Below are 122,719 nucleotides of genomic sequence, written 5' to 3' on the forward strand. Positions count from 1 at the left end.
TTTCAGCTTGTGTTCACCCACAATTTAAAAGTTGGGTCTAGAATTAGGCAGAAAACAAAAAGCAAATGGCGCCATTTGAGTCCGGCAGGTAAAAGGAAAGAGAAGAGAGGGCGATGACGGCAGGAGGAGAAGGAGTAAAGGGAAAGAGAGGCAGGGATGGAGGCTTGTAGATTAACAGGGGGACAGGCTGAGTCAATGAGTAGTCTTGCCAGGGTGGTGAACTGTGTTGTGTGTGTGTGTGTGCGGGGGCACATGGGCCCAGGGGGTACAGGGAGCAGGCTGGGGGTTCCGCCCTGCTGCCCACGCTCCCCCACCCAGACACCTCTGACCACACATCGCCATGGGAACCAGGGGGCCCAGGAGGGAGATGCAGGGTGGGCGGAGGGGGTTTAAAGTCTGGGTATGAGCGAAGAGGAGGAGGTCTTTGTCGTGTGTGTGCGCGTGTACGTTTGTGTGTCTCGGTGTGAATGTGTCTACCTCAGGATGCCTACATACGACCAGAGAGAGAGAGAAGGAGAGTGTGTGTGTGTGTGAGTACCTGTACTTGCTACATAGCGAGGACCCGTTGTTAACAAACAAAGTGAGGACATTTTTGGAAAGTGGGAACATTTTGGCTGCTCCACGCAACTTCAAAGGGCTGGTGGAGGGTTAAGACTTAGGTTAGGTTACAATTAGGTTTAGGTTAGGGTTAGGGTAGGGATTAAGGTTAGGGTAAGGGGCTAGGGGATGCATTATGTCAATGAGAGTCCTCATAAGGATGGAAGTACAAGGTTGTGTGTGTGTGTGTGTGTGTGATGTGCCTTTTTTTATTTGAAGTCTGCCCTCCGAAGCGCGAAATGAGAGGGTCTGATTTATTATTTTTCTGGTGGGCTCGCTGTGAGGAAGCGTTGCTACACAATTACTGAGTGAAAGGAGGGGGGCTAGGACAGGAGGAGGAGGAGGTGGGGAGCTCAGGGATTCATTCCAGCCAACATAATTACCAATTAGATATTGGAATGTTAAAAAAAAGAGAAAAGAAAGAAAGAGGAGTGCCAGAGAGGCTACAGCAGGAAGTGTAGGACGCAGAGGAGGAGGAGGAGGAGGAGGAGGAGGGCATCTCAGAGGGCAGAGGCTGAACGGCGCGAGGGGGCCGAGCGCTGAGGGGAGAGGCTAGCTGCATGCATGCACCACTGGGCCGAGGGATTTTACCCTCAGCCATCCACCTGCACCACAGATTAATGGTTTACAGGCTGCACTAACTGTTGGTGAATTATGAGCTCAGGCTGAGCAGATGCTGGCACACACACAAACAACGGCGCTCTGCAGAGCTCTTGGCGACGTCTTAGCTTCGCCTTCTAGTAAAGAATGCTGCCTTTGTTGCATCGATGTGTCTTATCTGGATGCAAGTGTTTGATGAAGTTTTTTTAATTTCTCACAGCAGGTGCAGAATACTCGGGTCAGACCTACAGCCATTCGCCCTACACCTCTTACAGTGAAGCATGGCGGTTCACCAACTCCAGCATACTGGGTGAGTAAGGACACACACTTTGAATATATTTACCTTTCGACCTCCACAACAGAAGACAAATTATGAAGATGTTGAAATGGTTTTCAGAAGTATCTGCGTGTGACTCACTCGCTAACATTTCTTCATGACTAGAATTTAAATGAACGGCTACAGGAAAACACTTAACCAGGAAGCTTACAGCAAGACTTTGTGCTCCACATCATTCCAATTATTTATTTATTTTTCATTTATTTAAGCAGCGTTTAACGAGGAAAGTCCCATTAAAGATGGAACCCTCGTTTGCAGCATAATAAGCTGCAGACAAAACAATATAAAATCAGACAAAGGGAGATTAAGACGCTAGAAAGGCTAAAATAAACAAAGGAGGGAAATGTTTAACTCAGGAGTCATTTACCAAATTTACAATCAGATACGTACATCAATTTAAATTCCTTCTACAGACCTTCCTGATCTCTGTTCATAGATTGTATTTAGGGTTATTTATTTGGTGTCGTATGATCACAGTCCAAGCGGTAGATCATGGACACGGCTTCAGAAATGTGTCACAACAATCACTTCTTGTTCCACCTGACACTGGAGACAGACAGTGGAGTCTAAGATAATGACTGCAAGATGGTCACTTTATATCAATAGCAGAGATTCAGTGATGCAATTAAAAACTGGCCTTCAAAATGATATTAAAAAATATACTGGTTAAAAAAGAAGTGGTCTATCAGCATGTTTTTGCTCTGTTAATGTAAAATAAGTGATATATTTCAGCCTAGAAGCTCTCTGTCAGAGGTGCAGAGGCATGTCAGTCGAGTTTTTGGGGATACCTCCTCTGCTGCATCCCAAGTCAGCCTGGTTAGAAAAGGAAGGTCCAGCATTTCTCTCGTCCCTTTCTTTATTCCTCCCGAGCCATGAGAGGGGTTAAGACTCAGTCCACTCGCAGGACAAACAGTCCAAGCTGTGAAGACTTTCAGCTCCACCATCTGCTGTAAAACCTGAGGTTAAGATGGATAAAGAAAGTCTGATCCACCACCCTCTTTATCTGAACGCCCTCCATCTGTGTCTCCCCCCGCAGGTTCACCCTATTACTACAGCTCGGCCTCCCGCACCGCTCCGCCATCTGCAGCCGCCTACGACCACCTCTAGTCCCCGCTGCACGAGGCAGACTCGACCCAGAGTGAGACTGGAGAGCTTTGCATCAGCTGGCACATCTGATCAAGGACCAAGGCATGAAAGTCAAAAGTGGATGTGAACTTTAGACTCTGCTGATGAACGAGCACCACTTTTTCTTTTGTCCACATCCTACCACACTTACTGATGTTATTTATTTGTCATTACTGATACCATCACCCAGAGTAACTCTGACTCATGCACGTTTACACATTGCCAACACTGTAATCCTCCCAGGGCCTGTTTCCAGACACTCAGCCAGCCACCTCACATCAAGGATGCATATTTTCAGTATACGGAGCTCTCCAACGCTGTTTTTGGCCAAAGACTTTCTTTCTCGCACATCTGCAACTTGACACCACTGATCCAGTGAATACAGATATGCAACTCCTTTATACTGAACTATGCCTGCTTTTGTTTACAATGCTTTTTATCCTGTCATCACAAACCAATTCCTTTTCCTGATCTGTGTCTGCTTGCAAATTCTTTTTGTGACTCATTTTCACTGTAAATTCAGATTTTAAGAGCCTTCCTGTAGTGAAAATAGACTAAAAGGTGACACATTAAATCACAATTACGACAAAATGCCCACATATGCCCCTCAAAGACAATTCATGTATTTGTCTAGCAATATGTACATATTGTAAATGATGAATTACTTATGGGGAAGTGATGCAATTTTACTCATAGAATGACTGATGAGGGAGGGGGATGATGGTGATTTGGCTACTAAAACCAACAAGGCTTGAAATACATTTGTTATGCGTCAAATAAATTTAGTTTGTTGTCATGCTGATGTTCTGATGTTTGGTAAGAACTGTGACTATTTTTTCTTATACTGTTATTAATATTATTGCAGATGTAAATAATGAATTTCTAAAGAATTATTTTAATTAAAGCATGACAAATTTACAGTGTTTTTTGCTGTTGTCTTTTTAAAGGATGCTTCTGATTTTATAAACTATAAGAAAATAATTAGCAAATTATGCATTATGCAGTGTACTCACTCAGTGTTTTGATATGTTAATGAGTGTTTAAAGTAGCATATTGTCTCACAAGGTAGCCATATTTTCAAGAATAACAATTTGATCTGAAATATCTTATTACATTATTATTATGATTATTATGATTATGATTATTATTATTATTTGTAATAACAGCCTATTACTTACACGCTAAAAGTCAGATGCATATACTGAAATACTGCATATTTTTTGTAACTCTCAGCATTTTAAAAGGACGAAAGCAATGATCCTGCAAACACGCGCATCTGTTTAATTCCTTTTTTTATTTTCTGCATCATGTAGTTTTATTTGCAATTATTTCGTCCCTCTTTGCGGCTTCATAATTGCAGCGCGTTAACGATGCCACGGTTCGGCGGTGCCGCGGCCCACCTGGTGCCGCCGCGTGGGACGGCGCGAGGATGATGGAGGAGAGGGAGGCCGCGCGCGCTGCACGTCAGTCCGGGTGTGCAGGCGCGCGCACAGACAGTTGGCTTTACACATGCCACGCATTGTAGCTATTATCAGATGTGATTTTAGACTTTTATTTTTGAGTTAAAACGGAACAAAATTACGTGAAAATAACGAGGTGCAGCGTGAAAAAACAGGCACAAAACGGTTTTAAAACCTCTATCTAAATCATATAAAAGAGCGAAACAGCACACACACACACATGTCTATATATAAAATTAGTTAGGTAATATATTAGTTTAGTTAGTTTTGTATATATTATGTGTATGAATGTGAACATAATATATTTATCTCCATATTTATTTATCTGTATATCCGTTCTTGATCTTTAAGTTGTCTCAAGCTATCATGAAATTGTCGCTGTGTTATGTGTTAATTAATGTAGATAAAGTTATATAAAACCTACGAAAAGGGTAAAAATATACAGATCAATTACAATTGTTTTAATAAGTATTTATTTACTTTAATTATCTAATTTTGTTCACTTACTTATTTACTTATTTGGTTTCCATTTTGGATCTGCTTTAAACTCACACATTTTGCTTTATAAGTTTTGATTGTTTTACAGTTTTAAATTAGGCTACAAACTTACAGATTTCTATCGGTGAGGGAAAAGAAGCTTGAAGTTGCTTAAGTTTCAATGCTGGGTTTTACCTTCTTCTGTGGAGGCTGCTGTTTAGTCTCATTAGACCACTGCAACCTCTGCAGTAATTTTCTGAGTGGTTCATGGCCTAATTCATCATTAAAGAAACCCTCAAACCTAATTACATAGCTCTTGAATCAGGCTGTATGAAGGCTTTTGTCTGACTTCTGAGACAACCACTTAAAATCCTCAATATCAATTCAGTCAGAGCAATATCTGTGTGCTGATGAAGATCAGCCCTGACATCTTTCTGTTTACAGTATGCACTTCTCTTTCTCCCTGTCTCTCCAAGCCTTCACTCCCCTCACATTTCACCATTTTTTCACCTCTTTACACCCCTCTCTTTGTATCCCTCTCCTGCAGCCGCACTACTGTACACAACGCGTACCGCCCTGTAAACTTTAAACAATAGCTGCACTTTATCCCATTGTTGTCCAAGTGGCCTGTCCCACTCCAGACAGCCCATCAACTGACTGGACCCTCATTCTTTCCAGTTCCCTGCTCAGGCATGCAGAAACACACACACACATCCATATACACTCATACATACAGAGGAGCTTTCAAGTCAGAGTGCTTCACAGGGACGAGGCAGACCTTTTCACCGAGCCCGGTTCCAAACTCCTCAGCCAGCTGATGGCCGGCCAGAGAAATAACGGCAGCAAACGTTAAACATTAACAGTCTCACTGCCAAAAAACAAAACATTATACTGCTACACACAAGCCAGAGCAGAAATAACTCCTCTCTGTCTCTCTCTGGGCCTATTAGCAAGGAGGTTTCGGGCCACAGTGCTTCTGGTCTGGTAATGAGCCCGGCAGCACAATACAGGCACCGGGCCGGAACAGCTGAGGGCAGACAAAGCTGGCAGGATGGAGAGACGGGGACTTACTACATTTAACACAGAGCCATGCTAACTCTGTGTCTGTGTGTGTGTGTGTGTGTGTGTGTGTGTGTGTGTGTGTGTGTGTGTGTGATGGAGAGACAGAGCAAGCATGTGTGCTTGTGTGACATAACTGTGTGTGTGGAGGAGAAGGCATGTGTCCCATTACCATTATGGGGACAAACTCAAAGACAGAATGGGGGCCCCTGGAGAAATTGCTGCCAAAAAGGCAGCAGAGGAGTGTGTGGCAATCAGTGGGATGACGGGTCTGGCTTGTCCTGCGCCAGTCATCTGGAAAGTTCTCCACTTATCTCTGGGCCCGAGACACCGGCCAACCAATTCAGGCCGGCAAATAAGCATTATGTAGGCTGACAGAATTTGCCTGTCCAAATGAGCTGCAGAACACGCTGTTGTTTTAAACTGTGAATGGCAGCGCTGCTGTGTGGGCCCCGCCCGGCTCAGGCTGCTTGTGGCCCCGCGAGAAAGCCCAGAATGTGTGAGTGAACACATCACCTTGTTTAGTAATTGTTTTTGGATGCAGCCCAGCTGATTATCCGATTATCATCCTTTTCTTTGCAGCCCGTTGATGGTGTGAGATTCTTATTCCGCTGTTTACTCGATGTTTATACCAACAGCTCATCCTGCATTGGCTCTATACAATACCTAATAGCAAAACTAACGTGGTCTGTATGTCTCAACGCTTGTTGGGTTGGCCCCTGGCCCCTGCAGTCTACATGTCGAGGTATCTTGCCCATCACAACCTTGAGCAAGATACCGAACTCCTCTAGCACCAGTGTGTGAATGTTCATGTAAACTAATGAATGCTGACTTGTGTTTTGTAAAACCAGAAAAGCACCACATAAATGCAGTCATTCATCCTCAGGGGGTCATGAATATCTGTGCCAAGTTTCATGGCAATCCAAAAAAATTGCAAACACAAGGTCCAATTTTCAAGCTTTCGACCGTATCTCATGACCTTCCTCAGCTGAAAATCTTGGAAACCAGAAGCAGTTAAAAGCATTTGGTGCCAAGGTCCAAGCTAAACAACCAGTAGCTGTCAAGACAAGCGTCAACCTGATGGTGGTGCTAAAGGTAAATTCAGGGGATCACCAAAGTCAGTAAGATTCATCGTCTGGAAACCGCGAATGACCAAACAAAATTTTGTGCCAATCCAACCAATAAATGTTGAGATATCACTATTGATTCATCTTCTGTCTGTACAAAACTTCATGGTGATCCATCAAATAGTTATTGAGATGTTTAAAAGCGGTGGACCGACCAGAAAAAAGGCCTCAGAACACCCGAGCAGACTTCAAATGGCAACACCTTCCTCAAATTTCAAGAAGCTATCGAGCCCCCTCCACCTTTAACCATAATGCACCTGGAACAAATGCACCAGTCAAACAGAGCAAAGTGGTCAAACAGAGGGTGTCCCTGTGCAGCAGCAGGCGGAGGGAGGAAACACAGGTGCCCTGTGTCCAACCAGCCTATAAAACAACACACGGGCCCTGCAGGCAGGAAGCTCCTATTGACTGGAGGACATCAAGAAAAACGCACCTTTCAAAGCACACACACATTCAACACTACACACACACACATACCCAGGTGGATAAAATCTGCCAGGTATCAAGTACTGCCCTGAGGGAGAGGGCTGACCTGTGGAGGCCGGGGGAGTCAAACACGCAGCTGACAAACAGGTCATTCAGCATCACACACACACGTCTTCAGGATGCTGAATTGCACCGTAGATTAAAGATTGTCAACCACAGAGGGAGCAGATGCAAAGACTGATAGATCCGGATTCAGCAGCACACTTAGAAGTGATTACTGCATGAGCCGAAAGATGAAAACGAGATAAGATGGAGCAGATCAGTTCGCAAACATTCGACCCACGGAGCGCCGGCTTTCAGATAATGTTTGTCCTCGCATGTTAAAAGCCACCGAGTGTGTGCCCGAGGAGTGTTGTCGGAGGCAGGAGTGTGTGTAGAAGAGGAGAGGGCAAAGAGAGGTCATGCGTTGAAATGCCCTTAAGCAAGGCACTTGCTTCAACTCTCTCAATGAGAGGCTCCTTTGCTGCAAGAAGCCAGCCGTTTGTAAAAGGCTCGGCCGTGATGAAATCGAAAGAGTGATTCATGTTTGGACGGGCTCTGATTGGCAAGTAAAATGAAAATGTCTGGCCACGAGACAAGCAACGCTAATGAGTGCAGTCTGGGGGGAAAGAAAGGGCAGGCAAGATGTTTTTCTTCAGTTCCTCCCATTTCTTTCAAATCAAGTTGCTGCAATAAAAGAATATCACTCACACAGAAACCAAATTTGTTGACTGTGTTTTGCATTCAGCGCCAGAAAGCAGAGGAGATCATGTCCGGTAGAAGTGGACACTGGATAAGAGACGGTTATTACTTAGTGTCTCAGTGAAAGAGGCGAATGGAGCCGGAGTGGAAAAACAAAAACCCCTGAAAGCACCACAGAGAGACTTCGAGGGCCCTGGACGGTGAAAGGCAAATCTCAACAGCGGCACTCAAGAGCGAAGGATGAGAGGAGGGGGGGCGGACACCAAGAGGGAGACAAAATGAAAAAAAAAGGAACGTTTTTCCAATGGCCGGAGTGGGAGAAATCGAGTGTTAGTGCGGATAAGAGATAAAAAGTAACAAGTAGAGCGTGCGAGGCGTCAGCAGCAGATGGAGAATGTGCGTCAGGAGGAGCATTGAGGGCAGGGGAGAAAAAAAACCCTCCACGGATGAGTGTGAGTGTTTACAGTACAGTTTATGTTTGTTGGCAGTGTTTGCAGGTGTTTGTGGCTTATATTTACTGAGCATTTCAGAGCCACTGTGTGTTGAGCAGTGGTCAAAGCGACATTGTGCGCATGAGAGGGAGGGAGACAAAAAAGAGAAACGACCTTACGTGTTGGGGTCTTTTTTGCAGCCCATGCTGGACAAGCCCCTAATGATCACAACTTGAGCTCTTGCCTTTTTAATTACCCACCCAGGCCTGACTGAGTCGCACAAAGCTTGAGAATGGAGTGGCGCAGATGGAACAATAACAGGCCAGCTCCTTGGGAAGGATGCCCTCTGATCCCAGCAGCTAAAGCAGCCCCTGCTGCTCCAGCCGGTCGTCATTGTTGAGGAGAGGAGGAGAGCGATGGTCCTCCAAAACAAGGCCACCACCACGGCCGAAGTCATGGTCCACAGGCCATGTGAGAAGAGCTTTTGGTGGAGAGCTCCTCTGCGACGCCAGCACACAAACCAGCACCTTTAGCACAGATTAAACATTTCAATTTGATCCAAATAACAAGAGCCGCTAATGGCTGCCTCTCGCTGTAGCATTTCGTCACAGGCCCGAGAGCATGTAGGTTAGCCGGGACGGCGTCGCCTTTCAGCGCACTGAGCCGTCGGCCTCCCGCCCCTCTCAAGGTGCTGGGATGGCCCCAGGGGCCCCTGTCACTCATGTGGCCCATCAGTCAGCCTCATCTGCAGAATCTGACTTTATCTTAATGAGCTGTTGTTATTCCTGTGAATGAATGGAGACGGCTTCCATTCACGAAACAAGAAGCGGAGCATTATCACGTTAATTAAGCGGCAACAACGATCAGTCAGAGGCTCCCGAGGTTCACCTGATGTGAGGAGGGAAAAGTCTTCAGTGAAGCCACAAGAGCAACCAAACGTCCACTTGTCCACTGCCTTGGTCCAATTTCCAAACGTGATTGTGTGTCCCTGTCTGTGTTGTCACATCACATTTGTGTGTGAGGAATGTGTGTGTTTGTGTGTGTGTTAGGAGTCGGGAGGGGGGGGGGCTCTGATTCCAGACATCCTGCTCTTATTGTGGACCGCCCCAGGTCAACTGCTGCTCAACATTTCAGCATATCAGGCTGAAAGAGAACAAAATGGGGCCGTGCCACTGAGAGCAATTGCAAGCACAAACACACACACAAACCTTTTTTTGTAGTTGATGTGACGTGTAAGGAGAATCATTCCACATTTAGCTGTAGCCATCATTTGAATGCACAATTTTATAGACCACTGGATCCTCAGGTCGATTGGGCTCTGAGTTAATCTATCAGTTTGATCAGTCTGCAACACTCACTGCGGAGCTGTGATTAATGTTTGAAAAGCCTTTTTCCTCCATGAGCTCGGAGTGCTGTGGGAAACACTGAAAATGAAGTGCAAGAAAAAGGAAGGACGGAAAAGAAGAAAATGTTAAAAACACTAACAGTTGTGTAATTGCTACACAGACACACTAACCTATCTACTGTGTTGGGTTGCTTATAATTTTTTGTTTTTTTGGGGGGGAATGTGACAAAAAAGGTGAAAAGAATAAACAAATGACCTTTCTGTAAAGTTGAAGATGTCACATTTTCTAAAAAAAAATGTTAAAATGTTTTCTCTTACTTTGTTGAATTATTAAGCTTCTGCATCATTACACTACAAACATGTGAGCAGCAGATATTCTTGTTGCTGCATCTTTAAGTGATACAACTCACCTTGTTGGAGCAGAAAGCTTATTGATTCTGACATCACAGCACAAAAAATGTTGCAATGAGTACTACTTGTCGTAGCTAAACTTGAAGACAAAGACTGAATTACAGGCCCTAAAGCCAAACATGATCACATCCATAAATAGTCTCCCTCTGAATGATGATTGGAAGTAACATTTTTATTTTTTCCCCACAGAGAAAAACAACATTTTGGACATGAACCCTTCATTTGGAAAAAAAAAATGTAACAGTGACACAAACTTCATGAATACTCACAGAAAACAAATCAACATCTTGTACACAATATAAAAAAGAATAAAAGTGCAATTGGGATCCTTCAAAAAACGTTTAAAACTACCTGAAGGCCATCCTGCCCCCCCTACAGTCACTCGGAGATGTGCTGTACTATAGCACCCTCTAGCGGTTGACAGTTAAAAGGCACATTTTTGCCCAAAGTGAAATAAATGACAGCAAGGTTTCACTAACTTTGTACTACTCTGGGTACGATTACAGGCCAAAGTTAACACTCAAAACTAAATAACTCAACAAATAAATGAGGCGCCACCCCACACCCTCTATCCCGAGAGACACTGAGGCTCAGGGATTCCCTGAGGTTTATTTTTGGAAAAGTGCAAAAGATAAAACTGCAGAAGAACTCGAAAATAAAACAATATTTTGCTGAGGCAGATTCCAGATATGTGCTTCCAAAAAACTAAAAGACTGAAGGCCCACCAAAAACTATACATCCGCATTTTAAAGGGCCTTTAAGTGGTCGTATTATCTCTGGGTGAAACACCTGTCAGGCCTCTTTATTCCATCGGGGAATGATGGTCTTGCGATAAGTCCGCCTTTCTGAGATGTTGCGTCTGACTTTGATCACTGTTGGAGGAGGCATCTCCAGCTCCAGAGAAGGGCTGGAGTGAGACTTCTTCAGCCCTTCTTCCTCCTCCTCCTCCCCAACAGAGTCTGCACACACAGCTTTGTCAAACAGGGTCAGGTTTGCGACGCTCAACGCACCGTCGCCTGTCTTCTTCACACTTTTCCAGGCCTCCAGCACCTGGATGTAGATCTTATAGCGGCACATCTGTGGGGTTTGAACAAGAGACACAGATCACTTATGTGTCTTTTTACAATTGTATTCACGCACACATTCACTCACAGCACTCTGATTACCTCGTGCTGCAGGTACTCTGCTCTGACGCGATGCTCCTCCAGCTCCTTGGCTTTGGCTTTTTTGCCCTCTGGTAGGTCTTGCTGCAGGTACGACAGGTCTGCCTTGAAGGACTCCAGCATTCCTGAGTGAGACTGCAGCTGACGCTCCTGCACAGGGAGTCAGACAGAGGAACAGATTTCATGCAAATTCATGTTATGCAAAATCCTGCTGAAGAACAAATAGAAATAATGGTGTTACAGGAAGGTTCATGGCTCAGATGTGAATCTTGGGAAATGTGCATCAAGGGATTTCTGTACTGTAGATGTTATCAAAGTTGCAATAAAACCACATTTTGAGAGAATTTTCCTTCCTTCTTCCTAATTTCACATACTGTGTTTACTACTACCACATGGTGCATCATGGCTCAATTCAACTCAATGTTTGGTTCCAGGTACTTTCCTCAATTTAATTTTCCACTGCAGCTGGTAACTCCTCCGCGTTAACGGCATATTTTTTCACAATGACAGAAGGCTAACCATAATTTTGACAGATTAGAACTGTGAGGGTAACGTTAAGCAGTTCACATGCTACACTAAAGACTGAAAATTAAGAGTATTAAATAGCTATGACTCATTATCATTAAAAGATGAAAATTAGAATAACAGGTAATAGATTTTGACAGAAGTTTTACAACCCAGTCTTTCAAAATGACGGCCAATGATAAGGTCTAATACAACCTCTGTCAAAGTAGGCAGGATTCTTTCACTGATTGTCATGGCGATGCTGGGTGTCAGTGCGGTAACATCATCTTCAATGTGACACAAACACACAAGAGATCGTTTCACAGGCAGCCAAAAAGAGGAACGTCTGCACTTCATCCATTGACCATGTGAATACAAACATTGTGGTCACAATTTGTAGGATGTCCATGTCACACAAGTGACAATTCTTTCTGACCAATCACTGGCCTGCAGTTTTTTCACTCCACCGTTTAGTATCGGCTCAGCTTGGTTGGAACCTGCATCGTGATACCAAAGGAAGTGCCAGGTGCTATCCACAACTTTTGGCAATGGAAAACCAGAAAACAGCAAGTAAGCAATAGTGCAGTCGAGCCACCCAACACATGCAGTGGAAGACCAGCATCAGATTATGTAGGACAGGATCAAACATGTAAAGATAAACAGTTCCATTTTAAAGCGTAACTTTCGAAAGACAGAACAGAAAATTCAGCGAGCCGAAACACAAAGAAATAGTGAAAACCCATTCATACATAAAAATGATTTGATGATGAGGAAATGAATGTCAGTAAGAAAGAGGCGTAGGAGTGTGTACCAGAGTGTGAGCAGACTGCGAGGCGGGGAGGATCGGCCTGAAGAACCTCCTCTGAGAGCCAACGGCGGCGGGGAACGGAGGCGAGGAGTGAAGAGCCGAAACCAGGTTGATGCGGCTGATCCATGAATTCATCTCCACTTTGGATCTAAGAGGAAAACAAAGCTCTGACACTGACTGCCGGACTCTTTGACACACACACACACACACACACACAAACACCCTCATACTCTGGCTGTGCTGTGACTTACGAGGCCTGAAAGAGGAAAACCCTCCAGTCAGCCGTCTGCAGACGGAAGACGTGCGGCCTCTTGGTGTAGTCGGCTGCCTGCTCGGCCAAAGAGTGGTGCACACTCACCACCTCCTCGTTAGTCGGCTGATCCCTCCTGTAATCATCCTTACACACACACACACACACACACACAAAGGGGAAATGACACAAACATATTTATAATAATGTAACAAAAGACAATATTGCTATTAAATAATGCAGGGAAACACATTTTTAGTAATGACATTGAGTACTCTTACCTTCTGTAAGTAAAGGACCATTCCCCTCAGCACTCCATAGAAAGTCTTCCAGCCTCTCTTCCCCCAAGGAGCTGCCACACAGACACATTCAGCAGGTACAAGATTAGAGAGAGAGAGACATCTCAAAGCCCTTCATGTTACAAATGAGAACTTAACAGCCATTAAATGATCAAAATCCAGGGTTCATCTATTGTTATATCAATGAAAGAAGCTGCCTACTGCATTATCAACATGTCAAAGAAGTATCACACATACATATTATTAGCTGATGAGCTGATTGTGCACTTTTTATTTATTTAAAAACTATATCAAAACAAAATGAAAAACTTTTAACTTAATCATTAAATCTCACTCACTGCCAAGAGGTCAGAGCTCTGTGATAAAAGGCCAAAAGTCTATGAAATATCTAATTTTACTTATTAAACTGAGTTTTCCAAACTAAGCGCTCGCCTTTAAAAACTGTTTTAGGATGATACATTCTTGATATTTTCTGTCGCCAGCTGCCCTTATTTTCACAGCCCTGTTGCAACACAAATCTTACATTTCAGATGGCAAAGCAAAGCCAAACATAAGAAATCCTCACTTCACAGTATTGCTGCATTGCACACCAGCTGATATATAGGTGTTGATTTTATTAATGTTAACTAAAGTGTACTAAATCACACACTGGGCCTTTAAATCCTGGCTAACATCAAAAGCAAAACAAACTAGGCGAATGTAGGTGACACTGTCTGCACTTCACTCACTGCGTTTGCCATCAATGTCCGCATGAAGCTTCCTCTGGAGGAATCCCTCTTTGATCACAGAGGCCTTTTTGTCATGAGGAACATCCTGGAAGGGGTTGGCTTTTGAACGCAGCGGCGCATCATCTGCGGCATCTTCGTCCGCCAACACGCAGCTCTTCAGTTCCTCCTCATCACTGCAACATGCAAAGACAGTGAGGTTGTGTGTCTGAAGAACGTGCTGATGTTTTATGAGGGTTTTTTTTTTTCAGTCCACTTACACAGCCCACTCCAGAGCCTCACTCTTTATGGAGTTGTAAAGACTCTGAAATGAAGACAGGGAGGAAAGAGTTAAATCATTTTACAAGGATTTAATTTTGCCTTCCCGAAAAAAATAAATAAATCAGTGACAGTATTACTTTCAAGAGATCCTTGCTGAAGTTTTCTCCTTCATTCATCCCATCCAGGTTGGACACAAACTTAGACGAGGACATGGATTTTCCCACATTCTGTTCAACACACACAAAACATTCCAGTATATCTAAAATGCCTCACAGAGATCGTCTGGTTGCACAGTGCCACACCATGTCAAAACAAAACTTTTACATATCATAAATGTTTCCTACCTGTCCGTGCAAGTCAGTGTTGAGAAGCATCAAAGCACATGTTAGAGCCAACACAGCCCCTGAGGATATAAAAAAGAGAGGGCGAATGGCACGCGTCACATGTGAGAAGAAAAGCAGAAAACATCCAGTAAACCACTACGAAGGCTCACCTGAAGTGGAGAAGGAGTCGGGGTTGCACTCATGGAAGCGGCAGGCGAAATGCTGCAGCACGCGCTCTCTCTCCTGGGTCTCTCCGATCAGCAGCACCACTTTCAAGAAAGATCTGAGCGAGGGAAGCCGAAAGGAAAATAAAAAAGATTACGAGGCGTTTTACGAGCATTTAGTGAAAGATGTCGCTGCACCATCCAAGCTCCGCCTCTGCAATTCTCACCTCAGGGAGTGATCCAGAGTCTGCCCAGTGAAGTCGAAGAATTTCAGGTATTCCTCCCCGACTGCACGACTGAAGTCATGGCTAAACAGAAACAAAATGTCACCTCAAAATTCTGATATAAAAAATGGGACAATATTTGGGGGTCTGATTACTGGTGTTTTAATTTGCATCTTTTATTAGACTTGCCACATCTGGTAAGTGTCTTTTAACCTCTATGCCCCCAGTTTATAGCACAGACTTCCTGTTATTAATTGGTTGCCAAGTTACCCCTGAAGACATCACCAAGGTTATTTTTCAAGACTTTTGAAAGCTCCTCTGAAGCCACAGAAAACAATTTACACGACTGTTATCACCAGCTGATCAGTCCTCCCTATGACGATCAATCTGATCTTAATCTGTTGAGTGCCCCTTTAGTGTTACAAGTCACAGGACAGAATAAATATGAAGGTGTTAATGTGGAATAAATGACACAGCCGTCTGTGGGCTTCACTGAGTCTTTGAGGAGGTGGAACTGTTTATTTACAGGAATGATTTGTGCTGTGATGTATTTCTATTAAAAGTCTAAGTGTTTTGTCAAAGCCTAAATTAAAGACATACAGCTCATCAAACAAAAGTCTGGCCCTGATTCATCTCTTATTTACACGCCCAATATCTATAGCTGAGAACTGGTTCTTCCTCTGGTTAAAGAGGCTGGCATATTCAAAAAAACGTTCAGGAGGAAAACAGATTGTGTGAGCGGTGTCATTTGGGATAAGTGGAAAGTGAGTCCCATTTTCTTTTGTACAAATTGTGATGATTTAAGATGTGATGGTTTCAGAAAATGTTTCCTCATGTGTTTCGGTGTACAGATCATCCATTTTGAAATGGAACAGCCTGTCCATTTTCCTTCCTGTCCTTTAAGTTTGCTAACTTTGTTTTAAAAGCCTGGAGAAGAAGGCAATTGGATTGTGACTGTTGTTTAAGATGGTTCTTTATCTTTTTAATTAATTGTCTGAAAATGTCCACACAGCATTCTCTGAATATATGGTATGTTGTAAGTTGTATGAATGACACTAATAAAAATGACATTCATCCATTAAAGCTATATAAATGCACAGCATCCATAACCACCTCTATGACTGCACATGTTTTTCAGTGATGCCATGCTGAAAACCTCCTGCTGCTGCAGCTCCACTGCTCAGTTGTGGGTTTAGCTGCAGTACCACAAACACCATCACTCTTCAGTTATAAAGGAAGAGGAAGGGGAAAAATAAATAAATAAATAATATATATATATATATGTATATATATATAATATAATATAATATGCACTTACTCTTTGTCTAAGTGCTTCACCACATCCACACGCTGGATCCCATCCAAGTTATACAGCCGCTCAGCGAGGCGGTGGGCCATCTCTCTGTCCACCTCGCCTCCGTTCGTAAGAGGCACTGCCATCTCAGGGGGCTTGGGTTGCATTCCGTTGGCTACAACTGTTTGCACAGATCCATCCTCACTACCTCCGACTTCTTCAGCCTGATGTGACGTCTCAGCCTGTTCGTCCACCTGACTGAACTCGGTCTCTGCTGTCTGCTGTGTGACCTCAGTCTCAGCAGACACCTGCTCTGTTATTTCCGACTCATCTGTCTCCTCTGGTCGTACGAGCTGCTCAGAGAGTGTGAGCTGCGATGAGTCGGTCGTTTGCTCATTCTGCACTGATGGCTCCGTCTGTTCTTGCTGCTCTGCCACTCCGGGGTCTTCAGCTTCGACACAAACTGTCTGCTCTGACGGAGTAGACTCCTCTAGCAGGTCGGCATTTTCAGGATGGGTTGACTCTTCTGTCAGTTCCATCTGCAGTAAGTGCTCCAGATGTTGCGGCTGCCCCAATTGGTCTTCAGAGTGTCGTTCCTCTGCTTGATGCGTCACCTCTGCTTGGATCTGCTCTGGCTCTTCGGTCATCTCAAGCTGCTCAGGCTCAGAGTGTTCGGGCTGCGGTGACAGCTGCTGTGAAGTTGTTTGGTCACAATCTTGATCCTGTAAAGAACTCGTCTCCTCCAGTTTTTCAGTCAGCTGCAGTATCTCTTGTGTGTCCTCTATCCTCTCTACATTATCTGCCACCTGGATAAATGGTTCTTCGTTATTGTGTGCAGCCTCTGACTGTTCAGGGTCCAAGTTCTGACCTACATCTTTGCACATTTCTGACTCTTCAGTTTGTTCTGCGGGATCTTCATGTAACCGTTCTAGTAATTCTAAGTTCTCCTGGCTCCCTAAGTGCTGCCTTTCCTCCAAAAGCTCTGACTGTTGCAGATCAAGTAGCTTATCTGGGTTTCCAGCTGTTCCAGTATTGTCAGTTTGTAGTGGCTCTGCAGGAGCCTCACTGCAAAGTGTGAACAAAATACGTGATATAGTCAGTGTTAAAATAGCACATAATACTATGACCTGATTCAAATAATGAGGGAGTGAAATGTCAATACACACTTCCTGTTCCCTTTTTTAAGTTAAGTCCATGATACTCACATATCACCCAGACAACTGTGAGTTTTTGCCTCTTCACTTTCTTCAGTACAGGACAGGTTTGTCACGTTCTGCTCCTCTTCTACCTTGCCTCCCTCCTCAATCTCCTCTTCAGTCTCAGCAACATTTGTTGATGTTTGATCTTCCTCTGACTCGCCCTGTCCAGTCAGCAGAACACCGGGCTCCTCCTGTTCCTCCTCTAGTTTTAAATCAACAAAACTGTCTGCCTCATCTTCTGAGCCATCAATCTCTTCAAGAATATCGATTATGTCCACAGTTTCAACAGGATCTGAGGTTGCTGAGTGTCCCTCCTCTGCCTCTGCGTCTGTCCTTAGTGGGATTTCTGGAAGATATTTTAAAAGACAGCGAACATCACAGTTAGCTGTTAAACCAGAGCGCATTTCTCATTAAAAAAAATGAGCGGGCCACAAGCATTACAGAAACCAAGAATCATTAATTTGTATTCTCAAACTGAGTAACAAATTGAAAAACATTCACACCTAATTAAAAGTGTTGCTCAGAGTAACACGTACCATTATTACTGTCTAACAGCTCATGAGTTGAATCTTCCTTTTCCTGTGCTGTTGGCTCTTGCACATCTGCAGCGTCACATGGCTGGAAATTGCAACACAAGCCATCATGAACATGAGTTGTGTGAGAAATCTTTGGGTTGACGGGGGGTTCATTTGTTGGCACTTTGAGCCTCATCAGACAAACATTATGTCCACACTATTCCTCCAACCTCTGCTCAGCCTGCTACAATAACGCACACACGTCTCTAAAGAGATAAAGACTGAGGTGGTGCGGAAAGTCAGTAAACGCTTAGTGAAGGAGGGGTTAAGGACACAGGAAACTGTATCTACACACAGAAGATGCACAGAAAGAGACAAAATTCAAAATAACGTTAGCCTGACATCATCACAACTCCCTTTGTATCTCCACACATATAGAACATACCTCAGAGCCGCTTTCTGTCCCCTCTAGATTTGAGTTCAGAAGCCGAGACTCAAACCCATCTTCTTCCTCTCCGACGTCCTGTATGAAAAGCTCTGCATTAACATCTTGAGATTGGTGATTTGACAGGGGTGTGGTGTCTATGCTCGTGATGCCGCCAGAGTCCAGCTCATTGGCCACACTGCTGTCAATAGTGAATGAAGACGTCCCTGGGGTGGGGTCAGGCATGTCCCACTGCACTGTGGCAAACGAAATCAGGGGACTGGTACAGGTCATGGGGCGAACCGGCCATACTATTTGCTCCCACTGCTCTGCTTCCTCAGGAGGGTCTTGTCCTGCCTTTGGGGAGAGACTGAGCTGATCTGCTCCATGTGCCTCGTCTATCTGTACTTCCGTCTCGCCCCACACAATGGCCGGCTGCTCTCCATTGATGTGCTGGTGCTCAATAGAAGTCCATGAATCTTGCTGAGGCTCTTGAAGGACTGAGTCTGTGATAACCGGGAGAGAGGAGCACACATTTTCCTCCTCCATTAGCATGTATCTCAGTGAACGATGTTGGTGCTGTAAATGATATCTTGCTACAAAATGTCCTCCTCTGCAGCATGAGTGACGATCATTTTATAAGATCCCATAAATGTCATTGAAGCATGTTACAACCTCCAGTGGCGTCATTCAAGATCTGTGACGAGAGAAAAAAACACATTAATTTTCAGAAACAGTTTACCACACACCCATCTGAACATGCCTATATCTTGTAACAGCAAATGCAAAACTGTTCTGTTAAACTGACTCTTCATGCGCTATGTGAATACCACCTTTATAAAAACATTTTGAAGAACCTCCAGGAGGAGCATCTGATTTCCTCATAGACAAAAAAAACATTCATAAGACTCTTCTGTATTTGGCTGCAGTGTAATAGTGATGTCATCACACTGGCGCTAATTTTTTTCCATTCATCTGTGAGAAAGAGTCCATTTAAAACTACTGAGAGGGAAGCATTTAAAATTACACACAACCCCCCCAAGCAAAAACAAAACTGAGTAACTGAACTAAAGTCACTTGCAGTCCACAAAAATACTCCAAACTCACCACTTGTATGTAAACATAATCCATCTGGAAGAAGAGCTTTGTCTACTTTTTAAGCCGCTGCTCATTTGTCAATCATTTTTTACTTCTTTGTGTGGCATTGCAGATGTGCAGTGCAACAGACTTTTAGTGAAATGTCACAAAAGCATGCTTCTACTTCCTGACCACAGACAGAGAAAATCAGCCCAGCAAGAAAGTGAGGGAGAGAAAGAGAAAGAGGTGTACGGTACGGATTAAGAGAGAGGCAGAGGGTGGGGTTGGTTCAGTTGAGCACTCTGGGTCCTGTGTTTATCATTTTATCACCACGCTGCACTGTGACACTGGACAAAGGCTAAACCCATGAAAGACTCAAAACTCAAGCAGTATGTTGTCAACAAAAACCAAGAGCAATTCTCTCAGCTACACCAAGGCTACTAAGAAAACATCTATATTAAGATGAACAGTCAAAATATGACACCTCATATCTTGTTTTTTTACTTTTTCCTCACCTTCGTTTTCTTCCTCTCTGTCTTTTTCTGTCTGTACTTCTCTGTCTATCTTCATATTCTATTCACATCATGCAACCAACATCCGGGACAGACCTTGACCACACTTCCTGTGTGGGTGCTCACTTCTCAGTTCCTGTCAGGGTGCAAGAAGTGCTACAGTACATGTATGAACACTGACAAAGATTAACAAAGAGATTCATCTGTAAATGAATCATATTGTTTGAAATGAAAAATATATAGATAATAAACTTTTCTTTTAATTAAAGAAAGAAGCATTGTCTCTTGAGGTTCATAAGCGAGAATGTGACAGTTTAATAAGATGAATTTAAAAATTATTTGAACCCTTCTGATATTACACAGTACTGATTAGAATCTCTGGCTGCTGTTGATAAAAGACTGAATGTTCCACATGACAACACAGATAATCCTCTGTGTGCGTTGTTATCTTTGGCAGCACTGTTGATGATAAAGAGGGTAGAAGCAATGCTTAGTTGACAGAGACACAGATACATTCTCAGGCTCATGAAAGAGAAATTAAGAGTAAATCAGGATACTCTCTGTCAAATTAAGAGTAAATCAGGATACTCTCTGTCAAATGAGAAGCAGCAGTCTGCCCTCAGTGGAGAGAATACTAGGAGAAGTTGCTTTCAGTGGAAGGAAAGTTTATACAGCAGCAACATCATGCCTTGGCAGAATGCTAAAGAAGAAGTACAAATATATATATATAAAAAACTACTAGGGAGGACAAAATAAAAACAGGAACAAAGCCATATTGGGTAAAATGAAAGTTGTGAAATTATTTAGAATAATAGAAAAAACTATGTGCAGAAGATAAACACGGCCCAGTCATTCATTACCACCAATGAACATGGCACAGGCACAAATTTGAACATTTTCAAACATCAAAGAATTTATTAAAAACTCACTGGGAGGAATCTTTTCAACTGCAAAGCATGACTTACCCCCTCCAGGCTCATGAAAGCAGCATCATATGATCAGCCGGCTTGTGAGGTTTTAAGTCAAGTCTTGTGGGAGGGAAAGACACACCACTGTGTTATACTGGGTTTTTAGCGCTGTGCCTTCACAGACATATTCACTCACACACACATGCACACAAGCATACAAATTACCTTCTGTTGATGAGGTCTGAACCTGCTGCGCACAACAAATGAGCCTCACATTCGCTCTCTTTAAGTCGAGCAGGGTTTTAGTCTGTGGCGTTGCATAAAGATGCATGCAAGTCACAAATCCTAGTCCGGACCAGGTCCTCCTCCTTCTTCATCATGCTTCCTGTCCATTTTGGATCAGGATCAGACTTCCATGAGCCGCTGTCCTGTTTGTCTCCCAGCAGATATGGCGGGGGGGACAAAAAGGGGAGAATTTTAACAAAGATAGAAGGAGAAAGCTGCTCAGTGGCAACAAAGAGGAAGAAAAGGCACATTGTGATTGGCAGATGACTCAAGAGCTCAGAGACACCTGAGAGGCCTCAACCCACGCCCACTGGCCTGAAGGCATGCAAGCAAACACATACTAGGTCAGACCAGGGGAGTGGCTCCAGCATAGCTCCTGCAACTGACAACAGGAATGATGCGGTAAAACCAGAAGGCATCCAGATTAAATATGCATAGGTTATTAGCTGCATTGGAATTAGCTGTGTCTCCCTCTATTGGTTTACTGGCTTGGTAGATGGCTGTGGGCAGAAAAGCCTGTTTAACACAAACAAGAGAGGTTTACATAATGGCTTACCTATAATGGCATACGTTACTTCTTTCAATACACTTCTTCCTTTTCTTTTTAAATTACGTTTGCTTTATTTTTTCGGAGTTGCACGTTTGCATTCATTTAATTGATGTAACCTATATAAAATAAAAAAAATAGTTTTAGCATTACTGGTAGTCTTTGCATTATAATTCGCTATCATTAGTCACATTATTGGCATCTGTTGCAAAATCATTGTTCGGCGTACTAACTTAGTAATGGCATTCAGGATCAGCATTTTCAGCTAAGGTAGTTAGCATCTTCATTAGCATTATTAGCACGCAGTTAGCAAGGTTAGCTAGTTATAGCATACTGAAGACATTAGCTAGTAGAAGAAGCTTAGCTACACCAATTGTAGTTAACCTAGTTAGTAATATTATGAAACGTTCTAATTCGTTGTCAACGTTTTATATATATACGGTTTTTATTACTAGCATAAGCAATTTTAGCTGTACGATTGAGGTAACATAAGTCGCGTAAACATTTTAAGCAGTGTAATTAGCATGATTAGCATTAAGATTACCGTTGATATTCAAATATTAGCATTACCTAGCATTTATGTGAGCATCCTTCCAGTTGTAGTGAGTTAGTTGTTAGTAAGTTGCTGTAGTAGCTGGTTTAGTAGTACTGGCACAAGTAGTATTATTAGTAGTGACCTAGTAGTGCTGCTATAGTTTTGCAGTTCTCGTATTTTAAAAGCCATTTATCAGCGTGGCTATTTGTGTAATGTTTAGTACTATCACAATATAACGCCTGCTCGAGCTCCTGCTAATGCAACTGTTCCACGCCACACCGGCAGGGGCGCTACAGACCTGTGAGCCGTTAGCAAAACAAAACCAGCTTCTCCTAATCGTCACTTTCATGCGACCGTCTCTGCTTTGTTCCGCACACGGCAGCAGAGCCTTACACACCCACTTTTTTCCAGATACTTTCAATCGTGTACAAACCTTCTGGTGAGTTGTACACAGCCGCAGCCGCTCGGTCCAACATGGCCAAGTCGAATGATCTAAAAATCTTCCTGGAGTCCTCTCTGAATGAAATCTTTAAAGCGACAGTGAGCGACATCCTGGACTCAGTGGACCGGACTCTGTCCGAGTACCAGGGCACAATAAAGAGGATAGAGTCCGAAAACGAGGGCCTGAAGCGGCTTCTTTTTGCACAGAAGAGCAAGGAGTCTGCTGCCAGAGGTATGGCTGTCCGCACCTGGTTGATAATGGAGGGTGTCTGTGTTTGTAACGGCAGCGGACACTGTAGCTTCGTGCAGCCACTGTTCTTTTGTTCAAGCATTATAAGCACTGTCAGCAAATTGTGTCCGTGATGTGTTTGTTTACAGAGACGATAAATAAAAGGCAGCGTTATGAAAGGATGAGAGGCAGATGAGGGCAAGCAGACTTAAACAATGCAGGTTTCGATACACTCAGAACAGGGCTGCACGACCGTTTGGTGGGAAAGGTGGGAAATGGCCTTGGGGGCTGTGTAATATAGTGCTAATTACACTGTAGAGTAACAGTGATATTACTATCACAATACCCTGCACAGGCTACTGATGATGCCACAACATAGGCTATTCTACAATACACGGCAAAACACAAAACTGTCTATTCGGAGTTGTAAGTATGTGTACTTAATTGTCAGAATAAATTTTCAAAATAAGGGCATCAGTCACTCTTAACAGGTTTGCTTACAATGAAAACTTAGTCGGGTACCTCAAAGCGTCCTCTGGTTAATGCTGCACTAATCTACTCATTTAATAGTACTATTGTCAGCTATGTAAGTGTGACCCACAGTCACAGTCTGTACTGATTTGTTCATTATTTTGGCTTCGAACTTTACAGATATGCCCGAACAAGATGCATCTAAAGAGCTTTCAACTTCAGAATGGAACAGTCGTCCCATCACCTCCACCCAGGCCACATTCAAGATGTCGATATGCAGCAGTGACAAGAAGAGCGTCAGGAGGAAGCATAAAGACAAGATGAGGGACAGCACAGCCTCTGCCTCCTTTTTACTGCAGACTGATCAAATGGTAGACCGACCACGTGTGAACACATCAGAGGTGGGTGCCTCCACCCAGAACTTGATATCCGTAAAGACAGAGGCTGACCTGGATGAAAGTGGTGCCATTGACCTCTCGCAGCCTTCATCCCTCCTCAATCTGACAATGAGGCCAATAAAAAACGAGAGCACGGAGGCCAGTTTTGACGGCCATGATGCATATGCACCTCCGCCACCATCTGTAGGCCTCGAACAAGACTCCGGAGGCAGTGACAGTGAAGTTAAAGTCACCATTGTGTCTGACACTTACATGCAGGATGGACAGTTCATTAAAACAGAGGAGGAGGAGCAGAATGGGGTATTGCAGTACGGTGACGCGTTGAAGCATGCGTTGAGATATTACCCCGGATCAGAATTAGATCCTGAGGGAGCGAGTAGACAGGTTGAAGCAGTGATGCACGAGGAAAGCAATTCACCCGCCGTTCCCGCGGATGAGTTTTTGGAGATTCACGATAACTTTTTGCGCTGTCCCATCTGTCCCAAAACATTTAGTCGAGCGACCTCGCTCAACGTCCACATCAAGACTCACAGTGGCGAGAAGGCCCACAGCTGCAGCTACTGTGGTAAACGCTTTGGCCGGGCCGATCTCCTCAAATCCCACAAGCGCACGCACACGGGAGAAAGACCCTATAGCTGCAACACCTGCAGTAAAACATACGCCCACCCCAGTCAGCTCAGGATACACAAACGTGTCCACACTGGAGAGAAGCCTTATTCCTGCTCACACTGTGCGAAGCGCTTTAACGAACACAACCAGCTCAAAGTCCACTTGCGGACTCACACCGGGGAGAGGCCTTACAGCTGCCAGGAGTGTGGCAAAACCTTCAGCAACGCAGGCAACCTGCGGATACACGAGAGGATCCACACCGGTGAGAAGCCATACTGCTGCGCTCAGTGTGGGAAAAGGTTTAACGGCTTGGGTGACCTCAAGACACATTACAGGATTCACACTGGAGAGAGGCCCTACAGCTGTGAGCTGTGCAAGAAGACCTTCAGCCAGGCGGGCCACCTCACCATACACATGCGGATGCACACAGGAGAAAGACCATACAGCTGCAATGAATGCGGCAAGAAGTTCACGGTGGCCAGCAGCCTCAAACTGCACCAGAGGACTCACACGGGAGAGAAGGAGTACAGCTGCTCGTACTGCAGCAAGAGCTTCAGCAGGTCCGGTCACCTGAAGAGACACGAACTGGTCCACACCAAAGAGAAGGTCTTCCTTTGCAGCCAGTGTGGAAAGACCTACACCGACCAGTCGTCCCTTAAAAAGCACCTGAAGATGCACGCAGCCAAGGAGCAGAAGGCTCAGGGCGAGGGAAGCACCAGCGAGGCTGAAACAAACCCAGCCCAGTCTGCAGCTCCTGAGACACTTTCAGACACCGAGAGAAGTTAGAACCAAATTCTTGGAGATAAGTAATGTTAAAGCTGAGAATGAGTACTGTGTGTGATTTTGCACAATAATCTGAAATTAAGATCCACTTACTGTCTTTTCCCAGCTTTTAAACACATCTCACGGCAACGCTGTGTGCTGTGGTTGAAAGCTTCAGAAAAGGCTTTTTAGTGGACCTTGAGTTAAGATTGTTATGTCAAACTGCTGTTCCCAAGGTCGAAAATGAAGTTTAACACTCAAACTTATGTGATGTTTGTGGTACAGTGCAATACACTGTTGTCTAATCCTTGCTGTGATTTTAGTAGATCAAAATATTTAGCAATATTTTACTTTCATTGATAAACTCTAATATTCCTCTTGTAGTCTACAGACAGAAAATGGGACCTTAAAAGAACAGTTGTTCTTTTAAACATGCTGTATGTTACCACAGTCTTGGTGGTATGTTTTTGAAATGCTTTAAAGGAAGAGAAGAATGAGGGAATGCAGCGTCTGTCAGACTGCCATGCAGGTCCAGGTGTCTGTTTTGAAGCTGAACCTGACCTTTGACCTCCCTGTGGAGAAAGTAAAAATTCCCTAAAGGAGTCAGTAGAATATAACAATATTATTGTTTAGAATTAAGGTGCTTCTACACACGATTATACACCTCATTGTAGCTGGAGGGTTAGAAATGTGTGCTGTATCAGTGATTTACAGTGAAGATCATTAATATATTGCTGTATATAGCTTTAACTATACAGTCAGCAGTCTGATCCTTTGAACTGACAAGAATGTATTTATGTAATGATGTTATCGAAAATGATGTTACTGCAGATAATCAGTTATTGATCATCCAGCTTTCAATAATGAATTAATAATCATTCCGTAAGCCATGCTGATCTCAAAGAATGTCGAGCTTTTAGAGGATGTGCTTTAGGTTGTTCACTGTTCTAGGAAACGTGTCTCTTTTCATGAATCATTTACAACTGACACATACAGGAGTAAAATGTCATGTTTATGATGATAGGGCTACTGTTTGTTGTGGCAACTGGTTGATATACGTGCACAGCAATGTATATGAAACTGAGTGTTTGCTACTAGGAACTTATTGTGACTTACTTTTGTGTGATTTGTGTCTAAATTAAAGAGAAGAGTCAACTAAAAGATCTTGTGTGTCTTATTTACACTTTATAGGTGTATTTTATTTGAAGGGAAAAAAAATCTTTATGCTGTATATTCACTAAGATACGCAGTGCAACCGGACAGCAAATCCAGCACTGTATATACAACCCCAATTCCAAAAAAGCAGAGACACTGTGTAACATGTAAATAAAAACCAAATGCAGTCATTTGCAAATGCATGTTCCTGAGCACATGTAGTAACATTCTTTATACAATCATGTGTTCACAAAGTGGTGAACCTCGCTCCATCCTTGTTTGTGAATGACTGAGCCTTTCGGATGCCCCTTTTATACCCAATCATGATACTATCACCTGTTACCAATCAACCTGATTGTGTGCCACACAGGTGTTTTTGGAGCATTCCTCAGCTTTCCCAGTCTTTAGATGCTCCTGTCCCAACTTGTTTGAAAGGTGTCGCTGCATCAAATTCAGAATAAGCAGATATTTACAAAAATCAATTAAGTTGATGAGGTGAAATATGAATACATTGTACCATTTAGGCATTATGTTTTAAACAGCATTAGTGGAGTCTGGGGTTGTGGATAAGTTTCTGTGCATGCCACTGTGATTCCCAGGATCTATTTATTTATAGGACTTCTGCTTAAAGGCACTGTAGAAGTTCACCTAAAATATCAAAAGAACATTTTCTTACATACCTCTGGTGCTATTTAACAGGCCGTGCAGAGAGATTTGGCTTTCATGCCCTACTTTTGAGAATGGAGGTAAATGGAATTTCACATGTGGTGTTGTGGTGTTACAGTTAACGAATGAACACTTACTTGTTACTCTGAATTAGCTACAGACATCAGCTGTTTTCAAGGTGGCTGTTTCCTCATTAGAAAGAGGACTAGTGAGGTCGGTGGATTATCCAGGTACCAGGACAATATTTGTGGAAAGACACAATCCCAATTTTGAAATGCTTAAAGCTGCACAAACAAAATTCCAGTCACCTCCATTAATCTTCAGGTGGGCAATTATTTTCTTTATGTCAATTGTTTTCCAATTAGTCTGAAAAATGAAGAGAAAAAAGTCGGGAAAACTGCATATCACAGTTTTCAACAGCCCTGGGTCTTCAAACTGATGGTGGTTTCAAGTACAACAGTCGAAAAACCGAAAATATTTAGTTTGATATGATATAGGTGAAGAAAAAAGAATATTCTCACATTTGAGAAGCTAGGAGCAGCAATTATTTTGTCATTTTATGCACAAAAAATGACCCATGATGATTAATTAACAAATCGTTTCATCTCTTGTATCTCTGAGCCTTGAAAAATGCCCCTAAACTATCTGCATGGCAACATAATGCTCGAGGTAAGCAATAATTTTTTTTTTTCCGTATAATTTATGAACCAAATTTTTAAAGGAATGGTTCACCATTTTGGGAGGTGGTTGTTTTCTGTCCAGGAGTATTGAAAAGTTTCACATTTTCATGAGAAACCTTTATATTCTGCATAGAATTTTAAAGATATCCATATATCTAAACAATAAGATATTAATTAATTTTGTACATATTATTTTTTCTACTTTTTTCATAACTTTATTTAAGGAGTTTTGCATTTACACATACACATTTAAACAAACATGCTGGACCACAAACATTGTACCCATCCACCAGAAGGGAAGAACAATTAAATTAGACAAATTACCAAACAATAGTTTTGTGCATACTCTACTGGCTTTAGAACAGGCAAGAACTTTCATCTCTGGATTCATCCGTAGGGGACCCATACCTCAAGTTGGGAACCACTACACAGTACAGCTCTTTCAAAATCAACAGTTTTTAACATCGGATCAAGCAACAACATAATTTACTCTCCTAAAATTTCACAACAACAGTACACCCATATGAAAACATTTGCAACACATGAAAGAAACATGTATCTCGATGGGATTCTGCCGTGCAGCCTCAGCTGCTGCCAGAGCAGCAGTTCAGGCTGCACGGCGGCTTCTCCTTGGACAGATAGAGCATAGGCTGGATGCTGCTGCTGAAGTCCATCAGGCCAAACGCCACGTAGTGAATGTAACAACTAAACACGTCGGGAGAGAAGTAGTGCTGGAAGGGGAACAGCGCGACCGGTGGGAAGTAGTTGAACACTATGATGGCCAGGATGATGAGGACCATCTTGAAGGCTCTCTTCTTCACGGGATGCATCTCATCTCTGCCGGGCCCTGACTGCCTCAGCGCCCACAGGATCGCAATGTTGCAGAACACCATGAAGGCGAACGCCGCGAGGATCATCGCCGTGAAGACCTTCTCGAAGTTGACAATGTTGCCTATGCATTTAGCAGCAGCGTAGGCCAGAGTGATCAGCCAGACGACAAAGGCCAGGACCGCTCGGTGTCGGCGGTCCTTGAGCTCGGTGAAGGTGATGGGGTGGACCACGGCCATGTAGCGGTCCAGGCAGATGCAGGAGAGGAAGAGAGGCGAGGAGTCTTTCATGCCGTAGAAGAAGCGCAGGACGTACCAGGTGCTGCTGGTGGTGAGGAAGACTATGTTGGCCAGCTCAAGGGGAGGGATGAGACAGAAGAGTACATCCAAAACCGCCAGATGAAGGATGAAGATATCCGAGGTGGAGGTGTCACCCTTGTTCTTATGGATGAGCCACAGCACCATGAGGTTTGCCGGGATGCCCAGAAACATGTTGATGAACTGCAGGCCCAGGTACCAAATGATGACAGTGGGCAGGTCTTTGCAACGCTCATACACGGTCTTCTCACCGCCGGTGTAGTTGAGGGGCCGGTGAGAGATGAAGAGCACAGAGGAGTTCGAGTATAAAACCTCCATGAGAGGAAGGTCGTCGGAGGACATCAGAGGAACAAAGATCTGTCAGATAAACACAACAGACCAGGCTCAGTTGTTAAAGACAGAAGTGACGCTGAAAAGTGTCAGTTAGCTCTGAGATGAAGATTAATAAAGACAATACACATTACAATGACAGATAATCAAACATGTGTAAGTCGGGTTGTGACGTGGAGGGTTTACGCATGCACTTGTGGCGAAATCGTCCACATGTAAAGAGATTTCAGGCTGATGTATTATTAAACCTTTCATGTATTCTTGATGCCCAAAACAAGACCAGTAATTTGTTTACTTGGTGTAAAAATGGATTCTATGCATATAAAATCTCGTACATCAGACTGCCAACAAGAAAGAAAAATTTGTCTGGCATTTTTTAGAGGTGGCAGAAAAGGAGGGGCGAGAGGATTTTGGAATCACATGCAACAAAGTTGCTCAGATCGAGGGCTTTATGATTACATGATCAGAGCCTTGAACCCCTGGACCACCAACGCAGTCCAGCGTTTCCTGTTCAGTGTTTGTATTTGACCGAAACAGACACAGCTGCTTTTGTCCATACAGGCCCATTTCAAAGATCACTGGAGCTTCCCGAAGTCATTCGACTGATAATAGAGAATACAAATGTATGAGAAGGAGAAGATAAATCTAAGATGACCAGTTGTAGATTTTTTTGCTGCTGAAGGCATGTAAAAATCCTTCAAGTGAAACAGCATGAGAAGGAAAAAATCAACCAACAGTAGATCACTAATGATTTTTATCATAGAGCTCATTTTACCCACCCCGAGTTCAGATGGAATAATGTATAAAAGCTCTATTCATTGAATATTGTCACATATACACTGTTGCTAAGGAAGTACACATGACCTTTTTGTGAGCCACTGTGGTTATACCGTGGAAATGTGACACCCAGCGCTAAACTGGAAGGGAACTGTGTCATGTTAAACTCAATCTTATCAGATATCACATTTTAATTATAAAGTGTACTTCCCCTAAATGCCCTCTGTAAGGGTATTTAGGGCAACGGCTCTGTAAAAAAAATTTTTAATGTTACCATGTAGACCACAGTAGCACAATGAAACATCTGAGGCACGCTCTCTTAAAAAAGTAATTAGGAAAAATGCATATTTAACAGCTAATGCACCAATCAAAAAGAGAAAACAATCCTACCATGGTATTAACCTGTATTTCACACTGTATCAACAGCTTTATTTTCTGTCACCAACCAAAAAAGCTGGGAGGCTGCGTAAAACATGAAATGAATAAATAATTTAAAACGGAATGCAGTAATTTGCAAATGAACGGCGTTTACTGACAAGGGTTTTACAAAGCGTTCCTGAGCCCATGTCGTAATCTCTTTTATACAATCATGCATTCACAAAGTGGATAACCTCGCTCCATCCAAACAAGGATGCCTTTTCAGGATGCTGCTTTCATGCCCAATCATGATTGTATCACCTGTTACCAATCAACCTGTTAACCTGTAGAATGATCCAAACAGGTGTTTTTGGAGCGTTCCACAACTTTCCTAGCCTTTTGTTGCTCCTGTCCCAACTTGTTTGACACGTGCTGCTGGCATCAAATTCAGAATAAGCAGATATTTACAAAAATCAATGAAGCTGATGAGTAAATGGGTAAAACATTAAATATATTGCCTTTGTGCTGTTTCAGTTGGGCCTGTCAGAAAGGATACACACTCTGTTTAATTTTCTACACAGCATCCCAGTTTTTAACTCATGCAGCACTTGCAGTTGAAAAGCAAACTACCTCACACAACATGTTAGAGTATAATGAGTCATGTTGTGATACATAATGCACAAGTAGCTGAAAAGATAAAGTGGTCTCGTGCATATGTAAAATGTACAGTTTTTTCTATGCAGTTTGGTGTGGTAAGTAAAGGCCCTTACCTTTAACTGGCACTCAGTCGTCTAATGAGCCGATATCACCGTCACACTGACTTTAACAAGTCCTCGACCTATGTCTTTCTTCACGCTCATGTACAGACGTGTTAACCCCACAGAGATAGGGCAGTATGTGGCATGGGGCTTAATGACAGGTCAGAATTGTTTGCATGTGTTTGCATCTTACATGTTTCCAACATGTCAACAAGCAGCTCACCATCTCTGTATCTAAGGGTGATGTAAATGTGCAACCCGAATGTAAAGAGACTCTCATCTCCTTTAGTGGCAGAAGATTGCCACAGTAAGAAACACACTGTGAGGCTGAAGAACTCTCCCAAGACACAAGACGAGCACGCAAGATTGACAGTGATTCTGCTTGAATGGAGAGGTCAGGAGTTACAGTTTCAGGTCAAACCGACACTCACCTGCTCAGTGGATACAGCAGCACCTTCCTGAAAGTGTCTGGTCCTCACTCTCCACCTAATCCTTGTGATTCCTGTGCGCGATTGTCCCAGTGTGAGCAAATACTGAGCCCTCACATCAAAATGAATGGAAAACATCTTTTGGAAGATGACCCAACACTTCAGGGATCCTGCTCCAGCCTGATCATCCAATCACAGCGTTGAGACAAGGGCGTGGGAGCTGACGATCTCCCTCTGGATTCCACAGTGTTTTGTTTGGCCCCCTGTACATCCATCGCACCTTTAAAATGAGCAAATGAAATGATCATAAAACGAAGATGAGGGTGAATGACATGAAAAAGTGTGAAAGCGATAAAATACAAAACAGGTGTGCGTGGAGGATGTGTTGTGGCAAGCCATCATCCATTCACGCCGATCGGCAATGATGCAACAAACCAATGGTGCCTGACGGAAAAAATCGGCAGTAAACAACTGATGCAACAGTTCAGAAAATCACTTCTGATTCAATTCAGTGTAAGGATGTGTAATGTGTTACGTGAGGCTGACGTGGTGTGATGTCCGTCTGTGGGTTTGTGCTGCACCCAACATGCAGAACAGGGACCTGCATCTACTGAAAACTACAGACCTCCTCACTCCACGATTCACAGTTACAGTATTTAACTGTGTTTCTCTTTTTTGGAATAAGTTGTTCATGGCCTCTACAGATAGCGTCATTTTTTAGGGTTGTTGCATGACCTCTCAGGTGACCTTTGACCTTTTGCTCCCATTTTATTAGATGTTAATCAGTCTCAACATATTGAACTCTATAAACATGTTAAAATTAAAGGATGTCGACTCTTTTACCCACCGTCCTTTCCTCGTGAGTGTACTGCAGGTGATGGCCTCACAGCCTGTGTGTGTGTCTGCAGCTGTTTGCACAGCTCGGTGAAACTCGACCCAGGCTTGTTTACCTTTCTGTGTCTGTCTCTGAACTGTGTTGGTGTCAGGTTCGCTGGAGATGTGCCTCTCTCCAGTAAGGCCGAGGATTCTCACAGGTTCGCTAAATTCTGCACCAGAGCGGAAACACACACGGCAGCGACTTTTATCCACACAGGCCCATTTCAGACCTCAGTGGAGCTTTGTGAGGATGTAATTTAACATCACTGACTGCATTAAATGAGCAAGACATTTACAGATTAGTGTATGCATAATGTATACTGTGCATAATGTGCTGCTTTGAGATTTGGTCAAACCTTATTTTGAAAATAAGTAGACCAACACATATACAAGGTCTGTATATCAAGATATGATGAAGTGATTGTTTAACCCTGTCATGTTGTAGACTATAAGTCTACAACACCGTTTTATTACCATATTGCACTTTTCACGACAATATTATGCTTTACGACTACATAAACAACGATTTGGAGCGTAAGTGATCTTAAACGTTTAAAAAAGAAACAGGTTCACTACATGTAGAAGAAAACCAGAATCAGCATCTGCAAATGTCATCTGATCATGAGATTGTAGAGACGCCTGCTGCAGTTAAAGGTCCCCTCCTGACACATTTTAAGACATATAATTGCTTAATATCATTGTTTTGAAGGCGCTAAAAACATGTTCCCTCAATCAGCTTCTCACTGTCGTTGATGGGGTCCTTGAACTTTCTGCCAAAGAGTTGTTTTTTTTTTTTTCACATGACAGAGTTTTGTTTTTCTGTTTTTTATCTGTTTGCCTCTTACAGGTTAGAAGTGGGCAGGGCTCATTTGGGGAAAAGGTGACGTCATGTGCTTCTTTGCACCAATCAGGATTTACCAACATTTGGGTCACAATCTGATGACAGCTGGCAGGTCGGTCAATCATCAGCACCCATCTGTGATTCAGTTTTCCAGTTAAACTCCTCATTAAAAACAAGGCTGAGCTAATCACAGCTGAGGGTGAGGTGCAAATGTGGTGCATGAATTACATCAGATCATCCTCACTATCGAGGGACATTACTTAAGTTATGACAGGGAATCATAACAAAATTAAGCAGGACAGACTGTCCTGAAAATGTGCTGATCCTTTAAGGAAAGGTCTTTTCTTTTACGCAGCTCTTCATCTGAAATTCAAAGCGACATGCTGTTTTATAATGAAACTGTGACCATTCATTCACATCAAAATGTAGAAGCAGAGGAGAAGTAAGACCACTGAGGGGCATGAGCTGCTCAGTTAAAGTTACGATAGACCTAAATCTTGAGAACGGAGAGATTTTTTGATTAAAACTGATGCATCATCTAGCAAAAAAAAGAAAAATACATTAAATTATTATAAGGTTATTGTAAGGTTTTTATGGATTTCATTTTAAGAGTTTTATACTTAATTAGAGGCACTTAGACTGAAGATCATGAGAGAAAAACACAGTCAGCGTTTGTTTGGTCGTATTTATTATTTTACATTTTTATCTGAAGTTTGAGTACTCTCGATAGAAAGCAGAAGGAAAAGAGTTTCACTCACATAATGCAGTTGGAGCAGCAAGAAACAATACAATCAAACAAGTGGGAAACAGACATCAACAATACGTTAAGTGCGCTCATCCCAGCAGTACCATACAGATCCATTATAAAACTACAACTTTTTTTTCTACCACCACCCACTAACTAAATATTTCTCTTGTAAACTTGTGGATGGCTGTTTTTACAGTTTTAGTCTAGAGCCAACCTGGTAAAGACACTTACGAGGACAAAATGGGTTTTTCTTTACATCTGTGCTAACGTTTAATCTCCAGGTTTCAAACAAAAATCTCTTCAGAAGATAAATACTTTTAGCTGAAAACACGAAGAATCAACTGTAAAAAGACATACAGGGGATGTAGCACTAGATAGCCAAAGTGATTTTTATTTCTTTGTTTCTGACATGACATCAGAAGATCTCCCAACCCAGGAGCTCGAGCTCCAACACATTCACCGTCTACCATGTTTTATCCTCCTCGGCTCTCTTCTACGTGCAAACTTCCAAACTTCTCTCATCCGCCTCTGCCTCCACATCTCGATGGCTTGTAGGCTGTCTTCTCATCTCTTTTTTCAAACTTAAAAAAAAAAAAAAATCTCATGAAACGTCTTAACATTAAACATGCTACTACAATACAAAAACTGCACTTTTCAGTACTTCCTGTCTCTCAGTGTTTGATATTAAACACTTTAAAACCCCAAAAGCCAAAGGTCAGGTAAACATTATTATTCATTTACATTAAAATGAAGGAAATACTGAAAAAACATGGGCAAAGTGTTTCTTATCATCATTTAGATCAAAGTACCAAACTTAAAAGATTTAAACAAAAATGTAAATGATAGGTCACAGCAAGCAGATGCAGCTGATGATTTGTTTTCATATTAAACTGTAAGAATATGGCATTTTATTCCAACAAAAGCCACCCCCATATTGTCCTTTTTGGACCACAAAGTTAAAGTTTTTCCATTGCCTGTGCAGATGAGCAGCAGAACTAAACAGTCTTTTGGGAGTGGGATTGGGGATCTTGCAGACGCTGTAATCCTGCAAGGAATGGAGTGATGAGATCTCATGAGACCTGACCGGTTTCTTCAAAGTGGTCTAGTCTTTTTGGGTGTTCATGCAGGTAACGTAAAGGCAGCAAGTTAACGAGTCTTTGGGGTCAAGGGCTCTGGGGTCAAGTCATTCGGGTAAGGTATTCCTCGGAGTGTTCACGTGTAGGTAGTGCATGTTTGGTTGGGGTGGAGTGGTCACATGCTGCTGCAGTCGTGTCTTGGCTAAAGGTGCATCACTGCTACAGGTGTGGGTAAACAACAGTCAGCTTCAGTCTTATAAAAGTTGTGCTGCAGACCAGCGTTGTGATGATTCCTAGCAGAACCATGGTGGTGGTAAGGTGTTGGGTGGAGTGTAACTGCTGTCAGATGAAGGTGGAATCCATGGTGCTGGTGTCTTGCACACTGCGGGCTCGAGCCTCAAAAAGCTGTTTTATCAAGGCTGACTTCTCCTGTTCCAGCTGGGCGATCCGCTCGCTCTTCTCTGTCACCTCCTGAATGAAGAAGAAGAAGAAAAATAAATGAGGTGAGTGACACCTTTATTCCTAAACTAACTGAGAACAACAGCGCAGACTGCTAACTATTAGTGACTTTTATCTGGCGGCAGTATGCAGTCTGCGTTAAACCTGTGTGAGGAGTCGGTTCTGGTCCTTCAGTCTCTGGATGGCTTGTGGAGGAGCTGGACCCGGAGGCTGGGGGTTAGCTGAGAGCGCTGCCGTCTGAGCAGCGCTGGAAGGAAAAGCCTGCTGGGAAACAAAGTGGGACCAGTGTTAAAGGAAAAATCCACTCCAGAAACGCACTGCTACATATCATCAACAGAGCTCTCCCATCAGTGTCATAATTTACATGTCTAATACAACAAGCTTCCCATATCCTGCTCAGTCAGTTTGGTTTCACAAAAGCAGGAGTCAACATCCATGTCAGCAACTCTGAGGCTATCCCTTGAGCTAAAAGCTAACATCAGAAAACTACAACTGTGTGACTGACCAACTGACTGCCACCCCCAGAGCCTTGCTGCTAGGATGCCCTAGAAATCATTACGTATAATCTAATCCTCCCTAATTAGGAAATTATGAATAGGCCGTCTGAGAAAACTGGCAGTCAGGAGAATCCCTTAACATTTAATACAACCACATGAATGGTGAGGATGCTAATGTTTATTTTAGGTGGCATTTGTGTGATTTCAGACTGCACTTCTTTGCCTTTTTAACATTTTGATGATTGTATTTGTCATAGTCTGTGTCAGAGCTTCATGTGGAGCAGATACTGATCCAGTCCAGCTATACTCTCAAATTTCAGCTGGGGGTGGTCAGCTGCAGGTTTTACAGTGTCTGCTCACGTCACAGAGTACACAAGTATCAGAACATCTAACTTCCATATACATATGCCCATATGCTCAATGATGCTAGCCATTCATTATATTTAAATTGCCTTCACATATTGCAAGAATATATATATTGGCAATCTCAATTCCTGGGTCTTACTGGAAGCACACAGAAATGCAAAAAGTCAATGGGAAGGTAACACTCACCATCCCAGTGCAGGAAATAAGGTCATTAAGGCAGCGGTTGACTTCTTGCAGTTTGGGTATTAGAGCATTCATGCGACTCTGATTAGCCTCTGTGAAGAAATCCTGAGTGGAGAGAACATAAAAGAAAATTAGTATTAAATTGAAGAAAACATCGAAAGGTCTGATACATGTCATGACAAGGAGAACATTAACAAACCAAGGACAAGCTGTGGTAAAAGGAGGCCAACTTAAAACAGTAAATAAGAAGTGTTTGAGGAAAATGTTAATATTACTCAGACAAAAACGCAACGAAACATAAATTAACACTGGCTGGTACTTTACTTTGTCGGGTGTACCCACGTTCCTCTTAACCCGCCTCATCTCTACCCCAGGTAGATGAGGTTACCTGGGGAACCAGATGCCTTTCTCAGAATGACATGCTGCACTGAAGGCATTTCAATAAGTGTGGGCAGTCAGTGGGAAAAGGGAGGCCCAAACAGTTCAGTAACTGTTAAACTAACATTTCTATGACAGGTCATGAGCTTGTTTTTCTCTCTTTGTTTTCTATTTATCAAACAAGGCAGTTCAAATCTTTTCAGTCTTTCAGTCTTAATCAACTCATAATATTAATAAACTCTGAGGAAGAACGCTGTCAAATCATTTTTTCAAGATTTCTGCAACAGCCAGTTTATAATGAAGGCAAACCCCAGACAGATCACTGATCACACTGTGTATTACCTTATTACCTTATTCGAGTGAACATAAGCAAAAACTGGATAAAAGAAGGCCTTAATTTTCTGTTCTGAGGTACTAACAACAAAATCTATTAACTTAGTGTTTATGCTTAGACAAAGGCTGCAAGCTATAGATTTTTTCAGCTGATACCTAATTACCTGTTTCTCGAGGGTGACACCAAGAAGATATTTTCATATATTTGTATTTTAAAAAGAAGCTCATAACCTGGTTTATGCACACCTGAGGAACGAAGGGCTAAAATGCAGTGAGCAAAGATGGATGATTTAATATTCCATTACTCTGACTTAACCAAATCTAACTGACATCGCTCTATAAGATTTGCTGCATTAAAACTTTGTAGAACCCTTGTGGAATATGTTTGCAATTGCAATTGTGTTGTCTTCCTCTGAAACCATAAAAAAAACACCACACCAGTGACCACATGTTTGGCTCTCTTGCCTACACTGCCTGACTTTACACGGAAGCAACACTTTGATATCATGTGCTGAGAACAGGGTGCGGTGCTTCTTCTTCTTCTCTACGTTTATTGGCAGAACGATAACCAATGTTAAAGGAGCATACTGCCACCTACTGTATGGAAGTGTGTAGATGCTGTGTTTGCTGAGTCAATAAAAGCAATTTGGCTCTGTATTATCGCCTTTAGTTATTATTATAATTTCACATTCGGAATAATACATAATAATATCAATTCCCCATCATCATCATCAGCTGATAAATTATTGTCCCAATATATAGGCATCTCCAGTTTTAAAGTATCTTCCACAACGGATTTATGGTTTATAGATGTTATTGCGTTGTTTATTGTTTATGCTTTCATAATTTTTGATTGTTTGATTTGGAAATCTAAAAAATCTGCATAATATATGTGTTGGAAATGTCAAAATACAACAGACTGCATATCCAATACAATGCTTTCAAACATTTTTAGAGCAGTGTCTGAACTGACCGTGCAGTGGGAGCTCTGTCCGACCTGCCGCTGTCTCTCTGTGACATTGTGGATTTGGCCCTGGTACCAGTCGCGGGCCCGCTCCACCACTTCAAGGCCCGCCAGCAGCGAGTCCTTTTCCTGCTCCAGCTCTTTCATTTGCTTCAGCTGTGCGAGTTGAAAGTCATAAAAGGAGGGTGTGTTGTTGGAGGGTGAAAGGGGGGGGCAGGAAAGGGGGGGGAATTGTGGAAGAGGAAAATGTGATTAAGGACAGAAAAAAACAAACGCCCCCTGAAGTCACTTTTTGTGCAGATCCCACATAAAGACCCCATGGAAAGCAAACATTTAATTTTCATATTTCCCATGCCATCACTAGGAGAGCTTTCAGATCCCTGCCATGATTAAATCTAATGATTGATTTTGGGCCGCCAGCAGCCTGCATGGTAGACAAACTCCCATCTTTTCACAAGGGCATCTGCAGCAAACTCTTTTGTGCTGGTGGAGACAATGGCGCCATACCAATTGTGCAGGACTCTCTCCCATCCTGAACAATGTTTAGAGGAGCAATCAGCCCAGTGTCATGGCAACCGCGCAGCAACCTAAGAATGGGGTAAACAGCAGACCCACTTCAACTATGGCTGCCCCAGTGTGTGTGTGTGTGTGTGTGTGTGTGTGTGTGTGTGTGTGTGTGTGTGTGTGTGTGTGTGTGTGAGAAAGAGAAAGAGGGAGAGGTGTGTGTGTGTGTGCATGTGCGTTTGTGTGTGTGCACCTCAGCAAGGCTGTATTGAGTTGTGCTGACCAGGCTGTCCATGCGGCACACAGCCACAGTCCAGGCCTCATTGCTGGCATTCAGCCACCTGGTGTGTCATCTTTCTATCCACCCCATCGCTCCATCCCTTCGTCCCCTAGCTCAGTACATTCCACTGATCACCGCTCATCAGTGCTGTTTAAAACACAGCCACAGCTCATATGCAGGGATACATGTCTGAGAAAGCAAACCGAAAGAGGTCCAAGGATATAAAAGTCTGAAATCGAGCCCTGTTTAACATATTTGTGCTCTTTCCCAAACAGCCTGAAGGGAGAGTACACACAGAGGAACAGAGGACGGGGGGTTTCGGGGAAGAGGAGGGGGTTAGAGGGTTGGCGTCTAGAATGAAGCATGACCCAGTGTCAGGCTGCATGAATGTGCGCTGGTCCACAGGCAGTAAAACCCACCGTTTAAAAAGAAAGAAAAGGGAGCAAAGAAGAGGAAGTACACACAGAGAGGGAGCAGAGCAGAACATGGCTTCATAGAAATGTCTGTGCATATATGTTTGTGTGCTGGCTGAATGAGCATCATGAATACACAAAACAGCACACTTACAAAAACATGACACCCGCTGCACAAGCTGTTTAGCTAAAAACACAAAGAACATAACGGCCTTTCAAAGTGCATCTACAAAGCAGAGTCAAACAGTGTGGTCAGAACCTTGATGCTCTACATCACAACAGCAGCTCAGAGGAAATGCACACGTCTAAAAGTCACTGAATCAATTAATCTGGCGAACACTTTTCTGATTGGCTGTTTGTTCAGTCTAAAACATGTCAGAAAATAGTGAGAAATGTTATTGAGAAATCAAACAGTCCAATGCGTTGTCTTGTTTTGTCCAATAAACAGTATAAACCCCAAAAATAATCAATTTAGCTTCGTATTAAAGCAAGAAAAGCAGCAAATCAACACATTTAGAAGAACTAGAACCAGCCAATGTTTGGCATTTCTGATTGATCGATGACTTCAAATGTCAATCAACTTATCAACTCCTTTCAGCACAATCCAGACGCTGAAGCCCTACAATACCACAGCAGGTCAAAGCTAACAAAGAGACCCAAAGTCCCTACAAGAAGAAAAGATTCACTGACTGATTTGAAGTTTGGGGTATGTTAGAAAACAAAGGAAAAATTATATATGTACAATAATATAAAACAAAAAAAAAAGGAGTAAATCATCAGGTTTGAGAAAGCGCTACCAGCAAATAATTGTCATTTTTGCTAATAACTTGAAATATTGTTGTCGTAACATTCTGGCTACTAACTGATTAATGGAGTCGCAGCACTAGTTCAAACCCTAAAGGTAAACAGTACCACAGAAGGTTAAAGCCAGCAAACAAGCCCCAAAGTCCATAAAACTAGCACAAATAAACTGTTTTACTATCCTAACATACAGACTGAATACTCAGCTGCTGAACATGAACACAACTTTACATCTCCTGTTCGTCTCAACTGTTACCAAATATCAAAACAACCTGATGCACATGTTCAAATCCTGAAATAGACTTGATTAAAAAACTCTCAAAGACAAACTTTAAGCTCCTATATCCCCCACAACCATCTCTCCCTTTCCTTCTCTGCCTCTCGTCCTACTCACCCAGAGGAAAAAGTGCAGGGCCTTGCTGCTGTAGAGGCTACTGCTGAGGGGGATGAAGACGGTAGTGTAGGCAGCCCACACAGCCGTCCAGGCTGGGCCGGGCCGGCCGAACGAGTCCTCTACTTCTACCAGGCCCCTGGGCCCGACCCGGCTCACTACCATCAGGGCAGCAGTGGGCCAAGTCGGCCTGGGAGGGAGGGCCACAGGGAAGGGGGAGGAGGAGAGGGGCAGGGAGGGAGGGAGAAGGAGGGGAGTCGGTCAGTCAGCCTCTCCAGACACAGGAGGCCGAGGGGGAAAAGAGACGGAGACGGCGACACAAACAGGGAGAGAAAGAGGGAGAGGAGGCGAGCCAGAGAGAGTGAGAAATGGTGAGGCAGGGGGAGAGAAGGAGAGTGAAGGGAGGCATGAGCTCCGGACTGGAGGGTGGGAGGGGCAGAGTTAGGGGGAGGCAGCGGGCAGAGGGATGGGAGGGGAATGTGGGGGCCAATAGAAAGTGAAATGGAAAAGAGGCTCTACTAGAAAACCTTTTTATTTATTTTTTTTTTTTTTACATTTTCCCGTAATTTTCATGCTATTTACTTCTTAAATAAAGTATTTTCTGATAAACCCCTGTTACGTCCAATCACACATCAAATCATCAAAGTCTGGAGGAATCCTTTAAAATGTGTAATTTGTAAAACTTTTCACCCACTGGGGAATGTTATTAAGCTATGAAAAATCTTCGTTACCACCCTGATCCAAAAAAGTTGGGACACTGTGTAAAACATAAATAAAACTGAATGTGATATTTTGCGAATCCTTTTTGACATACACTCAACTGAAGATAGTACGAAGACAACATATTCACAGGTTTTACCTCATCAGCTTCATTGCTTTTTGTAAATATCTGCTTATTCTGAATTTGATGCAGCAACACATTTCAAACAAGTTGAGACAGGAGCAATAAAAGACTGGAAAAGCTGTGGAATGCTCCAAAAACACCTGTTTGGAACATTCCACAGGTTAATAGGCTCATTAGTAACCGGTGATAGTATCATGATTGGCTACTGTTAAACTGTTAACTGATAAACACAGTTAATTTGCAAATGAGTGCATTCTGTTTTAATTTACTGTACACCGTGTCTAAACTTCTTGGGATCAGGGCTGTAGTTACGTACTTACGGTCATATTCTGCCAGTTTTTACAACATGTGCAAAGTTACTGGTCATATATCTCACGAGGTCTTTAAGCATCTTTAATGTCAGAAATTAGCGATAAATGTCCATAACAATTGAACAGAGTCAAAGGCGAGATGTTTGAAATGTAAACCAACACTCAACAAGCCAAAGATATTCAATTTACCATCATATAACACAAAGAGAAGCAGCAAACCCTAACATTTGAGAAGCTATATTCAGCTTTTTTTTTTTTGGGGGGGGGGGGGGGGGGGGGCATTTTTGCTTGAAAATATTTAAACTATTAACTGATATCAGCTCCTGATATCAGTCAACTAATCAATATCATCTTTACATATTTTCTCAACCTGAACAATCATTCTGTCACAACAACTTATTTGACCAGAGTCTAATACAGGACAAAGAAGTGATGATCTCAGCAGGCGTTGTGATGGTGCCCACTGATTGCTACCTTACTTGCAATATGTTTGTGCTGTAATGTAGACCAACAGTGAAAAGAAAGAAAAAGTTTCCAAGCTGCAGTAACATCTTTTAAATAAAATCAGCCACACATTGCTGAGTTTTGTTTCTTATCATCAAAGTAAGAGCGTCACAGGGTTATTCCAACAGACATCTGACGTTTACACATGTCAACTAGTGATGTTCAAATTTATTAAATATGCAGGGACTGTGGTTTTACCTGTGGAGACCAAAGGTTTTCAAATGAAGTGATATTTTAAAAGAGATTAAATGGTGGGTACAGCTGTCCAGGACCAGACAGCAGGGTGTGATGCAGGTAAATCCATGGAAACTGGGTGGATCCACAGCAGAACCATGCATCATAATGTCGACCCATAACCTGGTTTGGTTGATTAACCAGTTATTAATGGAAACTGTTTCACCACTGCCATTCAGAAAAGTCTATCCCTGAAACCCAGGAGTGGCACCTTTGGAAAAACCTCTAAGACACTTTGTAGAGACTCTGTGTGTGTGTGTGCGTGCGTGCGTGCGTGCGTGCGTGCGTGCGTGCGTGCGTGCGTGCGTGCGTGCACCAACCATTCCGTAATCCACTCCGTTGGATATGGTATGCCGCCTCTGCTCTTCCCGACTGCGCCCATGTCGCCTGGAGCCACCAGTAAATCCTGTCGCTGATTCACTCTGAGATCTTGGTAAACCTGATTTCCCAACACCTACACAAATGTGAAACAGACAGATTGAATCAATTCCAAGTCAACACTGTAGTCTGGAATGCACTCTATATTTACTGCAGTTTTACTGGATAAGCAAAAACACACACGTTTGAAAATACTCCAATGATTCAGGTCATTGAAAATGCTCAAATATTACAACATACTTCAGATCACTGTGTACAACTTTAATAGCTAAGAAGCAGCAGCAGTAAAGAAAGTCTTAGAGCGTTTTTACCGTAGGCATGCATCATATGTAACATATTCAGAGGGAAACACTCAAACTGCAGTATCTTAAAAAGGGTGTGTACCAAATTTGCATTCAAGGTATTTAATACAGGTGACTCTGCAATTTCTTATGGCTCGACAACATCACAGGTTTATTGCACAGGTGCAAAGTTGATCTGCAACAGTAAAGCTGCATCTTGAAAAAAAAAAAAGTTTCAAATTTAAAAATAAGGCATTGTATTGGATTCTTGCTGTTTTTTAAGACATGCATTCTAAATTAGTTCCTGATCTAGGACATGCAAGATTCAATTTTACTGTGAAAAATACCTCCACATCTGTGGACAGACGGTAACGAAGAAGAGCAGAACAACTGCAGACAAGGCGGTCAATTTGACCAAACCATGCATTCAGGTTGCCACAGGAGGGAGCTGTACTCTGCAAATGTGTCTGCTATCAATGAGGAAGGATGACTTTTATTACAGAGTGCACACTAAACTCAACACATAGTGATATTAAATGTGTCACAAACATTTACATTTAATATAAGCTGTATTAAATACTGATTGTTTAATGTGCAAATGATCTCAGTCCCTTGTTTGACTGCCTCACTGAGGGAGAGTTCAGTGGCGCAGAAAGAAATATGTGAAGCATCTGAGCTAATAGACCCTGTGGAGATAACAGCTCAGAGAGCTCAACAATACAGGACGGCCTCTTTGAATTACTTCAAGAAACTAAAGCCAGTCCTTGTACAAGTGCTCTTGGGTTTTTCAATACTTGGGTGAGATGGATGAACTGTGAGTAACACTATAATAAGTCAAGTGTGATCCCATGACAACCGAGCAAACCCCAGTCTGCCAAAGAAGATCATGTGATATGATCGAAAGCTCCAAAGCAGCTACTACCTTGTGGCGAGATTGTTTTGTCAGCTGCTGACTCCAAGATCGAGATAAACTCTGACATTCGACTTTTACACGGTTTTTGGTTAGTCCAAACACAGCATATAAAAATATTTCAGTCTCTGCTCTGCTCCTTTGTGTGCAGAGTTTGGTGTGTTTTTGCTGTGTTCTGAGGGTTTCCTATCACAGCAGAAAGACATGCAGGTCTGATGAAGTGGAGGCTGCTTCTAGATCTCCAAACAGAGTGTGTAAATTTGGCAAAGCATCTCAGTGGTATTTTTCCTGTGTTATCTCCCTCACACCATCAGAAGGACTGTATTATCATCAGTTTTTTTAAGTGCATACCACTACTGCTTTCCCAAAACCAAGAAAAAGTGACAGAGAGAGAGTGGTTTGACTTTGTGGTGATCTCCAGGGTGTTGGGGCGGATTTCACCACTGCCGTGATTCAGTGAGCCCTAGCCTGTCTGCTGTAATCTGGCCTAATCCAACAGGGTTTGGCTGCATGTGAGAGATTACAGCACGGTCATTTGGTGGTCTGTCTGTCTACATTATATGCCCAAAAGTATATGGATGGCTGAACAAAGTAAATTGACATACATGTGATTTTTGGATGCAGCACCTCAGTGCACAAAACGAGGACCTTTGGCCATGTAATCTGTCTATGTATCCATAAAAAATGATGTATGAAGTGCAAGTGGTCTATGCGATGAAAGCCCTGAGGGCTCGATGGAGAAAGTGTCACTCTTATAGCTCCAGACTGGCCTGGTTGTACATTGTGTGTGTGTGTGTGTGTGTGTGTGTGTGTGTGTGTGTGTGTGTGTGTGTATGCGTGCGTGCATGCGTGTGAGAGAGAGAGAGAGAGAGAGAGAGAGAGAGAGAGAGAGGGCATGTGAAAGAACTCTTGTATGATTGTGACAGGAAGAAGAACAAGAGTGAGACTGCATGAGAGTGAGAGCCTGTACATACAGTATGAACAAGATAACGAGCAGGCAGAGCCAGGGGGAGCTTGGCTGTGCTCCCTCCACGAGGCAAACCCTAAACATAGATAAATTTGTGCAGGAATTTCTGACACGACCTCTGACCTGACCTGGGGTTAACAACGGCAATTATTCAGCAAGGCACCCTCCACTGCAGCAGTGGCCCTTAAACAGGGCCTGTTTAAGATGTGACATAATACTGATACCTGAGAAGTGCTTTGTCGAAGCCCAACAATGACTGTTGTTGACCCCCGTTGAGATTCAGGCTCAAGACTCCCCTTTTAAAGTTACCATCTTTACCTCTGTAAGGCTCGCCCTGGATGACAAGTACTGACGTGCAAGCACTCTGCAGACATTGTGCACTTGTCTGTATGACATGGATCACTGCATTCAATTAAATTAGAATATGAGATCGAAGCTGGCAACAGTGCAGTGGACAAATCAGCTCAGTTATGCATGCAATCAAAAGGCTTGCTCATGGAAATTCAGTCTCAAGTGTTCTGTGGTCTGGTGGGTACCCGAGGATGCATCAGCCCTACCACTAACTCATCCTCATGCACATTTTTTGGTGACCAGATGACATTTTGTTGAAAATGCAGCTGCATTGCATGAATCTTTAAGACAGTAGTGCTAAGATGCTATTAATCAACTGATCGATATTTCAGTCAACAAAAATGATCTGACGAACATTTTTCTCATACCACTAAAATGAATATAATTGACAATGATCATGATGGTTATTTTTCACAATTTGATGAGTTTTTATGGCCTAAAGAAAATGGCTAAAAATCAGTAACTTGTATCCTAGTTGAATTACAAATCGATCAAGGGGCAGGAATTAGTCATGTGCAGATTGCATGTATTATGCTTGTGCTGTTGACTGGCAGATGAGACCAGAGTTAATATGCGGTGTGTATTTGTATCAGTTTGAGTGTGTGTCGCTATTACATCTCGATTTTGACACACAGGGTTTTAACTTATTATCGACACGAGTCCTCCATGGACTCAGTGAACTGTCCACAAACACAAACACATATAATTCAGAGCCATTTACACGTGCTTTTCATGGTACCACTTACTTTGTCCGTGGAGCTGTGGTGACTCCAGAGCAAGCGATTCAATGGACCTGACCCGGCTCTGCTGAGGCTGTGTAGGCTTGGTGACATTGCCCGGGTCGGCCCGGTAACACCCGCCCCCCGGAGCGACGGAATTCCGCTCCAAACTCCGCCCGGACCTCTCGAAGCCCGCGCTGTACGGGGTCGGTCCACACACGGGGTACCCGGGCCCCTCCTCTTGCCTGGCCCGGCTCTGCAGGGAGGACGAGCGGTGCGGTTGAGTGTTGGTCACGTTGCTCGGCCCCAGGGGACGGACCTTGTTTTCAACCCGTGTTCCGACGCTGCATGTGGACAGCGCGGCGGGTTTATGGGGCTGCTTCGGCGCCTGTTGCGGGTACACGGCAGCCTGGGCCTTGAAGTGGGAGTTGTTCTCCGGGTTGAGCATGGAGTACCGCAGCCCCGCAACGAACCGCTCAAACGTGAGGCAGCCATGCGGTGGGGTGACCCTCCTCAGGCAGCCCAGCACGCCGCCCGGCAGGTCCCGGGTGTCTGCGCCCTGCCAGCGGCTCTCGATCTCCGAGATATGAACATAGCCCCGTCCGCCGTCATCCAAAATGTCAAACAGGGTCCTCAGGCTGTGCAGGAAAGCTTTGGGCAGGCCATCTGTTGAATACTCCGTCTCTTTCGGCTGCATCTTGGCACTTTTAAAGCCCTCCGCTTTGCCTTGAAACACCTCTTTTCTTGGTCCAACTCTGCCGTAAATCGCCGACGTCCCGTTCAGTTTGCAGCCCTGGTCAGTCGCTATCAAAGCCATGAATGTGCCGATAATCTCCACTGACTAATCAATCAAATTCACGCCAACACAAGTTGGCTAACTTAATATAAACAGGCAGGTGAACATACAGAGTGATAAAATTAATTGTACCTTACTGAAAAGCAAAATATATATCCTTTTAAGTATTTTTTAGCCCGAAACATTCCGGATAGTTCACCGTTTCGAGCGTCTACCTTCCCACCGAAACTCCGCTGCCCTGTGATCCATACTTTCCTTTTTCTGCCGAGGACCGCCCTTCAAACGGCTGTGCGCGAGCGTCCTGGGACCAGCCATTGGCCGCGGTGTGCACGAGCTCGGCGCCCATTGGTGCAGGCCTGAGGTAGGCTCCAGTTTGAGTTGTGCTTTTGTTATTACTAATGCTGAGACGTTATTCATAAAGCCTGGATATTGTTGCCCCCCCCCCCCCCCATAATCAGAAAGAGCTGCGTAAACTATCACTTTACAGCCCCCCACACAGTCAGAATGGAGAACAGAATCCTTTTGTTTCAACACCATTAAACAATCTTAATCCTTTCACTCTATGATTTAGTTGCAATGTGAATGGAAAATGTCATTTTAAGAAGTAAAAATTCACCCATTTATTGGTGTATGTCTCCAAATGTATCATCATTGTTCAGTGAGGGGTTTAACGCCTTGTCTGAATAAAACTGAATCAAATGATTAAACCCATATCCAGGTGTTGTGTTAAATAAACACAGCAATGAAACACAGTGTAGTAGGTAGTCATTGTAATTATTTATTGTGTCCACTTCCTGTATTGCTTTTCTGATTGGTCCAGCCATTCATTGCAACTACATCAGGTACTCTTACTGGCATGCATGACAGTCAATGGAAAATTATACATCTTGTGCATTATTTTATGCACATCCTTGTTTTTAAGCCTTTACATATAATCTAAAATAACCTTCATTACTTGCTTTTATGCATGTTACGATAACCGTTGATAATCAAAACATTAAACTATTCATTTTTGATTTGGTTACACCTCACACAACAGCCCTAACAGACTTTATTTGTATTGCACTCTCATACTAATACGAGAACATGCACAAATACCATAATACTACTACTGTCAGGTGCAACAAATGCAACAATAGCCACAAATCTCAACAAAGTGCCCCCCCCCTCAAAAGACCCTTTCATCATGCATCAGCTTTGACATTACGTAATATGATATATATCAAGGTTTTCTCTCAGTCAGGCTGCATCGCTGCACACAACTTGAATCCAACTTTCACAGAGTCAACCATTTCTGGCACTTCAGGGACACTTCTTCTGTTTCTCCGTCTTCAGCGATGAGTCAGAGAATCTCTCTGTCCCTGCAGAGGCCCATGTTTATCTCTGACCTGCCCGGACTTGAGTTCCTGCCCTGCACAAAAGCTTAAGCAGTGATTAATGTTGAAGATACTGTCACACTGTCACAAAGGACTCCCTGTAATTTACTGAGTACCTGATGCATGCAGTTATTTTTCCTGTCGGACCAGATACTGACTCACACATTCCCCCTATTATGTTCATCAAATGCACTGTACATTTTTCTTCACGGGAAGAGAGGACACACGATCAACAAATCCATCAATATGTGACAGTCAATCGCACACCAGTTGTTCTTGTTAACACATTCATTTGCAGGGATTGATTATGGCTCTGGGCTAGAGAGAAGGGCCAAACAGATCCGATGTTCAAATGCCCAATAATAGTGTTTCAGAGTAGAGATTTACATCAAAAGTAGTTTGCTTTTGGGACATAAAAGCTGTAAATTGCTTTCTTTGGGGCTTTTGTGGACCTGCATTTCAGGCTCGATTGTTATATAACCGAGGAAGGGCATAAAGTGAAAGATAGGGGAGAAACACACACACACACACACCCAGTCCAGTAGCAGCTCAGCTCGGTGTGGTCACTCGACTCACAGGGTCAGACAAATGAGCACTCGCTCCTGCTCTGCTCATCTCTCTTTTCTCATTCTGTCACGCACATGCACTGCTGCCACTGCTGCACAAAATGGCCAAATACTCACACACACACACACACACACACTCTTTAGGCTTTACAAACCATGCCAGTGGTTGCCAAGCGTGCCAAAAGGTCAGCCCATACCGCTGTTTGTTTTAGTTATTGGACATGTACTGATCCTCAGCTCCACTGGCCAGTCAGACCTCTCATGTAACACACTGACACACACGAAGTCTTTTCCCTCATTATCTCCTGTTTGCTCTCTGTTTCTCTAAGTCTTTTCCTTCAGCAGCATCAGTGTGCATGTGACAAAGGATTTGAGAGCTTACTCAATTCATGAAGCCTCTTTTTTTCGGATGGAGGGAGACACAGGAGGATAATTCAAAACCGTCAAATCTTGGAGGTGTTAAATCAGATTTGAATTACAGTGGGAGGACGAGAGCCAGAATAGGCAAGAGTGGGGGTGGATTCAGATTAAACCAAAGGCAAAATCTTCCCTTGTTCACATTGCCTTGACTATGAGGATTTCCAATTCAGATGTTTTTCTCTTGCAAACGACGTAAAAAAAAAAAAAAAAAATCCCACTGCACCTTTGTGAGCTTGTATTTTCATCCTGCAGAATTGGTGGACTTTCTTTGGCTTGTTCTCCATGGATCAGGGACCTGGACTTTGGAGTTCATTCATTCGAGGTGTTAAAACATGCTTGAAAGACTCTATTGTTTCACCGGCCTGCACTGCATGGTGCAGAATTAATGTTACTAACACCTTATTGTACAGACTAGTTAGCTATGCAAAGAAACTGGAGTGGCAGCGTGATTTAAAGCAGAATGTTTCCTCTCGTGGACACGCTGACCAACACAAAATGATTCTGTGTCGACAGAGACTAAATGTTATTTTTTTCATTTATTCCAAATTTTTTAATGAAACATCTCATTTGCATGCATTTTGAGCCATTTTCATCATCTCTGCAGGAAGTGGCACCAGTTGTAGATTTGAGTCAGAATAAAGAGAGTGTCTGCTGCTCTTCAGGAGAACAAGATATGGGGACAGCAGGTTTATTTAGCTGATTGCTATGCTTATATTGTTGTGATTCTTATGAGTGATTTGGCTGCTATAAGAGTGTCATTTTCCCTTGGGATTAATGAAGCACTCCATTCATCCGGCTTTCCATCTGTCTATCTTTTATTAATGCTGTGTGCTTGTTTGCTTAGTCAAAACCAGTGTAGCCTTGGAAGGCATCTAATGTACAGTATGTATGCAGTATGCAGTACAGTATATGTACAGTATGATTGCATCTTGCCCACATATGATTGACATATTAATTTGACATATCTTTGCAACTTTGACATGTTTTTTTTAAATATTTGTACTCTGCATTTATGATGGTTTTGGGTTAGAAGTGCTGGGCACCTGATCCACTCTCACAGCTACTCTGTACTACTTCTATTTCATGGCAAATTGTCCTCTTTTCCCCTCTATTTTCTTAAAAACATGTGTGATGATGCCTTTGTGCCTGTGGATGAGCGGACGGTGGATCAGCGTTGTTTTTGTACTGTATGTATTACTACTCTACATAGAGTCTATTACTACTATACTTAATGTATCAGAATTACTGACACTTGTCAAAAGCAACTTTTATAGTAAGCATATTCAAACTCAATAGAAATCAGATTGTATTTTATGCGTTTTAATAACTATATACTTTTGAAAAATAAAAAATAGAGTGCATTTTCTCATGTTTTATACCTTAATAAAGCCAACTAACCAATAAAATCATTGGAAGGCTGCTATTAGTTGGACTGAGGTAGACCTAAAAATTCCCCACTGAGAATAGAGTTAATATAGAAACACGTCACTTTAAGTTCTCACTATTTCTTTATTCTACTCAGTTCTTATGTTCACTGCATTCCAGTGACAATTTCTTTCCAAACAACCCCCAAAAAACTGCAAATATTGAATTGCAATGACTTCTACATTTTCCATCACATCTTTTTATCTTCCTGACTGCTCATGCCACTGCCATTAGAAATTAGCACCTAACCTCATGGAATTTGTGTTTTTAGCACAGATGCCAAATTGATATAAATCCAAACTGGATAAAAATTTAGTCATCCTGAGACATGGCAGGGTTCATTACAGCATCACTGAGCTGAAGACGGATGAATGAACATGCAGTGGCTTAAAGCAGCAACAGTAAATGGTTTCATGTGGATTACACTGCTGCCCTGAGCGTTTTATTAAACAGCTACGAACATTTATTGATTTAAAAGGATGAATTATTCCACCATGATTTGCTCTCTGTAGTCTAAGGCATACATGATTAAAATGATCAATGTATAATTTAGATCATATGCTTGAAAACAGGTCATTTACTGGTTTGGATGGGCCACCAGTGACTACAACATACAGCTGCAAATCCCATGAGGTATACAGTGACAACTAGTGTCTGGTTTTGGCAATGCAGTATTAATTCTGTTGCATGTCAAACAAATGCATCCAAATAATAATACTGAATCACAAGCTTTACATTGGATTCCCCCCAAAATCCAAAGTAATTCCTGACCTCTGATTCAGGAAACCCATCTGTTAATCCACACAGTAATGCTGTTATGAAACTGAAAAAGACATTTCATTCATGTGGTGTATTGCAGAAATAAAGGGAGAAAAAACACAGGGATGCTTTTAAATACAGCATGCGCTATCTCACACCAAGCGCCCAGCTTATCTGCATATCTCCATCATGGTACATTTTCTGAAAAGATGTAGTGATATATATATACTACAAATATATTAGATGCACAGGTTTAAAACTATGTGTTTATTCCATAATGTCGCCATATTTTGTCTTCTCACGTCCTTTCGATTCCTCTGGTTTAGACACTGAAAGACAAACACAGAAAAGGTTAAACATACAGTATGAAAGTCTGCAAACTGTCTTCATCTGGTTCATCATGACTGAAGAACAGAGCTGGCAAAGATATATCTGTTGAGAATACTGAACCCAGGACAGAAATGTGTTGACTTTCATAGAACACAATGTACTCTCCTATTTAACGGTGATCTAACTAGACGGTTGCTACCACACACACACACACGTCCACATTTCAGCCACTCGCTGTGCTCACCTGGTGGTGGCGATCTGTCTGGGGCCTCGCCCGTTTCTAGCAACAACCAAAGGTCGGAGCATTTCTGTGTTTCCCAGCGAGTCACTGCATAACTTCCTACTGATGACGCCACTGACAGAGAGGAGAGAGGCGAGGTTAGAAAAGCAGTGGTGAGAGAGGTAAGCTAAGAGGAAGTATGGGTGGCTTGAGAGCAAATAATTGCTGAAGCCTTATGTGTCTGAACCCATTTAAAGGCCACGTTTCATTTCTCACCTACTGAAATGAGTATGTTCCACTGAAGAGGGTAAGGAAGTTTCCTCTGGAGAGCCTTCTGAATTGCAAAAAACCCAGCCATACCTGTAAAAGCAACACAGGACACATCACAGTGATACACATGTAATAACCATGATGAACACTGAAACTTTCTGTAGCAATTTTTTTCTGACCAATCAGGGAGGAGGAAATGTATTTAAATGGATAATGTTTCAATCTTGATCGCAATGAAATGAAAAAAAACTGCAATGAAAAGGAGGAGGATCATAACAGCAACCACAGATCACTGTCTCAAGTTTATCCAATTAGACATCATTGCTACAGGAGTCAAACAGAACTCTCATTTTCAGCAAACAGTCTCATGTCAAAATGCTTTGCAAATAAAACATTAAATGTTACTCCATTTAAACTTTTATAACTATACAATCACAGCTCCTCTGTGTTGAGTTCAGTGTGAACCTTGTAATGACAGCCTGCTTTATTGATAATATTTAGAGAATATAGCTCCCTCCTGTGGTATACATTTGTCAATGTGATGTATTGTCTATCTTCTTAGTTCTGACTTAGTGTTTGTTTACTGATATGTAGGAATTAAGCTCAAAAATTCATCAAAAATGTGTTTTTCTTCTAGTTCCTGCAGTTGAATGTTTGAACTTCACTGTGTAGAATGATGTATGTGCAGAGTTTGACACTTGAGGGCTGTTTTCACATACATCTATGAAAGCGTAAATTTTCTCTGCACTAACTTAAAACCTGATTCTCAGAGTGGGCCTACGAGCATGATCAAAAATTGCTTGCAAGCCAATCCTGGTCCAATACTCAACATACACAAGCGTGATGTGGAAACCTGAAACCTCCAGGGCACAAACTCTGAGAATAGATTTTACAGTGAAGCAGGAGACCTCTTGTGTCCAGCAGATAAACTTGTGAAATGAAAAATATTTGCATAATCATACACTCTCATCATTTTTAATGAGGAAGAAGGAGTAGGTGCCATTTTAATGATTTTCTGCAAAAACCATGTCAACACACATTAGACAGTTTTTTATGTATGCCTTAAAACATGTGTGGAGGGGATCTTTTTAATCTGATTGGTTAGGTCGGGTACTGATATAAAAATACTAAAAGAAAGAGCGTGAAAATAGATAACAAACCAATATAATGTGATGTTTAAAACAGATAATTCAGCGACGATTACACACAATACACTGTATTTTCTACTGTGAGAAATTGCACATCACTTACCAAGTATGAAGCTTCCAGTCCCCTTCATGAAGGCATGAGACTGGCAGGCAGCATAACTCCCTAAACCCTGAAAGAGAGAAAAAACACAACAGCTTTCACTACACGACTCACCATGTTTAAACATTTCTATGCAATTTCACAGGACATTACAAAGGTTTCAATATGTACAGCAGCTTTTGACTGCCAGTATCCTCCAGAGACTAACAGACTGCAGAAATGAAAGAAAATGTCGAAACAAAAACGCACCGGGTGTTTAGCAGCCAGCGCATCGTCCACTTTGGTGAGACCGAGATTGACCATTTTGTTGGTTGTTGTGAGGCTGGAGGTCAAAGTCTTGAATGAAAAGTAACATTAGCTCATGCTAATAGTGTATACATAACTCTACTGCTACAACTTCCGTGCTGCAAACCAAGAAATACAGAAAAAGACAGAGAAACAGCGGTTTGTATAAAATAAGGCGGCGACATCTAATGGACAGGAGGTGGTACTGCAGATTCCTACCGATTCAAAGTTTAGAGTTTTGGAAATCAAATACAGAAAACAAAAATATGGAAAACAATGATAATACTGTTAATAATCATTCTGCCAATAACATTAAAATAAGATGTAGGCATAGCATGTGAATTGCTGCTAACAGTCAGTCAGACCTTTTAGACTGCTGTTCAGCTGGTCACAATACCACGGTGTAGTTAAATCCCTGCATTCTGAAGTTTACTTAAGTAAAAGCCTTAAACCAAAGAGTGATTTTCCTTCATAGATTGTTTTCTTTAGTAATTTGTAGGAGTAAATTTAAAATAATTTGCAAGAGGAGTTGCAAAGTTGAGATGTTGAGAGCAACACAAAGTATCACATGAAACTCCTTCATTTAGCCATGAAAAGAGAAAGAAGAAAACTACCCTTTATCTCTCTCTAGTGATCATTATTTGGTGCTTCCATTACAACCCCAGTTCCAAAAAAGTTTGGATGCTGTGTGAAATACAAATAAAACAGAATGTGACCATTTGCTAATCCTTTATGACATACAGTATACTTGATTTAAAACAGTAGTTTAAATAAAGTGTTTTTAACCGCATCAGCTTCATTGTTGTTTTTTTTTAATATCTGCTTATTCTGAATTTGATTCCAGCAACATGTTTCAAACAAGTTGGGACAGGAGCAACAAAAGACTGGGAAAGCTGTGGAAGGCTCAAAAACACCTGTTTGGAACATTCCACAGGTAAACAGTATAAAGTATAAAGGATATTCCTACTATGGGCCCAGGAACACTTTGCAAAACTGTTATCAGTAAACACAGTTTGTTTGCAAATGATTACGTTTTGTTTTTATTTATGTTTAACACAGCATCCCAGCTTTTTTGGAATCAGGGTTGTAATACCTTGCTCATCTTTGGCGACTAAACAGGGATGTTTATGTCTTGGTTACCAAACTTACAAATAAATACCTACACACAATTAAGTCTATGGCCCGGTAAACAGATCAACACATGAAAGTTGGTGCTTCAATAAAATCATCATAGTCTCCTGTCTTTGTGCCTGTTACATACCATGCATGACCTCAGGCCTGCCACGACAGCACAGCCCGCTGACCTCTGATCTGTGACCCCCGTGTTGAACTGTGACACCAGAGGAACCATTATGAGGCGTAGGGTTCTGCAGAAAGACTGGAGACGTGCGGGAAGAAACAGAAGAGGCAGATGGAGAGAATCCGACTACTGCTGAGACAAAACACAGAGGCTTAAGTTACCAGACAGTGACAGCAGAGCAGGTGGACATCTGTTACTTGTTACACAGGACAAAGAAGAAAGAATAGATATAGACACATAGAGTTAAAGAAAGGCTTCGTGTGTTTTAAAATGATTGAAGTGACATTACAGACACATACATCTGAGTCCATGCAACAAGGTCCAGCCCTCTGGACTAAGATTTTGCTTGTCGAATGTGATGTGAAAGTGGAAGATCTGATGGCAAGGTTCCCACTGCAGATATGTTACTAAACAACCTCTTTGGCTGCACCTTCCAGTCCAAACCTCATCTATGCAGAGAAACAAGTGTTAAGCTATTGGCTATTTATCTCATGACACCTTTTTTCACATAACTGATAAGATGACAGACATCTTGTTAGAAATGCACAAATGAAATCCAGATATTTAATTCACAGTTGCATAAAACAGAGATTATTCCAATTTGAGAAGCTTTAACCAGCAAATATTTACTTGATAAATTGCAATTAATCTATTGTTGATTCCTCACCTCAGTAACTGGACTAATATTTATGGGCAATTTTGTGTTAAGTTAGCTTTTATATAAACTTTTAACGAATGGTTTATTGCACACTATAATGTAGGTATTAGCATATACATTTGTGAATGTATTTGTCAACAAAAAACTCCTCTTGTGGGCACCCATTAGTGGAGGCTGGTATTTATATTATTGTTACATATATATATATATATACAATAGTAACCCTAAAAATGTATTTGTAGCTGCTTACAACAACCTTACAGTTATTAATATTTGTATGTAATAAACAGGGTGAAAGTAAAGTGTTAATAAATGTGGCACAGCTACAATGGCTTTCACTCACCTATTCACACACAAAAGCATCCTTGCATTAAAACCAAAAGTCGGAAATGTTCCCACATTTATCACTTTTTCATACTTTAACGACTCCACAAGCCAACTCCAGCAAATGAGGTTCATTTTATTTATTATCATTTTACATTGGAAAAGCAACTGTCAGTTATCCCCAACTGTACTTCCATTCACATATTGTAGCTCTTTATTTCTAGGTGATTAATGTTTATATTCTTACAAAACAAAAAAGATTTCAGACACAATCTGTACACTCCAAATCCAAATCACACCCCTCCCCTCCAACCCATCGACAACAAGTACGCTAACATGGGAGCCAAATTTTAGTGCAGTGTTGAGAACCTGTTCACGCACACATACAAAATAAACAATCAACAAGTCGCATGTACGTCTGTGAATTACATGCTTACTAAGTGTCTGGCCTCCTCACCTAAGACACAAGAGGACACAATAAGCAGGTGTGCATTGTAGGTAATACAAGGAAGGCAGGCGATTGAGGATAATGTCGACACAGAACAATTTCACTCGGACCGCCGTGTCTTAGAAAATAAAGCAAGAAATGGTTCGGTTCATAAAACCACTCTCTATAATAAAATTTACCAAAAGTGTAAAGGGAGGGGGGGGGGATTCAAGTTTTACACTCCCAGATGTCTCTCACATGGAAGATTTTAGTGACAATGATGGTGTGCAGTGTTTTCATGGAAAATCTGGGAAGGGCAACACCATGGGTGACTCATTCATTCAGGATCAGGAAAGGGAAAAAAAAAAAAGAAAAAGAAATCAAGTAACGGGGTTGAAGAGTTCAGTCCCCTTCCCTGCCCACGGAAGATGTGACATAAAAGGTCCCATACTGTCCACTTTTTTTAGACGCTTGCCTTCAAATATCACCAGGACAAAAACATGTTTCACAATCAAACGTTTTAAATAAATATAGCTCCATTGATAGAATTTCTTCAAAAAAATAACCCTTAGAGCAAACTCTCACGCAAGAAACTGAGCACTGCCCCGCCCCTCCCCGAGCCCGACGCACACACATACCGTAACCCTGCAGATGCAAAAATACAGTTGAAAAGACAGGTGTCTGTTAAAAACCAGCAAACAACAACTGACTGGAGGGATTTAAAGCGGTTGATACAGGAGTGCCAAACTACAGGTCATAGCAGACTTTGGTAGACATCATTTCTTACATTTTGTTTCCTTGTGATCAGCAGGAAGGTTTTGACAGATACTTTGTGTCTTGAAAACATGAAATAATCATTTTGTGATCACAGGAGAAGTAGTTTCTTTATTCCATGATCAGTGCAACAAGCTTTTTTTTCCCCCAATAGGGTCATGAAAAAAGCCTGTCACAGTACCAATAATACCAGGGACCAGCATTTGAAATAGTAACTGGAGAATCTGAAAAGGCTGATGCTTAAAAATATAATATATCCAGTTACTTGAGGTGATTAAAACCTTGTACCTTGTCTTAAAAATCAAAACAAGACTGATCAAACTGATAGAAAAACTAAAATAATGTGTGGGTGAAGAAAACTTCTAGAAAAAATTAAAGCCTTTATTTGGCAGCTACTTTATTATAGAACAGTGAACATATTTTTAACCCACCATTTTGTTTATGAAATTTAAAACTGTAATATGGCCCCTTTAGGAAGAGAAACGATACATTAACCCTGCCCATGTCAATGTCCTTCAGTACATATTGGCAGCACATAAACATACATACACAAGCATACACACACATACACACTCCCACACTCAATACTGGTAGTGTGATTCAATCAGTGAAATCTGATGTGTGTGGTGGTTGGCTGCGTGGGGGGTGGGGGGTACAACAGACAGGGAGGCGGCTAAGGTGTCGATGACCATGAAGACAGCAGCCATGTGCACCAGAGAGGTCAGAAAAGGGAGCGATACAGTGAAAAGGTCCATGTCCCATTGTACCAGCTGAACGACGGGTACTGCAGCCCCTGGGTCCCCCGTTTGCACAGACGTCACCACACCCAGCGGCTGGGTGGAGGAACAAAAGTGGATGACGACAACATGTCCGTATTGTGGTCCAAAGACGCTTGTCCAGTTCATCAACAAGAGAACTCCCCCCCCCCCCCCCCACATACAAAACCATAGCAGCAGGTAGAGCTCGAGGTTCTCCCTCCTCGAGAAAAATAAAGAAAAAAAAACAAAAAAAAAAACAAACAAACAAATAATACCTTTCCCCGTCATCCACATGAAAAGCAAGCTATGGAGAATCATCAGTTCTGGGAAGTGGCAGATGTCTTTTTGCTTTATTTTCCTTCCTCTCCTCCATCTTCTTACCCCCTGAATCCATCAAACAATCAAGCAACCAACATTGTCCTCTGTCGTTAGTCTCTTGTCAGCAATTTCCCCATCTTGCACTTCATCCCTGCTCCCCTCCCACAAGTCTAACCCTGTCCCCCCTCCCCCCGCCCCGTTCTCCCTCCTCCTCTGCCAGGCGAGGATGAGGGCAGATCATCGTTCGGGCTCTGACTCCAGGGCCAGCACTCGCTTGCGCTCACGACACTGCTTCTTGTGGGCGGGCCAGTCCCTCTGCTGGCACTGGGAGCCACAGTAGCGTGCCACCTGGCAGCGACCGCAGATGTTGAACTCTCGGAGCTGTGAAAAGACAAGGAACAAGATCACCTTTGGCTCCGCGTCTGCCTGGCTAATGCTTTGGTATTGTGATCATAAGTGACAATTTGGCAGACTGCATCAACATATGGATAGCTTCGGGATTTGGGCGGAAAGGTTTCAAGTTTTCATCTCTCACTAATAAAATCAAAACTCTGATTTCACTACACATTGAACTGGTTAGAATCCTTGAAAATCATTTCACAGGAATGCCGGTCACAGTACATACCCTCCTCTCAATGAGTGAACAAGGGGGATAATGACACTCATAGTAGGTGCAGGAGCACTCCTCTTCCTCAACCAGCTCCCCGTTAGCGTTGTAGTAGCGTGTGCGGCTCAGCTCCAGATACTGCTCCTCCACGGGGTCAGCCGGTACCTGCTGGATTGCCAGCCAGTACAGAGATTGCTCTCTGGACAAGTAGGAGAATATACAAAGAAATATTAGGAATGTGTTACATGTTCAACAATAAATATTTATTGTAAGCTGGAAGAAACACTACATTAGTTTAGTAGTATTAGTCTTAACGTCTAACCTATTGTGATGCTAATGCAATGCTAATTTTGTGTGACCGACAGTCAAAAAACCTCTGTGTATTTGTTTCAAAATGTCAGTGTATAGGGGAAAAAAATTAATAAAATCATTCTCTTTTCTCTTCGTGAGTAAACACCCATATCACTTGTGGTCTTCCTGGAAAAAAAAAGTCTTAGTTGTCAGGCCTAGGCTAAGCTCAATGACTCAGACTGGCCTTGCCGACAGAAAAACCATCCAGCTCATGCAGTGCTCTATGTTCCTACAGAGCTACAGAATCACAATTTAGCCTTAAGCGCGAGCACAGCAGCAGTCCTACCTCTGCTTGCTGGAAATCTCCTCTGGCTTGGGGCTCCAGCCCACTGGCACCAGCCGCAGGTTGTCTAGTCGGTTGTCTACTGTCACAGAGTTGATGTGGATGACTTGAAAACTGGGGGCAATGCCTCCTCTGTGCTTCTCCCTGGATCAAGACATGTATCCAGATCATAGGTTAGTTATTACAAAACAACAATGGCACATTAGAGGGTATTATTCACTGATGGAGATGTACAAGCAAGCCTGCAGGGCCTGTACGGTGGCTACTCCCTTTTTTTTCAGTCTCATGTTGAAGGAGCATGAATTCTACAATTCAACATAAACATAGGATACTAAACCACCAAATGAAAGATCAATAACGATGAACTGCTGACTTAAAACGTGTGAGATACACAATACTCAACTGACCTAACAGAGCTCCTTCATATATCAAACTAATATGAAGCTTTACTGATACCAGCAGGAAAGTTTTTTTTTGGAGGGAAGGGTCAAGTACAGAGCACCAGCCTGCACTGGTAATGATACATTTTTTTTCTTAAGATAAATAAGCACCAAGAGAGATGCATCTGGTGCATCCCAAGGTTGTCTGCAGTTTTGGAAACATCCAGATGTCTAATTCAGATTATGAACTTTGACTAGGATCAGAAGACTCCCATCAAAGGTACATTTACAATATGAATGTTGGCCAAAACAAAGTCTTGACCACAGAAGCTCCAACAGAATTTAAGTGTTTATTCCACACTTGAACAAATTACTTACCAGAGCAGCTCATGTAACGGTCGTCCTGCCCAGCGGCCTTTGCCAATGTCAAAAGCGTAGGCAAAGATCTTAGCTCCATTGCCATCCGCATCTACCTCCATGCGCGCCTGGAAATTGATAATGTAATTGTTCAGAAAAGTGGCGACAGCAAAACTTGTCACAAACATAAGTTGCAGTTGAGTTCTAGCAGTTTACCTCAAAAGCATAGTTTTCCACAAGCGGTATGTCCTGCTCATCGATCAGTGTGTATTTTGTCTGGAATGAGAGAATGGAGAGAGAATGTTTTCATGTTAACACCAAAAACTGTAACAACCACAACAACGCTTCGAGGAGCAGCTATCATTTCAAGGCCTGCTTTTGCAAGACGGAAACTCATTAAAAACATTCTGGAGACCTTAAGTAGGAATCCAAGGGGGAAACAGCCAATGTGACGGCACAGTAAGAAAGTTCCAAACTAGTACCAAAATTAGAAACTAATACAAGTAGAATATTATTAGATTTAAATGAGTGATTATCATAAAATAACATGATAAGACCAGTAGCTGGCCAATTTTAATTTTCCCAGTGGAGGATGCATGTCTATTGTAGAACCACCTCCTGTTATCCAGATCCTTGAGTTTAGCTACCAGTGAGCAGGGCAATTTACTAGCCACATCCCTGCTGAAAAGTTAATCAAGATCAAATGTGGCTTTAGTGCATACTTGTTCACAGTTTAACAGGTTTGTGCAGACTTGAAAAGTCAAACAATGCTATTTATTAGAAGTGGCATGTTTGCAGAGGCCACAACAGCCACATATGAGAAGCTGATGGGGGCCATGTTCCAACTCCTGTTTGGGAAGCCGTTTGCACGTGTGCACGTGACAGCCTCAACACAGACATAAACGGAGGGAATGTCTCCTCTAGGCAGCATAAATATCCACACCATCAACGTCTTTGTTTCATCTAAAATAAATTTTGACACTGACCACAGGTGGGCTCGACCTGCAACGAGTGTGTGTGTGTATAAGAAGGAGCGACAGAGACTCCTGTTGAGAGCTACCTGAGTTCTGGGTTAGTGGATGGGTCTTACAAATGCACGTGACAAGATACCAACACAGTAGTCCCACGCGACACTGAGCAAGGGACAACACAGCATGGGTGGTGGCGTCCACATACCAAAAGGTCGAAACATGCAATGTGACACTTTGCCTCTACTGCCAGACTGTTGTGTGGATATTAACAGGAGTGACATCATGCAAATTAGTTAAATGACTGCTGACTGGAGCCCAGGAGCACTGGCTCTCAGCAGGCGGACAGCTGATTCGTCACAGCTCAAACAAAACGGTACGCACCGTTTATCCTGAGTGTCAGTGTCTTGTGAGACGAGCAGCCCCTTCTTGACCAACATTCAGCCATAGTTAAAAAAACATCTAGAGATTCTCATGTAACTTAAGACAAAAAACGACGCTAGTTTTTGGACCCCAGCTATTGAGTATGTGCGCTGTTCTGCCGGTGCTTTGTCACGTTGCACAAAAGAAGCAGTTGATGGAGCATGGCAATGGCTTCCTCATTAGCCGACACTTCACCATGTAATCCAAATAACATAGCTAGCGTGGCACTGCTAACCGTACCGCCGAGCATTAAAATCATATGAGCCACCGTCGAAACAAGAAACAACTGTCTCCTTCTCTTCTGCACTACTCGACACCGGTAAATAAGGACCGCTGTGTTTACCTTTGTGGCACTATTCCACCGTTTAACGTTAGCTATCGGCTAACGTAACCCGCTACGTGCTAGTTAGCGTTAGCTTCATAGCGAGACTGTGTGTTGGCGGCGGAGACACAGAAAACCAGTCTGGCTCAGCACGGCCGGCTTCTTTAATCCGTTCAAATGCGCCTAAAATCGGTAAAGCTGAACTACTCCCGCAACGGCAACTGCTTGATAACCATTAAAGAGGTTGACAAGCACCAACCTATCACCGTAAAACCAATTTTTCCATCGCCTTTTGTGGTCCCAGCGGGCCCTTCCCCGGCCGCACATGGCAGCCCTGAGATCCAGCTCACCTTCCCGGCCACACGGCCGAGCCTTACGATCCCGAGCTTGAAATCCGACATCAGGAGGACGGGCGGTGGTGACAGGGAGAGGCGCAGTATCCAACCTAAGTAGTATTCAGGTTTAAACTCGCAGGGGCAGCCCCTCAGCCCCGCTGCGATGCCAGTTTGGGTGAACTGGTTGGATGTTTGCCCTGACTCCGGGTCTCTCCGGCGGCAGCCCAACCTCGGTATCACCGCTGCTGGCGCAGGAAAGCCGAGCGAGCTCCTGGGGGGCGGGGCGACACAAGCCACTAAACAGACCCTCCAATCACACATAACGTTACGTTTTTTAATACGAGGCGTCCGATCATGCTGTCCAATAGGAAATGACTATTTTTAACGACCGCCCGTTTTAGCTATTACGTCATTTAACTCTCGTGACCACTTCCAGCCATTTTCGCGCGAAATTTTCGATGGCTGGGTGGGATGGTATGGAACTACAACAGTGACTTTACATTTTGGGACGGAAAATAACATTTTGCATTGAAAACGAAACCCGAACTGAAAAACGAAAACACTTGCACTGAAAAACATTCTACTGGCACTGAAAACATGTCAGAAGTTTACTACCGTCAATCAGTTTGGACTTTGATGCATGTCTGCTCATGCAGTTATGGTGTTTGGAGTGACAAAATAAAATCAATATTATAGTAAACATGCCATTAATTAGTCTTGCTGAAAAAGTGACATCACCAAAGAACCGTTATGATAAAACTATATCCATATTAGGTTTGCTGAGAAGTGCAGCAAATTTCTTGAAAACATTCATTTGACCATATAAAATTTGAAGCACTCAAAACATTAACATTACAGGGAAAGCCACCTCAAAGGACATTGAAACACACTGACATCCACATATTTGAACTTGCATGAAAACTTTGACATATAGTAGTAAAGCGATGCCTGAATCTGAACCGCAAATGCAAACCGCTGTAAGCCTCGGCCATGGCCACGCACCTTCAGCGATGGCTTTCACAACTTCAACTGGAGCTCTAAAACAATATGTCTGTTTCTCGCCTGTGTTCTTCCACACCAAACCTAGTGTCAGCTATGACAGCTGGTTCGCTAACACTAAATGAAAGCTCAGGATGGTGGCTGGGAAACTGGGGCTGGGGCTTGGACAGGAAGTTGGGGAACTGGGGCTAACACTTGGGCTGTAAGCTGTGAAGAGCAGGGGTCCAGGGCAGGGCAGCAGGGCTGACGAGATGAGAAAACAGAATAGAGGGACCAGAGCTGGACAGGACACTGGTTTAGATGAAGAAAACAACATCAACAAGAAAAGAGGATAACTGCAAGTTAAGTAGCTCAAAGCATCGTAACACTGGCTGATCTATGATCCGGCAAGGTGGAAGTGGTAGGGATGAGTATTTGTAGAGGTCTTGATTACTGAGATGAGGTGCAGCTGGTGTGGCGCTGCTATGATTCCAGCACACCTGTTTCCACTCTCACAATCAGAAAAACAAACACAGGGGAAGAGCCAGTCGGGAGTGGCAGCAGGTTTGGGAGACAAAGCAGGTTAGGACTGTGACAAGTTAACTTTAACCCAGTCTGGTTCTTTATGAAAAAAACAACATTGTGTATTCTCATTAGTGTGCAGATTAGACTAAACACATTATCTTTGCCCCCTCCCCTCTACACCAAAACACTGAAAAAAATGACTGTGTAAAAAAAAAAAACTGCTGCTGAAAAAAGACAAACATGAAGAAAAAAAATCTGGAGAAAAACACATTTTTAATGCCTCTTTTATTAGTCAGTGGAACTTCTGAAACAAGTTCCAATATAGCTTTTTCCAATACAAGAGAGTACACACCAATGTTTCCTTTGTCAGTTCAGGTATTGTTTTCAATGCCAAATTTTATTTTCAATACGAAAATTTAAAGTCACTGTTCTGCCTCCATGGCATACATCAAGGCCTTCTACTCATCTCTTCAGTGGTATTTGAATCATAGCTTATGACATTTGATATGAAATTAGGTTCGGTGCTATTGCAAGTGCATTTCATATACAGTACGTCAGTATAGCAATCCAGCACTTACACTACTGCAGAAGTTTGAAGGAAGGAATGAGGATAAAAATAATAAATCAAGAAAGGTGTATTTTTATCAATACTCAGCCTGACCAGCTACTACTATACATACTATACATACATCGCTATGTGATGTACAATAAGTACACCGCTGAGTAATAAGCATATTTAGATATGCCCATTTTCTGTCCTCTTTATGTAGGCTAATTGATGATATGTTATTGGCTACTTGGTATGGTATCTTTATAGGCAATGTTGAAGTTTTCTAAATATCAGATGCAGAAGTCATTCCTTTGTTTGAGTGTGTATTTGACTTCTACCTTTGCTCGTTTTTTACTTTTTCACTTTGACTGCTACAGCTGTCTTGTTAAAAATAAATTTTATTTCTATCTATTTCATCCATCCAGGAGGCCACACACACTGAAGTGGAGAAATTCACTTGTGCAATATCTGCACAATAAAGTGGGCAATACTGATATGTGAATTCAATTAGGTCTGTTTTACTTATTATATTCTTTACTTATTCATCATATTTCGCTTTGATGCTTCTTGCTATTAAACTATCCCCTTTGCTGCTTCAACAATGCAAATTTCCCTACTGTGGAATCAATAAAGGATTTTCTTATCTTGTCTCATCCTATATTATCTTAGATTATCTATCACACGTATTCATTCCCACACACTCTGATGCTCATATGGTAGCACAAGATAGAAGACTGTGGGGCTAAATGATGAGTGATTTTCTGCTTATGTTTTGCTACTAGGCCTATAGTTTGTTAAAGTATAACAAAGTTTAAACACAGTCTGATAACAATAAAAATCATATACATAAAAAAAAATTCAAACAGCCGGATGAACATCTATCAAAGTATTTCAGCATAGTCAGTACCTGGATAATGGGACGCTAGAGGCCTCGTTGGTGAAAGATGAGTAAATACATCCCCAGAGGAAACACAATGTGCCAGTTTTTAATCCCAATTAGCTGCAGTGGACGAAATGGAAATGTCAGTCTAAATAGTCATCAGGGCTTGAAACAGTTTCATCTGGAACCACCAGATGCTTTGCCGTGAAGTGTTCACCAGCATCACCAGCCCCAACCCGGCATCTGTCCGGTGACAAGTATCAGTTTCAGTGCAGTTAGTAAAGTGAGTGAGCGCCCTCTAGAGATCAGGACCTGTATTACAGAAACCTTGAAACTAGGAAAATGTGTTTCAGAGGAATTTAAGAAGGATCATTTAAGACTACTGAAAAAATGTGTTGATTTAGACTTGAATGTAGAATGTAGAATCTCCATTATTCAAGTTCCTAATTGTGAATTTGATGTTGAGATGTTTTTGTCTTTCTGACTTGATTTTCCTGTCAAATCTAATGCTAATCTTGTAGGGAAAATGGCAAATGTCACCATTTACTTCAGTGAATTAATTTAAAGTGTAAAGAGGAAATGGAGTGTCACTGTGTCCTTCAGGAAGAGTCTGAATTATTTCAGTTACCTGGGTTTCAGAGTGAGTCCATTCTTGCTTTTTCTGTCAAATATGCTCTTTTCTTTTGCATTCTGTAATATTTTTGTTTATTGTTGTTTCCCACTGTTTAGTGTGTATTCAAGGATGCAGCAAACTTCATGCACAGGGAAGCCTTGTTTGTTTCATGGTGTAAACACCTGTATGTCTTGTGTTTACTTGTTTTTACTCATTACAAAACAGTTTCTTCATCTGAAAACAATCGCAGCCTTGTGTCTCTGCTGTTCTGTGGGAAATATGTTAAGGCCCACCTTGCCTGAGCCAGAAGGCATGACTCCCCTCTGTCAATCAGTTCCTATCCAGTTACTCACAGGCGTGGAGCTGGGAGGAGAGGGAGGCGTGCCGTCTCTTGTGCTGGTTTGAATTTCTCATGATTTGATCTGTGTCCTCCAAAACGGACCTATAGCTTCAACAAAAAGTCTTTCATTTAAGCTCAGTTTAAACATTGATGGGACAGATAGGGCTGTGAAGAGGATACAAAGCCTTTTTATTTCTGTTTGTTTTAAACCTCTTGTCCGAATTCTCCTCTTTGGGATGCTTGACAGAGTTAGGAAACTTTTAATATTGACATCCACTAATGAAAGCTGAGCACATGGGTAGGAAGGGGCACAAATATGCTAAAAACTACATGCAATTACAGTTCAAACAATATGCCACATGGGCCAGGCTATGTGTCAGGGTAGACCATCTCTCATAACATGGACCTCTTTACATTTGGTCTTCCTAGAGGTTACTGAAGAGCTTTTTCAGACAGTGGGTGTTGCTCATTATTGCTAAACAGAGCTGTCTCTGAGGTGTGGCTGCATCTCTAACCTCTGGGTAGACTCACATGATGAAACTGTGTATCACACCTATCCACCCTGGAAAGTTTAATTATACTCCTCTGCTGTTTTCTCACAACATTATCTGGTAAACAAAAGTACAACTCTGAGTGCAAACACACAGATGGAAGGTTTTTGAATATGAGACTAGTATCACAAAAACAACATTAGAAAAGGAGTAGTCTGCAGTACTCATTCTGGGGAAAAATAAGCCTCTTTATCACCTGTCAGTAGAATCGAAATGCAAACAATTTGAGATCTTGTCAAGTATTTGTAATGTGTTTTTTGCATACAGGTAAAGGCCCTGTCAGGTACATTTGTAACTGAGGAGTTACAGATGAAAACATCTGGATTTGTTCTGATCATAAATCAAAATACAGATCCCTTCATTTTTCATCTTACTGACAAACATCAAATCATAAACAATTTCATAAAACATGAAGCTGTTGATATGTTTTGTATTGGTCCTTTAATAAAAGGCCTGTACAAAATTAGATTGTACTTGTAAGTTTTTTATGCATTAACGTGCAGGCCTGTATGCAGCATGTTGACGTCACACCTGATCGGGAAGTTAAAACCAGAGTGTTTGGTAGTTTAAAGTACAGTAAATTACCTAATTTAGGTTTTCCATGCAAAGTAGCCACCAGATGGGCTATTAATAGTAAGAGTAGAAAAAATGCCACCTGCCCCTGAATATAGGTAACTACTTAAACTACAGTATCTGTTACTTTGTGGCAAGGCTTCACTTCAGGTCACTGCTGGAAATTTGAGAAGTTTAAAGTGGCCAAACAGACAAAAAAAGGAGTGTGAAGCAGGAAAGAAAGCAAGCTAAAGAGAATGAAAAGACTCTAAAGTGTGTGCAACTTGATATTTTAACGTTTTACAAGGCCTGAATATGCCAGAATATACCTGCTTGTGACTGAAACATAGCTTCAGTTTAAAAGGCAGTTATCAGCTGACGCTCACATCAAACAGCTGAAACCAGCAGAGCAAAAAGCTTTTTTTCCCCCCTCTCAGCTCTGACCTCTGATGTCCGCCTTACTTCCGTGTTCCGCTCACCTGTTACACCTGTATTACAGCGCTGTACTGTAGGCGCGACTCCTGCTCTGCCGGTGCACCTGTTGCGTTATTGTGCCATGACCGACGAGCTCACATCGTGCGATTTAACGTGGCCGTCCTCACCGGCGGTCCCGGAGGACGCTTTAGACGCCGTGAGAGCCGGCCGGATGGATGGTGAGCAGCCCATTTTCACCGTGCTGAGCGGCGACGTGGAGCGGCGGCAGCCGGCGGGGGACACCGCGGTGTCGGCCTCACCGGCTGCGACCACCGCCGACACCGAATCCGGAATCTTCTCCGGTGAATGCGAGCTCTGCGTGGAGCACGAGTCTGAACTGGACTGGTTCTGCGGGACCGAGCAGAAGCTCATCTGCTCTCACTGCGCCATCGTGGGCCCCTGCCGAGGGCACATTGTGACCCCTCTGGCCACCAAAGTAACCGCAGTCAGGGTGAGTGTGTGCAGCAGTTTACACACTATGTGCTGCTTGCTTCCTATTTTAAATACACTGACTGAGCTGGGCCATGATATGGACTGTTTTCAGTTTTGTAAAAGTACAAAGTAAAAAGTAAAAATAAATATAGGGTGCAGGTCTAGAAATAAATGAAGGTTACTTTCACATTATGTGAAACTAACCTTTAAAGTCTTAGACATGTTTTCTCTTTTTAGCTCATCTAAGCTATTATTTTACCTCTAAGTTTATTTTGTGGGAGAAAATATGTGTTTTTCCCCCCAATTTCGTCCCGCCAGTTTGTTGAGAATGGTAGCTGCTAATGTGTGGAAATTGTGTTCATGTACTTGATAGAGTAATACGTGTACTTCATAACTCTTTCTTGGGTGTGACACATTTTGTACAGGTATTTCTCGCTGATTCCTCTGTGTGGCATTTGAAAAGACAGGATTTTCTTGTTGCCTCTCCAGCTGATGATGTTCAGGTGCTGTGATGTGCTCATTCAAAAACCACAATGTGTGTGTGTTGGTGTGTGTGTGTTTTCATCAGAACCAACTGGTGGATGTGTGTGAGAAAATACAGCTGCAGGCACTGAGGATTGAGAGATTTGTCGACCAGACTCTGACAGCCAAAGAACAAAAGCTTCAGGTGAGAAATGCCGCTGATCTCCACCCAGTGAGCCACACACTGACGATCACACAGAAACCAGTGCTGTGTTTTAACATTGGCTGGCTGTCTTGACGTAAAAGTCACATGCTTTGCAGACACATGTTGGATTTGTGCATGTAGAGCCCCATAATAAGTCCCTTTGCATTAGGGTTGCGACACAATTAATCTGTCATCTGTTTCTTCAGTTATATTCAGACCAAAACGCCATCACAGTTCATCAGAGGCGTCTGCACATCGCTTGCTTGTTCCAAATGTCACAGATATTCAATTTACAGTGAGTCTACAAACTGAGAAAAGCTGAAAACTTGCACATTTGAGAAGCTGGAACCAGTGAATGAACTAATCAGATATTGAACTAATCGTCTCAGCACATCATTGTTATTTCCACATCAGTAAGGAGAGGAATCTGGGAAAGAAATCATCAAATCAAAAACAAACACTTTAAATATTCAGTGAAAATATGTGATTTTGCATTAGTACAGCATAAAATACTAGCAAATGTCCCAGAACTTTCTCAGCTGATTATGAATTGTGTGTTTTTCACAATTCACTTTGTCCCGATGACAATTAAGCGATTTCCGATCTTTTCATTCCAAACAAATTTGATATATTGAGGCACTTTGGGATTATAAATGCTTGAGTAAGACAGAAAAACTCGCATTATGTTAACTAGTCAAGTAGGCTGTACCTTGAATTCACCACCAGGCAACGAAGCAGAGGCTGCCTCTTTCAGTGCCCCCACATTTATCAACCTTCCTGAACACGGCGGGGGTCAAAAGTGGTCAGAGGCGCGGTCGTGCATGTGTAGTTTAGAGATAATCAAACCTCAAGCTAGCAACAGAGGCAGGTAAGAGAAATATGTAGATAGCTCATGTAATCAAGAATCAAATCACCAAACCAATTCGCGTTTCTGTAACAATCTCTGTGAGTGTTGGTGTGTTTATGATCAGGAAGTCAGTCATTCGTGTGAAATGTTGTTGACAGCCACCGTCATGTTCACATGTTCCCCAATGTTTGATTTATAGGATACTTTGCTCAAAATCTGCCGCTTGACAAACACACCCAAACACACCTCCCTTCCTGAAAGAGAAGTCCTTCTTCTTCTTCTTTTAAAGCAGCAGTAACTGATTTTTTTGTCCACTCAGGGCCAAGCTGTGAACACAACACTGACTCATCATCGACTGTGAAGCTGACACGATGAACTTGTTAGCAAACAGTTACTTATTTACACGTCCAGCAGTTAGTCAGCATGCACTTGGAGCCATGTTTGTGGCACTGGGCTAATTGTCCACTCACTTTTATGTGTGCTTTTCATTTCTACCTGCTCTTGAGGGGAATATCTGGCTCTTTAGCTGCTAAACGCTCCACTATATTCACCAGCTAGCTTTTTTTTTTATTAGTGCTAAAGCAATAAACATTTTCCACAACAGACATTCTGACTAGTCTTACTAGAAACAGCACTGATGTTACCAACAATGACTCAATTTTATCCAAGCTTCCCAGTAAGTTGTGACAGTGAGGCGGCACGCGTCACACCAGGACCCTAAAACTGAAGCAGCTGAATTTAATTCAGACATCATTAATTCTACTGTATACACCTGTGGTCCTATTAGTGCGACATGTCCAAATGTCTGTCCAGTCATTTCATTAATAGACTACAATTTTAATGATAGAATAATTGTTTGAGTCATTTCTAAAACAAAAATGCTCAACATTCACTGGTTTAAGTGTCTCAAATATGAGCCTTCCCTTCTGTTCTTCTGTTTATATGATGATAAGTTGGATATTGACTGGTTGTGGATGGCTGGTTGGACAAAACAAACAATTTTAAGAAGGAATGGGCAATATGAACACAGTGCTTTATCATAGGATGAGCACTTGCGAGTGAATTGCGATATAGTCAGATTTGAGGAAAATCAATTTAGCAAGTGTTTAGGGATAATGTAAGAGCTGCAACGATTCATTGATTAATGATTACTTCTCAGCAATTAAATTAATCACCAACTATTTTGATTATCAATTATTCAGTTTGGAAGAAAAAAAAATCTCTGATTCCCGCTTCTTAAATGTGAATATTTTCTGGTTTCTATGACAGTAAACTGACTATTTTTGGGTTGTGGACAGAACAAAAAAGATATTTGAGGATGTCATCTTGGACTTTGAGAAACACTGATGGACATTTTTCACCATTTTCTGACATTTTATATACCAATCTAATCAATTAATTGTAAAAATAATTCACAGATTAATAGACAATGAAAATAATGGTCAGCTGCAGCCTGTGACAAAATAACAAACAAGAACCTTTTTCACGTTTTCTGACATTTTATATCAGTTCATCATAAATGAAAAGTATTCAATTCATTTTTTAGCATTTTTTCTTATTATAACCTTTCAGAGATTTTATTAATTTGGAAACACAACATCAAAATTATCAGTTAAATGTTGTCATAATAATACAGTATTGATTATGAAACCTGTGTAATTTCTCCTGTTAAGTCAAGTCATCTAATATTTCTTCTTCTCTAACCCTCTCCTGGTATAGACGGCGGCGAGCAGGGCGAGAGAGCAGATACTGGCTCAGGTGAGCGCAGCACGTGAGGCCCTGGAGGAGGAGGAGCAGCGTCTCTTGGAAGAGGTGCAGAGAGAGGAGGAGCGCGTGGAGCAGTGTCTCCTCACTCAGAGAGCCCACTGGAACCAGGCTCTGGCAAGTCTGTCGCAAACACGCTCCGGCCTGGTGCACACGCTGACGCACACTCCAGACGCACAGCTGGCGGTGAGAGGCATTTTATTCAGGAAGGGATGAGCTGGCATCAGTGTGGGAAGGTTTTTTGAAGAATAGAGGAACTCGTTCTCAAATAACCCGATAATGGTCATAAATCACTAAACTACACTCTCTTCATGTCTCGTCTTTCAGACTAGTGTGCAGGAGATATCTGAAAGGTAAGCTTTCATCACATGACATGCTTGTGAATGTATTTTCTTCACTCAGGACATACCAGAGAGGTCATATCCGTTCTCTTCTTGCTCCTTGTGTGTGTTTGTGTCAGGGTGGAGGAAGCGGAGGGGGTCGGGGAGCCCTGTGACACGGACCAGCTCAACCTGAACCCAGGCTGCGGTGACAGCAAGCTGCTCAGAGGCCTGTGGGCCACTGCAGTGCTGCTGGGGCCAAACGGTCAGTAGATTTTCATTCAGTCTTCTTCAGTCTTCAACATGACAAAGCTATCGCATGCACTGATAATGGTAATAAGTAAAAGGGTGTCTGGAGAAGAGCTGTTTGTGTACATCCTGCATATTCTTTGTGAATGTACAGAAAATAAACGCAATGCTCCAAACAGAAAAACCCTGAGAAGCAGGGTGTCCATCCAGTGTTGGAAAATCCTTGACTGAAGTTTCAATATCAAAATGTAAAAACACTCTAGTACAAGCAAAGGTACTGCATTCAAGTAGAGGTACTGAAGTATTATCAGTAAAATGTACCTGAATATAATAGTAAAATTACTCCTTTTGCAGAATGACTCCTTTCAGTGTGATAGTATTGTATATATTATTTAAGCATCATTACTTTCTAGTATCTAGTAATTACAGAATAGCTGTCCATGACCTCAAAGTTGTGCCAGAGAAAAATGTGCTTACTTTTCACTACTGCATCAATTCCTTTCTTTGAACTTTAATTTCTTCTTTTCTACTGGTGTTTGCATTAGAGATAAGTCTGCAGATGCTTAGACTTCTTCTGATTCTCTATTTTTTTGCAAACAGAACCTTCAGATTACATTCATGGAATAAATGCCATACATCTTCAAGTCCAGTAGATGGCAGTAAAGTTCCATAGTGACAAAACACAGCCAGCAGCAGTTAGGAGCGCTCAGAGACAGTGGTGTCATGGAGGAACCGGTACAACTGTTACAACGCCACAATTATAACAACGCTTTTATTTTTAAACTAAGGTGTGGCTGTGGAAACGTAAATACATATCATATATACATATCATGCAAATGTACGCTTAATTCATTTACATGCCCTTGCAGCTTCTTACATTACATACATACACCCTGGCTACAGCTCTGTGGACACTGTAAAAATGGTTGATTGTAATAACGCAGCTGTTTCCGACATTGAATCCACTTTTCCTTCTTCCCACAGCTTATGGATCACCTTGTTTAAAGTTTGACCAGCGCACAGTGAGCCCTCTCCTGTCCCTGTCCGATGACTTCTACACTTTGACCTTCCTCCACAAAAAAGGTCGACAGTCCCTGCCCTACGACCCAGCACGGTTCGACTGTTGGCCCAACGCGCTGGGTTCACTGTCTCTGTCCTCCGGCACCCACAGCTGGGTGGTGGAGGTAGGCCAGAGTGCTGCCTTTAAGGTCGGGGTCTGCTACTCTTCCCTGAAGCGCAAAGGCAATGGGAACGAGGCCCGGCTGGGCTACAACAGTCAGTCTTGGGTGCTGTCCCACTACGACGGGGACTACGCCTTCTGCCACGCGGGGAAGACGGTGCCCCTGCAGCTGGCGAGGAGACCCCAGAGGATCGGCCTGCTGCTGGACTGGCCGAGTCACACGCTGTTGTTCTACGAGCCGGACTCCTGCGCCGTGCTGCACTCTGTCACACATCACTTCAGTGCCCCGCTGCTGCCGGCGTGCGCCGTGACGGACTGCAGTATCACCATACTTCACTGACAGCACACACTGCCAAACAAGACACGCCCTCAGACATGTGAAGAAAGGCCAGAGGGAGACGACTCTCTAATGCAAATATGATCAGCAGCTTCAGATCCTCCATCTGTCATATTAGAGCCTCAATTTCTATTTATTCTGTTTGCTTTTCTGTTCGCTGTTATTCTCTTTTTTAAACTATTTTTAATGATTTCATAGATCTCTATCTGTTGATCATATTATGTAAAACAGTGTTTTTTTTGACTGAAGATGATTGTAGTTGTTATCATCAGTAACTGGTTGATCCAGGACTGTTATAAATGTTGTGTTGCTAAAGGAGACTTCCCACAGATAATTTTGCATTGTTATATGATCTATAAAGAAATTATTATAGCTTGGTTAATTGTTTTTGCAATAGATAGTTCCATGAATACACAAGGTACAATCCTGTATTGGCCTTTGCTTTAACAGAAAGCCCACAGCTGTGTTTTAATTTATGTGTATTTGGCAATATAAGACACACATTACAATACCAACTGTCTCATAGGAAACTCAGCAGAAAGTATAACTCAAAAACACTAATTATTCTTTTCATGTAATAGATTGTTGTTTCCTATTGCTATTAGAAACATTCTTTGAAAAAGCACAATAGTCAGTTTTAAAGTTAAAACTGCCAAAGCAGCTCAGCTCTGTGATGTGAAGATCATAATATAAGTCCACAAATCCACCAGTTTTGTAACTATCTCAGCAGACTTGTAGCAGAGTCTCTGCAGGTCTATAACTGCTATTGCATTAGTAAAAGGGGGCAGCAGTTTTGAGCCCAAATCTGACAAAGAACTAGCTTGTGGATCTAAGTCAGAATGTGAAGCAGGGCAGATGTGAAGCCTCTGACTCTTCAGAGAAGTTTAGGCAGAAAACCACTAGAGAGCAGCAAAGTCAAATCAAGCCTTCACGACCGACAGCACAAACAGGTTCCTGCAGCAGGAGACATCAGCAAAGCAAGCGAAAATGTAATTCCAGGACCGTGGACAGTTACAGGTTCTAACAACAATCAAAGACTAACACTGAGCACGTGTGGTTCCTGATGGAGGAGTGTCTGTGCATTTAATTTACGCCAAAGGGAAATAATATTTTGCTGTAACATCAGTATAAGACAGAGACTGGATTCACATGATTAGGGAACTAACAAAGCAACCAGCCCATAGAAGAAGTGCAAAGTGACCCAGGACACTATGTTCCTCTGATTTTGATCTGATGGCACAACATGTGGGGGGAGGGTGGAGACCACAATCAGGAAAAAGGAAGGAATTAGCGGTGACTTCAATGACTCATAAAGAGTGCTATTTTAGATGCAGATAACATCCTGTTGTAGCACTTTGTACCATTAACTATAAAGTAAACTGCAGCCCTGCAGAAAAATGGCATCCTGGTTATTTTTTCCTCTGTTAAAGAGCATTTTAAGACAAACATTGTCATGGTGTGTAAGAAACATAATGTCACTATTAGGAGGGAATTGATTTGGAAATGCATGGCTATCCCAGGATGTGGTAATCCCAGATACTTCTTGTTTCAGTATTAAGTGGCATAACAGTGTAACGGCCCATTCACGCCCACCATACTGTTTCAACAGAGGCACTGTTGAAACATGTTACGATAAAAGATTAGAATTTTATGAGGCTTGGTTAAACATGTCCTAGCTGTCCACTTATTAACTCTAATGGGGCCAGCTGACAAACATGTAAAAAGTTTATTGGCATTCTATTCGGCTGAACTGAATCCCACAAGTTAGCAAGACATTCATAAATACAACGAACAATAGAAAGCTGAGAATGAGACGAGGCGGCAGGCTTTTACCCTTTTCATTGGAGTCAAACACATCATCATTGGGATTAATATCTCACAGGTAACTGTCATATCCACAGTGGAAGTAATCTAGATCTTTGTGCATTGCGTCCAAAGCAAAATGTGGACTAAATGTATGATGTCACAGTTGGCAGAAAGGTTCAGCAAATCGCCTTGAAATTGTTTCTGACCAGGAAAATGCTTTTAAAAAATGTGTTTACTGGCTTTACGCTTTACAGATATGTTTAATGCCAGTAAGATGTTTGTGTTTTACAAATGACAGAGCAAAAGGGACAAAAAAATGAATAATTGAGAATTAACTAGAATTACTGCCTCACTGTTGCATGTCTCTGCCAACCAGTCAAGTTGCACTTATATCCATGTCTGTCCAGAATTTTATATGTAGTGAAGACTTTTAATAAAAGATATTAAGTGTACTGTTTGGCTAAATGGAAATTATCACTATATTGACATGTATGATTCCAGTGAATAATTTCCAGTGAGAACATGCTGTCTTCACTTAGAGACTATTTCTACAGAGGAGCACAGAGGACTGATAGAGCTTCATCACATGGTGCAACAACAATCACCTGAAACTCAATATCAGCAGAAACAATGAACAGTTGGTCGACTACAGTTCTTCAAATATGGATGTTGCTGCAAAGATGCCACAAATTGTAAGACATAGATGCTTCACACACACACCTTGAACCCGGCAGCACAGAAGATCTATAAAATCAGCACAGTTTGAAGGTGGACGCCCAAGATTAGTGTCGCCAATTCAGAAAATGTGAAATATGGTCACCATCTCCTCTTCTGTTCCTGAGTTATGGTGTTGAAAAACAGCCAGAAAAGTGTTTGTCCAGAACATTATGATGTCACAGTGAAGTTGACCTTTGGGATATAAAATGTCATCCTTCCATCCTATGAAAGTTTGTGGGAACATTTGTCATAATTAGTGTACAAACTCTTGAGTTATAGCCAAAAATATGTTTTGTGTGGCCACAGAGAGCTTTCAACACCAAAATTGTGGTAGAGTTTGTTTACGTAATATGTATTGCCAATTTCTGAAAGTGTTCTAGCAACAGTAGGGAAAAGTGCATCCAGTTCAGACCTGGATAAATAACATGAAGGCTTCAGTCATGGTAACTCACCAAACTGACTATAACAACACCATTTAAGGAATATGAGCTGAAGTGAGCTCAAGTCTCTGGCTGGACGTCATCCAAAAATAAGTGGATGAAGGTCACATCTGCACAAGTATATAAACAAATATAGACAAGATAAAACTGGACTTTGCTGTATGTGCTGAGCTCAGTAAATAAAGTTCCGCTCCATCTGCTTCTGCTACACCTTGTCATCGGTGTCATTTCTCTCCACCATAAAATCTAATCAGTTCATCTTTGAAGAAATTCCCTCAAGGCGTTGTAGAAATATTGACTTCAAGAGAACGGGATGGACGGACGACCCCGCAAGATGATGCCGCTGGCTACAGCTGACACTGGCAGAGGAGTCAATACAACGAACAAAAAACACGCACACACACACAAAAAGAAAAGCTTAATTGATGTGGTGTGCCCAACAATAGTGACTGTCGGCCTGCAAGTTACTCCAGGACAGTTTTAACTGGAAAAGCTGATGTTGACATCATTGTTACTGAAAAAATGAGGCACATATTTATTCAGAATATAGTCAGTGATAAAACAGTGGGCCAAAAGATAAGAAAAGCAGCTGCACTCACGTTTTTCTTAAAGCTAGCATCTGCTCTTTTCCCACCTGTAAGCATTAGTATCGAGCACCTGCAGCTGAACTATTTCTCAATAATTTGACAGTTGTAATAAATTACATATCTGGTCACAAAAACAGCAGTTTAACAAATGAAGAAACGCCACTATACAGGTGTGTGTTTAACAACAGACATAATTTTTATTTTTATGTAGTTTTGTCCTCGATACGAATACACACTTTCTATCACATTCTCAACAACAGATGGCGACCGAGCATGACCTTTAGGCTCAGACCTGCTGTGTGGCTGCATCACAATCACAGACACGTAAAGACTTGAACATTTCATCTGCTGAAATGACTCCACTCAATGACTCACCTTTCACAGTCAAAGACAGAATGACACATACAGGATGTAAGAAGGGACAAGCCAAGTTTTCCCAAGTGTGATTTTCCCATTTCCTTGGTAAGTAAGAACATCCTTCTCATAGAAAAACTCCACAGTGCAACACTTGAAATATTTCTGGTTTTCCTCTACTAAGAGTTTTTTGTCCCATGATACCTGAGTCATGCATCTTTCTTCCGTCTTCCTCAGGCACTGCTCTTGTTGGTAGCACTGAGTATGACAGGAGGCGGCTCTATGTTGAGCTCTTGCCGGAGGTCTTCGAGGCTCTGTTCCCATCGCCTCTCATAGAAGATGCTGAGGATACAGCGGGAACGCCACCCGCTCTGCAGCGCCCAGGGACCCAGGGAAGTGAACAGTGATTGTAAACGGCTGGGAGAGGGTGACAGAAGGAAGGTTTCAGCATGATACAACAATGAAACGATGATTTCATATTTCTAATTAATAGGCCATGGCCCAGTTCCTCAAACAACACAGGGAATGTCAGTTATCCAATGAGGAAGGATTCATGATTTACTGGTAACGGTTTACAACTGTTTGTTACTTCAACAATGATAGTCATCATTGTGTTTCCTCTTACAATAGAGCTGGACAAAAGATCAGTGAATGTTCACAATATGTTTCTTTCTGATACAAACTTTGGAAGGACAAATAATGCTTTTAAATGTTCATTTGTTATGTACAGATTAGAGGTGGAAGTTGTAGGTCTATGTAGCCTAAGAGGCAAAATTCAGGAAATAAAAGACCGCAAATCTGAGTTGAAATGATTAGCTGATTAATTAATTAGTCGACAGAAAGTGAACCAGCAAGTATTACTGTAACTTAACAAAAATGCAGTATTTGCTGGTTTTCTTTGTTGTCTATGATATTAAACTGAATATTCTGCAATTTTGGACTATTGCTCGGACTAAACAAGATATCTGGATCTGTTTGCGCTTCGGGGAATTAAGGTTATTCTTTACAAATTTTTGACACATTTATAAGAACAAGAGCTCAGCTCTGTTCTGTCCCTTGAGTGCACAGAAGCAAGTGAAAGCGATGCTGTCAGTGCATCAGAGGTTTTAATGAGTCACTCAAAATGTCATTCTAAACTACTAAACTAACCCTTCTTCCAATCATACCATGATAGATGTTGCTAAAGCCACGTTTCCACCAAGCAGTCTGGTTTATTCCCGTTCAGTTACAGCGTGTCAGATGTAGGTTTAGGTACATGTAGGTATGGGTTTTTTAGGCACTTTAACGAAAGTGTTCGGTGGAAACATGGCTTAAATGTCTTGGTGGTCCAGCACTGTGCTGTAGTCTAAGCTCTGGTAGAAACACTGGTGTTGTACCGTGCATTCAGCCGAAGAGGCCCCAACACAGCTCCAAGCGCACACATGGGAAGCCCAGTCTGAGCGGCTTCAAACCATTTCACCGCCACCTCACCTGAAGGCAGCAGGAGGGAAAAGAGAGAAAACTATCCAGATTATTCAAGATGAAAGAAGAAGAGAAAACCAGAAGTGTGTCATGACCAATGTCTGCAATGAAGCCCCTACTGCAAAACATTATTTTCAGTTCACAGTGATACGGAATCAATCCACTAGTATGTTATGAGCGAAACAAAAAGCTCAGCTCAACAATTTGAGGCTTGCAGCTTGGAAAAGCTGGAAAAGTATAAAGAAAGGAGGAGAGGAAAACATTACGTTCTTCATTGTTGTATCAGCAAACAAACGTTTCTGCTCCAGGTTTTCCCTTCAGCTGGGTTTGTCTGCCATGCACACAATAATTCCTGCTACCTCTTAGCCACATCATTAACGATTCACTGTATTATTAAAACCTGCTTGGCTATCAAGCCCCTATAAATAATCCGATTTGATTTTGTAAATTCCACATTTGTGCAGGGCGGTGGTTGTCTTAAGTGTAACGACTGACTCACCCAGCATGTTAGTGGGCATGCCCAGCAAGGTGTGCAGCAAATCATGGACCTCTCTGTATCTCTGCATGACGTAAGCTAGCTCCTCATTGTCCACAAACTTCACGTCTGCCCTCGAGTCAGGGGTCACGTGCTGTCGCATAAGGAAAGTGAATGAAGTGAGTGAAGATGAAACAGAAACATAAAAGGAGAGAGTTCTGGGGAAATGTATTCACCTTGACAAGATCAGTGTTTAGATATGTATAACAAGTACAAAACTTTCTCTGTAGGGAGTTTTGCAACACATCGGCAGACACTCACGTTGTCCTCCAGAAAACGGAGGTACTCTCTCCCCAAGGAGCCGTCAGGCAGGGACGCCATCTTGCTCAGATCAAGCGTAGACAACCGGATCCTAGGCCTTTCTCTGCAATAATGGGTCAGTAACAAGTAAGACAAAATCAAATTTAAATCTGACTCTTAGTTAGTGCAGAGTGTTACAGGGACTCACGTTAGGATAGTGTAGCCTTCAGGATCGTTTCTCATCCTGTCCCTCAGATTAATCAACGCCAGGTGTCCTGTCGTCTCACCAAGCACTGCGACCATGTCTGCAGGAAGAGTTTAATGCAATTAAATGGTATTAAATGTACAGTAGAAAGATTCCCCAAGATGTTCCTGATCTAACAACTGATTGCACCAGAATAATGTATATAACATATAATTTGTTACACTGATAAAGTGCATTTTCGTGGCATAGTTTGTCTTGAAATAGTGCATGCAATATAGCTTAAATGTACATAGATACTGGATTTGAAGGAGCACGCCATGCATTTTACACAAGTGTCATCATATGGAGTAGCACGCGGCCAGTGAAAACAGCTGTTCAATGTCTTCTGCGGCTCTGAAGGAGATTTTTCAAGTCTGAGAAAATGTCTGAAAATGCCAAGTCTGGTGATGTCATCTGAGTTATCTCAGTTTGGGTTTGGAGACTAGAAATGTTTAACGGGAACTCTGCATTACAAGGGGAGGGATGCGGAGTTTGCATGACAGTCAAACATGATCGAATTATGTCATTGTTTTGTATTGTTTTTATAAAGCATCCACCAATACATAGGGCCACAAGTCAGGAGTCGACCTTTAAAGACACCTGTGGCCTCTAAACTAAATGTCACATGACAGGTGTTCATGCTTGCTTCCTCCCTGAAAGTTTCAGGGTGTTTATTCTCATCTGTTTCCAATACATTTTTGAAACTTACACAGTAAGAGAGGTCTCTAGATAATAAAACCATGGGAATTAATAGTTGAACAGTACATGAGAAAGAACATCAGGTACAGCCCCCTACATTTGGTATCGTTATACTGAAAAATGATTAACAGGATGATACATTCTTTCAAGTTCCTATAAATGCTGGGAGGCATGCTGAGGATAAAGGCTTGCTGAAAAGCAACAGATGCAGACTGGCTGTCTGACTGTGGTATAATCAGCATACAGAACATACTTGTTGAAGGTTGTAAGCAGCAACATGCCAAAAATGTCCCTCGCCTCATTTTTAGCCTTACATGGCCTGTGCTACTCTACTCTTACTTAGTTTTGTTTTTGATTCATTCAGAGCAATGGACTTCAGTTTGCACAAGGCTGCAACATATGAAAGATTCTCCTCAAAGCAGTCGAACAGGTCTGATTGATTTCCAAAGTTTGGAACATTAGGGGTTTTCTTTTGCACCCTAAGAAGAGCTATGCCCGTATTTAACAATACGGTACGTCATCTGTGACTGGGTTGTACTGCAGCGCTCGCCTGTTCATGGGAAGGTTCTTTTTTGGATTTTTAAAGACTTTTTAAATGCATTTTGCCTTACTTTGAGAGCAAAAATACAGACAGGAAAGGCATATAACTGAGACTGAGATGCAACAGATGTCCCCAGACGGAGTCTGTTGTTGCAGTTACATGGTGCGCATCATGGGGCGGCTACCAGACGCCCCATGAGAAGGCGTTTATAAAAAAAAAAAAAAAAACAAGAAAAAAAAAGGGAGATGAAAGGAAAGAAAGACCAGCACAAACAATCACAGTGAATGCAGCCTGAGCACCATGCTGATATATGTGAGTCTCACCATGTCTGTAGGGATCCTGTAATGCAGCCACACCTGACCCAGCGGCCAACAGGGCTTTCTGGATAGGAGTGGTGTGGATGTGTCCAGGATACAGGCCATCATAGCAGCTGTCTGTAAACCCTCCGCTGTGCAGCTGGCGGACACACACAGCTGATCCAAAGGTGGAGCAACATTAGAAACATTCACACATATTGCAACTGATATATGCACATGTTTTATTGCACACTTTATTGTACAATATAACCACTTCAACTCATGTTCTGCTTATGGGTTGATTCAGTTGATTGCATTTGCATGTTTTAGCATTTCCCGACCCGTCCATAGGCTCCTGTCACCTCCATTTACTTTGACTTTTAAATAAAAAACCTTGTGTTTGGACTGCAGTGTCAACTATCCTCTGCATTCCCCTCATTTACCAGCATTTTTGCTCTGTTTGTAAGTGTCTTCCTCCCCCAGGATGTTTCCCTCCCTTCCCCTTCCAGAGCAGCTGTGAGCTGCACTTTATTGGAGGCGGTGGACAATAAGCCACACAAAGAAGAGCTTTATGCCTGATCAGAAGTGTTTTCAATGCCTCAATTCTTAAAATGCATTTCATGGAGAGAGGAGAGAGGATGGGGGAGAGATCAGGCTTGCTGTCGAGCTATGAGCAAGGATGCACAGGTGCATCCTTTGCGGAAGTCTTTACGACACAACTGGAATATACATATCATGACAGCCAGGAAAAGGACAATCAAACTTAATGTTCTAACCGCATTTCTTCATGACATTTCACCTTGACATTACTTATGTTTTTATTGTTGAATGTAGGCTACACTCAATTCAACTGCTCATATCAAATTATCATATCAACAAGAATATTCTTATGCATTCAGCAATAATTTGCCGTATTTCATGTTGTCATATTGAGGTCAGTTGTTAATTATGTAGTCTGCAGAAGTACAGACCTGTGATGACAGTTGCAGTCACTCTTTATTTCTATAGTAGTTTTCATACAAACATTGGTAGTGCTGATAAGCTACCAATCTTACTTTAAATGATAGCCCCAAAGCAAGGGTATCTAATTTTGCCTTGACAAAGAACAATATACAAACTTAGAAATGAGAAGAGTTTGTCTCATTCAGAGACCAGATTCCCAGGTGGTCTGAATGGTACACTGTGCAGATCAGCTCAGCTCTGCTGGATAGTTCTGCATATCTTCAACCCAACCACTTCAGGCCGGTAGCCTTAACTTCCCACCTGATGAAGACCTTGAAGAGGATTGTTGCGGCTTCCAAAACAAAACCTTTTTAGCCACTGAAAGTATGAGGTTGGGTCCTAGGGTTCGCAGTTTTGTGACGCGCACTGAGGTGACAGATACACTGAGATCCAAAGATGTGTTTGGTGCATTTATTGTGAAAAAACAGCACAGAGCTATCACAGCGCATCAAGGATGATTAAATGAAAATTAAAACCAGCGGATTAAACAGATAACAACAAATGATGACTGAATTAGTGAATGATAAATGAGTAGCGCGGTCAACAAAAATTACGGCTACTACCCAACCGTGACTCTCTCATCGGTGTCACCAGTGAGTGCACACCTTTACACACACACACTTCCGTCCAATCACACGCCTACTCCCACGTGAATCACCACCCCCGCAGCACACACACATCCAGGCGAACCGTGAACCTCATCTCCAACCTGTATGTCTCCTACACCCTGCACGAACACGAACCCCTCTTTCCCACCTGGGGAACACTGGGAACACAGTGAGGGTCATGTTTTTTGACTTCTGTAGCGCTTTCAACACAATCCAGCCATCACTACTGGGGGGAAGCTGGAAGGAGCCGGAGTTGACTGCTACCTGGCTGCGTGGCCCACTGACTACCTCACCAACAGACCGCAGCATGTGAGGGTTTGCAACATGTGAGTTGTGTGTTGGATGTGGTAGTTGGCAGCACTGGTGCTCTATAGGTTACAGTGCTTTCTTATTTTCTCTTCAAACTCTGAACATTGGACTTCAGACAGAACACTGACAGCTGCCACCTCCAGAAGTTCTCCAATGATACAGCCGTGATACAGGATGTGTATCACAGGGGGACGAATTGGAATACAGGGGAAGTTATCGCTAACTTTGTCGACTGGTGTGGACTAAACCACCTGCACATAAACGCCAGCAAGACTTGACTTCCGCAGGAAAGTACCACAGACAAAACACCGGTGAACATCCAGGGTTTGGACATTGACATCGTGGGGGAGAACAAATACCTGGGTGTCCATGTCGACAATAAACTGGACTGGTCCACTAACACAGATGCTCTTTACAGGAAGGGCCAAAGACTGAGGTCCTTTGGCGTAGGTAGGACACTGTTAAAAACATTTTATGACTCTGTAGTGGCATCTGCAATCTTTTACGCAGTGGTCTGGTGGGGCTGTGGAAGTTCTGAGCTCTTATATTATCTTCCACTGCTGTATCAGCAGAGAGTGGAGCATAAGGTAATGCACAGCAGACTATAGGAGAGGTAGATTCTGGATGCCTTTCACATCATTTACACAAAGCCCACTGAGCTTTCATCACCTTCTGATGCCATGACTTTCTCAGCTGCCTGGAGAAAACCAGGCCCCTGCTAGACTCTGCAGTTGCTGTTTCAATACACATCTGATTATTGACTCTTACCTGTACAGCAGATGTACATACATATGCAACTGCTTTCATTTTCTTTAATAGTAAGATAAGATGCTTATTGGTGAAACCCGCACACTCGATGTCAAAAAAGTCTGGTTAATTTGTTTGAGTTCCCCATAGTTACTGCCTACGAGACGTGTTTAAAAAATGATTAAGTTCATCATTCGAAGTCGATATCTGGCTAATTATTGATATACGCTACAACGTAATAAGTGATATTTATCCGATTTTAGTTCACCAAGCTAGCCTTAGCTACATACGTTAGCTGAGGTGTACCTAAGTGTAACGTTAATCTTTATACCTTCTTCACGTAAATTATTATGCCAGCTACGTTTCGACATTGTTTAATTTCTACGTTAAAGTGATAGCTTACATCAAGCTGGATATATTTCTGAAAAGTAGTAAAATAGCTTTTCCAGTTAACGCAGAACACACGTTTCTAGACAAGTAAGTTACCTTTCGATGTCAAAACGCACCGTCGCTGGTTTAGCTGGTGAAAAGCTCTACCTACATGCAGCCACATTGTTAACGCTAATACGCATGCGCATACTAGCTTTCAACACCGAGGCAGTCCTGGCGAAAGGACGGAGTTAGTCAGGACAACAAAACGCACTGCGGAGTGTTAGGAGAGGGACTCCGTGATGCCTTCTATCACAAATTAAGTGCATGTAACAACAAAATTGTAAACACAGCTAAAGGTTGAGCTGCCCTTCTCAGGCGTTAACGGACAAACAGTTTCGCTTTCTGGCCGTTGGTAGTGGCTAAACCAGGAGGCCAAGGTTAGTTGGCTGAACTGGTGTTTCTGCTTGCCCGATGGATAACTTAGCATTTAGCTAACTGCGCAGTGAATTTGCTAAACTCATGGTAATAGGTCTGTCAAACACTGCCTAATTTAGGGTTTAACTAGCTGCCTAAAGTTGTGTAGCTAACTAGAAGTAAAGTGGTCACACCATTACTTTGTGTTAGCCGATATCAAATGCCATAAGAAGTAAATATGACAAATGCAGAAGTTATTCGTTTGCATAGAGGTGAAAAGTAACCACGAGATAATGTCTAAGTGAACTGGTCATACCCGTGGAATCAATGACGTGTATGAGGGCGTGTGTAACTAACGTTACCATGAAATACTGTGGTAGGTTTGGTTTGCGAGTATATCTTGAACTGGGAGTTTTGCAAGTTCGGTGAGTAAAGAGTTTGGTGTGGATTCAGTAGAGGGTAGCAGGAGGGTTCAGAGTCTGGAAAGAAGAATACTGACCGAGAACATGGCGATGGAATCGCGGCGATCGTTCAGAGAGCAGGCAGAGCAGAGCGTCCTTGTCCTGGCTTCAAATAGCTGCTAGCTTTCTAAATCAGCCAGGGACAATTTGTTTATTTGTTTGAGACGACAGTGTTAGTAATAGTTATGGCTATGGAGACTGAAGGGATCGTTGTGTTGCTCTTCATTTTTCAAGACTTTGTTTTGATCTAGAATGCAGCTTTTGGTGGTGTATTACTTTCACAGGCATGATTGTAATCTTTCCACGACTGTAACACACAGTCCAGATGACTGTATGGACACAGTCCAGAAACCACAGTCTTGTTTTTCTTTTTTCTTTTTTTCATCACAGCTCAGTCTTTAAAGTTCTGTTTGTGCTTACTGGATGGCTGCTTAGTAACTTAAGTTGTTTTTGTTTCTCACAGTTTCAACCATAATGCACAAAGACACAGGTCTGTCTGTGTGGTGTATGACAAAGAAAGCCAGCATGTGGTTTCCAACTTGAGATTGTCTGATTTAATGATTGCTTTCACTGGACTTTGTAATTGCCACCCTCTCAAGGTATCCCTGGATACATACAGTAAACACCAGTTTGGGTGTATTCTTGTGTTTCATTAGGGCTTGGCTCATTGTTCACAGGCAGCTGTTTTTCATGACACTCTATAGTGTTTTTGACTTACTGAATCATATACCCTTTGTTTCCCAATTGGGGCAGGTTTGAACAAATGAAATTTGTGGAGTGATTGTGACAGAACAGTAGGAGTACCACTGATGTTCCGTAACAGCAACTAGAAATCATGCAATCTGAGTGTGTTGATGTGTCAGATAGACAGTCTGAGAATTTCAACAGAAAATTATCTTGTGACTTCTCCAGTGATAAGCAGCTTTGGGTTTTTCTAAGAAATGAAATGTGAAACTTCTCCCACCCTCAACAAGGTTCTTCTTGTGGTTGATATGATAACAAAATTATCTAGGGTGGAACATGAATGATTACTCATCATTATTCTGGAAAGCTCACTGTAAGATAACCAAAATTGCTGTGATGGGACTGAAGTTAAAAATTTGAAAGCCTATTCATTTAGTATGTGAAATTTTGACAAACTGGCGCAAAAATGATGCATCAACATGATTTAATCTTTTAGTAAGTGATAGTTATAAGTTTAAAAATAGCTAAAATGCTTTGTATTGTCATGTTAAAAGTTGGAATTTAGCTGATAACCTTATTCTAGCAAAACTGCTTTTAAATGTTTATTGAATTAAATAGAAAAGATACCAGGGAGTAGCAGTATACTGAATACTACTGAAAAGATATATTGTTTGTAGCTTATTACTAATGGCTGTTAATAAATTACTGGTCACATTCACTTATGACAATTTAAGTCTCATGATGAGCAGGAAGATTTTCTTGTCAAGCTCCAGCTATTAGTCCTCTGATCATGAGGTTGTCTTCATAACTCATTCTGTGAATGTCATGAAAATGAGATGTACAGGTGCTGGTGTTCTGTAGGTTTCAGTTTTCGTACAGGTTACTGAATTGAATTTTGGGGGGCACAGTGACAATTTGCTAGTTTTAAACTGACTTCCCTTCCCAAACCTAAACATTACAACAGATTTCCTGTGTCTGATGAGATTAGGCTGAAATTGAGTTCACAAAAAGCTATTTCCTTCTTTTAAGCCACGTCAACAAAAAGTCTGCTAAGCTCTCACTGTGGCAAAGCCTATCTCAGCCTTACTCCAAGGTTAGAGTTTGCATGAATGTCTTTTTTACAGAAGTGTGCAATTTCTACACAATGTCCCCAGTCAGCTTGTGCGGGATAAAGTGTGTGTTTTGTAACCAAATAATGCAGTGTGGATTGAACATATGATGTTTACCTTTACCTAGTTTACCAGGGTTTGTACCAAACAGGGTTTATACTCCTTGAGAAAAAAATGCTTGAATTTCAACATAATGTGATGTTTCATCTACACAATCATGAACAAGTGGTAAAATGAATAAAGTGACAATATACATTGGTTGGTGTAGGTGAATTCATTCAACTTCATTTTTCACAATTACATTTATAGTTACAATTTAGGTGTCCTGATAAAGGCTTTGAGAGTCTTGAAAGTCTTGTTGTAGGTACCTTGAAATTCCATGAACTTTACTCGCTGTATGAAGCCTGTTTCAGCAGGTAGCCTTGTTACCTGTATCCCACGTCAGGAAAAGGCTGACTTGGCACTTCATGTTGTTCTTGTTAGTGGTATTTGGATTGACACTGCATTTTAATTAATGGGTGTCGCTGAGCTGTTCTTCTAAAACATGCTTTGACTCAAGCAAATAATTAGGTACAAACAACCCTGCTCAATTTCAGATTGCAAAGGTTACACATTCATGCTATGACAAGCAAAGCTGCAATGTTCATATTCTTAATGCAGAGTTCCCTGAGACACTTAACATTAACTATACAGTATGTTGACATGCTGCACTGGCATGAACACACATAGCATACCATTTTCTGCAGCTCTGTGTAAAACTAAATCCCGTTAGGCATATGTGCACATTTACTAAAGGAGTACTTGCTGTGGGTGTGTTGAAAATATGTCAGTGTATGATGAGATCTCACACTGGAAAAACACTCCCTACTCACTTTACCATAAGGGATTTTTCAACAATAAATCATGCACTACTAACAGATTAAGCATTCATAGAGCAGATATTTCGAAAAGGAGTGGGGGGTGACATTATGGCCAGAATAGGCTTTTTAGTCTGAGTCTGACAGACTGAACACTGTCTAGCATTGTTTGCAAGTAGGAAGCAGATAGCACATATCCTGCTTCCCCAGTCATTGTTGTTTTGTTTTTTTGTTGCAGATATTGAGATAAATTTTAATGTGGAGGCAGAAAGTCCTGCTGTTCCTGTCGCTTTTGACCGTGCTGGATTTCATACTGAGTGCCGTGGTTGATAGCACGACACACAACAAAGTAGACTTTAACACCATTTGTGGAACTTTCAATCACATTCTACCTGTAGAGGTCAGCATAGCAATGCTTTTCTGCGATAAAAGATGTAATACAAGAGTTCTTCTTGGCATGTTACTGAGGCAGCGTATTGTTTAATTGGAACGGATGAACCTGCAGACTCCTGCGACCTAATTTAATTTGAGTCCACACCTGTACCGACATGTGAAAAATGATCAGTGGCTTCTCACTGACTTTAGTTTGCCTCAGTGTCATTCTTAATTCTTCCACCAAATGGCACCGAAGGAAAGAGTATTCAAATCATAAGCAGAGTAGCTTTAAATCGGTGTGTCTTATATTTTGCTTCATGTAAAGCACAGATACCATACAAATAAAGTTTATTATTGAAAAAATATTATGACCACACCCAACTTTTATCCATTGCGCATTGTGTTGTACGTCATATGGTGTGGGCAGGGCCTGCAGCAACCACTAGATGGCAGTACAAGCAGGATTATTAGCCCTATGCAGCTGCTCTTTAATAAAGGCCCATCTTTTGAGCGTTAAATGGATCACCTATTTCAAACCTAAGTGAGTGCAGGTGTAGCATGTAGCTTGAGACCATTGGCCCTTCACAACACAGCATAATACTACTGTCCTCGAGCAACAGATTTTGGAAGATTCAAATTTAAAAAAAAAATGTCATTATTCAAGAAAAAAAACCCACACATTGGACACATGTTGGTACTGTTACCAACAGCTTTATGTTTTGGCCAGTATCTCCCGAATGGTAACAAGGGGCGGCCATGCTGATCTGTTACGTTTCTCATAGATTGTATGTGTTTTTTCTGCCGTTCGGACCAGGATTTTCCATTTTTCAGATGCCAGATCTCAGTTCTTTTTGATAGGCTCAAAGTTAACAATTAATTAACCCTTTTCTGGAAGTTTTTAGAAAAAAAGCTAGACAAGACTGTCGAAAACGTCTTCCATTTCCTCAGAAGTAACACTGGGATCGCTCTCTTAGCATGAGTATGGTTCTGCTCTAGATGCCATGTTTGCATTCTACAGCAGCTAATCAGCAGCAACATCTGTCGTCAGTATGTCGGTTTTCTGATAGATCGGCATCAGCAGATTTTTTTGCTGGTACAAGACAACTGAAAAGACTTTGCATGTATCTCATACTGGCTTTGGCGATAAGGCAACCATTTTGGAAAGGTGCACCATTTCACCATGTACCATTGCCCCCTCAGTTTTGCATCTTTTTGAATTTCATGCAAAAGCCGTTTGTTATTTGCATATATAGTATTGGCGCCATTGCATATTATTTTAACGTTCCGACATCATTTGCCTGTGACATATAAAACATGTTTATGCTGCAGCAGCCAAACTTAACGAGGTTAAGATCGCAGATCTTCACAATTTCACAATGATAAATCAGCCTTATACTGTCACTGCAGTGGAATTATTTGCTTAAGGGCTTGAACGCTGCTTGTATTGCACTTTCAGTTCAGCAACTGCATTTTATTTGAGCTGACACTCTCTGTAGGTGTAACTGATGTCAGGGCAAAATACAAAACATCATGATTGATGTGCTTACTATTGCATAAGTGCTGTTGTGCAACTCTTGGTTGTTAGTTAACTGCTGTTATGTGTGGTATTCATTCACAGGATATTGCACCAGGTTGATGGAGAAGAATGGCCCGAATTTCGTTGGACTGTTCCAACTCTTTACCAGGGATCCCCCTCAGTGTGCTGTCAGTGCCCATGGAGAATAAGTACAAATGTCAGCAGTGTCTCCAGGTCCTGAGGAAGCCTGTCCAGGCTCAGTGTGGCCACCGCTTCTGTGTACACTGCTTCAAGCAGCTCACCAGGTAGACCGGAGGTCCTAACCACCTACAACCCTGTGAAATGCAAATCCCTTCCCCCCAATGATTACCCTTCTATTGGACAGGCTTCAGCACATCCTGTGTTCTTGTTTCTGCTCGCCTCTGGGGATTTTTTGCACCCAAGATCAATTATTTTATGCAGACTCATCCCTCACATGACTGGACTCTAACACTGAAGTCAGTGAATCACAAGGATCTGACCATGCTGATTCATTCTAAAGGTGTCCATTGTTCTTTTCCACTTCCTTTTCACTGACTCACTGGTTGTTCAGGAATGCATTACAAATGCATTACGAATACATTTGTGTATCATCTTCATCTGTAAAGTGATACTATCACAGTATCACTAAACACAAGGTGACAATACAAGACTATACAACATGATGAAGTTTGTATTTTCACACGTCATATCCCATGTGGATCTCACTGCATGCTCTTTCACATGCAGTTAACTTTAACCTTGATACGGAACCACATGTGAAATGGATGTTTTGAATGACCGGTTTTGAAAAAATCGACTGATGAGAATGAGAATTCACTGTGTTATACTGCTAAGTTTGTCATCTACTATTTGTGTGTGTGTTCATTTATTGGTCCTCCACTTTGCTAAAGCCAGTACATTTTTCTCATGATTTTCCCACAACTTAACAAGGCTGCAAACTGCAGCATCTGCACAGCACTACAAGCTTCTTTTACTGCTGTTGTATTGATGAAAGATTCATCTCCTTGAGCTGTGGTCCATGCACCACCAACCAGCATTTTTTTGTTTATTTTACTATAAAGTAAAAAAACCTGTTTTGTTTGTCAGTTCTGGGCCAAAGCCTTGTGAAGCCTGCCGCCAAGAGGAGATATATGAGGAACCTATTTCCATTCTAAACTGCAATGAGGTAAGTTGTGAAGTATGTAGCTTTCAGCCATCATTGTTACTTTATGAGACATCTTCCTTGTAATCTACACCATTTGTCACTCCCACTCACAGGAAAATGTATGACTACATCTTGACGGGGGTTTCCTTCACAACAGATGCACACAATGCAATCCCTTATGTCTCTTTGCTATTACAATTAGTGGCTTGATGAGTTCACTGAGCTGTGCTCTCTGCTCCCCTACCAGGCATTTCCAGACAACGCTGCAGGTCGAGAAATAGCAAGTCTGCCTGCCAGGTGTTTGAATCAGGGCTGCAAATGGACAGGCTCAATTAAAGAGTATGAGGTGAAGTATAAAATGTAACTAATGGGTGTGCTTTCTTCTTTCTACTCCCAAATGTTGGCTTACCACACCCAAACCAGTTGTGTCGGTATGTTTTTAATCTTTCTAAACGTCAGTACTCAGACTAAATGTCAGTGTACAACCCATACCCTGCCTTGCTGGTTCACATGTTTTTCCACCCCCAAGCTCACATTACAGCTGAACAATGTGGTTGTATTATATGCACCGCTGCAAATAGCAGCAGAGAGAAGCAGGAAATGAAACCAAACATGCAGCCTGGAAAGTCCCTCCACTACCCGCTCAGCAAACAAACCAGTGGGAAAGTACCAGGTCATTCAACTCAAGATTTGACTGCTGGTGAATGTCTAGTTTCATTAGGTTTTATGTAGGTTTCAGCAGTTATCAAGGGAACTGCCGAATTTACAGTGGCTGGTAAACACAAAACAGCAGGAGGTCTAGACAATGAACTGTGTCCCACAGACAGACTGTGGTTAGTATAATCACGTGAAAGTCCCGCCAGAACCATAAAAGCTGTTTCTGTTCTTGTGTTTGAACGAGCGTCATCTGTCTACGCGTTTTGCTCCTGCTGTAAATATCACTGTGTGGGGCGAGTTTGTTTATTAAAGAGACGCCTGAAGCTAATTCTGTGCAGAGGGTGTTTGTAGTGCTTCCTGTCTGTTTGTCTAAGTGTAACCTCATGAAGCTCAGATAGATACACAGGAAACGTTGAAGCGTCGTGAGGGCAGGAGATATTTCAAATAAGGCTGCTGCCGGAAAGTGTTTTGCATGCTTTGTAAATGTGGCTCTGACTCGTTAGCTCGCTGGTAAAACTTCCCTTAAGGAACACGCGCTTGCTTTCTGCGGCCATGGGATCAAAGTCTTTTAAAGTTTCATTGCAGCGCTCAAGAAATGATCATCCTTGCTGTGTGATACACCCACATGTTTGTGTGAACAGTTGCGGGCTGCCGTCTTAGTCACTGTTGTGTGGAAATATCCGCGCTGCTGTTAGCTAGCCGTACACACCCAAAAATAGGTCTTACGAAGCTGGAAAATCAGACTAAACGTGGTGTCTCAATGGCGTGGAAAGGACAGGGAATTGGCAGTTAAAGATGATTCATATTTAGTTCGGTCATTTGGACCGAAATCTGCCAGTGAAGCGCATCTGAGAAGTGAGCAGTCAAAGCGAGAAACAGGCTAACCTACCTGTTCTTCCTGCTCTGTGGCTCCATGCGCGCTGCTGGCGCCCATTGTGAAGAATGGCTTTGAGGTCAATAAGCTCCGCCTCGCAGTCGAGCCCCGCCCCTTTCATTTCCCGGCATTTTTCAAAAAGTTGATATTTTCCGTTTTTTTTTTTTCACGATTCCCTGAACAGCTTTACATCAAAAACATTTCCCAGTAACGTATTGTTTTACTTCCAGTTTTTTATTTTTGCGCTTCTGTTTTTCACACTGACCTAAACCATAATTTCCTGTTTTTGTCGGGATTATTTTTTGCTTGTTTTAAGGTCAGATGTTCTCTTCTTCTCTCACGTTTTTTTACTATGTTTTAGTATGACTTGGGTTTTAAATATCTTTTAGGACAAATACTTAGATTGTAACCCTCAAAATATTTTCCCTAACTGGGTTGCAAAAAAAAACCCCATCATAATCACATCAATAATTAACTGATCTCATAATCATGTTTACTTCATATCATTTTCATAATAAGCGTACTGTGTTGTTGTCACCTTAGTTGTCACCTCTTTACACAGGAATTAATCTGATAATGAGCAGCTTGTTTTTCCACATTTCAACTGTCACATGTACAGGTGTGGCTTTTGTGTCGAAAATGGTTTTCGAAATAACAAGGGTGTGTCATCTTTATATAAAAGCTGCCAAAAGGTCTGAAGCTTTTATTTGACCTGTTTTGATCATCTATCTATCTGAATGGCATTGTGATGACACAAATATGATGTTAAAAGCACCACTGTCTGTCTTTGAAATGGTCTGAAAAAACACAAGGAATATCAGACACACCTGCTCTGAATGTATGAATGCAGTAATAATAGTCTGTAATCTGTCCTCCATTGTCAGGCACAGCATGAAGGTCACTGTGAATTTGAGCGGATACGGTGCGAGGCCTGCCAAACCTTAATCCTCCGTACGGAGAAGGACCGACATAATGAGAGAGAATGTGAAGTGAGAACGCTCAACTGTAAATACTGCAAAATGACCTTCAACTTCAAAGACATCAAGGTGAGAGATAGAGATTATCTAGCGTAAAGCAGTTGCTGACTGTGCCTGCATTAATGGAACCAAAATAACATTATCCTGCTCCTCCATGGTGTGTTTTAGGCTCATGATGAGATTTGTCTGAAGTTTCCCCTACATTGCAAGGACTGCGGCAGGAAGAAGATCCCAAGAGAAAAGGTTTCCTCAAATTCCCCTTATATTTTCCACATTAATGTTGATGGTGGAGCTAAGTGGTTTTAAATTATTCGGCATGGTTATGCTCAAAAGTATCCTCTCTGAACAAAAGCTTTTGATGGTTTCACTCTGTCTTAAGATAAAGCTACAAAGGGTGTGCTGAACCCTAGCCTAAGCAAAGATGCAACATCTGTCCCTGAATGCGTCGAAATACAAGCACAGTGCTATAAAAATACATACTATTTATTCACCATTAAACTAGAAGCCTGTCAGTTCCAAGAACTGATCATCTGAACAGTGAAAGGCTTCTTTGTAATGGAGGTTTAAGGAAATGGCGCCTTTCTCTTTATGACCACTTAGGTTCTTTCTGACTGTCAATCCCGTTCACTTTCACTTCTCTGTTCGAGTTGATGCAATCTTTTGAAACTGGTCTGCTAACTCTTTTTTGTCCTTTCTGTCTTTAGTTCAGTGACCATAGCAAGTCCTGTGGTATGTCAAAGAGTGCCTGTCCATTCAGTGAAGTGGGCTGTAAATCTGTGGTACGTATGGTAATCTAATTTAAAAAATGCTTTCATCCTGTCATTTTCTATTGAGCAAAGATATTGACGCTGTTGGAGGATGTCTTGTTTTTAAGGTATTTCAAAGGAAGTCTGGCATTTTGGGAAATACATTTGTTTGTTTTTTTGTCAAGGGCTAGTTGAGAAGATTGATACCCTTCTCATATATGTGCAGTAAATACGGCCTGAGATGGTTATCTTATTTTATCTTATCTTAGCATAAAGATAGGACAGAGGCAGGAACAAACAGCTAGCTACTTAACAAAGGTAACAAACTCAAAGTCTTTCGACCATCACTTCTAAAACTAGAAATAGCATTTCCCTCATATGCCCAGTAAAAGCATTTTTACCTTTGAACAGACCCAAGCTAGCTGTTTCCTTTTGCTTCCAGTCTTTATGCTAAGCTAAGCCACATGCCTTCTAGCTGTAGCTTCATTTTTCACATACAGACATGTAAATGGAATTGATCACCTCATTTATACTTCCCAAAATGTCGAACTACTCCTCTAACAAACTGCACTGAAATAATTCGCAAAAGACGATGGAAGAAAATGCTTCACAGTAGAGGCCGACCAATACATCAGCATGATCGGTATTAGCTTATCGCAGATGTGTTAGCATCTGCGTATATGTGTAGAATACGAAGAAATTGCAGCGCAGAAAAGACGAGAATATGTGTGAAGGAAGTTAGAAACAGTGTTCTGTACATTACTCACAATTTACCAGAAAGAGCTAACAAGTTTATTTTTTTTGGCTGAGCTCGTCTTGGTGGGCGAGGCTTAGTCGGAAGAAAGCTTATGTCACGCTGCCGTCGTGCACCAATCAGGGTTTAGCATCATTTGGATGTTTGAAATGTGACGACGGTTGAGTGGTTGTTGGCATATGTTACCAGGACACCCACACAGTCCAGATGGAGCAGATTAGATGTGACTCTTGTTTTTGTCATAAATGTTAATATAATAATTATAACTATAGCTAATATAGTTATTAATATAATTGACATGGTTTCAAACCAGGTTTTCAGGGGATCCTTCTTACAAATATTTGTTTATGCGCTTACATGTAAAACCAACAGTCGGTTAAGGGATTCATTAATGATTGGTAAAAATGGCTCTTTTGTTCTGGCTCTTTCACAGTAAGTAAATCATATAGAAGCATTTTATCACCACAACAGATGGACACAACTTAACGATCAAAGCTAACGCCACCAAACTGCTGGACAGATGTTCTGACAAAATATAACAGAACCACGTATTTCGGCCCTAATAACTAAACGAGCTCTGTTGCGTTCCCCAGATAGAGAACGGGAAGCTCAGCGACCATGAGCACAGCAGCACCATGGAGCACTTGCGTCTGCTGCTGCCCATGGTGCTGTCCATGGCTCGGACGCGTGCTGACGCCGCTGGTCCCGGGGAGTGGCAGGAGGACTCTGGTCTGGGCCTGTACAGGGCTCCTGAGGAGGGAGTCAATATGGGCGCTGGAGCTGCAGCCGCCGCGCAGTCGGTGGACTTGGAAAAAAAGGTGAGTCTCGAATAGACCGAATGCTGTCTTAACCGCTAATGTTTACAGGTTCAGAAGGAGGATCTAAAAGCATTTGTTGCTGTTTCCGGACAGGTGAACGCTTTAGAAAACATCGTGTGCGTCCTGAACCGAGAGGTGGAGCGCAGTTCGGTTACGCTGGAGGCCTTCTCACATCAGCATCGTTTAGACCAGGAAAAAATTGAAAACCTCTCCAACAAAGTGCGACAGCTAGAGCGGACGGTCACTATGAGAGACTTACAGCTGTCTGAAACTGAACAGATATACAAAGAACTCCAGTTCTGCACCTACGATGGGATATTTGTGTGGAAAATCTCCGAATTCTCACGCCGCAGACAGGATGCTGTGGCCGGTCGAGCACCTGCAATGTTCTCCCCAGGTGAGATGAACAACACAGTCGCCACCCATCATGTATTTCAAAGGTCCTCTCTATCTTATGTGCCGAAACGTCGTTTTTGAATGTGAGCGAGCTAAGATCATGTGGTTTGTATGATCTTAACTCCTGGCATGTGGCAGAGGTGAATTCCACTTCACTACACCCTTATTGTCCTTAAGGGAGAATACATGTCCCTCCTGCTCTCACAGGACACAGTTTTTCGGCTCTGCTTACATCCTGGGTTTCTTTTTTCTCCCTCGCAGCATTTTACTCCAGCAAGTACGGATACAAAATGTGTCTGAGGCTGTATTTGAACGGCGATGGGACGGGGCGAGGAACACACCTTTCGCTGTTCTTTGTCGTCATGAGGGGCAAGTGCGACGCGCTGCTCAAGTGGCCGTTCAGTCAGAAGGTAGGAAGACTTGCAAAGGATCCTCTCCGCCCATTTTAACCCCCAATAATCGTCAGAAAACAAACCAGTGCTCCTCTTCCCCCAGGTGACTCTGATGCTCTTGGATCAGAACAACAGGGAGCACATCATTGATGCTTTCCGCCCTGATGTCACCTCCACCTCCTTTCAGCAGCCAATCAGTGAGATGAACATCGCCAGTGGCTGCCCGCTCTTCTGTCCACTGGCCAAACTGGCTGGCAAGAGCCCGTATCTGAGAGATGATACAATCTTCATCAAAGCCATTGTAGACCTTACAGGCTTATAGGGTGTGGACTGTGGAAGTTACACCAAAGCATCAAATATGTATAAGAGAAAACTTAATACTAATGAATAATAGTAATAATAATAAATATATATATATATATATATATTCCAATACATATGATTATACCATATCTACCCTAAAGAATGTCATCAAGGTGTTGGGAGTGTCACATTATGACTGATATACAAGGGTGTGTAAAATAACAATCATGGTGAAGGCTCTAATGATTATGGAAATCCATATTTAGTGAATAAATGAATCATGACCCAGTGGATGGAGCCACTGCCACGTCACACCCGAGCGTTATACAAGTTTAGCCATTTCTGTTATTTTGCTCATGTCTCTTTAAGGCAGCACCTGGCTCACGGCACACAGAAACACAACGCCGTCGGCTGGTGGTGTGCAGATAAAGAGCTCTGGGTGTCAGTAACACGAAGAGCTGCTGAATTCAATATCTCTCAGAGGTCATCTGTCATCCTCACATGATCCTCTTGGCATTCAAATGAAATGTTCTAACTTAAATTATACAACAACTATATGTATCAAATACCTTCTTTATATATACAGTATATGCATACTATAATAATTCTAATACTCCGGTCTCAGCTTTGCATTGTGTGCTTCTTAACATCTGTCTCAAACATGCAAAAGAAGAATTCAGTGAGTTCTAACAAAAGAAATGAATTACCAACAGGGCTTTCAGGCCACTTTTCATCGTGTGGATAACGAATCATTTTGAGTCATGTAGTATAAGACAACAACTTGCTGAGTAAGGTAGAGAATGAGAATGTGTTGGACAGACCACCAATACAAAACTGTAGTTAAGTTCATAGCAAAGAACAGGAATTTACTCATGTAGAAAGAACACATACACTTATACTTCCTGCTTAACTCAGTGCTACTAATAACTTGAAACCTTGGTAGCTGATATTCACCCTATACTATATCCACCTCCATTTATGAATTCATTATACATTATTCATGAGTATAGTTTCCTTACTAATAATACTTTGGTGTAGTTTTTGATTATACATGTATAACATGCTTCCTAAATTTTCTTTGGACATTTATGATGGGTGACAGAATTAAAGCCCTGTATCATGCTACATAAATAAAAGTGATCTGTGTGTTTACACGTTAAAACATGAATTCACTTGTGCATTTTCACTATAATTCGAATAATTGTCCTATTTCTGGTGCTTGAGTTGTTAGTATTGCTTCTAATGTGATAGAAAAAAGAAAATTTGGGGGGGGGGGGGGTTTCATGTTTTTTGGTGCTTTCTAATGTGAGGCGTCATTAACAACTCATTTCAACAACTGCCTGTTGCAAGTGAAAATGTCTTCAACATCTCCAAGTTGCTGAAGGAAACGAGAACCGCAGGCCAGACCGCTGTGTCACCAAACAGTTAACTGTTAACCTGGCTTGTGGTGTCATGCTGCAGAATGTGCACATGATGTTCTGTTCCTTCCCTTCACGCTGTTACAGAATGTGCCCAAAAACATTATGTTTAAAAAAAACAATATGACAGGAAAGTCCTCTGACTTTACACTTGAAGGTCAGTGCAGTTAGGAGGAGGAGGAGTTGTGTTATGTCTTCTGTGGTTCTTCAGGGAATTTTATCAAGCCAGAGAAAAAACAGTTTCTTGTTATCTTGGTTTTGGAGACTTGACATTTGATCAGAAAGTCTGTGAAACAAATTGGGACTTGCAGTTTAAATATGTGGGCCAGATCACCACAAAAAGGTTGCAACACAGCCTGCTGTGAAAGCAACAAATCAAGGTTGAAAGCCCCCAGGTTTTGTTCAGATCTCTTCATATGCATGTCAGGGGTAGCAGGTCACGAAGTGGTGAGACTGAAATGAGCCACACACACACACAAACCTCATGGACTGCATGACACATGATGCTGTTTTCAGGTCAAAGTGAAACACCCACAAACAACAAGCAATGCTGAGAAATGCAAAATAATGGTCATTATCACAAGAGTATCAGCTGCTGTCACTCGTGTGGCGCCTATGAAAGTTTGCTAAAGGGTCAGAGTCTACAGGCACACCAGCAGCTCTGCGGAGCTGTGAGCTAACATCAGCATGCTAACATGTTCAGCAGGTACACTGCGTAACATGTTTAACATGCTAGTACGGTAACATTTGCCAATTTGCAAATTTGAAACTTGTACAAACATTCGTGGTCCCCAGAGGATTAATCATATTTACTGCAATGATCCTCTGACGTCTTTTAGTTCTTCCATGAGTTTGACATTTGTGGGTTTTATTTTTCATTTAATTTTTTTTTGCACGAATTATCTCATTGGATGGATTTCCATGAAGCTCCAAACATTCAAGGATGAACTGTAATCACTTCTGTGATCTCACATTTAAACCTACAATTTGTTTGGACTAAATACCTGCAAAACTAATAACATTCCCATCAGCCTCAGCTGTACTTTGTTTTTGATGCTTATTGGTCAGCATGTTGCCATGCTAGTGTTAGCATTTACAGCCTCACAGATCAGCTAGCATGGCTAGACTCTTAGCCTCGTTTAAATTAAATTGTAGCTCTTCTCAAACAGGAGCAACCTCAATCAAATAAAACGAAAACGACCTGCATGGATTGACTCTCACTGGTGGTGAGATTCAGATGAACTGACCTCTTAAAAGTGGGAATTGTTGACTTGAAACGTTGCATTACACCAACTGTGATGGTAAGTAAACTTGAACTTTCTCCAGCAGGTTATCACCACACTGATCATATTACAAGAAAAGGAAACCCTGCCACCTTTCTCACCAAAACGAGACGACGCCTCAATATGAAAGCGGTGAAGGGACTGCATGCTAGCGTATTCGTTAAGTGTTAGCCACAACCACAGCCATCACACCTCAGATCTAACGCTGCTGTGGCTGTTAAGTTGGATGGAAAAACCCAGCTGGAGGGAGAGTGGCTGCCACTTTCATGACAGCTGAAAGTACAAAAGCCTGTTCTCTCATGTGGCCTGTGGACATTTTTTGGACATTCAGAGTCACAAGTGAATGATGAGTGTGCAAGATCTGATGAAAACGTCTTTAAAAAAAGGCCACTTACTAGCTTTTTGAAAGCTTTCCACCGCATCCCAAACTACTCCTCTGTGGGTGGCGTTTTCTCATTTTTATGAGACCTCTATGAAACATCATACTGTCATCCTGTAACATACTGTATAAGGAGGGATCTTCACCACGTCTCTGTTCAAGGATGGGGTCTGTAGCTGTACCTTGAGTTCTACTCTTGTTCTGCTACTTCAGTCCAGACTAAAATATCTCAATAAGTAACAATTTCATCAAATGTAGTACAAACTTTCATGGTCGCCAGAGGAAGAATCCTACTGTCTTTTGTGATCCTGACTTTCCTCTAGAGCCACCATGTAATGCCTATGACGATCTCTTACATTTTCCTCTAGCGCCATCATCAGGTCTATCATCAGTAACTTCAAATTGTGCAGTTTGGATGAGAATTGCAAAAACAAGCACATTAGTCAATAATCAGAAAAGTGACCGGCAGCTACTTTGATTATCGACTAATTGTTTGAGTCATTTTAAAAGCAAAGATGCCAAACGTTCCCTCGTTCCTGCTCCTCATTTTTGAGGAATATGTTGCTATTCTCTGTGAATATGTTTGGATTTAGGTCTGTGGGTTGGACAAAATGTGGCATTTGAAGACATCTTCCTGCACTTTGGAAACTGATGAGCATTTTTCACAATTTTCTGATATTTTATTAACTAAACATTTCGTCAAAAAAATAGTCTGCAGATGAATAATGACAATAATGAAAGTTACTGCCCTGCTTTGGTTGATGACTAAATACCTGCGAAACAGTAACACTTCCATCATCCGCAGCTGCATTTTGTTTTAAGCTAATTACCAAAAGCTAGCATCATGACATGCTAAACTACGCTGATGAACATTCCTGCTAAACATCATGTTAGCATTGTTGTTTTGAGCTTGTCAGCATTTAGCTCAAAGTACTGCTGTATTCATGTACAGCCTCACAGAACCATTAGCATGGCTGTAGACCAAAGTCTGACACAGTACCATAATTAACAACCATGCTTGATTGCAATGGAAAAAAGAAAAATTTTAGTCAGAGCTATTAATCACCACCGATATCTACAACAGCATCCTTTCATACCAATGCCAAACAAACAAAACGTAGTGAGGAAGCTCTTGCATGTGTCCAGCTCCCTGGTTCATGCCCCACATTTGAGCCGAAGGTTTTGAACCATGTTTATCAGTACAAAAGAATATTAATGTGACACTTTTGCAGACTTCTGGCCTTTCAGGCATGCTTTTTATTTTAGGGGAGTATGAAAATAACGTTAGAGGACAGGAAACATGATGGGAAAAGGTGGAGCTGCAGTAAAAACAATCGTTAAGAAAGTTGGGAACAAAGGAGAAACTTCAGGACTGATTACACACATTTCAAAACATGTAAAACACTGATCACTGGGTGGCTAGAAATCAGCCGATGTACCGACACAGTCACAAAGGTTTCTCTGAAAAACATGACGTGCATCCAGCCAGACAGTTCAGATGAAGAAACAACCCACAGTCAACTTAAAATGGTTTTATAATCACTCACATCCATCTCCAGCGGGGTATCTCCAAGGAAACAGAAATATCTACAGGTAAAGTACCTGACGCTTGTGTTGGTTTCACAGCAGGCGAAATGCAAATTGACAAGCTTCATTTCTTATCTGTTACTTTTTTTTTTTCTTTTTTTTAAGACTGGTCCTTGAGCGATAAAACTGAAAGATCTCGAGGAGGACGACAAGCATGATGGGAAGTAAAGGGGTAACCCGTGTACACACAAACATCTAACGACTGTTGGAGCCAGAAAAACAAAAACACAGATGTGCTGATCAGGCTTTTGAACGGAAGCAGCAGGAGGTTTGCTCCACTTTTCTGATCTCATCGTTACAGTCTTGGTACTTTATTATGACTTGATGGTCTGTATGAGCACTTCAAATTACTGTGCACTGTTGGTTGTCCTTTTGAATGAATACAATTTCAGCCAAAGAATTTAATGGCACTTTTAAGGAGGACTTCACATATATATATTTTGTTGAAATTAAACAACTGGGTGACATTTCTTTGTTCTTGCTCAAATTAAACCTTCTTTCAGACAGAGGTGTAAATCTGTTATTTTAACAGAATTATGACTTAAATAAAACCACCATTTTACTGCATGTACAGTATTTATTGATTATTATAAGTCTACCTTAGTGAACTTAACAATTTAGGTCAAACTGAAATAATGATTACCTCCAAAACCCCATCACCTGAATAAAAACATGCAGTATGTATACTGAAGGGCATATAAAGTATATAAATATGGAGCATAGCCTTGCTTGTTCTACAGGGTGTCTAACGTGCACACTGTTTTATACGAAATAATACTTTTCGGGAGGATGAGTGGTGATTCTGTTTTGACAGACAGGACCAAATGAACAATAGTGCACTATAATGACCAAATGTATCTGTATGTTGCTGTAGTTGTTGTTATTCCAAGGGACTCTAAGTTGTCCATATGTTGGGATTTAAGACATCAAGTGGGGAAGTTTCGCTTGGAGACAGAACAAAACGGTTACATGTAATGATGAGGAAAGGAAATACTTTTTTTTAATTTTTAGATTTGCGATTCGTCCTCTTTTGACAGAATTAAAGGATGCAGCTTTGTGCAACGTATGATTAAAGGTGTTTAAATACATTTCTACATAGAATAGGCCAAATAACGATCAGCTACACATACATTTCTTTTGTTCTCAGTCATGCTTCACGCTAACTGTTTCTTAATAACTTTTCTAGATTAACCAAGTCTGTAATGCTACGTTCATTAGAATAGTGATCAATCATTTCTGGGGCTCAAAAGCAATGGGCTGGGATGTGATTAAAAACCAAGGCAGACTGCAGTAAATGCAGCTAAATGCTGCCTTCCCTTTTGGTTTGAAATGGATTTAGAATGCTCTGAAAACAGGTTTTATGAGGTGTTCATACTCAAGACGTCAATTGGATATATCCGTTTATAAGAAAAGACATTTTCTGAAATATTCTCAGTCACAGCACTTTGCCTCTGATGAGCAGAACATCAGCTGGGATTGTTAGATGCCACCGCTGCAGTACATTTGCCTACAATTACACCACAGGTCCAGGAGTCCTGAGTTTGACCTGTTCAGACACAATGTAACAGATAAAAACAGAAAAAAAAACCTCTTGGGAACATGTTTGGACGTCTGTCTTGTGCATTTTTCTCTGCGATAGCATTTCATATCACTCCTGTCAGCAGCACAACTGAGTCTGCAGTGATTTATGTCCTTTGCTGGTGCAACAGCACACTCTTGTGTCTAACCCTGAGTCACATCACATCCAGGCTCCTGTTAGCTGAAGACACTGAGCACTGCGAACACCATGAGCTCAAAACCACTGACTGTTACCACACTGAACATATACATGGAGTGTATATATAGATTCACACCACAGAGGAAAAAAGATCAAACTTTCCTCTCCCTGCTCCATCCCACTGCGAGCGTTTCCCAGCCTGGCTCACGGCTTTCCATTGACACTGCCGGCGGACGTTGAGTTCTTGTTGCGGCTCAGCCAGGATGACAGGAAGCTGCGGGGCCTCGGCGGCCGGGCGGGGGTCTGCGCCAGTCGGACCATGCGTGGTGAGCGCCACACCTTAATGGTAGAGTCATCGCTGGCCGACAGCAGCAGCTCCTGGTCAGCGGGGCTGAACGCCACCGAGTTCACCACGTCGTCGTGTGCCAGACGTGCCAGACAGATGTTGTAGTGACGGTCCCAGATGTAGCCATGCTTGTCCTCTGCTCCACTACAGGCAGGAGAGCAGAGAGTAAGTCAGTGCACAGAAAGAGGAATGTGGATGTTGTACCCCATTACTCACACTGAAATCACATTAGAAAAGGATCTCTTCATGGTCAGTATGGTTAAATGTACATATATATCATATCATAGCAGCATATATAACATATAACAGCATATAGAGGCACAATATCTGTCTTGTTTGAATGACGTGTTTTAGAGTTCACAAGTAAATTAATCTCTTCTTAATTCAGTAAAAGAGAGAAATTGTATGGTTGTATTTTTCTGTTTAATGAGGAAAATAAGTGTAAGAATATTTTCTGTCTTGACGTTTTGAGAGTTTACTTTTTTTATTTATCAGACTAAAAAAAGCCAAGAGAGCTTCAGGAACGTAGTGAACGGTAACCTTAAATTTGATATTACGAGCGTAGGTGCTTTCAGCAGATGCATTCAGTGACATTGAGTAAATAAATTACAGGAGCACTGTGATGCTTCTGTTCACGCAATATGGTGGGATGGAGACAGACGTTACAGCAACATGAACAGTCAAATTGGGATTAACAAATTTTCAGCTATCGCAGTATCACTTCCCTATTCATACATGAACACTTCGCGGTAAAATGCAGGCAAATTAATGGTGATGGACGCAAGTGTGAAAGCTGCATCTATTCTTGGAAAAACAGACGGTCCTTGGTCACGCACCTGGCAACGAAGTCCCTGCTGACGTCGAGGAAGATAAAGAAGCACTCGTCGTTAGGCGTGAAGGCTCGGTGGGCGCGCAGACTCCTTCTCTCCTCCCTCAAACTCTTCAGGTCGATCACGTGCAGGTCGATCTCCTCTGCAATGGGCGGAGGAGACATGGGGTCGGAGATCACACACCCGGCTGGCCAAGCCCGGCTATTCACATAAAGGTACCTGATCAATGAAAGGAGTAAATCAAGAGTCATGATGGCATGTGCAATCTTAAAAAAACAAACAAAAAAAAAACCCCAACTCATACATGTGTTGCATTGACACACACACACGCGTTTTTTTACTACTATTTACAACTATTACATTTTTAAGTACTGAAAATACTGTGAAAACATAGTGTGATGCGACACAACAAACAGTAAAGAGTCCTTCTGTTGCCACAATGTTGGAAGCAAGTGAAGTTATATTAAAGCAAGACTTAAATATAACTGCACATTGCAGCATTTATCACAATGCAAGGGTTTTTTTTGCCTCCAAAACATGATTTCATTTCACAATGTTCATGAAACATGCAGATGGTTGCTCTGAGCACAACAAATATCAGATGAAGTGAGTCCTACTGTTTTTATCCACTTTTAACTTTTAATATTTGGTATATAATTGCTCGATGGGGTTGAGGGGGGCCAGTCCATCATTTTCAGTGTTCCAGCAGATTTCTTCTGTCGCAGGTAGTTCCAGCAACAGTTAGAAGAGTGTTTAGGACAGGTCCAAACTTCTCCATATAGGGCCATGTGGCTGCAGGTTTTCATTCCAGCTGAGGAGGAGCACACCAGGCTGGACTCATTTAATCAGATGATCTCTGTCTTCAGCTGATAATTAGGTGCCTCCTGACTGCTTGCAACAAAAACCTGCAGCCACACGGCCCTTTATGGAATAGTTTGGACATGCCTGGTTTAGGGTCATTGTCCTCTTGGATAAATAAATCTAGGCCCAATAAGAAGATTCCCAGACGGTATTCTGAGCCTCAACAGCATGTTGTGGTATACTTTCTTATCCATGATGCCATCAATTTTCACCTGAGGCCGAAATGGCACCCCACACCATAATACTACCCCCTCTGTGCTTAACTGTTGGCAAGAGACAATCACTTGTATATCTCTCCCCCTCCCTCCATCTAACATACACTCTTGTTGCCAAACTCAACAATCAGTCCACAACACTTTGTCAATTTCTTGTGTTCTTTTGCAAATTTCCGTTTCACTCTGCCAACAAGTCCTTCTACTCCCAGTTTCTGACGCACAGTTCTTGAAGACACTATTGCACCATTAATCACTGTGGTGATCTCTTCACTCGCTCTCGTGCGATCTGTCTTCGGTTCCTGAGACTGAGAATTTTGAGATGCTTCACTTGTCTGTCTGAAAGTTTATTTTCTACCTCTCCCCCTTTGGTTCTGGTGTGAATTGCTGACATCATGGCAGTCTAAAGTGTGCTTTACAATGCTTGGACTGCATCTCAAGTCCTTGGCTATGCAGCGGTAACTTCAGCCAGCATTAAAAAGGGCCTTTATTCAAACCCATTGCTCACTCGTTAGCTCCTTCTTTACCTTAGCCATGTTCAAAGAGCAACACGTGCTTCAAGACTACTTCTAGGCTATGAATTTATACCAACTAGTGGTGTGGCCTCAGTGACAAAACCCTGATGTTACCAATCACTTAATGAGCAGCATCACCATCAATTAACCATGATCACACCTGACAATGATGACACAAGCAATTTGGCTTCTTCTGTGACGGAACACAATTGTCTGAGATTGACAGTGAAATAGGCCTAGCTTGTTCTTTGTAAGGTCAACAGCCTAAATCTCCTCATGATGGCTCTATTCTATGGTTTATAGAGCATAATGATGACTTTGTAGATATTTCGTTCGTTTTATGGGTATCTCAATGGCCAATTCAACAACTGAAAAAAACAACTAAAACCTCTTAAATATAATTGCTCTAATCATTTTGGCCACCACTGTATAAATGAAAATATACATCTTATTTTCTACATTAAAGCGTAATTAATCATATACATCATTTACTTACCTGTGGTCTGGAGAAAGGCCCATACCAATGATGTGTCCATGGATATCAATTACGTGGTCCAGAGAATCAAAAAACTCATCTGAACCCCGCTCTTCCCCCAGAACAGGACCACAAGTGGTCATCTGGTCCGGCTTGATCCGCTTAATACCTGGACAGGGACAAAGACTCTCACATGAGAGGAGGCGTCTGAGAGCACTGTGTGTAATTTTCTTACCTTTCCGACATTGTGTTGTATTTGTCTTACCTATCTGGTGAGGGGAGTATGTAAGGCTGCCAGTGGTGAAGAGTAAGTAAGTTTTGTCTTCTCCCTCACTGGGCTCAGAGGGCTCGATTAGGCTGGATTCAGGGGCCTTTGTGTGGGCTCTGCCCATCATCTGAGCTACCTGGGTCTCAATCTCCAGCTCCATGGGCCCCACATTTTTACAAGTCTAACAGGCAGGAAGAAGAGCACAAAAGGAGGCAGAATGAAGAACAATATTACTTCAAAGAAAATGTATAAAAGCACCTGAGGTTTACACCTCGCTCACCTGTATAACGTGCCCCAAGCCTGAGATGGTGGGCTGAGGAAGACGGACTGTGGGGAGGCCGTGACACCTCGCTTCCCTCTGGCGCTCCTCATCCTCCTCTTCTTCCTCACTGCCGGAGGTTCCCAGGTCAAAGAGGAGAGGCTGGTGGTGGTGCTGGTGCTGCCCTTTCTGCCTTCTCGCCTGAGACTGAGCCTCGTAGTCCAGCAGCAAGTCTGGGTTGTCGTGACGACGGCAGTGGGCCACCATCACTGTGCGGATGGTGCTGGCATTGATGTTCTGGATCTTGAAAAGGCGCTTAACGACGTTGACGTTCTCCGATTCGACATCCTGTCAGAGAAAAGAAAGGGATGAGGAGGAATGACATTGTGGAGGATGTATATTATTATTATTATTATGTATCCATGATCCTTTCCTTCATGACACAATATAGGAAGATTCTTCCTGTGGGTCCTTCATCTGCTCTTCAGGAAAAGAAATATTATGCCTGACACTCACCTGGAAGGCCTTATTGAGCCAGAGCACTGAGCAGGATGTCATGTTGCCTATCCAGTGCAGGTTCCCAGAGATCAGGTGGGTCTCATTCAGCCAACAGCCAAACACATCGTACGGCTTGTTCCTCACACGTGACAACAGCGTGTAGTTTTCTGCAGTGCGTTTAGACATGGGGAGAATGAGTTGGAGACAAACACATTAACCAGGAAGAAAGTACAAACACACAAACTCTTAGTTGAGCATTTTGATTTAAACATCTCACAGAATGAGAGAAAGTGATCATATAGCTGAATCAGCACCTTCCAAAACAGTTTCAACAAAATTGAAGCATTACAACCTTTCAGAAGGAAGGATTTAGTGCAGGGCTGGTGTATTAGACTGCATTACTTTTAGCTAGGTGTACCCAATAATCTGGCAACTGAGTGTAAAAAGGCTGAGACAATGCAGTTGTCAGCATACAGGCGATTTGGTTTGTTTTTCTTATTGAAAGTGACAAAGGTGATTTACATAGCCAATAACTGGAATTTACTGCATGATCACAGGTGCTGCCTGTTCATATTATTTCTTGCCTACAGCATGCATGTCAACCTACATCTGCCTTCTTCACTCATAGCTGTTATTTATTTGGTCTGATCACAACAGGACATTGCACATACTGTCAACGCCTTGGTTTGTGGGAGGGGAGACTCCCACAAAAGAATTACTGTGAAATCTAAAAATAGCTACTCTTCAAGAAACATCAACAGGAAATATGACACATGACTGATGTGTTTTTTTAGCTCCTACCCAGACTGATGACAGCGATTTCCCCAGATGAGGAGTGGTGAGGGCCCAGGTAGACACCAGACACAAGCAGCAGGGTGTCGTCAGCGTTGAACTGGGAGAACTGGGTGTAGCCCCAGTTAAACTGCCGCATGCTGGAGCTGTGCACCAGAGATATATTACCATCTGTCCGCTCCGTGTCCCATAGCTGCACACAAGAAGCCAGAAGTCACTCTTGGAAGGAAGTGTTTCATGTTTCTTCTAACTGTTCTGCTAACAGTATCAAAGTTAGATGGTTCGTCCTGTTAAACTGAATTATCATCTTATGTTTAAAAAGGAGATATTTGATCAGAATTCAAATGACTTCCTGAGTGCTGATCATGTGATTGCAGTTTATGTGTAATATTTTTTATGTACTAGCTTTCTGTGTTTCAGTAACCAGAAGTTTCCACCCTGGTGGACTGTAGAGATACATTCTATTCTATTCTAGACTAAGTATAGGTAACTATTCAATATGAAATGAAATTATATATAACAAGCACAGAACACTTAAGACATTTAAGAGCAAAAATATGATTGAAATAAGATTTTAACTGATAAAAACTCTAAAAAGTACTTAAAACCTGTGGAGAAAAACAAGAAACATCAGTGAAAATAAATACGAAAGACCAAAAAGATTATTATACCATGTGAGAGTTATTCAGTCATTTAAACACACGACTGCCGTGCGAGTGGCACTGTATTGAGCAGCCATGTTTTAATCTATTTTTTTAGGTTCACCTGTTTACTCGGTGGAGCTCACTTTTGCTCTGAACTGTGAACTTCAGAGTAGGGCTACCAGCAAACCAGAGAAAAGAAAAGCCCTACAGTTAGATACGTAACCAAAGGCTGAACACAATCAACTGTCACGCTGGCAGAAAGTAAGAATGAGAGCAACCTCAATACTCTTTTAATCCCTACCTTAACAGTGCAGTCTTTGGAGCAGGAGGAGAATCGGTGACCCCTGTGAGAAAACGCCAGGTGGAGGACTTGGTCACTGTGCTCTCTCAGTGTCTGAACCTCCACACAGGGGATACAGTCAAACAGACGTCTAAACTCCCTGTACCACGACACAGCCGCTGCACAAAGGTAGATTAGGAGTTACTCAAAGCTGAGACTGGTCTAAACATCTGTGCACAGTACCAGTCTGTTTATTGCAATAAATAACTGTAAAGGGATACTTGGTTTTCTTCTTGGTTATATTTTTTTACCTGGGTGTCGAGGTACAGAACGCGGTATGCGGTAGTAGCTGTAGAACAGCTCTCTCCAAAGAAACTCATCTCTGGAGACAGCCAGCCACTGTCTGCAGGTCAAACCAGCTCTCAGCACGGCATCATGGGGCAGACGCAGGAAGATCTCCAACACCAGGCTATCCGGCAGAAGTGGGCCACACTCCATCCTAACATCCTGAGTAACGCACGCACACACGCACACACACACACACCACACACACACACACACACACACACACACACACACACACACACACACACACACACACACACACACACACAGTGTCAGGTACAAGCCTATGAGGTTATGTGACAGCAACTTCAACCCTTTAACACTTTCCCATTATTTGTTTCCCCATCTGTGGATTTAACATTGTTAAAATCATCTTATTTCATCTTGTTCTGTATAGGCTTGTTACAGCTTTTCATTGAAGCTAAACGATGTGAAAAAGGGAAACCGAAGACTTCGTTTGTGTGTTTTTATGGCCGCAGCATTCAATCAAATGGAAAATCTTCTAGATGTTTGTGCATTATTTTAGCCACATTTCCCTAAAAACTCAGCCTGGCGTATTACATATCTTTCAAAGATTTTATGATCTCCACTAAAATGTAAAATACTGTTCTGTTGATTTAAACAAAACTTGTAACAATTTCTCACAGCACATGGCGATGTCTTCAAACATCTTGTTTTGTGTGGCCAACAGTTTATATTCTTATATGACAAAGAACTGACGCATATCCTCATATTTAAGCAGCTAGAGGGATTAGCATTTTTGCTGGAAAAAAAGACCTAAACATTCATGATTTATAAAAACAACTGTTGATACATTTTCTATCAACCAGTTGAATAGTCAAACAGAAAGATGATATATGCTAGCTTGACCTGAAATCAGTCATTTTATATTGGCCTGTGCACCCATAAATAACATGAGACACCACCATTACTGGGACTAATCTGAGCCTGACAGCTGTATGCTGTTATACTGGTGTAAGCTACAATGCACAGACAGCACTGAGCTGTGTTCAGCCGACCAGGTCTCTGGCTGACAGAGCAGCTCATTAAGGCATCACCATTATGCTTGATATGTCAGTGCATCAACAAGTACTCCTTTGTGGACACTGAACTTAATGGCTCGCCATTTTTGTCAGTCATCAAAGGGCAGTGTGAAAGAGGTATTTATGATACATGGACAAACACACAGTGGCTGCTGGAATAGAGCCATGTTAGTGCAGTACAGATGTGTCATTCCCATCATTCAATTAGTATGCGTCAAACAAATTGTCACAGTTATGTCATAGATTGTACCTCAAAAAGCTACACACTCCCTTTCCCTATCGTATTGAATCAGTTCACAAAAACATGTATGCACATAGCACGCAGCCTGTTGCATGTCATTACTGGAGGAGATGTAGGCTACAGCTGAACAGTGTTTTGCTGAAGTTAGGGATTCCTTTTTGGCCTTTCAGACAAACACTGAGGTAGGCATGGAAATCCTACATTTGGTTATCATTGCTTCCCCTCTTTGTCTCTCTCTCTAGTTTTATCCATGTGTGTATGTGTTACAGGTTATATATACTCAGGCTACTGGTGAGCAGTTTGGAAAATAGGTTACTATGGCTGCTCAGCCTGTGCTTTTATTGGCTATGGATGAAACACTGCTATGTGAGGTCAGCCTCATCTTTACTCCTACTGCTTCCTTAGCATCATGTGTAAAAATACAGCTAATACCATGTTGGCAGCATCCTTCTATCCGTGGCTTTATTATCTATGTTCTTTACACTAATTTGCATTTGTATATCTATAGTCTGTCTATTTGAATTCATGCTCCTTACATTTTTTTGGGTGAAGCCAACAAGATTTAGCTATTTTTCAAGAAAATGTAGAACCTAGTGCAGGCGTGAGTGAAAAAGTGTCATTTGCAATAACCATAAAATTGCTACATAAACGTATTTACCCTAATATGAGGAGGGAGACTACTGAACTACAAAAACTGATTCAGTGAAGTCTTAAAATACCCCCCAGCGCCCAAATAGTAACTGTAATGTATACGGTAAATTCCATTATTTTCTCTGGGGCTTGACCCCCCTCCTGAATATTGGCTTTCATGACACCCCTGGCGTGGCATTTCCTCATTTAGAAGTAAAAACAATCGTATAACATTATCAATGTCATGTTAACTTCCTACAAACCAGTCAGTAGCATTACCTAACACTGCAGCTAACTGTGTACAGTTCTTTGCAGAACCAACCGGCCGTGTGAAAATGACCTAACATGGAAATTTTTGTCGCTGTACGTAAAACCCACAAGTTGCTGTGTTTACAGTGAAAGCAGACTGTCGAGCACTCAAACTGACCACTGAAACATTAACTCGCTGAAGGTCTAATAACTAGCGAAAGTTTATGCATGTAAGTAGGCAAAATCAATTAACAGCTTAGTTTACAGCTATGCTAGCAGTCTATGAAGCTAACGGTGAGCTAGCTAACTTGTTAACAAGCCAGCTAACCGTTAGCTGACATTTGTTTTCAACTTTTAGCTACATCTGACGACATTTATTTCTGACAACAAGCGGTTACGATTATACACAACGGCTTTCGTTATATGAGTCAATCAGCTTGGCTCAGTCCAAATTTGTTGACATAAACTGTGACCCACCTGCTGGATCAAAGTATGTTGGAGAGAAAATCAAGCGGCTAGCTAGCTAGCGCTAAAGGCTAGCCACAGAAAAATGACAACAATCCTCCGATAGAGCTGACTCTTAAAGGCTCTACTAACAGATAACAACACCATCGCTCCAGTCAGGCAAACTCAATCGATTCCGTACCTACAGGGAGCAATATGTTTTCCTGTAAATAATGACTGACTGATCTCTTGGCAACAGCCACAAGATATTTTGTCATCGTTAAAAAATAAGTTTCTGACTTGTCATTTACTTAACTTTCTCTCTATGATTACTTTATATTATTTTCTATTTATATATATTTCTCGTTTTATGTTGAAGTTATGTTAAAGTTAAATCACATTTTATTGTGGCACTTTTTAAATTATATATATTATAATCATTATATTAAATATACTAGAATAGTTTTGTTACTACTTTCTCTACTTAAATTCTTCCTTACAAAAACTTACAAATGTACATCAAAGTCTGAGCACATATGATTATTCACTTGAAAAGATGCCTTATCATAGATTTATGCACTGTTCTTATCCTAATTATTGTCAGTGGCTATATCTGATTTTCTTCACCATTTTAATGTCAATGAAGTAAACAAGCAATGGAAAATTATGGAAAAACACAACAGTAACATTATACTTCCTGTATCCGTGTGGTGGCGCTCCCTGTCCGCGACCATCAGAATGAGCATCAGTCACTGGAGCACAGGAGTCTCTGTAACTGAGACACATCATTGCACTGACCACATGGGAACAGATGAGCTGGACTTCAGGTTAAAAGAAGAAATTGAAGTGAAAAGATGATGTGACTGCTGTTCTCTGGTAAGTAATACAACCTTCTGAGACAAATTTATAGCATGTATACATTTAAGTTTTTAAACAATGTTGTAGCAAAAGGGTTTTCATAAATTGATATCATCATTGTCTCTTTCCCACAGGCAGCATTATTCTATCCACTGTGTTGAGAAACAAATTTTAATGAAGTAAAGACATGAAAATGCGTATACAGTAGGACCGTGTGTAGAATGAAGTGTGTTAAACCTGATAGGGGTGGGATCAGGTTACCTGCCACAACATCATCACAGCAGAAAAGACTTGTGGCTGATACTACAAACAGATAAAAGAAATCCTCTCTGTTTCACATTGTCTTCCATCAGCACTGCAAAATGCCGCCGAGTGGATAGCTTCCTGCTGTGGCTCCTCAAAGAGGGACAGGACAGCAGTAGGATGTCTGAACCAGTGTAAAGGTGCTGCTCGTTTGGGTGAAGCTGAACCATTTGAAGTAATGATCTACGTCACTCTGGTGTCTTATTTGTGTCGTTTGCCTGTTTGTGCAGGGCTGAAAGTGTGGACAGTCTCTGATGAAAAGAAGTCCGGTCCAGATCCCTAATTCCTCCCAGAAGAGATGCCCACAGTCCTCTAGCAATTTATTAATCTCTGAAGCTTATTTGCTTGAACCATGTTGATCTGTGATTGCTCTGTGCTTGTTTTAATGATGACTTGTCTGAAAAGTCCTTGTTGGGAAGTTGGATAATGTCTGACAGCTGACAAGTGCAGCAGCAGCTCAGAAGTGGCTGATGATCTGCCGCATGCACCAATCATTTAATGGTAGAAATGCAATGTGGAAGCAAGTAAATGGTTGGAAAGTGTATTTCTGTGTCATCAATGTGTCCTAACGCAGTTTCTCCAGGAGAGGCCCACTTTTCTCCTACAAGACTCTCTTTTCCTGAGTATGTGGCGCCATCATGTGGAATTAAAAAATAACTGCAGGCGACGAGCACCTTCTGACAGAATAAAGATTATTTGTCACCAAGAACAAAAAATATTAAATAGTAAGATATCAAATGATGTCTTTTCAGAACAAGCTTTTAATCCATGGCAAATGATTATGAACGGTCCAAATGTGAGTGCACTTTATAGATGGTCAGTCGCACGACATAAAGATAAAAGCACACACACAATTATATAAGCAAGAAAAATGGAGTTTCTAAGAACTGAGGGAGCCCCCTGCCTGTGAGATGAATACCTTCTTATTTATGTTGCCAGTCTGACACATTCACACCTGCAGCAGTTTTAACTTTTCCAAATCACTTAATGCACCTTCCCAAAGCACCTGTTGTCCAGAGCTTCCTGAGGAAATCACCACAGATACAGAGAGAACAAACCAGCTCACAGGCTGACAGGTTCAAACCCTGGACGTATGCTGTACCTGCAGTGAGGCACCAGACCGCTGAGCCAATGTGCTGCTCACCTGCCTTATGGTATGCTGGCTCTCCAACCCTGATAGGCAGGTGAAGCATCATCAATAAAAGTCAAAACTGACGCTCTACTGATTTGAGCTACAGAAACAATGAACCTTAAAATGATCTTCAAAATAGGTCTTTGTGATTGTAGCTCCAAAAAAGGTTTTCAGGACAGTTTAGTATCTTCTATGAGCAAAATCCTTCAGAACTCTTTAATTTTTTGCTCTTACCTGTGCTGTGTCTCCTGTGATGCAGGGATTTCCAGAGTTATAGCTTCATCATTACTGATGCTCTACTGATTGACCAACAAAAACAAGCCATTCAATTATTTGGCAAAGTGCATGCTCCTTTTACTTAACAACAGAGGTAATCAGCTCTCTCAGAATTCACATTTTTACGCAAAATTTGATGTTGCACCTTTACAAAAAAAAAAATCCTCAGATCTCCCGCTTTATTATGAGTAAAGTAGATTTTCAGATTGGATCATCTCGGAGCAGAAAAACGCAATCTCAATCTGCTCTCAGTTTTCTGTCTGGATTTTTACTCTCTTTTAAAGAACAGATTATAATGTGTCAGCAGGGAGCCTTTAAGCAGCAACAGATGTTACAGTAGCCATACCCAATATCATATCATATTTATTTAGCATAGAAGAAAGCACAAATGTATTTACACTCACATGTACAGTAGCATACAATACAATTTTACAATTACACAATAGTATAGTATACAGTCTGTGCAAGGTTAAAGTGACAGTATCGGTTTACAGTGTGGAACGATGCAGCTGAAACATTGTACACTGGTGCCCCTTAGTTCCTACTTATTGGTACAAATCTGTTGTTTAAAAGTACTTTTCATCCTGAGCTGGTGAGGCTGTGATGCAAAATAAACATGGTGCAGAAATGTGGGAAACAAAGTCTGACGTTTGTGGTGATTTATGACACTTATTCGCGTTTAAAGATTACACGGAGAAGCGTCTTGTGTTGTTTTTCAGCCTCCCGAAATGCAGGCGATTATTAAAACATTACATCTCTCTGCTGGAATTTTCATCAGGTGTAACCAAAGAAACAATCAATACAAATAAGGCAACAAAAATGTCTGAATGGGATGTTTTACTATCACATCGACTCGTTTATTTCCTGGATGAGGGCCTCTCTCATCAGGGTCTCCTCTCTGTACAGCTATGAGCTAAAGTGCAACGTTGTTCTGCGCGACTGTCCCTCCGCGCGTGTGTCATCATAGCACCATGGTGGGAATGTGGTGCACCAGGGGCATCTGGTGCTGGTGGGGCATGGCCGTCATCTGTGGGGGAGGCGGGGACGCTTGGGACGGCACGTCGGCGGGGTGCGTCACCGGTTTGTGCCGTGCGCTCTTCTGGTGCGCCCTGAGGCCCGCCAGCTGCGAGTAGGCGCTCTGGCAGACGTGGCACTTGTAGGGCCGCTCGCCGGTGTGCAGTCGGACGTGGTTCCGGAGCGTGGACGACTGGCTGAAGCGGCGGTTGCAGAAGCGGCAGACGAAGGGCTTGTCCAGAGTGTGGATGCGCATGTGGGAGCGCAGGTTGCTGCGGGAGTTGAAGCCGCGGTGGCAGATGACGCAGCGCATCCGGCCGGCGGTGATGGAGGCGGAGGGAGAGCAGGAGGAAGGGCCGTCGCAGGGGTGGGAGTCGTCTGGGAGGGGAAAAAAAAGAGGAAGGGGGTGAGTCCAAAGACGAACAGTTGCAGCTCAGAGGTTTACCTGTACAAATCTAAACCTTCAACTACAATGAAATACACTGGCTAACAGGTGACACTCAGACAATGAAAACAGGCATGACTTACCATTCCTGCTTTTCTTCTGCTGCTCTTCATCTGTGCCTGGAACTCCAGGAATTCCCAGGAATGTGTTGTGAGTGTTTCCATACCAGACTAGAAGCTCCTGGTCTGGTGGGATGGTCTGAGGAGAGAAGAAAAAGGGGAAAGGTGAGCTACAGTTTGCTGCTCCGTGACTGCTGCAACTTAACAATCAACTTTGAAGGAATCACATATTTATTCTGACCAGCAGGTGGCGCTGTTCTGAGGGAACGTTTACATTCTTTGTTGCCCTAAAGTCCCATAAAGCCACCTAAGGCCCAATCCATGCATACAGACCCACAGCATTATTTTTTATTTAGACAACTTTGAGTTCATTCTCACCTCCACTGCCTTGTAGAAGATGCTGCTGCCGATCTGCACCACCTCCAGGTTTTGCTCCTGTTCATTCCGGGCGCACTTTATGTAAGTCATCCAGCTGCGCTGGTCCTCCTGGCTGGCATCGATGAAGTAGCGCACCGTGCCGTCCTCGTTGAACACCTGAGCGCACACAGCAGCAAGGAAAACCGCGTCAGCATGGCAACACAGGAAGGAAGCTGGAAAAGTCTGACTGAGGGCTCGAGTCTCCGGACAACAGGGGCCACGTGGGCTGCGCATCGTGACATAATCAGCAGGATCATACAGGTAATTTCCCTTTAGGTTGAATAAATGAAGTGGATGAAGTCTCACCTCCCACATCAGGTTGTTATTCTTCAGCAGGTCCACGTGCTCAGGGGACAGGACTCTCCCCGTGAAAGGGCCCATCTCGGTTCCTGCTTTGATCCAAGTCTTTGAGAAGATGCCCAGACCCTCTCCAGGGATCGAGCTTTGGGCGATGATCACTTCACTGGGCAGCACCAGGCTGGACAGCTTCTGCACCTCTGCAAACATGAAAGAAGAAGCGTGAGCGCGCAAAACTAGAGGAGTGACAAGAGACCGCGCATCAGTGTCTGCAAACAGATTGATGCGAGTAAAGCCGCACAGAAATGCAGCCACATTCACAGAAAGCAGGAATGCTGCGGTCAGAGAGTTGCTCCAAAGCGCCTCATGAAACAGGATTGTTGGAAAAGTCCTGAAAGCAGCAAATGGACTGGATCTTATTTTAGTCACGAAATATTAAGCTACACCTTATCCTCCGTTTAATTCGATTATCTGGTTGAATTGAAGGTTTTTGTTGTGCGCAGAAACCCCCTCGGAAAGCGTTTTCATCCGCATCAAAAAGGAAAAAAAAGAGAAGAAAAAAAACCTTGCGCTTCTTTAATGTCAAAATCAAAGATTTCTTTTTTTTAATTTGAGGGTGCGAAAAAAAGCCCGGCCGAATAGGGGTTAAATGGTCCCCTATTGCCCAGGGTCCAGCAATTTGTCATGCTTCAGATGTGATATTCATTAAAGTTTACTGGAAAAGAAACGGCTAATTCCAAATTCATTATCCTTTTAAGAACTTTGTAGCAATAAATTTGCGCTGAATGAAACGAGGGCTTGTTTAAAAGACTCAGGAATTTCTGCAACAAAAAAATGGAAAGGCGATTAGATGGTTGACATGCAATGAATAGCATTAGATTTAGCCTTCACGGTGCATTATGCGAGGAACAGCAAATCTTTTAAGGGGAGAGAAAGAGAAAAGCTCCGGAGCCCCATAGCTGCCAAGAGAGGAAAAGAGACTGTCCGGAGATTGATGAATGCGGGATAAAAACCCGGGACATCTCAAAGAAAGGGAACCTTTCTCTCCTCGAGGTTTAAGTGGAAACTTTCCCAGGTCAAGCACAAAGTTAACCAAATGAATTTAATGCCCTGCGTCTTTCAATCAGCGACAGTTACACGCCTAACAAGCCTCGAAACGCGGGGTCCCAAAGCTCCGAGAGGGTTAATGTGTTAAATGGCTCGAAATAAAAGCAGCTAAATAAGGGAAAAACGCAGAAAACAGCAACAAGTGAGTCAGTGAGTCACTAAGTTTCTCAGTGAGAAACTTTTGAAAATCGGTGTTTGAGAGTGACTTTTCTTTTCGTGCTTTTGGGGCACAGCGGTGAATCCTGTGGAAATTACATGTGATGACAAAATGCCCAAATTAGCTGTCAGTGGACATAAAGGAATTTCTCTCTTGAGTGTCAGTAATACACATTCGTGGAAAATTGCATCAACACATTCTTTATATAAAGACGTTAGTTTAATCAAAACTATAATTAAATCGTGATTTTTATTCCCACATTTGGCTGAAATAAAACCATTAAAATCACGACAAAAATAGGCTGCGAGCCCTCAATTAAAAACGTGCAAACATGCGCAACAATATGAAAAAAACAACCGCGATTAAACTGAATTAAAATAGTCCCACTGTGAACCAGCGCGTCAGCCTACCTCCAGCGAAAGACTGAGCCAGCACCTCGGCGGTGAAGGCGGTCTTGGGGCTGCCGCTCTGCCGCTCCTCCGCCAGGTGTTCTCCCAGCACGTTCCTCCACCTGCCGTACAAGAAGCTGTGCAGGATGTCCGAGGTGATCACGTCTGACAGCGAGCGGCTCGGACACTTAAATCCAGACTTGAGAGCCAGAGCGTCGGCGGGTAGCACGGAGCCCATGTTGCAAGACGCCAAAAAAAAGAGAGAGAACGCCTACAAATGACAGGAGCGGTGCAGATGCGCGCGGAGCGATAAAAAGAAGAAGAAGATGAAGAGGAAGAAGTGGACGCCAAGAGCAGCTCCTCAGTCCGTCCTTCCGCTCCAGACTGTCTGTGCGTAAAGCTGCCCTGCCTGGCTGTGAGGGTCTCTTTATATAAGTGGCTGGTGTGACCCCTGTCTAATTACTTATTAATGACACACCCCTCACCGCGTGGACCTGCCTGCTGCACCGCGACCAGCCAGCAGAGCCGTCAACGCGCACAGCACAGACAAGAAGAAGAAGAAAAGGAGGAAGAGTGGCCAAAACTTTATTTTAGTCATTATCTGCACTTAAAGATGAACACCAAATCCGTGCAACATGTGTGCGCAAAGCTGCGCATGCGTGCTGACAGACAAATAATAATAAATGCATTTAAAAAAATGTTTTTAAAGACTTAAAACCTATTAAATTCTGGATTGCAGCGCAAATAATTAAATGCTGCGCCCAAGTGCGCATATATGAATTAAAACAATGCTCATGCATAATTTAAAAAAATGCCGCGAGATGAAAAAAGCAAAGATTGAAACAAACACTTCTGTGAGTTTAGGTGATGAGTGTCCGCTGAAGTGGGTCAGCCAGTCTGGGAGTCGCTCGCACCTTTTTTTCTCAGGCATTTCGTATTCATGCGCTGGTGATATTAATTTTTTTGTGTGTGTCCGCGCACTTTAGCGCGGGAATAACAAGAATGGAAACAAGCTCGACGTGGCCTTTTTTTTACATCATTGTTCGCATGCAAAAAATGCAAAGCTGCTTTGACGTGGTTCACTTTTTTCAAGCCCTTGTTGAGGTAAGCGGTTTAATATTCATGGATGTTCGGAGCCCCCTCGGTATTGTGACAACGTTTAGATGAGTATATACGAGCCTTTTCTTCTCCACGGCCGCAGTCCTCTGTGGTTTTTCCTCTCTCGCCTATTTTTCGGGCTTGATGGACTGGGGCTAAATGGGCAGTTTTCCTTCTTTTCCAGCAGAGAGGACATCTTTATTCCATCCCCGGCTCACAGGTTTCCTATTCAGCTCCCCTCCAAGTAATGTCAGGGCCCTGAAAAGTGCTGCTAATCAATCTTTCATGGTGTTTTGAGGGCAATTTGACATCCATGCACTCCTCTTTTCACTCCAACAACTACAAGGGGATTGTCCGAAAAAAAGTGGGCAAGTTGTGCTCTCTCTCCCTCTCTCTCTCTGGAGGAATATGGCAGTGGAATGGGAAAAGAAGATATGGCAACTAAATACAATAGAGGAGTTTTTTTTTTTTTTTTTTTTTGGAGCTGCAGAGATAGTGAAAAGGCAAGGTGAGTGACAGGGCACGAAAAAAGATTACTGCGAAACAGCTGCTTTTTATGAGCGGGCCCCTCCTACGTTTGTCTCCCCTTTTCCCAGATGAAATTTCTCTGCTCTTTCAATGGGATTCTTTCTCATCTAGATTGATTTACATTTATAGCATTCATCGCACAAATCCGAGGTAAATGGCGGGGACAGGGGGGCGGGGCCGCTTCTTTATTAAAGAGGAATTAAATGAATTGAATTGGGGTAACGCATGGATTTGATTTGCTTATTTATGCATTAACCTATGGCATTATCCGGAGCTGGTAAAGCCGCGGGCATGTCAGCAATAGCAAATCATCCTGCTTAGCTGTTCCATTGTAAAACAATTTAAGCTTTTATTCTGACCATTTAAAGCTTATCAATTTAATGTGGATGATTGACAATTATTGCACAAAGAATGCGGTAATTGTTTTATTTCAAAGAGCTGCTGGGAAAGCTATCAAAGAAAAGCATTTGTTTGTGGATAAATAGCGGAGTTCACGCTCATCAGGGGAGAAACCGGCAGCCTGGAGGAAAAGTGGAGAAAATAGAGTCGATCGTCTTGAAATAATACATTTCGGCTTTAATGACAGAATAGAAGACAGTAAAAGATCAGCTGCAAAACAGAATAAGAGCATTAGCTTTTGCTTTTTGAAAAGTTGCATTTTTTAAATGTGCTTTGGTGCTGAAAAATCATAATTTATCCAACAAAATAACAGCTTAAAAAAAAATCCCATTTAAACACACGTTCACTGACTCAGATTTCAGGCCTGCTGCAGGGAAAACACACTCATGCGCACGCACGCGCGCACACACTCCTGCAAACTGCTGCCGTACAACCAGCTGGGGGGGAGAAGAGTGGAGGGTCTCTGGGGATCCTCCGCAGGGTCATTAAAAACAGATTAAGGTAGCTGCCACAGTGTGCAGGATACTGAAGATTGGCTCATCTGTTGCAAAGGTGAGAGAGGTGCAGTCCCTCCTCACCCCCCCCCGTAAAGTAGCTTTTATTTCCCCCCACCCCTCTCTTGCTGGACCGGACAGGGGGAGTCAGGACACCTGCTTGATGTGGAGGAGCTGGAAGTGTGTGTGTGTGTGTGTGTGTGGTGTGTGTGTGAAAACTCGTTTAGCTTATTCATGCATGGCTGAAATATTAAATTAGAAAAGTGGATTCATGCTGTTTAAAGTCCTTAAACATTAAATTAACACTATCTGCTTTACATTCATTGTAGCTTCTTCATCTTCATCAGGGGAGGAAAAAAACTGAGTACATTTAATCAAGTACTTTGCTTAGGTAGAATTTTGAGGTAGTTTACTTGCATATCACTACTTTATCCACTACATCTTAGAGGCAAATATTGTTCTTTTCACTTCACAACAGCTTCAGTTACTGTGCCAATTCAAATTACTAATACAAAATATAATAAACTAATAAATTATAATGCGCTGTTAGATTATCATACAATTAGCCCCACCTTTGCCAGCTGCAATCTTACAATGATGTAATAATGCATCAATAATTATGATATAATATGGGCCACAAGTGCTTTTACTTTAGCTACTTTAAGTGTATTTTGATGCCAATACTTATGAGTTTTTACTTCAATAAAATTTTGAATTCATGACTTACTTGTAACAGAGTATTTCTACTCTGTGGTATTGCTACTTTCACGAAAACATCTGTGTACTTCTCTTATGTACGGACAATCACATCAGATCAATACAGCTCAGTGGAAAAAAACCATTTGCTGCTGTAAAGGGGAGTTTTTCAAAGCGGATACAGTGAACAGGCCTGGAGTGGTGGAAGAAGTACTGAGCTCAGATGACCTTTTACTGAGGGAAAAGCAAAAATACTACAATGTAAAATATTATCTATTACAAGTAAAAGTTCTGCATTTAAAATGTTACTTCACTTAAAACACAAAAGTATAATCAGATGAATGTATTGATGTAGAATGGCTCCTTTCATCGTGTTACAGTATTGTTTTATTGTTTCTGGTGCTTTGCAAAGCATTAACAGTGTTTTAATGTTGGTCGAAGCTCATTTTATCTGCTTCCTTCTGCTGGTTTAATCTGCAACAGCGCATCATATTTTACGGGCTGATCATACATTTTGCAACGAACAATTCAAAGTTACTGGTAACTGCAGCATATCCATTTTAAAACAGTCTGATTTGGAATATTATATATACAAAATAACAAATAAATCAGATCATTCCCCAGCAACAACTTTTGTGTAATGGACTGTCATTTTTTGTAGTAAGAAGATTTTTTGGATCTGTTATTTCGTCATTTTTGAAGTCAATCCATTGTGTTGACATTGTTTGCCTTGTTGTTTTACAATCTGTG

General features: G+C 42.1%; 12 protein-coding genes across 18 annotated transcripts in view; 4 read left to right on the plus strand and 8 right to left on the minus strand.

Annotated features, from left to right (window-relative positions):
* Positions 1-3,480, plus strand: part of pax8 (paired box 8) — a 9,724-nt gene extending 6,244 nt beyond the window's left edge. For both annotated transcript variants that reach the window (XM_041959752.1, XM_041959753.1), the window contains exons 10-11: positions 1,418-1,507; positions 2,571-3,480. In XM_041959752.1, the coding sequence (XP_041815686.1) occupies positions 1,418-1,507; positions 2,571-2,641 (161 nt within the window). In that variant the 3' untranslated portion in view covers positions 2,642-3,480. The remainder of the gene's footprint in view (positions 1-1,417; positions 1,508-2,570) is intronic.
* Positions 3,481-10,287: 6,807 nt separating this feature from the next.
* Positions 10,288-21,308, minus strand: LOC121623251 (PH and SEC7 domain-containing protein 3). Of its 4 annotated transcripts, XM_041960469.1 has the most exons (18): positions 21,012-21,308; positions 20,844-20,906; positions 19,882-20,014; positions 18,311-18,986; positions 17,887-17,968; positions 17,357-17,696; positions 16,176-17,216; positions 14,861-14,941; positions 14,640-14,752; positions 14,491-14,549; positions 14,284-14,373; positions 14,146-14,189; positions 13,889-14,061; positions 13,143-13,213; positions 12,863-13,008; positions 12,615-12,759; positions 11,303-11,449; positions 10,288-11,213 (listed from the first exon to the last, which is right to left on the minus strand). In XM_041960469.1, the coding sequence occupies exons 4-18, from the start codon at positions 18,842-18,844 to the stop codon at positions 10,929-10,931; spliced, it is 3,351 nt and encodes a 1,116-aa protein (XP_041816403.1). In that variant the 5' UTR covers positions 18,845-18,986; positions 19,882-20,014; positions 20,844-20,906; positions 21,012-21,308; the 3' UTR covers positions 10,288-10,928. The 4 variants fall into 4 exon arrangements, with proteins under 4 accessions (XP_041816403.1, XP_041816406.1, XP_041816407.1 ...); XM_041960472.1 differs by lacking the exon at positions 19,882-20,014; XM_041960473.1 differs by lacking the exons at positions 20,844-20,906; positions 21,012-21,308 and having other exon boundaries at positions 19,882-20,822.
* A 1,221-nt stretch (positions 21,309-22,529) lies between these two features.
* Positions 22,530-26,211, plus strand: LOC121623140 (zinc finger protein 329). The gene is made up of 2 exons (XM_041960320.1): positions 22,530-22,826; positions 23,475-26,211. The coding sequence occupies exons 1-2, from the start codon at positions 22,628-22,630 to the stop codon at positions 25,085-25,087; spliced, it is 1,812 nt and encodes a 603-aa protein (XP_041816254.1). The 5' UTR covers positions 22,530-22,627; the 3' UTR covers positions 25,088-26,211.
* A 1,937-nt stretch (positions 26,212-28,148) lies between these two features.
* Positions 28,149-29,051, minus strand: LOC121623422 (proteinase-activated receptor 3). Its single transcript, XM_041960696.1, has one exon. The coding sequence runs from the start codon at positions 29,049-29,051 to the stop codon at positions 28,149-28,151; it is 903 nt and encodes a 300-aa protein (XP_041816630.1).
* A 4,695-nt stretch (positions 29,052-33,746) lies between these two features.
* On the minus strand, positions 33,747-46,992 carry sapcd2 (suppressor APC domain containing 2). 2 transcript variants are annotated; one of them, XM_041960165.1, is made up of 6 exons: positions 45,996-46,992; positions 42,683-42,816; positions 38,090-38,236; positions 36,409-36,510; positions 35,504-35,620; positions 33,747-35,371 (listed from the first exon to the last, which is right to left on the minus strand). In XM_041960165.1, exons 1-6 carry the CDS (start codon positions 46,783-46,785, stop codon positions 35,243-35,245), a joined length of 1,419 nt encoding a protein of 472 aa, XP_041816099.1. In that variant the 5' UTR covers positions 46,786-46,992; the 3' UTR covers positions 33,747-35,242. The 2 variants fall into 2 exon arrangements, with proteins under 2 accessions (XP_041816099.1, XP_041816098.1); XM_041960164.1 differs by having other exon boundaries at positions 35,504-35,623.
* Positions 46,993-50,564: 3,572 nt separating this feature from the next.
* tmem141 (transmembrane protein 141) lies at positions 50,565-53,769 on the minus strand. The gene is made up of 5 exons (XM_041960669.1): positions 53,628-53,769; positions 53,382-53,448; positions 52,137-52,220; positions 51,885-51,995; positions 50,565-51,639 (listed from the first exon to the last, which is right to left on the minus strand). Exons 1-5 carry the CDS (start codon positions 53,679-53,681, stop codon positions 51,578-51,580), a joined length of 378 nt encoding a protein of 125 aa, XP_041816603.1. The 5' UTR covers positions 53,682-53,769; the 3' UTR covers positions 50,565-51,577.
* A 4,666-nt stretch (positions 53,770-58,435) lies between these two features.
* zmynd19 (zinc finger, MYND-type containing 19) lies at positions 58,436-62,493 on the minus strand. Its single transcript, XM_041960763.1, has 6 exons — positions 62,264-62,493; positions 60,417-60,476; positions 60,222-60,328; positions 59,467-59,607; positions 58,848-59,028; positions 58,436-58,603 (listed from the first exon to the last, which is right to left on the minus strand). The coding sequence occupies exons 1-6, from the start codon at positions 62,312-62,314 to the stop codon at positions 58,460-58,462; spliced, it is 684 nt and encodes a 227-aa protein (XP_041816697.1). The 5' UTR covers positions 62,315-62,493; the 3' UTR covers positions 58,436-58,459.
* A 5,246-nt stretch (positions 62,494-67,739) lies between these two features.
* On the plus strand, positions 67,740-76,126 carry bspry (B-box and SPRY domain containing). Its single transcript, XM_041960137.1, has 6 exons — positions 67,740-68,162; positions 68,712-68,810; positions 71,377-71,607; positions 71,749-71,774; positions 71,882-72,006; positions 72,975-76,126. Exons 1-6 carry the CDS (start codon positions 67,794-67,796, stop codon positions 73,508-73,510), a joined length of 1,386 nt encoding a protein of 461 aa, XP_041816071.1. The 5' UTR covers positions 67,740-67,793; the 3' UTR covers positions 73,511-76,126.
* A 984-nt stretch (positions 76,127-77,110) lies between these two features.
* On the minus strand, positions 77,111-84,675 carry coq4 (coenzyme Q4 homolog (S. cerevisiae)). The gene is made up of 7 exons (XM_041960893.1): positions 84,580-84,675; positions 81,455-81,604; positions 79,856-79,952; positions 79,669-79,771; positions 79,372-79,501; positions 78,788-78,881; positions 77,111-77,828 (listed from the first exon to the last, which is right to left on the minus strand). Exons 1-7 carry the CDS (start codon positions 84,644-84,646, stop codon positions 77,645-77,647), a joined length of 825 nt encoding a protein of 274 aa, XP_041816827.1. The 5' UTR covers positions 84,647-84,675; the 3' UTR covers positions 77,111-77,644.
* A 210-nt stretch (positions 84,676-84,885) lies between these two features.
* On the plus strand, positions 84,886-98,146 carry traf2b (Tnf receptor-associated factor 2b). 2 transcript variants are annotated; one of them, XM_041959609.1, is made up of 11 exons: positions 84,886-84,902; positions 89,984-90,186; positions 91,010-91,088; positions 91,315-91,413; positions 93,483-93,644; positions 93,744-93,818; positions 94,280-94,354; positions 95,669-95,893; positions 95,987-96,290; positions 96,551-96,699; positions 96,785-98,146. In XM_041959609.1, exons 2-11 carry the CDS (start codon positions 90,011-90,013, stop codon positions 97,001-97,003), a joined length of 1,563 nt encoding a protein of 520 aa, XP_041815543.1. In that variant the 5' UTR covers positions 84,886-84,902; positions 89,984-90,010; the 3' UTR covers positions 97,004-98,146. The 2 variants fall into 2 exon arrangements, with proteins under 2 accessions (XP_041815543.1, XP_041815542.1); XM_041959608.1 differs by lacking the exon at positions 84,886-84,902 and adding an exon at positions 85,220-85,304.
* Positions 98,147-100,690: 2,544 nt separating this feature from the next.
* On the minus strand, positions 100,691-112,408 carry fbxw5 (F-box and WD repeat domain containing 5). The gene is made up of 10 exons (XM_041960102.1): positions 112,334-112,408; positions 109,660-109,855; positions 109,370-109,527; positions 108,434-108,617; positions 107,651-107,799; positions 107,156-107,482; positions 106,873-107,056; positions 106,629-106,776; positions 104,551-104,763; positions 100,691-103,858 (listed from the first exon to the last, which is right to left on the minus strand). Exons 2-10 carry the CDS (start codon positions 109,844-109,846, stop codon positions 103,573-103,575), a joined length of 1,836 nt encoding a protein of 611 aa, XP_041816036.1. The 5' UTR covers positions 109,847-109,855; positions 112,334-112,408; the 3' UTR covers positions 100,691-103,572.
* A 3,422-nt stretch (positions 112,409-115,830) lies between these two features.
* Positions 115,831-118,992, minus strand: LOC121623550 (PR domain zinc finger protein 12-like). Its single transcript, XM_041960864.1, has 5 exons — positions 118,776-118,992; positions 117,111-117,301; positions 116,766-116,921; positions 116,412-116,526; positions 115,831-116,261 (listed from the first exon to the last, which is right to left on the minus strand). The coding sequence occupies exons 1-5, from the start codon at positions 118,990-118,992 to the stop codon at positions 115,831-115,833; spliced, it is 1,110 nt and encodes a 369-aa protein (XP_041816798.1).
* Between the last annotated feature and the right edge of the window lie 3,727 nt (positions 118,993-122,719).

This window comes from Chelmon rostratus, chromosome 19 (assembly GCF_017976325.1).
Source record: "Chelmon rostratus isolate fCheRos1 chromosome 19, fCheRos1.pri, whole genome shotgun sequence".
In the NCBI taxonomy this organism is placed as follows: domain Eukaryota; kingdom Metazoa; phylum Chordata; class Actinopteri; order Chaetodontiformes; family Chaetodontidae; genus Chelmon; species Chelmon rostratus.

What these genes read in the sequence shown, in the direction of transcription:
- fbxw5 (XM_041960102.1), bottom strand. Translation starts at nt 109,846, where the DNA reads ATGGAGTGTGGCCCACTTCTGCCGGATAGCCTGGTGTTGGAGATCTTC. An exon ending in TTCTGTACCTCGACACCCAG is followed by an intron (nt 109,528 to 109,659) that starts GTAAAAAAATAT and finishes ACCTTTGTGCAG; the next exon opens with CGGCTGTGTCGTGGTACAGG. An exon ending in ATACTCCCCTCACCAGATAG is followed by an intron (nt 106,777 to 106,872) that starts GTAAGACAAATA and finishes GTCCCTGTCCAG; the next exon opens with GTATTAAGCGGATCAAGCCG.
- coq4 (XM_041960893.1), bottom strand. Translation starts at nt 84,646, where the DNA reads ATGTGGCTGCATGTAGGTAGAGCTTTTCACCAGCTAAACCAGCGACGG. An exon ending in CATGCCCACTAACATGCTGG is followed by an intron (nt 78,882 to 79,371) that starts GTGAGTCAGTCG and finishes TGCTGCCTTCAG; the next exon opens with GTGAGGTGGCGGTGAAATGG. An exon ending in CCTCTTCGGCTGAATGCACG is followed by an intron (nt 77,829 to 78,787) that starts GTACAACACCAG and finishes ACCCTCTCCCAG; the next exon opens with CCGTTTACAATCACTGTTCA.
- LOC121623140 (XM_041960320.1), top strand. Translation starts at nt 22,628, where the DNA reads ATGGCCAAGTCGAATGATCTAAAAATCTTCCTGGAGTCCTCTCTGAAT. An exon ending in CAAGGAGTCTGCTGCCAGAG is followed by an intron (nt 22,827 to 23,474) that starts GTATGGCTGTCC and finishes CGAACTTTACAG; the next exon opens with ATATGCCCGAACAAGATGCA.
- traf2b (XM_041959609.1), top strand. Translation starts at nt 90,011, where the DNA reads ATGGCCCGAATTTCGTTGGACTGTTCCAACTCTTTACCAGGGATCCCC. An exon ending in GCTCAATTAAAGAGTATGAG is followed by an intron (nt 91,414 to 93,482) that starts GTGAAGTATAAA and finishes CTCCATTGTCAG; the next exon opens with GCACAGCATGAAGGTCACTG. An exon ending in AAGTGGGCTGTAAATCTGTG is followed by an intron (nt 94,355 to 95,668) that starts GTACGTATGGTA and finishes TGCGTTCCCCAG; the next exon opens with ATAGAGAACGGGAAGCTCAG.
- LOC121623251 (XM_041960472.1), bottom strand. Translation starts at nt 18,844, where the DNA reads ATGCTAATGGAGGAGGAAAATGTGTGCTCCTCTCTCCCGGTTATCACA. An exon ending in ACTCTGGATCACTCCCTGAG is followed by an intron (nt 14,753 to 14,860) that starts GTGAGAATTGCA and finishes TCCCTCGCTCAG; the next exon opens with ATCTTTCTTGAAAGTGGTGC. An exon ending in ACACTGACTTGCACGGACAG is followed by an intron (nt 14,374 to 14,490) that starts GTAGGAAACATT and finishes TGTGTTGAACAG; the next exon opens with AATGTGGGAAAATCCATGTC.
- LOC121623550 (XM_041960864.1), bottom strand. Translation starts at nt 118,992, where the DNA reads ATGGGCTCCGTGCTACCCGCCGACGCTCTGGCTCTCAAGTCTGGATTT. An exon ending in ATAACAACCTGATGTGGGAG is followed by an intron (nt 116,922 to 117,110) that starts GTGAGACTTCAT and finishes GTGTGCGCTCAG; the next exon opens with GTGTTCAACGAGGACGGCAC. An exon ending in TCTTCTACAAGGCAGTGGAG is followed by an intron (nt 116,527 to 116,765) that starts GTGAGAATGAAC and finishes TTCTCTCCTCAG; the next exon opens with ACCATCCCACCAGACCAGGA.
- sapcd2 (XM_041960164.1), bottom strand. Translation starts at nt 46,785, where the DNA reads ATGGCTTTGATAGCGACTGACCAGGGCTGCAAACTGAACGGGACGTCG. An exon ending in ACCACAGCTCCACGGACAAA is followed by an intron (nt 42,817 to 45,995) that starts GTAAGTGGTACC and finishes ACATTTGTGTAG; the next exon opens with GTGTTGGGAAATCAGGTTTA. An exon ending in GACAGAGCTCCCACTGCACG is followed by an intron (nt 36,511 to 38,089) that starts GTCAGTTCAGAC and finishes CTCTCCACTCAG; the next exon opens with GATTTCTTCACAGAGGCTAA.
- bspry (XM_041960137.1), top strand. Translation starts at nt 67,794, where the DNA reads ATGACCGACGAGCTCACATCGTGCGATTTAACGTGGCCGTCCTCACCG. An exon ending in CTCCAGACGCACAGCTGGCG is followed by an intron (nt 71,608 to 71,748) that starts GTGAGAGGCATT and finishes CTCGTCTTTCAG; the next exon opens with ACTAGTGTGCAGGAGATATC. An exon ending in AGTGCTGCTGGGGCCAAACG is followed by an intron (nt 72,007 to 72,974) that starts GTCAGTAGATTT and finishes TTCTTCCCACAG; the next exon opens with CTTATGGATCACCTTGTTTA.
- zmynd19 (XM_041960763.1), bottom strand. Translation starts at nt 62,314, where the DNA reads ATGTCGGATTTCAAGCTCGGGATCGTAAGGCTCGGCCGTGTGGCCGGG. An exon ending in TCGGCCGTGTGGCCGGGAAG is followed by an intron (nt 60,477 to 62,263) that starts GTGAGCTGGATC and finishes CTCTCATTCCAG; the next exon opens with ACAAAATACACACTGATCGA. An exon ending in GTTCACTCATTGAGAGGAGG is followed by an intron (nt 58,604 to 58,847) that starts GTATGTACTGTG and finishes GTCTTTTCACAG; the next exon opens with CTCCGAGAGTTCAACATCTG.
- LOC121623422 (XM_041960696.1), bottom strand. Translation starts at nt 29,051, where the DNA reads ATGTCCTCCGACGACCTTCCTCTCATGGAGGTTTTATACTCGAACTCC.
- tmem141 (XM_041960669.1), bottom strand. Translation starts at nt 53,681, where the DNA reads ATGGTCAATCTCGGTCTCACCAAAGTGGACGATGCGCTGGCTGCTAAA. An exon ending in CGCTGGCTGCTAAACACCCG is followed by an intron (nt 53,449 to 53,627) that starts GTGCGTTTTTGT and finishes TCTCTCTTTCAG; the next exon opens with GGTTTAGGGAGTTATGCTGC. An exon ending in GACTGGAAGCTTCATACTTG is followed by an intron (nt 52,221 to 53,381) that starts GTAAGTGATGTG and finishes TTGCTTTTACAG; the next exon opens with GTATGGCTGGGTTTTTTGCA.